This window comes from Scyliorhinus torazame, chromosome 15 (genome assembly GCF_047496885.1).
Source record: "Scyliorhinus torazame isolate Kashiwa2021f chromosome 15, sScyTor2.1, whole genome shotgun sequence".
NCBI lineage: Eukaryota > Metazoa > Chordata > Chondrichthyes > Carcharhiniformes > Scyliorhinidae > Scyliorhinus > Scyliorhinus torazame.
This window is the reverse complement of record NC_092721.1, coordinates 66,486,596-66,630,774: the sequence shown is the minus strand read 5'-3', so window position 1 is coordinate 66,630,774 and position 144,179 is coordinate 66,486,596. Positions and strand designations below refer to the sequence as shown.

Below are 144,179 nucleotides of genomic sequence, written 5' to 3'. Positions count from 1 at the left end.
CAGGTTCCAGCGACCTTCATTTCCGGGAGGGGGAGAGAGAGAGGGAGCCGGAGCGCAGCGAGTGCAGCTTGGGATTTAGGTAGGCGTTTAAACTTGCCCCCGGTTCCAGTGGCCTACATTTCCGGGAGCGGGAGAGAGAGTGGGAGTCGGAGCGCAGCGAGTGTAGCTTGGGATTCAGGTCGGCGTTTAAACTTGCCCCCAGGTTCCAGCCGTCTTCATTTTCGGGAGCGGGAGAGAGAGAGTGAGCGCAGCGAGTGCATCTTGGGATTCAGGTAGGTGTTTAAACTTGCCCCCAGGTTCCAGCGGCCTTCATTTTCGGGAGCGTGAGAGAAAGAGGGAGCTGGAGCGCAGCGAGTACAGCTTGGCATTCAGGTAGGTATTTAAAGTTTCCCCCAGGTTCCAGCGGCCTTCATTTCCGGGAGCGGGAGAGTGTAAGGTTTTCGGGCAATTCGGCCCTTTTGGAACTGCCCAAGCATAAAAACTCAGAGACTGTAAACTGACTTTTCAGCCAAGAGAACAGAACCAGTTTTCCCAGCAGGCTTGGTCCGCTGAGCTGAGTAGGGACATAAGTACATAAATATTTACAAACACCCCCCTAGGAGCTACAAGGAAGAAGGAGCCAGACAACAAGATAACATCAAAACACAGACAAAGGGGCACGGGAATACACAGGAGGCTTGCATGCAAGCAGGACAATGGGATGGTCATAGCCCCATGCAAATGTAAATGACCTGGCCTCCACCAGAGCAGAATCCAATCAACACCCCATCAACATAGCAGCTATCTCTGGAGCAGATGGAAGTCTTTGAAAATCTTCAAGGGAGCTCAACCTCGTTATCTCAAAAAACAGACTGGAGGCGGACCTAGGGGAGGTACTCCCATCTCGACAGGTCTGACCGGCTCAAAGGGGGCGGGACCAGCGGGAACTTTAAATCTTACCTTTTTCAATGCAAAAGGGGCTGGCCGATCACAGGACAAAGCCAGGTAAAACAATATAAAAGGGGCTGTGTTTTCGATTGGGGGTCTCTTCGTTCTTGGCTCGACCTCTGCACCCCTGACTTGACCTCTGCAGCCTGTGACCGTAAGTACCCTGCAGCAGCTTGCGAAACTCCCTTGACTTTAATAGTGGTTGAGGCTTTGGGGAAGGGAACTTGTTTTGTGCCTTGTGCTATTGCTAAAAACTGTGTAATCATAAGAATTTTCGTTGTGTCCGTTTTAGTACTTTTGAATAGACTTAGTTTGTATTAGAGCATAAGATTTTATTGTATTTCTTCTGTTGATGATTTTGACCTGGGTTTTGCAATAAACCTTGATTTGATGATAATTGGAGTCGTTTAAATTCTTCAATCTTTCACCAGCGATCTCTGACCAAGTCATTGTTAAAATACTCCTCACCTTAATTCCGGGTTCAAGAATCGAGGGTCATCTTGAGCGATTCACTCAGGACAGACTGCTGGTTAGGAAATAAACAGCAGTGTCCTATTCTCTCTCTTGGGAAAGCTACTCTAGCGAAGTAGGAACCGGGTGGTGTTGCACCACCGGCAAGAGAGAGAATCACCTGGGTATTGGTAGGGGTCTGGAGATCTGTGTGATATAAGCCTCAGGCTGCCGGTTAGGAATAAACGGCAGGCTTGAATCAGTGCTCTCTCCAGTGGAAGTGTCCCAGTGCGACATCCCCTGGCCTCTGAAGTTTCAGTGCCAGCTGGAGAGAGACACACACAGATACCCAAACCCCAGATATCGGCCCAGAAGTGGAGTAGCGGAGATGGCACCCTCTACAAGAGGGAGCCGGAGCGCATCGAGTGCAGCTTGGATCTCATGTAGGTGTTTAAACTTGCCCCCAGGTTCCAGTGGCTTTCATTTTCGGGAGCGGGAGAGAGAGTGGGAGCAGGAGCGCAGCGAGTGCAGCTTGGGATTCAGGTAGGTGTTTAAATTAGCCCCCAGGTTCCAGCGGCCTTCATTTTCGGGAGCGTGAGAGAGAGAGGGAGCTGGAGCGCAGCGAGTGCAGCTTGGGATTCAGGTAGGTGTTTAAACTTGCCCCCATGTTCCAGCGGCCTTCATTTCTGGGAGCAGGAGAGAGAGCGGGAGCCGCAGTGCAGCGAGTGCTGCTTGGGATTCAGGTAGGTGTATAAACTTGCCCCCAGGTTCCAGAGGCCTTAATTTCCAGGAGAGAGAGAGGGAGCCGGAGCGCAGCGATTGCAGCTTGGGATTCAGGTAGGTGTTTAAACTTGCCCCCAGGTTCCAGCGGCCTTGATTTCCGGGAGCGGGTGAGAGAGAGGGAGCCGGAGTGCAGCGAGTGATGCTTGCGATTCAGGTAGGTGTTTAAACTTGCCCCCAGGTTCCAGCGGCCTTCATTTCCGGGAGTGGGAGAGAGAGTGGTAGCCGGACTGCAGCAAGTGCAGCTTGAGATTCAGGTAGCTGTTTAAACTTGCCTTCAGGTTCCAGCGGCCTTCATTTCCGGGAGTGGGAGTGAGAGTGGTAGCCGGAGCGCAGCGAGTGCAGCTGGGGATTCAGGTAGCTGTTTAAACTTGCCCTCAGTTTCCAGCGGCCTTCATTTCCGGGAGCGGAAGAGAAAGAGGGAGCCGGAGCGCAGCGAGTGCTGCTTGGGATTCAGGTAGGTGTTTAATCTTGCCCCCAGGTTCCAGCAGCCTTCATTTCCGGGAGCGGCGGAGGGTGCCGGAGCGCAGCGAGTGCAGCTTGGGATTCAGGTAGGTGTTTAAACTTGCCCCCAGGTTCCAGAGGCCATCATTTCTGGGAGAGAGAGAGGGAGCCGGAGTGCAGCGAGTGCAGCTTGGGATTCAGGTAGGTGTTGAACTTGCCCTCAGGTTCCAGCGGCCTTCATTTCCGGGAGAGAGAGAGGGAGCCGAAGCGCAGCGATTGCAGCTTGGGATTCAGGTAGGTGTTTAAACTTGCCCCCATGTTCCAGCGGCCTTCATTTCTGGGAGCGGGAGAGAGAGAGGGAGCTGGAGTGCAGCGAGTGCTGCTTGAGGTTCAGGTAGGTGTTTAAACTTGCCCCCAGGTTCCAGAGGTCATCATTTCCAGGAGAGAGAGAGGGAGCCGGAGTGCAGCGATTGCAGCTTGGGATTCAGGTAGGTGTTTAAACTTGCCCCCAGGTTCCAGCGGCCTTCATTTCCGGGAGCGGGTGAGAGAGAGGGAGCCGGAGTGCAGCGAGTGATGCTTGGGATTCAGGTATGTGTTTAATCTTGCCCCCAGGTTCCAGCGGCCTTCATTTCCGGGAGTGGGAGAGAGAGTGGTAGCCGGAGCGCAGCGAGTGCAGCTGGGGATTCAGGTAGCTGTTTAAACTTGCCCTCAGGTTCCAGCGGCCTTCATTTCCGGGAGTGGGAGTGAGAGTGGTAGCCGGAGCGCAGCGAGTGCAGCTGGGGATTCAGGTAGCTGTTTAAACTTGCCCTCAGTTTCCAGCGGCCTTCATTTTCGGGAGCGGAAGAGAAAGAGGGAGCCGGAGCGCAGCGAGTGCTGCTTGGGATTCAGGTAGGTGTATAAACTTGCCCCCAGGTTCCAGAGGCCTTAATTTCCAGGAGAGAGAGAGGGAGCCGGAGCGCAGCGATTGCAGCTTCGGATTCAGGTAGGTGTTTAAACTTGCCCACATGTTCCAGCGGCCTTCATTTTCGGGAGCAGGAGAGAGAGAGGGAGCCGAAGCACAGCGAGTGCAGCTTGGGATTCAGGTAGGTGTTTAAACTTGCCCACAGTTTCCAGCGGCCTTCATTTCCGGGATAGGGAGAGGGAGCCTGAGTGCAGCGAGTGCAGCTTGGGATTCAGGTAGGTGTTTAAACTTGCCCCTAGGTTCCAGTGGCCTTCATTTTCGGGAGCGGGAGAGAGAGAGGGAGCCAGAGCGCAGCAAGTGCTGCTTGGTATTCAGGTAGGTGTTTAAACTTGCCCCCAGGTTCCAGCAACCTTCATTTCCGGGAGGGGGAGAGAGAGAGGGAGCCGGAGCGCAGCGAGTGCAGCTTGGGATTTAGGTAGGCGTTTAAACTTGCCCCCGGTTCCAGTGGCCTACATTTCCGGGAGCGGGAGAGAGAGTGGGAGTCGGAGCGCAGCGAGTGTAGCTTGGGATTCAGGTCGGCGTTTAAACTTGCCCCCAGGTTCCAGCCGTCTTCATTTTCGGGAGCGGGAGAGAGAGAGTGAGCGCAGCGAGTGCATCTTGGGATTCAGGTAGGTGTTTAAACTTGCCCCCAGGTTCCAGCGGCCTTCATTTTCGGGAGCGTGAGACAAAGAGGGAGCTGGAGCGCAGCGAGTACAGCTTGGCATTCAGGTAGGTATTTAAAGTTTCCCCCAGGTTCCAGCGGCCATCATTTCCGGGAGCGGGAGAGGGAGCCGGAGCGCATCGAGTGCAGCTTGGATCTCATGTAGGTGTTTAAACTTGCCCCCAGGTTCCAGTGGCTTTCATTTTCGGGAGCGGGAGAGAGAGTGGGAGCAGGAGCGCAGCGAGTGCAGCTTGGGATTCAGGTAGATGTTTAAATTAGCCCCCAGGTTCCAGCGGCCTTCATTTTCGGGAGCGTGAGAGAGAGAGGGAGCTGGAGCGCAGCGAGTGCAGCTTGGGATTCAGGTAGGTGTTAAACTTGCCCTCAGTTTCCAGCGGCCTTCATTTCCGGGAGAGAGAGAGGGAGCCGGTGCGCAGCGATTGCAGCTTGGGATTCAGGTAGGTGTTTAAACTTGCCCCCAGGTTCCAGCGGCCTTCATTTCCGGGAGCGGGAGAGAGAGAGGGAGCCGGAATGCAGCGAGTGATGCTTGGGATTCAGGTAGGTGTTTAAACTTGCCCCCAGGTTCCAGCGGCCTTCATTTCCGGGAGTGGGAGTGAGAGTGGTTGCCGGAGCGCAGCGAGTGCAGCTTGGGATTCAGGTAGGTGTTTAAACTTGCCCCCAGGTTCCAGCAGCCTTCATTTCCGGGAGCGGGGGAGGGTGCCGGAGCGCAGCGAGTGCAGCTTGGGATTCAGGTAGGTGTTTAAACTTGCCCCCAGGTTCCAGAGGCCATCATTTCTGGGAGAGAGAGAGGGAGCCGGAGTGCAGCGAGTGCAGCTTGGGATTCAGGTAGGTGTTAAACTTGCCCTCAGGTTCCAGCGGCCTTCATTTCCGGGAGAGAGAGAGGGAGCCGAAGCGCAGCGATTGCAGCTTGGGATTCAGGTATGTGTTTAAACTTGCCCCCATGTTCCAGCGGCCTTCATTTCTGGGAGCAGGAGAGAGAGAGGGAGCTGGAGTGCATCGAGTGCTGCTTGGGATTCAGGTAGGTGTTTAAACTTGCCCCCAGGTTCCAGAGGCCATCATTTCCAGGAGAGAGAGAGGGAGCCGGAGTGCAGCGATTGCAGCTTGGGATTCAGGTAGGTGTTTAAACTTGCCCCCAGGTTCCAGCGGCCTTCATTTCCGGGAGCGGGTGAGAGAGAGGGAGCCGGAGTGCAGCGAGTGATGCTTGGGATTCAGGTATGTGTTTAATCTTGCCCCCAGGTTCCAGCGGCCTTCATTTCCGGGAGTGGGAGAGAGAGTGGTAGCCGGAGCGCAGCGAGTGCAGCTGGGGATTCAGGTAGCTGTTTAAACATGCCCTCAGGTTCCAGCGGCCTTCATTTCCGGGAGCGGGGGAGGGTGCCGGAGCGCTGCGAGTGCTGCTTGGGATTCACGTAGGTGTTTAAACTTGCCCCCAGGTTCCAGCGGCCTTCATTTCCGGGAGCGGGGGAGGGTGCCAGAGCGCAGCGAGTGCAGCTTGGGATTCAGTTACGTGTTTAAACTTGCCCCCAGGTTCCAGCGGCCTTCATTTGCTGGAGCGGGGGAGAGAGAGGGAGCCAGAGCGCAGCGAGTGCTGCTTGGTATTCAGGTAGGTGTTTAAACTTGCCCCCAGGTTCCGGCGGCCTTCATTTCCGGGAGCGGTAGAGGGAGCCGGAGTGCAGCGAGTGCAGCTTGGGATTCAGGTAGGTGTTTAAACTTGCCCCCAGGTTTCAGCGGCCTTCATTTTTGGGAGGGGGAGAGAGAGTGGGAGCCGGAGCGCAGCGAGTCAGCTTTGGATTTAGGTAGGTGTTTAAACTTGCCCCCAGGTTCCAGCGGCCTTCATTTTCGGGGCCGGGAGAGAGAGAGGGAGCCGGAGTGCAGAAGTGCAGCTTGGGATTCAGGTAGGTGTTTAAACTTGCCCCCAGGTTTCAGCGGCCTTCATTTTCGGGAGTGGGGGAGGGTGCCGGAGCGCAGCGAGTGCAGCTTGGAATTCAGGTAGGTATTTAAACTTGCCCGCAGGTTCCAGCGGCCTTCATTTTCGGGAGCGGGAGAGAGAGAGGGAGCCGAAGCACAGCGAGTGCAGCTTGGGATTCAGGTAGGTGTTTAAACTTGCCCACAGGTTCCAGCGGCCTTCATTTCCGGGATAGGGAGAGGGAGCCTGAGTGCAGCGAGTGCAGCTTGGGATTCAGGTAGGTGTTTAAACTTGCCCCTAGGTTACAGCGGCCTTCATTTTCGGGAGCGGGAGAGAGAAAGGGAGCCTGAGCGCAGCAAGTGCTGCTTGGTATTCAGGTAGGTGTTTAAACTTGCCCCCAGGTTCCAGCGACCTTCATTTCCGGGAGGGGGAGAGAGAGAGGGAGCCGGAGCACAGCGAGTGCAGCTTGGGATTTAGGTAGGCGTTTAAACTTGCCCCCAGGTTCCAGCGGCCTTCATTTTCGGGAACGTGAGAGAGAGAGGGAGCCGGAGCGCAACGAGTGCAGCTTGGGATTCAGGAAGGTGTTAAAACTTGCCCCCAGGTTCCAGCGGCCTTCATTTCCGGGAGCGGGAAAGGGAGCCGGAGCGCTGCGAGTGCAGCTTGGAATTCAGGTAGGTGTTTAAACTTGCCCCCAGGTTCCAGCGGCCTTCATTTCCGGGAGCGGGAGAGGGAGCCGGAGCGCAGCGAGTGCAACTTGGGATTCAGGTAGGTGTTTAAACTTGCCCCCAGGTTCCAGCGGCCTTCATTTCTGGGAGCGGGAGAGAGAGAGGGAGCCGGAGTGCAGCTTGGGAATCAGGCAGGTGCTCAAGGGCAAAATTCTCCGGAAACGGCGCGATGTCCGCCGACTGGCGCCCAAAACGGCACAAATCAGACGGGCATTGCGCCGCCCCAAAGGTGCGGAATGCTCCGCAACTTTGGGGGTCGATCCCCAACCTTAAGGGGCTAGGTCAGTGCCGGATGATTTTCCGCCCCGCCAGCTGGCGGAAAAGGCCTTTGGTGCCCCGCCAGCTGCCGCGGAAATGACATCTCCGGGCGGCGCATGAGCGGGAGCGTCAGCGGCCACTGACAGCTTCCCACGCCTGCGCAGTGGAGGGAGTCTCTTCTGGCTGGAGAATCGCACGGGCGGGCCCGCCAACCCGCTGGTTGCCGAAGTCTCCGGCACCGGAGATTCGGTGGGGGCGGGATTCGCGCCAGCCCCCGGCGATTCTCCGACCCGGCGGGGGGTCGGAGAATCTCGCCCCGAGTGTTTGATTTTTACCTCTATTTAAGTTGGGCGGTTGCTAAACATGTAGTGTCTCCCACCCTTCCACCTCCTCTAACCTAAGGGGGTGAGTGAATATCAGGTAAGCTCTCCCTTTTCTTTTTCTTTTATCCGCAAGTTATAGCTTCAGATTTTCGGCAGGAGCAGTGGCCAGGGGTCTGTCGGGAAGGTAAGTAGCTGGGAGAAATTTAACCTTTCGTGGGTTGGTAAGTATTGTGATTGGTAAGTAAAATCCTTATTCCTTTCACTTATTCATTATTGGATATTATATTTGTAATCAGTTAAGGTAAAGTGTAAAAATGCAGGAGATCCCAGACCCGTGTTATGCTCCCCATGCTCAATGTGGGAGTTCAGGGACACGGCCGATGCCCCTGACTCCTTCACGTGCGGGAAGTGTGTCCAGCTGCAGCTCCTGTTAGACTGCATGACGGCTCTGGAGCTGCGGATGGACTCACTTTGGAGCACCCGCGATGCTGAGGAGGTCGTGGATAGCACGTTCAGCGAGTTGGTCACACTGCAGATTAGGATTGGTGAGAGAGACAGGGAATGGGTGACCAAAAGACAGAGAAAGAGCAGGAAGGCAGTGCAGGTGTCCCCTGCGGTCATCTCCCTCCAAAACAGGTATACCATTTTGGATACTGTTGAGGGAGATGACTCACCAGGGAAGGCAGCAGTAGCCAGGCTCATGGCACCGTGGCTGTCTCTGCTGCACAGAAGGGCGGGAAAAAGACTGGCAGGGATGTAGTCATCGGGGATTCAATCATAAGGGGAGTAGACAGGCGTTTCTGTGGTCAAAAACGAGACTCCCAAATGGTATGTTGCCTCCCGGGTGCACGGGTCAGGGATGTCTCAGATCGGCTGCAGGACATACTGAAGGGGGAGGGTGAACAGCCAGTTGTCATGGTGCATATAGGCACCAACGATATAGGTAAAAAATGGGATGAGGTCCTACAATCAGAATTAAGGGAGTTAGGAGATAAGTTTAAAAAGTAGGACCTCAAAGGTAGTAATCTCAGGATTGCTACCAGTGCCACGAGACAGTCAGAGTAGAAATTCAAGAATAGTCAGAATGAATACGTGGCTTGAGAGATGGGGCAGGAGGGGGGGGTTCAGATTTCTGGGACATTGGAACCGGTTCTGGGGGCAGTGGGACCATTACAAATCGGATGGTCTACACCTGGGCAGGACTGGAACGAATGTCCTAGGGGGTGCTTTTGCTAACACTGTTGGGGAGGTTTTAAACTAATGTGGCAGGGGGATGGGAACCAAATTAGGAAGTCAGAGGTCAGTAAAGAGGCAGCAACTAAAGCCAGTAAGGTACTAGATAATAAACTCAATGTGACTAAGGGGAAGAGTAGACAGGGAAGAGATGATGAACGCAAAGGGACAGGTGGTCTGAGGTGCATTTGTTTCAATGCGAGAAGTGTAGCAGGTAAGGCAGATGAACTTAGGGCTTGGATTAGTACCTGGGAATATGATGTTATTGGTATTACGGAGACTTGGTTGAGGGAAGGGCAAGACTGGCAACTAAATATCCCAGGGTATAGATACTTCAGGAGGGATAGAGAGGAAGGTAAAAGGGGTGGAGCAGTTGCATTACTGGTCAGAGATGATATCACAGCTATGATTAAGGAGGGCACGATGGAGAATTTGAGCACTGAGGCAATATGGGTAGAGCTAAGAAATAGGAAGGGTGCACTAACATTGTTGGGACTTTACTGCAGGCCTCCCAAAAGCGAGCGTGAAGTAGAGGTACAAATATGTAGACAGATTATAGAAAAATGTAGGAGCAATAGGGTGGTCGTGATGGGAGATTTTAACTTTCCCAACATTGAATGGGACTCATGTAGTGTTGGAGGCGTAGATGGAGCAGAATTTGTAAGGAGCATCCAGGAGAGTTTTTTAGAGCAGTATGTAAATAGTCCAACTCGGGAAGGGGCCATACTGGACCTGGTATTGGGGAATGATCCCGGCCAGGTGGTTAAAGTTTCAGTCGGTGATTACTTTGGGAATAGCGATCACAATTACGTAAGTTTTAGAATACTCATGGACAAAGACGAGAGTGGTCCTAAAGAAAGGAGTGAGGTACGCCTGAGTCGGGTGATGGCTTAGCCTCTGACGTCCCCGAGGATGCCGCGTGGTCGGACGGGAAGGCCTCGAGGCTCTGGAAAGCCACTTCTAATGAGGTAGCCAGCTTCACAGTTGCCTCGAGGTCGAGAGCCCCTTTCTCGAGGAGGCGCTGCCGTATATAGCTGGACCGGACTCCAGCCACATAAGTGTCCCGAATCATTAGCTCCAAATGCTCTGATGCAGAGACTGCCCGGCAGTCACAACTGCGGGCGAGTACCCTCAATTCACGAAGATATTCTGCGAGCGACTCACACTGGCGCTGACGCCGCGTGGTCAGGAGGTGTCGAGCGAGGACCTCATTGACCGGCCTCACAAACTGTCCCTTGAGTATGTCTACAGCCTCCGTATACGAGGCCGCATCCCTGATTAACTGGAAGATCCTGTGGCTCACCCGGGCATTGAGGAGACGCTGTTTGAGTGCCGGGGAAACCACAGCAGTCGAGGAGTTGAGGTAGGCCTCGAAGAAACTGAGCCAATGCTCAAAGATAGCCGACGCTTCAGTGGCCAGTTCGAGACGTTCAGGTTTGAGGGCAGCATCCATTATCAAAAAAACTTTTGGTCTATTAAATTGATGGACACCAATTCAGTCGAGACGCTGAGTAGTAGTGAACCGATGCTTTAATAGACTAAAAGTGTGCGAACCTGTAGCTCCTCCCGCACTGCAAGATTGCCCCAGGTCGACGGGCTTTATACCTCCTCAGAGGGGCGGAGCCACAAGCGGAGCCAACAGCAGCACCAATAACAACATTCCAACAGTACAACAGCAACAACCAATAACAGAACAGCAATAACAGTAAGTATATACAACAGAGGAGGTAATGATAGTAATAGAACAGAACAATAGTGAACATATATACAACAGCCTTACGTAGCCATACGTGACTCACCACACAGTGGGATAACCAGCTGGCTTGTCATGCAGAACAAGGCAACAGCACAGGTTCAACTCCCGTACTGGCCTCCCCAAACGGGCATCGGAATGTGACGACTAGGGGCTTTTCACAGTAACTTCATTGAAGCCTACTTGTGACAATAAGCGATTATTATTATTATTATATTTTTCATATGATAGAAACTTTTTCAAATGATCCTATCTCTACAGTGAAGGATGAACACTGGCTTTCAGCAGCAAGTCATTTGGCCACACGTGCATTGAAAGAAAAGTGTTTGTGGCATTTATCCTTCGGTTCTTTTTGACAACAAACAATAAACTTGAAAGAAATGAAGCAAAACCTTGAGGAGAAGTGACTGTTGAAAAATCATTCTGCTGCAGATATCTGCTTGAGGGAAGTAAACATCTGTTCTTTCTCAAGCTGTCACCTGTAGATTTGTCACATTAGATACAACTGGATACGTTATCAGTGGACTTTCTGGAGGAGCTGTAAATTAGTTTCGACAGGCCTCAATTCTTTCTTGGGAGCCATTGTGTTATTTATAGTGTCTTAGGAAGTATCATCAGAAAGCCAACTAATGCACAATGAATATCACTTCCTCTTATTCTTATTTTAGAAATAACAACAAACTTGAAAAATGCAAATTCAGTGAGAGAAATAAACCTGGAAACTGATTGGTGAGCAAACTGTAAAGTTTAAAGATTACAAGCAGTTATTTTCAAACTCTATTCCTTCAAAAGACCCGACCAACCACCAAAAGGAAAATGTATTCTTATCTAAATTCACCTGCTTATACTATATTTAAAATCTTTAATCTGCACATGGTTTCTGTCAATTTTATCATTATAAATTTCCATGTATACATTTATAATGGAATCTGTCTGTGTAAACTTGCCATATTGCAATGACCTCTTTGCCCCTGTAAAAGGACTGCAGCACCACCATTGGCAGGAGGATCCAATTGCAACGTGACAAGTTTATCTGGGCAGTTTTAAATCTGAATGTTACTATGAAATCAATTAATCTGAATAACCCTGGGTGCTAAATTAGCTGCCTGTGAGGAATGTAACGTTTAAGGTACAGGATGTTTCAATGCGTATCACATTGCTTCCTGCCTAGTAAAAGGGTGGGACACCTTGTGAGTGTTTTGATAGGTCAGCAGATCAGTTCAAGAGTCAGCAAATAGATCTTGAGGGAGTCAGCCTCAAGGGGTCAGCCTGCAAATGTCACAGATTTGGGGACAGAAAAATAAGCAGACTTCTTGAAGTGTCATGGAGCTGCATGCAAGTGGAAAGTTTTCTATCACACTCCTAATTTATGCTCTGTAGATGGTTGAGAGGCTTTGCAGAGTCAAGCAGTGAGTCACTCACTGCAGAACACCCTTTCTCTGATCTGTTCTTGAAGTCACAATATTTACTTGGTTTGTCCAGTTAAGGCTAATGGTCAGTGGTGGCATCCAGGATCCTAATGAAGGGTTTGATGATGGAATGCCATGAGAAGGTAGTTAGACTCTTTCCTAGGTCATGAACTTTATGAATGAAATATATTTAGAAATGTACCCTTTATCTCAAAATAAAATCGAGAATTCTGGATAAACACCTCAGCTGAAATTTCACAGCCTTTCAGGTTGGTCAGATCCTCTGGTCCCACCGTGTGAACAGAGATTGAAATGACTTACCGGCAGCAGGGAAGATTCCAGCCTTCCTCTCAAGACAGGCCCAGCTAATCTGGTTGCAATGGGGACAGAAACTCCAAATTGAAGTGTGATGGATGTCCACACAGAAACAGTGACAGAAAGAAAAAAATGTAATTACATTAAAATGCTTGGGGATTCTGTAATTGTTTTGAAAAAATTATTGGAAAGAGCTTTTAAGAATCTATGTCAATTGTAAAGGGAGCAATTATAATTTTTGGACAATTAGAAATACTGGTCCATGCGACCTGGCAGCCCTTTTCCTGGAGGTGGAGCCAACAGGAAGGAAGGACAATTACAGAGGCTATATGGCAGGCAGACATGAACAGTAAGACCAAGAGAAGAGGGGAACTGAGAGTTGTGAAGTTTTTGGAAAGATGTACACCATTGGAAGTTTGCATGGTTGGAACCCTATTTACACAGTGTGGTAGTACCAGGTATTGCGGTACCTAAGAGGTGGATGACCATTTGTTAGACCCAGGAGTCTACCATTGGCTGTTGTACATAGCTCCGCCCTGAGATGCAGAGTATATGAACCGGTGCCATCCCAGCAGCCTTCACTATCTGTATCAAAGCTGCTGGAGAAGAGTTCTAGCAGATTAAAGCCTTCAGTTATGAATCACTTTGTCTTGAGAGTAATTGATTGCGCATCACACAGCTACTGCTGCCCACAGAGAATCGGCTAAGTCCTTGAAGAAAAGGGCTGGAATTCTGCTTGGAACAACTGCGTAGCTGAAATTGGCACCATACTACTTCTGTGTTATCGTCTTTGTTGTATCTGTTATTCCATGTGTAATTTATAGTTTGTACCAATTGTGATTTGCTTGTTAATTCATCTTTATTTTACATTGATTCTGATTTATGTTAAAGTAAAGTTACAAAAGGGGAAAACGTGTTTGGCAATTTCATCTGTTTAGTTAGTTTGGTTCATGGATCCCCACAAGGTTCATAACATTTACTACAGACGGCCATTTCATGGCATTTGCATAGTTTGAAAGTTGCTTGCCAGTGGTCAGTCCAAATCTGTATGTAGTCCAATCCTGCTGCAGACAAGGACAGCCTTCTTTCCTATCAGAAGAAATGCAAGTGGAACTGATCACTGTGCAATCATCAGCAAGAACCCCACTTCTGACATTATACAGCAGGACAGGTCAATGATAATGCCATTGAAGATGCCTCAACAAGGACATGACCCTAAGGAATTCTTACAGTGATTCTGGAGTTGAGAGGATTGGCCTCCAACAACCACAACCATCTTTCTTTGTGTTAGGTATAATTTTAGCCAGTGGGGAGTTTTCTCCAGTTTCTAAGGACTTTAATTAAACTTACCATTTCTTTGTGCCACGCTCAGTCAAATGATATCTTCCTGTCAAGGGCATTGTGACAGGATTACTAGAGATTGATCTGATTTGGGAGTTTTGGGATCACTTCGCTCTGTCTACAGCATACACTTTCTGCTATTTATGCATGCAGTCCTCTGTTGTAGCTTAATCAAGTTGTCACCTCATTATTGGGCAAACGTTATGCTACTCTGGGCATGTTCTCCTTACATTTCTGCTTGAACAAGGGTTGATGCCCCAGCTTGTTGGTAATGGTAGAGTGAGAGATATGCTGGGCTATGGTGAAACAGTTGAGGAACAGTGGAGAACCTTCCAAGCAATTTTTCACAGTGCTCAGCAAAGGTTTATACCAAAAAAAGGAAGGACGATAGAAAGAAGGAAATCGACCGTGGATATCAAAGGAAATAAGGGAGAGTATCAAATTGAAGGAAAAAGCATACAAAGTGGCAAAATTAATGGGAGACTAGAGGACTGGGAAATCTTTAGGGGGCAACAGAAAGCTACTAAAAAGCTATAAAGAAGAGTAAGATAGATTATGAGAGTAAACTTGCTCAGAATATAAAAACAGATAGTAAAAGTTTCTACAAATATATAAAACAAAAAAGAGTGGCTAAGGTAAATATTGATCCTTTAGAGGATGAGAAGGGAGACTTAATAATGGGAGATGAGGAAATGGCTGAGGAACTGAACAGGTTTTTTGGGTCTTCAGAGTGGAAGACACAAATAACATGCCAGTGACTGATAGAAATGAGGCTATGACAGGTGAGGACCTTGAGATGATTGTTATCACTAAGGAGGTAGTGATGGGCAAGCTAATGGGGCTGAAGGTAGACTAGTCTCCTGGCCCTGATGGAATGCATCCCAGAGTGCTAAAAGAGATGGCTAGGGAAATTGCAAATGCACTCGTGATAATTTACCAAAATTCACTAGAATCTGGGGTGGTCCCGGCGGTTTGGAAATTGGTAAACGTGACACCACTGTTTAAAAAAGGAGGTAGGCAGAAAGCAGGTAATTATAGGCCAGTGAGCTTAACTTCGGTAGTAGGGAAGATGCTGGAATCTATCATCAAGGAAGAAATAGCGAGGCACCTGGATGGAAATTGCCCCATTGGGCAGACGCAGCATGGGTTCATAAAGGGCAGGTCGTGCCAAACTAATTTAGTGGAATTTTTTGACGACATTACCAATGCATTAGATAACGGGGAGCCAATGGATGTGGTATATCTGGATTTCCAGAAAGCCTTTGACAAGGTGCCACACAAAAGGTTGCTGCATAAGATAAAGATGCATGGCATTAAGGGTAAAGTAGTAGCATGGATAGAGGATTGGTTAATTAATATAAAGCAAAGAGTGGGGATTAATGGGTGTTTCTCTGGTTGGCAATCAGTAGCTAGTGGTGTCCCTCAGGGATCAGCGTTGGGCCCACATTTGTTCACAATTTACATAGATGATTTGGAGTTGGGGACCAAGGGCAATGTGTCCAAGTTTGCAGACGACACTAAGATGAGTAGTAAAGCAAAAAGTGCAGAGGATACCGGAAGTCTGCAAAGGGATTTGGAAAGGTTAAGTGAATGGGCTAGGGTCTGGCAGATGGAATACAATGTTGACAAATGTGAGGTTATCCATTTTGGTAGGAATAACAGCAAAAGGGATTATTATTTAAATGATAAAATATTAAAACATGCTGCTGTGCAGAGAGACCGGGGTGTGCTCGTGCATGAGTCGCAAAAAATTGGTTTACAGGTGCAACAGGTGATTAAGAAGGCAAATGGAATTTTGTCCTTCATTGCTAGAGGGATGGAGTTTAAGACTAGGGAGGTTATGCTGCAATTGTATAAGGTGTTAGTGAGGCCACACCTGAAGTATTGTGTTCAGTTTTGGTTTCCTTACCTGAGAAAGGACATACTGGCGCTGGAGGGTGTACAGAGAAGATTCACTAGGTCAATCCCAGAGTTGGGATTGGATTATGAGGAGAGGTTGAGTAGACTGGGACTGTACTCGTTGGAATTTAGAAGGATGAGGGGGGATCTTATAGAAACATATAAAATTATGTAGGGAATAGATAGGATAGATGCGGGCAGAATGTTTCCACTGGCGGGTGAAAGCAGAACTAGGGGGCATAGCCTCAAAATAAGGGGAAGTAGATTTAGGACTGAGTTTAGGAGGAAGTTCTTCACCCAAAGGGTTGTGAATCTATGGAATTCCTTGCCCAGTGAAGCAGTTGAGTCTCCTTCGTTAAATGTTTTTAAGATATAGGTAGATCGTTTTTTGAAGAACAAAGGGATTAAGGTTTATGGTGTTCGGGCCAGAAAGTGTAGCTGAGTCCACAAAAGATCAGCCATGATCTCATTGAATGGCGGAGCAGGCTCGAGGGGCCGTATGGCATACTCCTGCTCCTAGTTCTTATGTTCTTATGTTCTTATGAAGTTAAAGATTATGGTGGAATTCAATACCACTGCTAATAATGGCTCACAACATCTCAAGGGTGCCCCATTTTGAACTGATGGACCTCTTCGGAATCTATCCTTATTAGCACGGTGGTGGTGGTACACAACTCGATAGAGGGTGTCCTCAGTGTAAATATGGAACCTCTTCTCCACAATGTCTATGCGGTGCCACTCCTAACAATGCAGTCTGGTCGTCCCACCTGCCAATGGGTGTGACATACCCAGGGATGGAGATGGGGAACCATGAGATGCTATTCTGTGAGTATCATAGAATTTACAGTGCAGAAGGAGGCCATTCAGCCCATCGAGCCTACACCAGCCCTTGGAAAGAGCACCCTACTTAAGCCCCACACCTCTGCCCTATCCCCTTTATGCTGGTAACCCAGTAACCCCACCTAACCATTTTGGACACTAAGGGGAATTTAGAATGGCCAATCCACCTGACCACATCTTTTGGACTGTGGGAGGAAACCGGAGCACTCGGAGGAAACGCATGCACACACGGGGAGAACGTGCAGACTCCACACAGACAGTGAACCAAGCCGGGAATTGAATCTGGGACCCTGGAGCTGTGAAACAACTGTGCTAACCACTGTGCTACCGTGCTGCCAGACAAGTAGAGTGTCTAAAATCCAGTTGTTTAAAAACCTACAAATGTCTGAAAACTGGTCATTTTTATAAGCTACCATGTACCAATTTTACTTGTTATTAAATGAGTAGATTAACTTACTGGAACAATTAGGCTAAGGGCTGCATTGGTGCAGTTGCGCTGGACTAGTTATCGGCTTCATGTGCTGGTCTTTTCCCACTTCCCGAATGACCCGTTGTTCCTTGACTCCACCTTATACAGCTTGATCTGATCTGGCTGACCCAAACCAGCTCGAACGTACAGGAACCTACGGTTCTCTGGTAGCTTCACTCATACACCAGTACTTTGATCCAGCACAGCGTGCATATCGCCCTTACAAACTTTACTTTTATTTATTTTAAATATCTTTTTTTTCACTTTGTGCACCTTTTTTCAAACTTTAATACAAAGAAACATATTCACTTGATTTCATGGACCTCCCATTAATTTAATTATCGTTCCAATTTTTTTCACCAAAAACCAGCATTGATTGAACCCAGGTTTCTGGTTTTGAGATGCTGGGTGGAATATTCTGGCCGTTCACGCGTGTGAGACCTTACGGTCACACCAACAGCACACACCAAGTGCAGGTTTCACGGCCAGAGGGGTGCATTCAACGGGAAACCCATTGACAATGAGGGACCAGAAGATCCCACCGATGGCCACTGACGAGCTGCCCTTTTTCGCTGTAGAACACACTGTGGAGGGGGAGGAAAACCATACCTACTGTACCTGTATGACAATGTCAGGCTGTTGCTTGAGTAACCTGTGGGACTGCTTTCCCAATTTTGTCACATACCTCCACATGTTAGTGCAGAGGAATTTGCAGTGTTGACTCGCCTGGCTGTACCTTTGTCGTGTCCGATGTGTCGGTCAATGTTGAGTGGTCTATCAGATTTTTTCCTTCTTAGACTTTTACATAGCGGTTTGACATAATGGAATGGCTTGTTAGGTGATTTCAAAAGGCAGAATCAATCACGTCTATCCCATTTAGCACAACATGATGAAGGGTATCCTCAGTGTGAAGATGGATCTTTACTCCCTCATGACTGCAATTTCATTTGTACCACTGAATGGGTGGAACGTCTTTCTATATATTTTCACATTCATTATTAATTATTATCAGGGGAGTATCTGTCCAACTACCTGCGTGGTGTTATCGCTATCTGCCAGATCTAGAATTTTGAACCAGGCAGAAACTTTGCTCATGTGTGCCTCATGATTAAGCATTATATTTTTGATTGACTTAAGAGATGCAATTTTTTCCTCTGAGGCGAAACTTGAGACCAAAGTGGCATCCTTCAACGTTCTTTGATCCGAGATTTGAAAAAGTACTGAATATCTTATTGATATGCCAATACCTTTGCCTTGAAGCCCACCAACGTGCAAATTCCTATTCTTTTGATCAGGCAGCTGTTTTGGATACTCCTGATCTCCTGCTGCCTTATCCAATTCACCATCCTTGAACTGTTGAGTTTTTCTTCCAGTGCTCCACGAATGTGTTGATATGCGAGGAATCCAACCTATGTCTGTAATTGTAGCTGTGCTGGCGAATGCAGTTGGATTACACAGATGTTATTTGCGATGGTAGCAGTTTTTTGCTTCATTAACTAGAAAATACAAATGAACATGACAGGAACAATATTTAAGTGAAGGTGAACAACTTCAGCTTCAGAACCTTTGCACCCTCAGATATAATCACATTGATTCATTGCACAACACTAAGTGACAGTTTAATGCATTAACCAAACCTTGTTTTGGCAGTGGTCATCGTATTTGGAAAAGGAATATATTTGATTGCACAATGTCATAGCTAAACATACAAAATGCAATGAACTGACCATCAGATGAGTATTAACTTAGGAAAGGCAGGAGCTGGATTCTCCGGTCGCCGACGCCAAAATTGCGAGCGGCGATCGGCCGGAGAATCAAATTTCCCGACCGAATGGGGGAGCGGCACCGCTTTCGCGATGCTCCACCCCCACCAAGCGGCGTACTCGGAGGCCTCAGGACATTGCTCCGCCCCCAACTGGTCTCTCATGGTCTCACCCGTCGGGAACTCGGCGTGGCGGCTGCGGACTCAGTCCAGTGCCGCCACAGTCGAGGGAGGGCCGATCCGCGGGCAGAGGGGGGACTTTATCAGGGGCTGGGTGCACTGTGGGGAGGGTGGTCTGGGGTGTGCGAGCCGGCCAAAGTGGGGGACACTATTTCGCTGCCGGGTCCAGGACCGGCCTCCGCCATATAGCATGGTGCAGCCGCTGCAGGACGCTGACGTGCACATGCACAGCCACGGACCTGGCAATTCTCCGGGACGTATCGGCAGCGAGAGCCAGAGCTCTATGCTGCCGGCATGTTAGTCCCCAGCCAAACTGAGAATTGGTTACCATTTTTGCTGGCATAAAACAGCATTGTTCCCACGCTGGCATGGGGACATAGCCTCAGAATCGGAGAATCCAGCCCATTGAATTTTACGCACAGATGAAATAAAAATTGAAAACAGGATTAGTTTCATGTAATGGAAAGTGCTTTAATCTGATGCCTATCTTGGCTCTTCATACAATGGTCTGCAAAGATACCTTCCCATAACATAGCATAGTGATCTTTGTTGAGAATTTATGTTCAACTGGTCTTGTCACAGATAACTGCAAAACTTGCAGTTACCTTTTAAGATGTTGACAAGCCTAAGTGTTTAGCAGCATATAATAATGGCTGGAAGCTTCAATAACAGGTCTTCACACCAGATGGTGTCAGACAAAGATGACAAAGTTCCAAAGGCAGCTCCAGTCTCCACCTGCATCTGGAACCCCGCCACAATATTGGTAAGTGAGTGCAAGGAGCCGGTCAGAGCATCCTCTTCCTTAAATGAAGCCCATCTGCTCTTGTTGGAGGGTGGCTTCTAAAATTGTTTTTTTTGTGGTTAAGGACACAGTATTCAAATGTGTAGCCAAGAGAAGTATAGGCAGTATATTTTAAGATTGTTGCTTGTTTTCCTTACTTTGGGCTGGCAATGACATTAGAATTACTTCAGACTTCTGTGGCTATCCCAGTGTCAAGCATGTTTGACTTGGTTTTGACAAACCACATTTGTCTGTATGGGCCCTTGTTCTCAAAAAGTTTTGGGTAGATTCCACTGGACTTGGCAGTTTTCCCAGGCTTGGTGGCTATCAGTACTGAACTACAGGACATTCCAAAGTGCTTTACAGCCAATTAAATACCTTTGAAGTGTAGACAGAGCTATAATATAGGCAACATGAGCCATATTTGCACAAAGCAAGGTCCCCTAAATTGTAGAGTAGTGGCCATATAATATATTTTACTGCTGTTGGTAGAAGTTCAAATATTAGCCACGCCAAAAGGAAAGATTTCCCTGCTTTTTTCAAAAATAATGGACGCGATTTAACCAACACGCATGCCTGGTGTGGTTCTGGGCAAGCCATTTAAATAACGGGAAAGGCCAAACACGAGATTTGCCCTCAGAGGCGTTAGACTTGGATTTGGACTTGCCTTGGGCTTGCGTTTGGTTGGTGGGCTTAAGCGTTCCAGGTTGGGTGTTTTCCCTGGGCCAGTGGGTGGGTTTAGGGGCTTCTCGATTGTGAGGCCTACAAGCCATCTTTAAATATTGTGGATACCCATAATGGGACAACTACAGCTTCTGTCTGACAGTCCTACCAAACACTACCAGGACAGAGCCCTGTTCTATGCTGAAAGTCACTTTAACTCCCTGTGACTGTGAGCAGCCTCTAGCTTCACAGTTGAAGGCTATTGCTAATGTGTTAGTTGTGAGAGCACATCACACCTGCAGGGGGATGTATTCACTCCTGCTGGTGGCTGTAGGTGCTTGGAGGGTGGTGTTGCTGTTTCCTTCCTTTTCTGTAGCTGGAAAGAAGGACACTTTGTTGTAAAATACCTGGGTCCCGGAACACCGGGCTCAGGGAGAGGTATGAGCACAGAAGGCAATCTGGTTTGAAGCAAGAAGGTTCTTCAGGACCTGGTGCATGACATTGTCCTAAATGGGTAACCTGCTAATGGTGCTGAAGAAATGCTTTCACAATTGCTGATGCTTTTGTTGCTGGTGTGGTGAGTGCTGCATGTAACTGGCATGTCACCATGGGTTAGACACGCTGTTAGTCAAGGATGGTCAACTGCACCTTGAGCACCAGTGGAATATGTGAATGCCAGGATTTGATTCCGGTGAGATTGGACTCTGTGGGAGGGCCTGCACAGCTATGGCTCCTCGACGGAGAATGGCAGTGATACGTGGAACAAGTAACACATTGATGGACTGATGATTTCTATGAAAAAGTTTTGATGTTCTCATTCTCATTCTCAGGCTTATCCTCTGTTTCTTTTGAGGAACCTGTGAGGGGTAATACTGTGTGGTGTTTTTTGTGAAAATGAGCTGATATCACTTTCTAATGGTACCAATATGGAACGGCACTGTTTCCTTGTTGTTTAATGGTTAGTATGATATGTGGAATGTTACGTAGTTGATTTTCAAATCTTTGTTATTGTTGACCGTTAAATAAACAAAATATTCTCAAGTGCTGCTACAGGGTGTGTTTTCTGATTGTTCCTGCTGGTAGTTACAAATGCCTGAAGGCCGTGTGTTTATTTGTTGCCATCTCTTTTGCTTCTGTGGCCTGCAGTAAGGAAAGGGAGAATGTAAGATGACCTGCTACCAGCGCTGCAGAAGGGGAAGGGTTATTCTTTCTTCTTCTGGAGTGCTCAGGAACAGTTTGACATTCTGGAGTGATTTTTCATTATTGAAAGTCTACTGCTCGGAGTTGAGGGGTGGGGAAAGAGAGGCGGATTGATCCAGATGCAGCTGCAGCTGCCTGGAGGTTGTATTGTTTTGAATGAGCAACTTGAGGAAGTGTTGAAGAAATGCTTTTGAAGATTGCTCGCGACTTTATTGTACTGTTGACTGTTTCATGTTTAATGCCTAGAGGCTGTGTGTTTGTTTGCTGCCAGCTCTGTTGCTTCTGTGGCCTGCAGCCAGAAAACTGAGGGTATAAGGTGGCTGCTACCAGAACTGGTGAAGGGAAAGGGATGCTGGATGCTCGTTTGCTCTTCTGACATGCTCTGCGTCGGTGTGACATTCCGATGTATTGTTACGCTACCCTCATGCAGATTTCCACTGATGTGATTCTACTGCTGACAGCTAGAGGAGGAGAGAAAGTGATTGTCCTGTTAACTGTTTAATGGTTGATGCCTGGAGGTTGTGTGTTTGCCTGCTGCCACCTCTTTTGCTTCTATGGCCTGGAGCTAGGAAAGAGAGGATGTAAGTTGACCTGCTACCAGCGCTGGAGAAGGAGAATGGGTTCTCTTTCACTGTTCTGAGATGCTCTGCATTGGTGTGACTTTCTGTTGCATTGTTATGCTACCCCGAGTGACTTTCCACGGATGCGAGTCCACTGCTGGGAGTTGCAGGAGGGGGAAAGAGCGGTGGGTCAATGTGAGTGCTAGTGACTTCATTGTACTGTTGACTGTTTTATGTTTAAAGTTTGTTTGATTTTCTTTGTATAAATGCTCTGTTGTAGTTTTGTGTTTGTACCAATATTTTGTAGCAAAGAGTTGAGGCGCGATGCCTTGTCCTTATTGATTAATGGTTTGTGTAATAAATGGACTGTTGGATAGTTTGTTTTTGCTTTTTTGTGTGCAGAAACTGTTGACCATTTCTGCCGCCTCTTTTGCTTCTGTGGCATGGGGTGAGGAAACTGAAAACGTAAGATGATCTGCTACCAGTGCTGGAGAAGGGGAAGGGGTGCCGTACTTTGTGTCGGTGTGACTTTCTGGCGTATTGTTACACAACCCTTGAATGACTTTCCACTGTTGAGGGTCTACTGCTGGGAGCTGCGGGAGAGAGAGAAAGAGAGCGATAGATAGATGGATTGATCCAACTGCGCAACCTGACAAAGGTGTTGACGACATGCTTTTGCAGATTGCTGGTAACGTTATTGCACTGTTGACTGTTTAATATTTAAAGTGTGATTGGTTTAATTTATATAAATGCATTGTTGTGAATTTGTGCTTGTATCGATATTGTCATGGGAGTGTCTCTTCAAGAAAGGTTTTTGTCTTAGCACATGGCTTCAGTGATATCATTTTGTGGGTGAAGCAGAGCTGAGGCTGTGAATTTTTTTTGCTTTCACTTTCAGTTTTGGCTGCTGTGGACTCAGACAGAGAAAAGAAGTGTTTTGGACTGTCTCTCTCTATTTTCATTTTAAATATCTGTTCCAGTAAAAAAAACTCATTGATTATAGCTACCTTAACTTGGTAACTTAAAAGATACAGGGCGGGATTCTCCGACCCCCTGCCTGGTCAGAGAATCTCCGGGGAGCAGCGTGAATTCCATCCCTCCGCTCCGACGCCGGCTGCTGAATTCTCCGGCGATGGTTTTCGGGCAGGGGCGGGGATCGCGCCGCTTCGGTTGGGGGCCGTTGGCAGTGGCCCCCCCCAACAATTCTCCGGGCCCTGATGGGCCGAGCGACCACCCGTTTTTGGCCAGTCCCGCCGGCGTGAAATATACAAGGTCCAAACCAGTGGGACCTGGCTTGGAGGGCGGCTTGCAGAGTCCTCGGGGAGGCGCAGGGGGATCCAGCCCCAGCGGGGGGTTCCCCACGGTGGCCTAGACCGCGATCGGGGCTCACCAATCTGCGGACGGGCCTGTGCCGTGGGGACACTCTTTCCTTCCACGCCGTCCTCTGAAAGGCTACGCGATGGCCGGCACGGAGAAGAAACCCCCTGCACATGCGCAGGAAACACGTCAGCGGTTCTGCGCATGCCCCAGAACGCGCTTGCGCTCCTGCGTATGCACCAACTCGCGCCGGCCAGTGACGGCCCTTCGGCACCAGTTGGCGCGGCCGCAACCCCTACAGCGCCAGCCTAGCCCACGGAAGTGTGGATGATTCCGCAACTTCCGGGCGGCCTCTTCGCCGGTCTTTGGCGCCGGTACGGGCCGCCCCGCCAATTCCGGGAGAATCCCGACCATAGTTTGCTTTCCAGAAGGGTTCAGACCTGCTGGTGAGATTGTGTCAGAATCTCAGTGAAAGACAATATAATTCAAATGAGAATGCAGAGTTCTGGGCTATGCCCTTGAATAGGGGTTTTTGGTTCATGGGATTTTATTTTTGAATTGGAACAGTTCAGGGGGAATTCATTAAGTGCTGTACATAGATTGTGTAGCTGGATGGTGTCTTTATGTTTGTAATTGATAAAAATTCTTGCTGTGTGTTTATATAAATGTTAACTGAGTTCTTAGAAGAAAGCTTATTTTGATTATTTTGATTAAAGTGTCTGGAAAGACTGAACACTCACACCTGAAGGGAAGACTCTGGTGCTCATTCTAGCCAAGTTCAACATAAAGTTTGTAGGTCAGATGGACTTCATAATATACTTTGAAGTTTCTAAACCCTGGCTCATAACAAAATCCTGAAGTGAAAAGGTGTGGCGCGGTATCTTTTTCTTGTTGGTTATATGGACCGTTGAATAGCTTATCATCTTTTTATGTGAAGATATTGCTGATCAGTTAATAAACAAAATCTTCTCAATTAGATTCTTGTGCATACACGTGCTGTGTCTCAGGCAATGATTATTGTATTGCATTTTAATCAAACTTTAATGAAACACTTTGCCTGAACGCTAGAAGAGTCAGCACCATAGAGGCAGTAGCCAACAATCAAAGACTCGAGAGCTGGGCTTCAGCACTGGGGGTATCCTTGTGACCAAAGGGTGCATGTGTGGAGCAAGGGAGGGCACCTGAGCACGGTCTCTGTAATGTTCCCGCCAGGGGCCTGGGGTCTAGAGGCTCCTGATGCAGCCAGGGGTGAGTTTATAGAGCAAGGTTTTATGGATGGCATCTTGAGAGAAGATGGGATACGTAAGAAGGCTTGAGGGATTTGTGGGTCCCGTAGTTGAAACCCTAACTGATGTCAGTCTCCCTTCTTCTCCAATTCCTTACAGATACCAAAATGTATGGGGGTGTCGTTCCTGCCGAGGATGCTCTCGCAGTGCTGGTGGCAGCCCAGGAGGCCAGATGCTGGAGAAGGCAGCAATGTCAACACAGGCTGGAAGTGGTACTCTATGTGCAGGGGGCTGCTGCTGCACCCCTGAAGACTTGGCTGCCCTTCAGGCTGAGGAGGAACCCAGTGAGGGCCCATTGTGTGCAGGCCTCGTTGGTCTTTAGAGAAAGTGACGGACAGCATGTGCCTCAGGAGACTCCATCCCAACAAAAAGACAGCGCGGCACCTGTGTTATGTCCTCGCGGACCTGGCACCCCATGGAGGAGGAGTACACCTATGCCATCAGTTAATTCCAGGGCTTAAGCAGGGTGTTGTGCGGCATTTCACAATCTACCGCCCACAATTATAGAATTTACAGTGCAGATGGAGACCATTCAGCCCATCGTGTCTGCACCGACCCTTGTAAAGACCATGCCACTTAAGCCCATGTCTCCATCCTATTCCTGTAACCCAGTAACCCCAGCTAACCTTTCTTTTGTACACTAAGGGCAATTTTACATGGCCAATCCTCCTAAACTGCACATCTTTGGACTGTGGGAAGAAACCGGAGCACCCGGAGGAAACCCACGCACACACAGGGAGAACATGCATACTCCACACAGACAGTGGCCCAAGCCGGGAATCGAACCTGGGAGCTGTGGAGCAACTGTGCTAACCACTGTGCTACCTTGCTGCCCATGAGGTTACGGATGCCCTGTCTCCCTGAACAGCTAACTAAATCAAATTTGAGCTGCGCCAAGGCCACCAAAATGCTCGGGCTGCAGGATTCTCGGGCCATCGTCGTGATGCCCCAGGTCCAGGGGTCAACTGATGACTCAAATGTTGCCTTGCCTGCATCGGGCCATCAGTGAGTGCCCTTCATTTACAGGCAGGCATTCCACTTCCTGAATGTTCAACTCATGTGCAACCACCACCTCCAGATCATGCATGTGTGTGCACGCTTCCCAGGGAGTGTGCACGACAGCTACACTCCAGGACACTCTTGAGATCCCCGGCGCCTTTGCGGATCACCGGAGAATGACGGGTTGGCACTCAGGGGATAAGGGGTAACCGCTGAGGTCCTGTCTGATGACATCAGTGTGGAGTCTGGAGATCGAGGCGGAAATCTGATGTAACGAGGCCCATGCTGCCAATCGTTCTGTCATTGAGTTGTGCTTCGGACTGCTCAAAATGTGTTTCCAATGTCTGGACAACTCTGGTGGTGCACTGCAGTACACCCCCCCAGAGGGACCCCCGCTTTGTGATGGTCTTCTGTGCCGTCCACAACCAAGCACAGCAGCGGAGCGACATGCTGGAGGGGGAGGAGGGAGAGACAGCCTCATCTGAGGAGGAGGAACCGGACCAGGAAGGGATGGAGGACGAACCCAGGGAGGACCCACATAAGGAGCCGGAGGATGGAGGACCGGCAGCGGCAAGGGTCCGGCATGCTCGGAGAAACATGGAGGCCCTCATCCTGTAGCCACCTAAAATGGCTGATTCCCTATTAATTTGGCCAAAACCCGATTTAAAATGGCTAACCGAAAAGGCTGATGGGAAAAGCAGCCAACAGGACACAAACGGACAGCTGCAGACAGAATAGCGTATTCGGCTCTGGGGAAGTCGGCCCAGATCGATACTCAAGATTATTAGCAGCACATCAACCCAGACATCTGCAGTTTAATTGGCTATACCCGGGAACAATTGCAACATATTAGCAATTGAATGCCGGGCCAGTCCTGTCGGCGCCTGCAGTGGCCGAAACAAAGACAGGTGAACGACCACCTCCCGATCGAGGAATCGCCCCATTATTGGAGCATATCGAACCCAGTGATTGGGAACAAGTCCAATTACTTGGGACTCAGGGTCAAGGGCCGCCCCGAGAGGAGGGAAGCCCCTGGGCCCTATAAAGTGAGGGACCAAGTTCAGATCTCTCTCTCTCTCCCTTCTTCACCTGCTCGCAACCTTCGCAAGAACCTTCAACAAAGAACCGTAAGTCTGACTCCAGCGATCGCTACCCGATAGAGATTCCTAGCCATCGATCCGTATCAGCCTTTTGAATCCCGCAGGCCAGATCCAATTCGATAAACTATTTGTTTCCCTGAACTGGTGGGCCATCTCCTAAAGTTAAGTATTGGCCAGTAGTGGTAGGTTTTGATATAGATAGTAGGATTATTGTGTAAGTATTGATTGCTGTACATAATAAATGACCATTGATGTCAATCTTACTAAGCGGTGTGCTGACTTATTAATCATAACTCGAGCTTGAACCATGTGGCGGTATCAGAAAGATACCTGGCGACTCATGAGCAAAGGTGACATAATCAGAGCTAATAAAGCTAAGGCTAAAAAGAGCAACATAATTGGCGACTCCGCCGGGACCCGACATAGAAGTGGAAAACCACTCTGGGAGAACCCCAGGAATTTGAATAGAATCCAATTGGAAGCATAAACAAAACAAAAAAAAACACAAGTGTTCAAGCAGTTCTGGTTAATAATTCACAATTCGGAAGTGTGTGTATGTATGCGTAACTAACAGGGTTATAAGGTAAAACTGATAGATTTTTGTTGCGTCAAAACTGTCGGCAGTCTGTATTTTCGGAAATTAGCGCAAGCCGTACCCGCATCTACGACACCACCTTAGCCCCCTGTTCCAAATTTGAACGTAGCAAGCAGATAAGAGAGATGGCCATGCAGGCAATGCAACGCCTCATGAACCCCGAAGAATTTGCGGTCGCACCGATCAGCAGCATTAAAGTGGGACAGTGTCCCCTTTGGGAAGCAGAAATTCAGAAATTCCTACAGGGCAAAGGATGGCCCGTGTGGAGCGGTTTCTGTAATAATGACGGAAGTATAGGGCATACTTGGTGGGAGAACATGAGTGAAATTCATAAGAAAAGCTTAGCGAAAGCGCGCAAGCCGATGGCAATCGTTTCCTGTATGGCACAATTGCGAGGCACAGAGGAGGTCGTCAGGACGCTCCGAAAAGAAATAGAAAACATACATCGTATGAGTAAAATCGATGTATGTAAGATGGAAAAAGAGAACCTGGAACTGAAAAGGCAGTTAGAAGCCAAGGACGAAGAGGTGACTGACGCCAAACGGGGTCACCAGTCTTGTCTGGCGCATTTAAGCAGTTTTCAATCCCAGTATGAGAAGGCTTATCAGGACACGCAGCGTGCAGTCCTGGTTAAGACAGAGAAGCAGGTGGAGACGCTACAGAAGCAATGTAGTGATCTCAAGGCAGCCTTGAGAGCACTCCACACTGCAACCACGGAACAAAGGCAGAGTACCTTAGACCATGCGAAGTGCCGAAAGCAAATTGCAGACCTGCAATCAATGCTTTCTGCCCAAAAGGGATTCCAAGACACCTTTGGGGAAAGTTTAGAACAGGAAGACGGCCCTGATTGGGAAGAATTGCAGGAGACAGTGCAGAGATATGTTCAGGGAACATGTGCGCAGGGAAAGCCCCAAAGGAGGAAAGCACCCCCACCCCCCACACAGCAGGTAATACAGGCTCCCATGAACCCTGTAACAACCCACCGCCCAGCCACAGCAGATGAGGCGGAAGTCTTATATTCCACCCCCCTCACAGTGACCCAATTACGGGATGCGTGTGCTAAAATCACACCGTTCCTCCCCGCTTCAGACCCACACCATTTCTTTGCCACCGTCAAACACCAGGCGACCTTGTACGGCCTGGATGAGAAAGAGCAGGTAAAGCTCACGGTCCTCAGCTTAGACCCATCGGTCGCAGCAGCCCTTCCCGACCCACAGAATGTAGGAGGAGACACCCGTGCAGAAATGCATACCGCGATCCTGGATGCGATCGGGTATAACCGGGGCGACCCCATAGATGGCCTAAATAAGTGCAGACAGAAAAAGTCTGAGCACCCCACAGCGTTTGCAGGACGCTTGTGGATTCACTTTGAAGCCGTTTTCGGAAACGTAGACCATGCCCATTTGTCCGCAGACAATATTGCCAAATGGACCCGCACCCTTGTCTCCCATGCCACGGAAGCAGGACAGAATGCCTGGAGTAATTATGACCCCTCGGAGGAGGCTCATAATGAGAAGTGGGTGGTCAAAAGATTGTCCCGCGTTTGGGAACAGTCGGCTCACAATAAACCTGCCGCTAGAACCCCTGAGGACGTGCAGGCAGTGAGAACCACTCTTCACAACCCTGCCTGGGTAAACGAGGAAAAGAGCAGCCCCCCAGCAAAACCGCAAGAGTGCTACAATTGCATACAGTTGGGACATTTTGCCAAAGAATGCAATAGCCCTAAAAAGCCACAGAGAACCCAACAGACGGGCACTATCAATAAGAAAAAAGCAGAACCCATACATAGCATTAGCGCCCAGTCGGATCAGACAGACATGACCGGAACGGACTGATGGTGTACAGGCTCCCCCAGTTGGGTCTGCGATACCCTTTGGGATAGGCCAGGACGACCCGTAGTTGCAGCGAAAGTTAGGGGACAGCCGATCGAGCTTCTCTGGGACACAGGAGGGTCCCGCACCACCTTAAATTCCTCCACCCTTGGTAAGGACACGTGGCCAACTACAGCCACTATCACCCTCAGCGGCTTTACAGGCCACTCACAGCAGGGACACATCACAAACCCTGTACCCATCCAACTCGGAACCATTAACACAAAACACCCCGTTGTTTTAGTCGACCTGCCCCCAACAGCAGACCACATTTTAGGGATCGACTTCATGAATTCCCACCACCTATCTTTCGACCCAGTCAACCAGTGTGTCTGGAAGGTGGTGAAGTCCGCTAGAGCCCCCGCAACGCTCACCATAGGGGACTATATGAACACAATTAGCGCAGTGGGCGAGTTTTCGTTCAACCCCACCACACTCAGCACGGACTGACAGGTTAGGGCAGTCCTGCAAAAGAACAGGGCAGCATTCGTGACCCACAAACATGACTGTGGACGGATGACTGGTTCCGTACAAATAACAGGACCGGACCCTAGACCCCAAAAGCAGTACGGATTCCCCCTAGAAGCAGAGGGAGAAATCCTAAAGGTTATAGAAAGTTTATTAGAGCAGGGCGTCCTAAGATCGGTAGCCTCAACTAATAATGCCCCGATTTGGCCAGTAAGGAAGCCCAACGGATCATGGCGCTTGACCATAGATTATCAGGAACTCAATAAAGTCACCCCGTAGCAGCCCCCACCTTTGCAACAAGTCCCGAGACCATGCTCAAACAGGGACTCCATGCCCGATATTTCACGGTTTTGGACGTCAGTAATGGGTTCTGGTCCATTCCATTGGCAAAGGCGTGCCAGTATAAATTTGCCTTCACTTTCCGAGCGCAGCAATACACGTGGACATGCCTGCCACAAGGCTTCCACAATTCCCCCTCCATTTTCCACCGACAGCTGGCAAATGGACTAGCGAAATTTTCTCACCCCGAATGTCTGGTACAGTATGTAGACGATCTACTACTGCAGACAGACACTAAGGAAGAGCACATTGAGCTCCTGTCCGAACTCCTGGAGTTACTACATTCCATTGGCTGTAAAGTAAACCCCAAAAAGGCCCAGATATTGGAAGAGAAAGTGGTATATTTGGGTACTATTATCACACACGGCAAACACGAGATCGAGCACAAAAGAATTGACTCGACCGCTAAATTGCCCCTTCCCCAACACGTTTCAGCCCTCCGGTCGTTTTTAGGACTGGTTGGCTACTGCCGAAACCACATTGACGGTTTTGCCAGCAAGGCAGCGCCCCTCTCAGACCTCCTAAAGAAAGGAGCCCCCTGGGAGTGGCTTCCGCAGCATATGGATGCTGTGGAATCACTAAAACAGGCGCTCATAGCCGCCCCCGCGCTATAAGTTCCCGACCCGCTTTCCCCTTACGCAATAGAGGTAGCGACCACAGACCGCACCCTTTCAGCCATGCTCCTGCAGGAACGGCACGACCAGCTAAGACCCGTGGCTTATGCCTCTCGAATTTTAGATGCTGTGGAGCAGGGATTCTCAGCCTGTGAGAGGCACCTGCTCACAGTTTTCTGGGCAGTCCAGTACTTTTCATACATTACTGGACTGAACCCCATCACCATTTTGACCGAGCACACCCCCACCCAACTTTTACTAGACGGACGACTAAAAGACGGTACCGACAGCCAAATCCGCGCTGCTAGGTGGACCCTTCTCTTACAAGGACGGGACATCACAGTCAAACGGACAAAAACACACACATACTTAGCGGACAATCTACAGTACCCCGGAACCCCCCCATGAGTGTGAAATCATCTCGCCCCACCATAATACAGGCCCCTTTATAGCTAAAACACCCCCCAGAAAACTAGCCGCTCCATCTCAGAACCTCCCTCACCCGGACACGTGTGATCCCATTAGGATCTATGTGGATGGATCTTCCACAGTCCTGGATGGGCAACGCATAACAGCTTGTGGGATTTATGTGGAGGACGTGCAGGGACGTGCCCTCAAGGAGATAGCATTAAAACTCCCCGGACACTTAGGCACGCAGGCAGCAGAGCTTGCGGCCATCGCATACATTGTAGAGCACCCAGATTCCTTCCCCAGCCCAGCAGACGTATATTCAGACAGTCTGTACGTGTGCAACAGCCTCACTGAATTTCTGCCCCTCTGGGAAACAAGAGGATTTGTTTCCGCGGATGGGAAACCCCTCCCCTCAGCCCCATTACTCCGCCATATTTTGAAAAAAGTCAAGAGCCGGACCTTTGTCATTATAAAAGTCCGCAGCCACCATCGTTCCTCCCCCCCTGGAAATGTAAAAGCCAATGCGCTGGCTAAGGCAGGATCCAGGCATGGGTACTTTTGGAAGCCCCCCGAGAGCGCCCCAGTGAGTGCGCCAGTGAGTGCAGTTCAGGTCGCGCAGACTAGGATCGAAGATCTAGTAGAGGCCCAGAAGCAGGATAGCGCTCTCACTGAAATCGTGAAAGGGAAGTTTTCAGCCTCATACGAGAGGTACAGAAATACCATAACCACACATGACGGTGTGGTGTTAAAGGACACCCTTTATGTAGTTCCTGAGCAGGATAGGAACCAATTAATCTGTTTATTCCATGATGGTCATGGACACCAGGGAATCAAACCCACCGCAGTCCACCTCAAACAGCTTTGTTGGTGGCCTAATCTCAAAGAGGATGTATCCCATTACATTGAGAATTGCCTCATCTGCGCTCAGAACAACTCAGATAGATATGCCAAAAAGGCACATCTCAGACACACCCGACCCATTAACGGCCCCTGGACTAACCACCAGATCGATTTTATAGGCCCATTGCGCCCTTGCAGGAATGGCTATAAATATGTTCTGGTGGTCATAGACACTTTTACAAAGTGGGTGGAAGCATTTCCAGCCCGCACCAACACTGCGAAAACCACCGCCAAAATCCTAACCCACCACATCTTTACAAGATGGGGACTCCCCCGCAGTATTGAGTCGGACCAAGGTTCTCACTTTACGGGACGGGTCATGCAGAACGTCCTCACAATATTTGGCATAACCCCAAAATTTCACATTTTGCGTACCACCCTCAGTTGAGTGGTATAGTGGAGCGCATGAATCGGACCCTAAAAACCACCCTTAGAAAAATGGTCCAGCAGAACAACACCACTTGGGATTCTGTCCTCCCCTTTGCGCTGATGTTTTTGCATAACACTGTTTCCACCTCCACAGGTTTCACCCCGCACACCCTCATGACCGGACGCCCCATGAAAGGGACAGAGTACTTGTTGGGTTTAGACCTGACCAGCCCTGAAGTTACGGCCCTCACCCACGAGAAAGACGTTGAACAATTACTTGCAAATGTAAAAACGGCTCAGTTAGCAGCCGCTGTTAAACTGGGTACTAAATTAAAACAGAGCAAGGCCTGTTTTGATAAGGCAGTACATGCAACGGAGTATAATATAGGACAACAAGTGATGTTGTCTGTGTATAACCCCAGCACATTTCTGTCTCCGAAATACTCGGGTCCGTACTCCATTTCGGATAAAGTAAGCCCATCGGTATATAAAATCAAATACCAAAATGGTAAGAATGCATGGTTTCACATAAACCAGCTAAAGGCTTATGGAGCACAGTCAAATCATGCCCACCACGTCATGCTTGACGCAGCAGACCAAACCCCGCCCACAGCCAACGTGACCACACCAACCCCCTCTACGTCCAGCCCAGACACGGACTCGCCCCCGACTCCACCCACAAACTTTACACTCCGCCCCGGAACGCCCACAGACTGCAGCAGCAGAGACAGCGACTGTGACTCTGACGACAGCCACAGCACGCCTCCCTACTATACTGGTCCCACACCCAGCGACTCCGAGTTCGACTCCAGTGATCCCTTCCTCATCACTTTCTTAATCAAACCACACCACCGATCACCGAACCACACGGACGACCCCGACTTTATCCCCACACAACTTGACGAACACCATTGGCACCACGACAGCTCCTACAGACTCGTCCGCAACGACAAGAGCAACCCCAACTCATACCACGCAGCCCTCTCAACATTAATTCAATCCAGAATTTGGCACCCGGGAGAAGGGGACGACCCCGAGTCAGACCCCCAATCCACCAACCCCTTTGCGACCCTGTGGCAACAGAGAACTGAGGTGTCCACATGATGATTTAAGGGAGACACTTGGTGAAAAGTGTTGTCCTTCCTGATGAACCTGCAGGATGTTTTACGTTGTTGCATGTTTGTTTAAGTGTTGTTCGTCTGACAGGAGAATTTTTCTCACACGCCCATTCTGCCGAAAACTCTGAGGACTTGCCTCAGAGACCCACCGCCAGACGCTTCTTCAGCGGTACCAACTTGTCCACAGATACCACAACGGTACCAACTTGTCCACAGATACCTGGTCAGCAGACCATACGCTAGTTCAGAGGAACTAGCTTTTCAGCTGGTACTGGTCCAAGTGCCAGACGCCCGTTCTGATTCGAGGGTAGAAGCACAGCACTAGCTTTTCAGCTGGTACTGGTTCAAGGCCAGACGCCCGTTCTGATTTGACGGGAGAATCACAGCATCAACCCCACCATGATGACTACATTTTTGCCCGTTCTTGTCGGTTGCTCAGGCAGTGGAGAAACGGCGTGAGACCCGCCCTGCCTGTGGACCACCCCCCGCTGGTCAAAAATGCTCGGGTAGGGGACATACGGTTTTGGTAGCCGTCCTACCCGGGGACTCCATCCAAATCTTACCCGTCGCGGCCCATACGCACCTCATTCGACCTTTTCCTTTCAAAACAGTTTTATTTATTTAGGCGACCCTTGGGTTGCGGCCTCATACTATTTACATCCAGGAACATTTGGATGATAAACTTAGCACTGGTTCACCATTGGGAAGTGTGCCGTGTCCAAACATTTGTTTTGGAAAAAAGAAATGGGGGGGGGGAGTCACATATTGTGACCAATTATAAGGGTTTAATTGGCCCCAAGAAGGACAGACACGCTAACATACCGGATATTATACCAAGGTAGTTACAGAGACTATGCTTGATTTACAGAACTCCAGCAGCTCCAGGACCGGAGAAAACAGAGAACACAAAGAAAGAAAACGAAAGAGGACAGCCATGAGGACTTCTTTCATCGTGATCAAGATTTTTATACTGAACATTTGGTTGCGCGGGAACGCAGACCCCATTACTTCAAACCCCCCTGCCGTTAATGTTTCACTGCCCCGCAGTACCGAGGGCCCAATCACCAGCCACGCTGCATTATCCTGGTGTGCCAAGTTCATAACTTGGTACTCCCTGTCGTAATTCATTGAAACACTATTAGCGTTGGCAATACTCTGCTATGCAGTGCAGACTATGCGCCTCCGCTAATGGAGACGGAGAGCGTACCGCGCTCGAACCCCGGTATATCAGATCCAATCCCCTATATTCGGTTATGACCAGACCCCAGACCCCTGCGACCTATAATACAAACAAATAAAGAACAAGCACTTGCGTTTTTTTGCAAATAAAAGATGTACAAAACTGCCAGTAACAAAAAAAAATGTATGATCCTGAGCTTGACTGCCAATCCAAGAAAGAATATATGGAATGTTATGATTGTTATTGTATGTTTTAGAGAGATAGGATGATGCAATGCTTGATGAGTGTACTTAGGTAAAATTAGAGGTTCCAAGTTTTTATTTTTTTTAGATACATGCCCCTGCCTGACGTAGCGCCCTCAAGAATTGTGTAGGTAAATTTTGTGCATAGCTAGGGTCAGAGTAGTGGCCATGTAGGAGGTGTGCCCTCCCCCCCCCCCCCCCCCCCCCACGTTAGGGAACGGAAAGGACAAAATTTATGTGATCCTTCACGCTTCGCGTTAGGATCACAAGGAGGATCTGTAGCCACCTAAAATGGCTGATTCCCTATTAATTTGGCCAAAACCCGATTTAAAATGGCTAACCGAAAAGGCTGATGGGAAAAGCAGCCAACAGGACACAAACGCACAGCTGCAGACAGAATAGCGTATTCGGCTCTGGGGAAGTCGGCCCAGATCGATACTCAAGACTATTAGCAGCACATCAACCCAGACAGCTGCAGTTTAATTGGCTATCCCCGGGAACAATTGCAACATATTAGCAATTGAATGCCAGGCCAGTCCTGTCGGCGCCTGTAGTGGCCGAAACAAAGACAGGTGAACGACCACCTCCCGATCGAGGAATCGCCCCATTATTGGAGCATATTGAACCCAGTGATTGGGAACAAGACCATTCACTTGGGACTCAGGGTCAAGGGCCGCCCCGAGAGGCGGGAAGCCCCTGGGCCCTATAAAGTGAGGGGCCAAGTTCAGATCTCTCTCTCTCTCCCTTCTTCACCTGCTCGCAACCTTCGCAAGAACCTTCAACAAAGAACCGTAAGTCTGACTCCAGCGATTGCTACCCGATAGAGATTCCTAGCCATCGACCCGTATCAGCCTTTTGAATCCCGCAGGCCAGATCCAATTCGATAAACTATTTGTTTCCCTGAACTGGTGGGCCATCTCCTAAAGTTAAGTATTGGCCAGTAGTGGTAGGTTTTGGTATAGATAGTAGGATTATTGTGTAAGTATTGATTGCTGTACATAATAAATGACCATTGATGTCAATTACTAAGCGGTATGCTGACTTATTAATCATAACTCAAGCTTGAACCACGTGGCGGTATCAGAAAGATAGCTGGCAACTCATGAGCAAAGGTGACATAATCAGAGTTAATAAAACTAAGGCTAAAAAGAGCAACAATCCTCACTAGATTCTCATAGCATGAAGCCTTGTCCATCAGCTCACTCCCTCCCCTACCTAATCCCTGATGTGTTGGGTGCTTTGGATCCGTGGAACACATACAGGCTACCAACACATAAAATAAAACAACACTATTTAATTAAGCTACAAACTGTTGAACATACTTTCACTGTGGGTTAACACGATGTTAGATTAAAATAAAGACCTATGCCTATCCTAACCAGTCTATGCGCTCAGCACATGGTGAAGATCTGCGCTGTAAGCTGTATGCTCTGTCCTTCTGAGAGGCTGCATCCCGAATGAGCGGGAAAACTGATGCCCTCTGTCTTTATAGTGAGTGTGCTCTAACTGGTGATTGGCTGTGGTGTTGTGTGTGTTGATTGGTCTTGCTGTGTGTCCATCAGTGTGTGTGTCTGCACCATGATATACTGGTGTATATTATGACATCCCCCCTTTTATAAAACAATGTATGTTTGTGGCAATAAATAATGTGTGATGATAATGTTCCTAACTACGTGTGGGGTGCGAAGACATATTTACAGGACTATGTACATGAGAACTAAGCTATTTACATGGAAAGGTGCCTGGTGCAGACAAGCTGTATGCAACAAGAGCAACGAGATCAGCACCATATATAAACTAGGGAAACGATCAAACAAAGCAACAAAACAATCCAGAGAGTCCATAAATTCGAATAGTTAATAAATTTAGTCTCTGGTGAGGTGAGGTCGTGCAACCGTATCACCTCCGGGTAATTCGAAAAGTAGTCCATGATCAGGACATAGTCTCTACCCAGCGCGTGGAACCGGTCGATGCCCACCTTGGTCCATGGTGACGTGACAAACTCATGGGGCTGCAGGGTCTCACTTGGTTGGGCCAGCTGGAAGCGCTGACAAGTGGGACAGTTGAGCACTGTGTTGTCTATGTCCTCATTAATGCCGGGCCAGTACACTGCCTCTCGGGCCCGTCGGCGGCACTTTTCCACGCCAAGGTGGCCCTCGTGTAGTTGTTCCAGGTCAAGCTGCATGCTATGCGGGTTGACAATGTGATCCAGTTTTAGAAGAACCCCGTCTACTACCGCCAGATCATCTCTGACATTATAGAATTGAGGGCAATGACCCTTGAGCAACCCGTCCATTAGGTGGTACATGACACACTGTAGCAAGGAGTCAGCCGCCGTCTCGCGGCGAATTTGGACGAGGCGTTCATCAGAGGCAGGTAGATTGGAGTCCGCGAATGCCACATGGGCGTCAACCTGGCAGACAAATCCCATTGGGTCACATGGAGTGTTGACTGACCTGGAGAGAGCATCAGCAATGATGAGGTCCTTGCCTGGGGTGTATACCAGCTGGAAATGGTATCGCCGGAGCTTGAGAAGAATACCCGGGAGGCGAGGCGCCATGAAGTTCAAGTCTTTCTGTATTATATTGATCAGTGGGCGATGGTCGGTCTCGACGGTGAATTGAGGAAGTCCGTAAACATAATCATGAAATTTAACAACACCGGTCAGAAGGCCCAGGCACTCCTTTTCTATCTGCGCGTAGCGCTGCTCTGTGGAGGTAATCGCATATGCAACGGCGGCCCATGATGAGGCCTCATCACGTTGAACGGGCACTGCCCCAATGCCGGATTGACTGCCATTGGTCGAAATTTTGGTCTCCTTCGCTGGATCAAAGAAGGCTAAGACCGGGGCCGTGGTCAGTTTGCCTTGAGTTCCCTCCATTCGCGCTCGTGGGCGGGGAGCCATTGGAAGTCTGTCGTCTTCCTGACCAGGTTCCTGAGAGCCGTGGTATGAGAGGCGAGGTTAGGGATGAATTTCCCTAAAAAATTGACCGTGCCCAGAAATCGGAGGACCGCCTTCTTGTCCTCTGGTGTTTTCGTAGCTGTGATGGCAACTACCTTGTCCGCGTCCGGCTACATGCCCAATTGGGAAATTAAGGTCCCCGAGGAACTTAATTTCTGTCTGACCAAAAGAGCATTTGGCCCTGTTGAGGCGGAATCCATGCTCATGTATACGTCTGAATACGCGCTGGAGGCGACTAATGTGCTCCAGCAGTGTGGTAGACCAGATGATTATGTCATCGACATAGACGCGTACACCTTCAGTACCTTCCATCATTTGTTCCATAATCCTATGGAACACTTCTGATGCAGAGATGATGCCAAACGGCATCCATATCTTCCAAAGCGGGCACTAAATGTGCAGAGTTTCCTGCTGGATTTATCGAGCTGGTTTAGCCAGAATCCGTTTGAGGCGTTGAGTTTGGTAAAGAGCTTGGCGCCAGCCAGCTCACATGTGAGCGCTTCGCGCTTGGGAATTGGATAGTGCTCTCTCATAATATTGCGATTGAGATCCTTGGGATCAATGCAAAGTCTCAATTCACCGGAAGGCCTTTTTACACATACCATGGAACTGACCCAGTCGGTCGGTTCCGTGACTTTGGAAATCACTCCTTGGTCCTGGAGGTCCTGCAGCTGCTGCTTGAGGCAGTCCTTAAGGGGTGCTGGGACCCTGCGAGATGCGTGCACCACAGGCGTGGCATTCGGTTTTAATAAAATCCTGTAGGTGTACGGGAGCATGCCCATGCCCTCGAAGAAGTCGTGGTACTGATTGATAATGGCGTTGAGCTGCGCCCTGAAGTCAGTGTCCTGAAAGGCAGATGCGTCAGCAGGAGAGAGAGAGTGAACTCTCTGAACTAGGTTCAACAGCTTGCATGCCTGCGCGCCAAGCAGGGAGGCTTTTGAGGAGCCCACGATTTCAAAGGGAAGGATGGCTTTGTGTGACCTGTGCATCACTTCAAGTTGGCATGAGCCGCTGGCAGCAATGGCATTATAATCTAATAGCTGACAGGATGGCTGGTTTGACACGAAGGCTTTGGAGGTCAGACCGCGCAATGTGATTGGCGGAGGCACCAGTGTCCAGGCGGAATCGTATTTGTGACCGGTTGACCGTAAGGGTGGCACACGACTCATCGTCCGGATCGATGCTGTATACCGGTAGAGGCTGGATTCTTTGCTTCGGGTACACCCTGTTTTTTGTAATGATACCGACTCGAAAAGGTGCCTTCGGGTCCTCGGTGTCAATATCGGGTAGCAGGTTCGAATCGGGCTTGGTGACCGTGGGTTGAATGGCCCGGACATACCTGTGAGGCTGGCTGGAGCGACGAGAGTTGGCAGGCTGAGCTGATCTGCATAAAGCAGCATAGTAGCCAAGTTTGCCACATTGCAGGCATCGTCGGGATTTGGCAGGACATTGCCGCTTTAAATGGGTGGAGCCACAGTTACCGCATGTTGTAGCGTCAGTACGTTTGCTGTGCCACCACGCATTCGCAGTGCGGTCGTACGTGGTGCGCACCTGCGCAGCACGTTCGTCGACATCGCCGCCCCCTTGTTCGGTGCGCACAAGTGCAGGAGTCTGCCAAAAGCTCGTGAAATGGCCGCCCTCATCCAGACTGAGGCCCTGGAGTTCCTCGATTGCTTGGACCCGTTCTGCCTCGTGGGGACCTTGCCACGCGATTTCAGCCGCTTGGATGTGGGAATACCGACTAGTGGCGTGTTCATGTAGCACGCAGGTCTCGATGGCAATCGCTAGGGTGAGCTGCTTTACCTTGAGGAGCTGCTGGCGTAGGGGGTCCGACTGAACACCAAAAACAATCTGGTCGCGTATCATGGAGTCGGAGGTGGACCGGTAATTACAGGACTGCGCAAGGATGCGGAGGTGGGTGAGAAAGGACTGGAAAGGTTCATCCTTACCCTGCAAACGCTGTTGGAATACATAGCGCCCAAAACTTTCATTCACCTCAATGTCGCAGTGACTGTCAAACCTAAGGAGGGCCGTCTTGAATTTTGATTAATCTTCACCACCAGCAAAGGTGAGAGAATTGAAAATGTGGATGGCATAGTCCCGGCCGTGGATAGGAAGAGAGCGATCTTCCTGGTGTCTGAGGCAGCTTCCCGGTCTGTGGCTTCAAGGTAGAGCTGGAAGCGTTATTTGAATATCTTCCAGTTGGCCCCTAGGTTACCGGTGATGCGGAGCGGCGGCGGCGGGCGGACGCTGTCCATTTTGCAGGATGGCTGTATGCTGGTGGAAGGCAGATCACTTGCAGGTAGGTCTAAGAAGTTCTAACATCCCTCAACTCCTGGTACCATGATGTGTTGGGTGCTTTGGATCCGTGGAACACATACAGTCTACCAACACTTAAAATAGAACAACACTATTTTATTAAGCTAGCAACTGTTGAACATGCTTTCACTGTGGGTTAACACCTTGTTAGATTAAAATGAAGACCTATGCCTATCCTAACCAGTCTATGCACTCAGCACATGGTGAAGATCTGTGCTGTGAGCTGTAAGCTCTGTCCTTCTGAGAGGCTGCATCCCGAATGAGCGGGAAAACTGATGCCCTTTGTCTTTATAGTGAGTGTGTGATTGGCTGCGGTGTTGTGTGTGTTGATTGGTCTTGCTGTGTGTCCATCAGTGTGTGTGTCTGCACCATGATATACTGGTGTATATTATGACAATCCCCTCCTTCACCCATTCCCCTAATTTGTCCTCCCCCATTCTCCTCCTTCCCCCCCATTTCCCTCCTTCCATGCCCCTCCCATTGTCCCCCATTCCCCCCATTTCCATCCTTCCTCTGCCCCTCCCATTGTCCCCTGTCCCCCCCATTTCCCTCCTTCCTCTGCCCCTCCCATTGTCCGCCGTCCCCCCCATGCCACTCCTTCCTCCCCCTCTGTGTAACATCATCCCAGGGTGATGAACCTGTGTCAGCAATGTTAACGGGTTAATATACAAGACAGGAAGGTGATGATAACTCGCTGTAAGATTAGCCCTGGTGCTCCTTTCACACTTATCTTCTGAACATGTTCTGCATCGGGAGCATTTGATCTTCAATCACTGTGCCTGGGAGACAGTGGAGCGTGGGGGGATCGGACGTCAACGTATGTTGACGATGCAGGCAGGCCTGCTGTTGAGATTACGTGACAGAGGCTTTGCATATATTTGGTGTAACAAGTTTTAATTGTGAACATTTGACCTTTCCATTCCCCCAGCTACAGATAGTGCCCCCCCTCTCCTATGCCCAATCAGTGATCCTCAATCTTCTTGATCTTACTTGGTCCAGTGCGACATCTAAGTGTGCCCAGAGGATGCACATAAGAGGTGTAGGAAGCCTGCTGCCTTTGATGCCTTTGGAGGGCGTCCTTTGCAAGGCCTGCAGTCTTACCGGTGTCGCTAGTTTCGCAGTGTCACGCTCTTCTGCCCGCTGACCTTTAGAAGCACTGTGTCATGAGGGGAAAACTCTGAAGAACTAGAGTCTGCTGTCGTCTCCTTGGCAGGCCCGAGGTTGGCCTCCAGCACTTCCTTCTTGCAGTCAGTGCCATTGGGCCCTGGGGGTCTCCATGGGATGAAGAGGCAGCTGGAGTGAGCTCCAGAGGCCTCTGCGTCATCTGCCTCTGCCAGTCCTGGTTCCTCCCCATTATGTGCACCATTGTTTTGACGCCCTCAGCCATGGTCCTCAGTGACTAGCCCATGCTCTGCAGTGCCTTGACAATGTCCACCTTCATCTGAGACTTGTCCCTCATCGATTGCGAAATAATGTTGAGGCCGACTGCTATGGTCCTCACAGACCAAACCATGCCATGGACATCACCAGTCACGATACTGACCTCGTGCTCCAGGTCTTCCACTACAGTCGCCTGTCTACTAGTGTTGGCCTCGCTGCCACACATTGTTGGCATCATCTCCTGCGCCCATAGCCTTTGGGCCTCCTCCACTCAGCTTTGCACTTGCTGGAATGTCACTGACACCCCCTCCTGAACCTTGCTGCAGTGTCCTAGCATCTGCATCAGCTCTGTAACAACCTTGTCCAGAGGCTCCACATCTGACACTCAGCTGAATCCTAGGATCCAGCAAATCTCCGACTGCTGACTCCGTTAGATGTTCCTGCCTCCACCTGATGTGCATCATCAATGGTGTGGTACCCACTAGACTGTGTCCCAGAAGCCTGTCCACTTGTGACCCCCACTGTGGTGTGTGTCTCTGCACTAGTGGGAGTTGGGAGAGAAAGCTGTGACACGTCTCCGAGGTGGTCTCTTTGGCGGCAGGTGGGATGACCTGGCCCCATCAGATGGAGATCCTGCGAGGGAATACACATGTGGTCAGTGAGAGGAAGGATCATTTTGTCTGACATGAACAACCCACTTGAGACAGGTCACCTGTGTGAAGGGGCAATGCATCCTCACCTCTGTGGCACAGCCAATCTCGCTGTCAATGACTGCTCTCTTCTTGGACAACCCCATGACCTCCAGGGCCTGTTCTTCATACAGGGTGAGGACTCAGATCTCTGGTCGTCTGCTAACCCTCCCTCGTCTTGGCATTTTTCCAATTATTATGGGCTATCTTCTCCTGCGGAGCCAAAGAGAGGGCTTTGTGTGCCGCGCGCTTGATGGATCGGGAGTCTATAGCAGGCATCGTGTGTGGGCATTGTAATAACCAGCATGGGACATACTGTGTTGAGATGATATTTTCCCCATGCCCCTTGAGGAGTGTGAGCTCCCCCGCTAGGGATGAGGTAGTATACCCGTGTTTGTATTAATGTCAGCCAGTCCGGAACTGACCGATGAGCTCTTCCCTGGATCCTCCGGTTCCAATTGTGGGAAGACCTACTGTGACACCTTTGTTTTCCTGCAGCGCCAACATACTTGACGTCATGTCCTCAAACTTCGACGTGGAGACGCAAAGGTCTGCGATCTTTGGCACCGACATTGTGGTTCCAACTCCTCAGCCGATGATCCGCTCAGGTGTTCCTGCTGTAAACGTCACACCGGCTGACCCTACTCCTCCGTTTGATGGCAACCTGCCAAAAGCGAAACATCTTTGTCATCCGACTGCTGTAAGTGTTGCACTGTTTTTTTCTAATTCTTCTTCTCTGTCATCAATTTTTGCAACTTCGTCGTTTTCTTCAAATCATTGTCATTCCAGGAGTCTTCGGACATCGAGGTGGAGGAATGTAATAACCAGAACAGGACATACAGTGTGGGCATGAATTTGTCCCGTGTTCCTTGAATCTGGAAACGACCAACAGGAAAGAGTACCTGGCAAGATTCTGCTGGTACTCATCCACATAAATGTTGTTTATTTTTACTTACTTTGGACTCCCCGTGCATTATTAAAGGCACCGCAACTGGACATGAATGGGGTTGGGCTAGTGGGTGCCAGAGGATGCTGAGGAACAAGCATGAAGATCGGATGGTGGGGAGGGTGCGAGGCGTCAGCCAGTGATTTGTGGGGGTCATTGAAAGCTCCAGTCCGGATCTGGGTCACAGTATTTAAGGTCCTGCTAGCAAGCTCCTATTAGGCGGGCCTCCACCCGCTCAATACGGGAACTCATACTCCATGAACTCCACGAGGCGATCAACCGACAATCCCCCTGTGGTCTTCATGGGGATTATAACAATGGGGATTTGCAGCTCCCCATTTAAAGATCATTGTTGAAGCCACATGCAGACCTGATTTTTTTTGTTTTTAAAATCTTTTTATTGGCTTTTCTCATATTTATAAACAGTTGTTACTTATATACATTACATTTTTCTTGCCCACACTAATTTGCTTTATTTTACAGAGAGGTTTGTTTTGCCCTTCATTTGACTAACTGTACGTACATTTTGCTGCCCTCTGGATCGGTCAATGATATCCCCCCCCCCTTCCTCCTCACCCCCCATTGGTTTCAGCACCCTTCCTCTTCTCTTGTGGTTCCCCCATTCCTCCCCCAACCCCGGGTTGCACAGTCCTTTGGTTCTTCATCTTTTTTTCTCCCCGGCTTACTCCTCGTTGCTGGCCTCGAACAGGTTTTGGAACAGACCGACGAACTGCCCCCAAGTATCCAGGAAGCCTTCCTCTGACCCTCCGATGGCGTTCTTAATCTTCTCCAGGTGGAGAAATTCCGAGAGGTCAGCGAGCCAGTCTGCAGCTTTGGGTGGTGCTGCCGATCGCCAGCCGAGCAGGATTCTCCGGCGTGCGATTAGCGAAGCGAAAGCAAGGGCATTGGCCCCCTTCCCCATGTGTAGCTCTGGCTGCTCCGATACCCCGAAGATTGCCACTATTGGGCATGGCTTCACCCTCACCCCCACAACCTTGGATGGTGCCTTGGAGAAGGCTGTCCAGAACCCAGCAAGCTTGGGGCAAGCCCAAAACATGTGGGTGTGGTTAGCCGGGCCCCTCTGGAACCGTTCACATTTGTCCTCCACCTCCGGGAAGAACCTGCTCATTTGGGTTCCGGTCAGGTGCGCTCTGTGCACCACTTTGAGCTGCATTTGGCTTAGCCTTGCGCAGGAGGAGGTGGAGCTCACCCTGCTCAGTGCTTCGCTCCAGAATCCCCATCCCACCCCTGTCCCCAGTTCGTCCATGTATTTTTGTCTGGTCCCATCCAGTGGAGTTCGGGCTCTATCCTGTAGCTGTCCGTATATTTTCCCACATAGCCCCCCCTTCTCATTGCTTGTGCCTATCAGGCCCTCTAATAGTGTGCTTTCTGGGGCCCCGGGGTACCCTACTGTCTCTTTGCGGAGGAAGTGCTTTATTTGGAGGTGTCTCAATTCCTGTCCTCTTGATAGTTTCCACTTTCTCGTCAGTTCGTCCAGTGTCGCCAGTCTGTGCCCTCCGTAGAAGTCCCCGACCGTCAGTGTGCCCCGTCCTGCCTCCATCTTTTGAAGGTGGTATCTTGCATGGCTGGGGGTTCCACTTGTGGATCGGTGTCCAGTCTCTGGCTATCTGGATCCCCAGGTAACAGAATCTGTTCTGGGCCACTTTGAACGGGAGCACCTTCAGCTCTGTCCCTCCCACTTTTGGGTTCACTGGGAATGTCTCGCTTTTGCCCAGGTTAAGTTTATAGCCCGAGAAGGTTCCAAACTCTTTCAGTATTTGCAGTACTGCCTTCAGTCCCTTCTGTGGCTTCGAGACATAGAGGAGCAGGTCATCTGCATCGAGTGAGACTCTGTGCTCTCTGTCTCCTCTCCGGATTCCCTTCCAGCTTTTGGCGTCCCGCAAGGCTATCGCCAAGGGTTCGATCGCTAGCGCGAACAAGAGTGGGAACAGGGGGCAGCCCTGTCTTGTTCCTCTTTGTAGCTGGAAGTATTCATGTTCAGAGATGGTGGTGTTAGTTCGGCCACTCGCTTTGGGAGCGTTGTACAGGAGCGTCACCCAGGCGGTGAATCACGCTCCTAGCCCAAACCATTCCAGTACCTCGAGGAGGTATTTCCATTCAACTCTGTCAAAGGCCTTTTCTGCATCCAGGGAGGCGATCACTTCTCGTGTTCTCCCCCCGGGGGGGTCATCATCACAATCAGCAGCCGCCTGATGTTCGCTGTGAGCTGCCTCCCCTTGACAAAGGCCGTTTGGTCCTCTGCGATCACCTCTGGTACGCAGCCCTCCAGCCTTTTGGTTGGGACCTTTGCGAGTATTTTCGCATCCACGTTCAGCAGTGAAATGGGTGTGTATGATCCACATTCCGTCGGGTCTTTATCTTTTTTGGGTATTAGTGAGATTGTGGACTGCGCTAGCGTTGGGGGCAGGGAGCCCCCTGCCAGTGAGTCCGTGAACATGTCCCTTAGGTGTGGGACCAGGACTGGTGCAAATGTTTTGTAGAAGTCCGCCGGAAGCCTGTCGAGTCCCGGTGCCTTCCCCGCCTGCGTGGAGCTGATGCTCTCCATGATTTCTCCCAGGTCCATTGCTGCTTCCAGCTACCCCCGCCTGTCTTCCCCCACCACTGGCAGTTCCAGTCTGCCTCGGAACTGTTTCATTCCCGCATCCCCGTCGGGGGGCTCGGAGGCGTACAGTCCCTGGTAGAAGGTCTCGAATGCCCGATTGACCTCCTTTGGCTCTGTTACTAGTCTGCCTTTGCTATCCTTAACCTGCGCTATTTCCCTCGTGGCTGCCTGCTTTCTCAGCTGGTGAGCCAATAGGTGGCCAGCCTTGTATCCGTGTTCGTAGAAGGTCCTCCATGTCTGGCGGAGTTGGTACACTGCTTTCCTCGTAGATAGCAGGTTGAAGTCCATTTGCAGCTTTTTCCTCTCCGCCAGCAGCTCTACAGTCGGGGCCTTAGGGTACTTTCTATTGACTTCCAGAATGGAGTCCACTAGCTGTTGCCTGGCCACCCTCTCTTCCCTATCTCTAATTGCCTTGGAGGCTATGATCTCTCCTTTGATCACGGCCTTCAGTGCCTCCCAGAACGTGGAGGGTGAGACCTCCCAGTTTTGATTATTACTAACCTAATCGCCGATGGCCTGCGATATTTTTTGGCAGCAAGCCTTGTCGGCCAGGAGGTCCGTGTCCAGCCTCCACGTGGGGCGCTGGGCCCGGCCTGTCTCCAACCTCACATCCATGTAATGTGGAGCGTGGTCGGAGATAACGATCGCGGAGTAGTCTGTTCCTGTGATCCCTGGAAGCACCGATTTCCCCACTGCAAAGAAGTCGATACGGGTGTATACCTTGTGCACCTGCGAAAAGAACGAGAACTCCTTTTCTCCCGGGTGCAGGAACCTCCATGTGTCTACCACCCCCATCTGTTCCATGAAGGCCCCGATCTCCCAAGCCATGCCAGAAGTTTTCTCCGTTCTGGGGTTTGATCGGTCGGTCAGTGGGTCCAGCACGCAGTTAAAGTCACTCCCCCCATAATCAGTCGGTGTGTGTCAAGGTCGGGGATTTCCGCCATGGTCTTCTTTATGAATTCTGAGTCGTCCCAGTTGGGAGCGTACACATTTACCAGTACGACAGGTGCCCCTTCCAGGACACCACTGACCATGACATATCTTCCCCCTGGGTCCGTAACTGTCTTGGTTCCCGTAAACCTCGTCCTTTTGCTAATTAATATTGCTACTCCCCTAGCCCTCGTCCCCTAACATGATTGCTACCCCCCTAGCCCTCATCCCGTAGCATGTCCCACCCCGCCCTTCCTTATCAGCAGTCAGTCCTTCTCCCTCAGGTGCGTCTCTTGTAGGTAGATTATGTCTACTTTTAGGCTTCTTAGGTGGGCGAACACTCTGGATCTTTTCACTGGGCCGTTGAATCCCCTTACATTTCCAGGTAACAATCCTGGTGGGGGGGGTTTCTGAACCCCCCCCGGTCCTGTGGGATCACCCATACTTACCTGGTGGACGCGCCCCTGCACTCCGGGCTCTCCCATTGCAAGGGGGCCGTCCAAAATGGCCAGGGTCACCGCTCACACCATGGGGTCGGGCCCCAGCGCTCAGGGGTTTCCCTTTGCCCAGCGGGCACCCAATGTGGCCACCAACTGTGTGTTTGCCACACGGGTGCGCCCCTGCGCTCCAGGGTCTTCTTCCGCCCTGATGCCCTCTCGAGTGGCTATTTTTGGCGCCCTCTTGGTTCCTCGCCCTGCTCCCTGCCCGCCGAAGCCTATGTCTGTACTGCTTCACTATCTCACCCTTCTCTCTGCTCCTCTTTTATTCTGCGTTCTCCCCCAGACTCCTCTCCCCCCCTAGCCCCTGTACCTTTGTCCACCCCCTGCATTCTCCCCCCCCCTTCTGCCCCCCCCTCCCCTCCTTGTGCCAGGCACTCCCCCTCCCCTGAGAGGGGCGCCGCGGCCCTCCTTCCTTCCTGCCCTCCCGTGCTGGCCCTCCTCACTAGTACGGTGGCCCTCCTCCCAGTATTTGCCCAGTTCTGGCCCTGTTTAACCTTTCTCCTACTGGCCCTTGTCTCGCCCTTCTGTTTGCTTTCATCACCCTCATTTCCCTCGCTCCACTCCCCCCCCCCCCCCATTGCATTGAGGGAGGAGTCAAGCTCTGAGACAAGACAGCACAGTCCCCGCAAGGCATAACACACATGTGCACAGTTCATGAGTCCATTGTCCTTGTTTGTGGTCTGTCCTCTGCTCTTTGTTCTGGTTTCCCCTTCCTTTTCCGTCCCTATGTCTTTCATTGCGGTTGCGTTTGCTCCTTCACCAGCTTGTTCGCTCTAACAAACTCATCAGCCACCGCTGGGGTGTTAATATACAGCTCTTTCCCCTCAAATGTTACCCAGAGTTTGGCCGGGAATAACATCCCAAATTTTACCTTGCTTTTGTGCAGTGCTGATTTCGCCTTGTTGAATTCAGCCCTTTTTTTGACCAGGTCCACCCCAATTTCCTGATACACCCTGATGGTCTTCCATTCCCACGTGCTCTGCTTCGTTTGTCGGGCCCACTTTCGGATTCTCTCCCAGTCTTGGAACCGGTGCAGCTTCTCAATAATTGTTCTGGGCTGGTCCCTGACTTTGGGCTTGGGTCGGAGCGACCTGTGCTTTTTCCGGTGGGTTTGGGAATACCTCCTTTCCCACTAGCTTACCCATCATTTGGGTGATGTAGCCTGTTGGGTTTCTGCCCTCTATCCCCTCTGGCAGACCCACTATTTAAATGTTCTGCCGTCTGGACCTTTTTTCCTGGTCCTCCACTTTCCTTCTTAGGCTCCCCTGGGCTGTTACTAACCTTTTGATCTCGGCTTCTAGAGTTACCACCCTGTCGCTCTGGTCCGAGGCGGCCCTCTCCAACTCCAGAATCATTTTTTTCTGCTCCTTCACTTCCCTTTCCAGGCCTTCGATGGCCTGCTGCATTCTGTGCGTCGTCTCCTTCATCATTGCTTGGAGCTCCGACCAGAACGCCTCCTTTCTGCTGGTTGCTGTGTCCTGCTCACGCTTCACCGCTTGGTCCACCATCGTTTTCCCTTTTAGGCTCCGTCTCGTCTTGTGGGGCCGCCTGCCTGCGTGTCCGCCGCTCATGCGCCTTACCCTCGCTGCTGCTGCTACTTGCGTCTCGCTGTCCTTCCCCTTGGTGTTTTTCTTTCCTCCAGCCATCTGTCTGTCTCTCTTTCTTTCCCCGCTGCTGTTCTTTACCCTGAGATTGCTCTCACTTCCCCCGCTCCTCTGCTCTCGCTGGCAGTCCTGATTTTTTTGAATGCAGCCAGTCAGTTGACTGTTCAGAACGACTAACATTTAAAAATGGTTACCTTATTTTAAAATGCGTTAGGCTGAATGCTTGTTTTGGACATGTGACCAATATGCAACTATTCTTTTGTGAATGTCATTATGATGGGCAACACATACCTGATTCAGAAAGATTGCTCACAACCTACCCTGCCTGCTTAGCTCCTTTGAAACAAAATAGTACATTCAAAATTATAAACCTGTGTGGCTTATTCTCTCTGACTTGGTCGTTAATTACTCTACATAGTGGATCATTTGTCATGAACGATTTGGAAACAAAGATAAGCAGGGTTCTGGAAATGCAGGTCAGGATTTTACCAGCCCCCCAGCCTGGGAAGTGAGGGTGGTGGTGGTGGCACGGGGGGGGGGGGGGGGGGGGGGGGGGGGGGGGGGGGGGGGGCATATGGCGAGGGTGACAGGCATCCAATTTACATAAGTAAGGGCGCAATTGACAGCACCTTTCACAGTTGCCAACATTTTGCCTGCTGAAGAGTGGGCCCCAAGGTAGGGAGGTAGTCAGCTGCAAGGAGCACTTCATTTCCAGAATATCCATGCTCCAAGGAGGGGGCTGCTGGCAGCAATGGCTGCCTTTACACCCCTGTCACTGCCATTGGAGGGGTTATCGCTCTGATCACTGGGGCTTGCCTATCTGGTCCCAGTACAGCAAAATCATTTCTTGCCTCCCCCTCAAGAGCGTGTCAAAATGAAGGTGCCCCCTCGTTCTACTTACAGCCTCAGCATCGGCCACCTCAATTGGCTGCATTGCTGAGGCGCAGAGCTGTCCGTCCTCTTGATTGGCCTAGCAGATTGGAGAGGTTGACCGCAGTACAAAAATGGACAGTGAACAGGGAAGCAGTCTCTCAATTGGCCGCCCCATATTGCTGCTGTGCTTGCATAGGGTTGGAACCTGCATTGAGTCTCAACATTGGTACTGACTACATGCCAGGAAAATCCCAGGCATAATCTTAACAAAATAGATAGTTAATGTTGTAGATAATTCAGAACAGATACCTCTGATTTATGTTTTTAAACTCTGGCCCTCTAACTGAACTATAAACTTATAAATTATATGAAATATTTACGCAAAAAGAAATATAAAATATTCTACTTCCCCTCAAACTTTGAGCTCTGTGACTATGTTTATTTGCTGATCAGACCCTAGGAGGTGTTTTCTGTACATGATGCACTGATATATTTGTAAAAAGAAACAGTTCTGGTCATAAAATATGTGCAGTTAATAAACGGTGTATCACAGTTGAGAATTAATTAGATACAACAGCCAAGGGCCAGAGTTATACAGAGCTTATCATGTTAGATAAGGTATTTGTTCACTTCCAGTATAACTGATCTTTGTTTTAACATAGAACAGTACAGCACAGTACAGGCCCTTCCGCCCATGATGCTGTGCCGACCATTTATCCTAATCTAAGATCACTTAACCTACACCTCTTCAATTTACTTCTGTCCATGTGCCTGTCCAAGAGTCGCTTAAATGTTCCGAATGACTCTGACTTCACCACCTCTGCTGACAGTGCATTCCACACACCCACCACTCTCTGTGTAAAGAACTGACCTCTGACATCTCCCCTATACCTTCCTCCAATCACCTTAAAATTATCTCCCCTCATGACAGCCATTTCCACCCTGGGGAAAAGTCTCTGGCTATCCACTCTATCCATGCCTCTCACCACCTTGTTCACCTCTATCAAGTCATCTCTTTGCCTTCTTCGCTCCAGTGAGAAAAGCCCTAGCTCACTCAACCTTTCCTCATAAGACATGCCCTCCAGACCAGGCAGCATCCTGGTAAATCTCCTCTGCACCCTCTCCAAAGCATCCACATCCTTCCTATAATGAGGCAACCAGAACTGGACACAATATTTCAAGTGTGGTCTAACTAGGATTATATTAAAAAACTGCAGCAAAACATCACGGCTCTTAAACTCAATCCCCCTGTTACTGAAAGCCAACACAACATACGCCTTCTTAACAACCCTATCAACATGGGTGGCAACTTTGAGGGATCTATGTACGTGGAGCCCAAAATCCCTCCATTCCTCCACATTTCCAAGAATTCTACCCTGTATTCAGCATTCAAATTCGACGTTCAAAATTAATCACTTCACATTTATCTAGATTGAACTCCATCTGCCACTTCTCAGCCCAGCTCTGCATCCTGTCAATGTCCTGTTGTAACCTGCAACAGTCCTCAACACTATCTACAACTCCACCATCCTTCGTGTCATCGGCAAACTTACTAACCCACCCTTCCACTTCCTCATCTAAGCCATTTATAAAAACCACAAAGAGCAGATGTCCCAGGACAGATCCCTGCGGGACACCACTGGTCACTGACCTCTAGGCGGAATACTTTCCATCCACTACCACTCGCTGTTGTCTTTCGGCCAGCCAATTCTGTATTCTGTGGGGAACCTTATCAAATGCCTTACTGAAATCCATATACACCACATCCACTGCCCGACCTTCATCAATGTGTCTCATCACATCCTCAAAGAATTCAATGGTGCTTTACTTCTGGTAACAAAATTACAGAAATTTCATATGGGTTCCTGAGAGCCGAACTGTTACAGTCAAATCTTCTTGGCAAGATATGTCAAAAGGGTTTTGTTTCATTATAAGCATTTCCGAGCTGTGTGATCATTTATTCAAATGTTTTTATCTCCTTTTATCTCCATTTCTGCTCTGGTCTGTTTGCGTGCATGTGATTTGCTGCTTCAGCTCTGTTGACCGTAGTCACTGCCACTCTTTGGTCAGGTCAAAGAGGATGGTGGAATTAGAGGAACAATAGAATTGTCAGCTTTCCCATCCTTTGAAATATAGCATGCTACAGTTAGGAAATATTAAGTCAAATATCCTACTTTCCTGACTTAGCAGACCCACCTCAGTTTAAAGGACCCTGAATCACATGATTTTTGAGGACTAGATTCCGCCCCGCTGACCCCAAAAGCAGATCCTATGCCGCCATGAGAGAGAGCGAGTGCTGAAGTATCACTCAGTTTTCTGGGACTTGACCCAGTTGTAATAAAAACAGTTTGATTCTCTCTTCCTCAACCCTCATGCTCACTCACCTTCTCTCCCCTCCCCCGACCATATCCATTTCCCACAGCCCCTCATTTCCTTCATGACAACTCAGTGTCGACTCATGCCCCCCCATGAACCTTTATGCTCTCTGTGCCAACCCAATGCCAACTCATGCATCCAGCACCCCCCTTCCCCAAGCCAGTCCCTATGGCCCCAACATCTGATTTCTATCTGTCTTCATTATGCATACTTGGCTAACAGTCCAGATCAATAAAAGCATGAGCTCCGGAAGAATTCTGTTGGAGAAATAAAGTGAAGTGTTGACTTTGCTTGATTGGCATTTTTAAGTGGTTCTAATAAGATTTTTCTGGGATTTATTTTTTCAACGTTTCCATGCTTATTTGGACAAGATTAGGAGGTGTGAAGTGTTTGAAGCATTTGTTATGGATACTTTAATAATCTGTCTGACTGACACTTTTACAGGATTGTAGCAACGTCAGTTTTTCTTCAAAGAACATTTCTGAATGATATTTTTCTTAGAAGTTCCATATTCGCCATTGTTATTATATAGTTCAATAGTTATATAAATAATGAATTGACATGAAAGAGTGACATGAGTTGGCGTGGAGAGTATGAGGAACCATGGTGAGTGGCTGGCTGAGGGGGACAGTGGTATATGGGGAAGACATATCGAACTTACAGAATGTAAAAATATCCCAGATGACATAACATTAACTCTGACAATAGCAGGCTCCTCAAATGGACTTGGCAAAATGTTAAAAGGATGTCTCGTAGAATTTTCCCTTTACTTTTTACACCCATATGTTTTGCTCTCTGTCGGGCTGGAGCTTCATTTTTGAAAATGTAATGAACAGTCAAATCCTAAATGGGTCTTTGGAAAGGCATCCATGGTGATGCATTAGAAATGGTTCTTATGTCTGTTCTGCATAAATTGCTACCCAGGAGTTAATGTTAAACACCACAAGCTGAAAACTTATTACAGTAATAAGAACTAGTATCCAGAGGCTACTTATTTAAATTGAGATAGAGAGTAGGCAATTATCTGTCACATTTAATACATTATGTCATAAAATGATTAACTTTTATAGGTAAATTTACAAATACAGAATACCACTGTTAATACTTCAATAATCTGTTGACATTGCAGTTTCTTGTGTCTATTGCAATTGAACATTTTCAGTCGAAAATTGTTTAAAAATACTTTTCTACAGGTCACTTCTGTTTCTTCTGAAGAGCAATGATTTTAAAGTCCATTTCCTATGATCCCCTTCAGGAGTATTATAAATGAAACCAAGGAAATAATGTGGTTTAGGTGGCCTAGCGGGAGGAAAAGACACCTCTTGCCTGAATTTCTCACCATGTCACTATGTCATTATGTGCCAAACCCTTTTCCACTTGTTCAAATTCTGCACTGTAGATATCATGTGGCAGTTTTCATCTCAGGAGTTGAATAACATTTAAAGGCCATGCATTTAACCTGTAGCAAAGAACAACAAGCAGATTTTAATGAGAAATGATCGGGATGGTTCCCCCTTTTTCCACCTCTGACCAAAAATTAATGTTTTCACATCCCCTACCCCCACCCCACCGCTCCACTGAGTCTGAGTGCTGTAACTTTCAAGAACAGAAAAATGGCAGGTTTCTTTATAAAGTTTTTTAAAATGATAATGTTTGTTATTCAACACCTGAATGTATACACAACCACATCCACTCGAGCCCTCATTCAGACACACACACCACATTCAAGAAAAGATTGTGATTACAAAAGGTAGCATGCACTAAGGTCTTAAAAGTTCAAAAGTTCTCTGTCACACTTATTTTTCCCTGAGGTGAAGTCTTGAAATGGTGCGGGCTTGAAATTCCTTGTTTGGCCCACTGAACATTAGGGTCTGGAGATTTTAAAAGACAGATTTGCTGTAGTTTATTGCTTGCAATAGCAGCTTTCTCTTGCTTCACTCTAGTCGAGGTGCAAGAGTAGCTTAACCTTGGCTCAGTTCCTCTAAAGATAGGTAAAAACCTTCCGGAGTCTGAGGTAGAGTTTTGTTTCTTCGCCAGTGTGGATATTTCTCCCTTCTTTCAATAATCTCCTTATTAAGTGTCCTTACCTGAAAAGTAGTTTCTGTCATGTGACCAGTGTCCATTGTGAATGGTTTTTGATGACGAGGCCATTGTCAAATAATAGGGTCCAATTTTCACACGTCGATACACCATGATGATAGATAAAGGTTTCCTGAAACCTATTTTTTTGCAATTCCACTCCAAGGCCAAAAAGTCTGCAAACAGAATTGTGAACAGTTTGGGAAGGACATTAAACAGAGGAAAGGTCTTTTTCAATTTAATGACTTCTCAAAGATATACCCCGAAAATTTGTTTGCATTTCATTTTCTTGTCTAGACATGAAGGTTAGCTTGAGGACTTTGTGGAGTTCCACATATTCTAACAGGAAATAAAAGTTCACCTTACTTTTCAATCTCATTTTGTTTTAAAGTGTCCATTTCAAATTTATGCTTCTAAAGTCCTTAAGTTCATATCATGTGAGCATGACGCTTAATTAGCTAGAAATACAGGTTGAGTGATATTTCTAAATTTGAAGGTAAACAAGTCAGATAAAACACAATGAAGATGGAAGGGTAGGTGGTGTGTGTGTGTGATCTGGTAGACAGGGCAACTGCATCTGCAGTATGCATCTGCAGCTCGAGGAGCTTTGGCTCAGAGTTGAGAAGCTAATGTTTGAGCTTCGACGACAGCATGGTTCAGGGAGACATTGAAGGGAGGATTGGAGTTGTAGTAGGGATAGTTAGCGGGGTAGATATGATTCTCTTCAGCTGCTAGTGCAAGCTTGAAAGATGTGTTGCCTGAATGTGCTGAGGTTAAGTACATTTCCTTCTGGCTGGAGAGGAACTTGAAGTGGGAGGGAAACAATCCAGTTGCTGTGGTGTGCATGTGTACCAATAATATAGGTAGGACAAAGAAAGACGTTCTGTTGGGGGAGTATAGGGGATAAATAAAAAAGTAGAAGATTGTCCTATGATCAGTAGCTGAGTAAATTGGGTCTGTATCCGATGGAGTTTAGATGAATGAGAGTTGAATTCATTGAAACATTAAATATTATAGAGAGGTTTGACAGGATAGATACTTAGATGTTGTTTTCCCTGACAGGGGAATATGGAACAAAGAGGCACAATTTTGGAATAAAACTGTTGCACACTATACATGCACTAATTTTAACAGACAAAACAGAATACAAGGAGAGGTACTTTAAATGTGTACATTTGCTTAAAAAAGTATTTGCTGTCGTTCATAACAAAGGAAATACAGCACTCACAAGGATCAAATAAATCTTGAACACTCTGGCCAGGATTTTCCGCTGCTGCTAGTGACAGGTGTCAGAGCAGGTGGGAGTGCTAAATCACGTGAGAAGGCCCAAAACTGGTTTACAATGGCGTAAAACAAAATCACAATTGTGCACTTCAACTGTCAATGGCAGGCGACATTTTCAACAGACAAATGTCATAAACATCTTTACGACAAATCTGCTTCTCATTATGAGGCCTGCTCGCCAGAATCACCCCTCTATGCTGGATGAAGAGCTCACGTCGTCATGCAATTCGAATGGCGTGTTTCACAACAGTATATCATTGATGTGCACATGGTGACCTGCAGTTTGCTCATGACTTCGAGGTTAGTTCACATACATTGGACCATGCAGCGCTCCCGTGGGCAAGGCCAAGCTTCGCAGGGAGTCAAAACATGAAACAGTAGTGTCCATTCATGCAACAGTGATCCCACAAAATGGCAATGAATGTTCTCCTAGTTTTAACCCCTTGGTTGCAGCCTTCACATTCACCAGGTTATGATAGAACTGCAGAACGATTTGGTGACAGGACAAGATTGAGAAACCCTTTGGAAATGTGGCCATGCACAACTCACAGAAGAGAAACCTCCGTACCCCTAAATTAATCTCATGTAGACATTGAACATTCATCCTCATATATACATTTCTTTTTAAAAAGTCTATTAAGGGGCAATTTAGCATAGCCAATCCACCTACACTGCACATCTTTGGGTTGTGAGACTGATGCAGTCACAGGGAGAATCTGCAAACTCCACATGGATAGTAACCTGGGGCTGGGATCAAAACTGGGTCCTCGGCGCCATGAGGCATCAGTGCTAACCGTTGCACCACCGTGCCAAGTCAAACATTCACCCTCATGTTTAATCCAAACGGTGTAGCCTGGGACCGAAAGCAGACACCCATTCACCTGACCAAAGCTGTCGGCAGTTCATCATGTTAGCTGGAGGCGGGCAAGGAGGGGTTGGTGGGGGTGGGGTGGTGGGGGGGTGGGTGCGGGGGGCTAGTTGTGGTGAACATTCATGCAAATCCTGCACTGGGCATCATGTCGGGGCCAATACTTTCCGACATGCATAAAATGGTTTTGAATTCACAATCACAGACAATTCCTTGACAGAAATTGGGGGCTGGATTCTCCGATTCTGCGGCTAAGTGCCAAAGCTGGTATGGGAACTGTGGCTACGATGCAAAAATCGGCGCTGGACCCTCACAAATTCCAGGACCGGTGTGGGGCTAGCAGCTGCGCCGGGTAAAACCCCCGCTCTCGCGCCAAAAACGGCCAGAGAATGGCCAGGTCCATGACTGCGCATGCGCATGGCGCCTGCCATGCGTGGACGGGACCTGTCTAAACGGCCCCACGGGACAACCACTGGCCACCCCCCACCAGTCCCCCCCAGCCGCACGGCTCCCGCCCGACTGTGGTGGTGCTGGACACAGTCCGTGGCCGCCACGCCGGTTTCCTGACCGTTCAGACCACACGTCAACCGCACGGTTGGGAACTCGGCCCATAGGGAGTGGAGCATCGGGGTAGGGCCTTCCGATGATCTGCCAGTGCCTTTCCAAAGGCGTGCGGCGCACGACGCGATGATGCCATTTTAGAGGGTCGGAAACTCGAAAACCTGCGTCAAACTGGCGCCGCTCCTGATTTGGCTGTTGGGAGGGATTCTCCGCCTGATCGCCGATTATGATATCGACGTAGGGCAACAGAAAATCCCACCCGGTATCTTTGGCAAAACTCTTTTGTGTTTCTCATTGATACTAAGGTGAGCATACAGTCAGGAAGATGGAGACTGGGGATACCCTCTGCCTGCATTGTAGTTTAGTCGGGCAGCATGGTCGGCACGGGCTTGGAGGGCCGAAGGGCCTGTTCCTGTGCTGTACATTTCTTTGTTCTTTGTTTGCATTATTATTTTGTAGCAATTGAAAAGAATGAGAAGAATGCGGTGAAGGTGCCTGGCTCACCAAAGGGAAGAGCAATACCCTCAAAAACTGGTGGAAGCAGGTCCTCCCCCAAATGTAGAGGGTAATCCTCAGAGAGATATCATTCATCGGAAGCTCATTAGACCCAGGGTGTATGGACATCACCTTTGTTATTTGCAGATGAGCAAGAAACCATGTTGCAGATGCACCGACACGTCAAGAGATCTGGTGACTCACATTTGTCAACATTCTGCAGGATTTAGCACCACAAGGTTTTGGAGGGCATTCATTGCATGTGAAAGCACTGCACTCAACTTCCATACCAGCGGCTTCTTCCGGGGCTCCACTGGGGACCCTTGCGGGATTTCCCAAATGTCCAACCACAAATGCATTCAGGGGTCATAGGCAACATTTTTGCAAAGGCCCACAATTATATAAAGTGACAGAGATCAATCACACTGGGACGCAAGAGCACTGGGGTTTACTGAAATTTCCGGATTCCCACAGATGTAGGGTACCATCAACTGTACTCATGTGGCTATAAAAGCTCCCAGGGAACAGGCAGTCAAGTACATCAATCAGAAAGACTTCCCCTCTATAAATGTGCAGCTGGTGTATGATCACAAACAAAGTAAGATGCAAGTTTTTGCAAGATACCTAGAAAGCATCATATATACTGAGCAGGTCTCAGGTCCCTGACATCTTTGAGTAGCCACACAGGATGCAGGGTTTGCTCCTCAATAACAAGGGTTACCTGCAAAGAATGTTGCTGATGATACCCATGCGGTGTCCTCACACTCCTGCTGACAGAGGTTATAACGAGGCTCATGCCGCAACCTGCACGCTGGTGGAACATACCATAGGGTCCTGAAAATGCAATTCCGATGTCTGGACAGATCTGGCGGAGTGCTCCAAAACGGTCCTCAGAAGGTCTAATGCATCAATATGGCTTGCTCCACACTTGTCATATGAGATTACCTTTAAGAAATGGGTGTTGATAAATGGGTGGGTGTAAATAAATATCTGTAGTGAGAGTACCTTTAAGAAATGGGTGTTTACTACTGCAGTGATGTCAGAGAGTGGGTGGAGCTGGGCTGTCTGTCCGCTTTTTACTTTTGTTTTAGGCTGTTTGCTGCAGTGTGTGTTTTAGTTTCATTTTCAGTGTTGGAGCTGAAGCCAGACAGAGCGGGTGTACTGTTGATCTCTCTGCCATGAAAAGACTATCTCTTGATCATTTGGTGAATTCGGAATTATAAATGTTCTCCGTAGTGAATGGAAACATAATGTGCTTCTGTTAAAAGGTGTTTCTTCTGTCTTCTGGATGTTGTTTGGGAAGTTATTAAGGATTACTTCGTGTTGTATTCTTTGGGGGTTGTATTTGAATTGATGGTTGCTAAGATGTTCAATGTATGTTTCAAAAAGGTTAACTTGAGTTCATAGAATAAACATTGTTTTGTTTTAAAAAATACTTTTCCATTTCTGCTGTACCACACCTGTGGAGTGGGCCGTGTGCTCCCCTTACCAAAATCTATCAAAAGTTGTGGGTCAGGTGAACTCCATGATACACTTTGGGATTCTCTAAACCCTGGCCCATAACACACTGCACAACCTGACACTATAAAGGGGAGGAAGACTTGGCAGATGATGAGTTAGAGGAGCTACATGTCTCCTTCGATGAGCGGGACCTCGAAGAAAATGATGCTGTTGAGTTCCTGGTAGCTGAAGATGCAGAAAAGGGGCCGTTGCATGGACCAGGTGAGATAGGTGTCCTTGTATGTAGCTCATTGCGAGCACATTCCTGGAGGAGGACGACGAGATGCAGTGAGCCCACTCCTGGGCAAGTTTCCTCCTTCATAGATCAGCATGACCACCAGCATGGTTACTCCTTCAATTTCAGAACAAACTTCCAGAGGACAGTGCTTTATTACACAGCATGCTCAAATTGCCCTGATGCTTTGAAAGATGAACACGCCTTGAGGGCTTGTCTCCATCCTGAGATGTGGTGCCAGTGAAGGACAGTATCCTGGCATCAGACATCAGGAAGTGCTGCCTCTTCAAATGTCCGTCCAGCATCCCAGCTGCAACTGCACCCTACAACGCAGACGGGAATTTCCCCAATCCTCAGTGGGCTACTTGCTGCGTGTCTTCAATCTGGCATGGAGATCATGCTTCAGACCTAGCATCGATAAAGTACCACTGCTGTGACTGCACTTATACAGACCTCTGACATCTGTGGTTGCAATCTCCGAAATTACACAAAAATCTGGCACTTCAAGTTAAGGTCCTGAGCTGCATTTATCCTCACCTTAATATGCTTGCAGAGCACCTGAGCATGGTGAGGTCAGACACTGGGCTGCCAGATATTGAAATGCCTCCTTGTACACATAAGCATTGTATCATAATGGCTAGCCTTGGCCATTGCGAAGTCCAAGATCATCAGACAACATGAAGCCCTCAAGGGCACACATCATTGCTAATGAGGAACACTGTTCGGCTTCATCACGTACTCACTCCCATCTCATTGCTCCCCTCTACATTATCTGAAGCAATGATGTGTGAATCCAAAGCATACATAAAATCTGCTTTGGCCTCCAGAAATTACCATTTGGAATTAGCATCAGTGACCTCGTCAAGTGTTAAGGCGATAGGTGCACAGCTCTCTACACCAACATTGTGAAAAGGCCCTTTTCCCTGCAGTAGTCACAACTACAGGGTGAGAGATGCAAGGTGCATCCACCTTTTACTGAGCTCAGCAGATTGACTCTGTGAAAGGAGTGTTTGGCTGAGAGCAGTGCACATACACTCTGAGTACAGGGTCATCACATCAAAACACGGCCAAAGAGCAGATTGAGTTGGATGGTACATGAATATTCTCCATGCGTGAGTACATCTCACCTTCGACACCATGCATCTTCACATTTCAAGAATGCAGATGTAAGAGGGGCACATCACTGTCTCCACATACAGAGCCACGAATGCATGACAGGACCCAATGATGCATGGGAACAAGGCCCATTCCACTAATCTGAAGGTGGCGGCTTTATTGATATGAAGAATTATGTTGAAAAGGGACACAAATAGTGGTCAGATGGATGCACACTGCACAGAAGAGAGGCAAGGGATAGAGACATTTGTGGGAAATAAGTGCAGGATCCTAGTATCACATACAATTGAGTGTTCACAGCTCAACACAAGAAGGAGGCATAGACAAGAGGAGATAGAAAATGATTGTGAGTCTGTTTACATTTGTGAAAATTGTGGCCAGAATTCTCTGGCCTTTGGGATTCTCTTTTCCCGCTGGCAATGCACCTCTGCCTAGGGTTTTCTGGCAGCATGGGTGGCTTCAATGGAAACCCCATGACAAGCAGCGAGAAGAGAGAATCCCACTACCAGCAAATGGCACAGCCCCAAGAAACATGCAGCTGGGAAACTGGTGAATCCCCTCTATTTACAGCTGGTTAATACCCAGGCCAACTTTATGCACGACACCTTTTTTCCATTTTCTAACCCTGCCATTATGTCTTGGTGCTCCCTTGACTACCACAATGGAGGTGGAAGTAGCCTGCTGGCTGCTATGCCCTAATGCCTATGATGATCTTGGCAGATGTCCAATCATGGACTGAGATCTGGTGGGCCCTGGCCTTCTTTGGCTTTCCTGCAGGGGCCAGGTGCATCCTCCTTAGCCTGCGGAACTGGAGCTGATGGGGGGTCACAGGATGAGGGGATTTAGATCAGCCAGACACTCCCGGAGTCACCTGGGTGGATGGCTGTGGGGTGTCGAGCTACTGGTTCTCCCTATCAGTTCCCGAGGGCCCTGTTTCCTTGAGGAGAAGGGGCAGCTGGAGTGAGATCGAGGTGTACTGCAGGCGTCTCATGTTGATACTGATGCATGCCTGAAATGTAAACAATGATGGAGTGTGGCAATATGGATATTGTATGGTACTTGAAGGATTAATAATTTGCTGTAAATGCATTTAACTCCAGATGGTGATCAAGAGCAGTCACGTAGATCACGTGACACCCTTGATTTCAGGAGAAGGTGTTTGGCCGTGATAGAGAGCAGTTGTGTGTTTAGGAGATCTGTAGATATCGTTATAACATAGTTTATGTAGCAACCTTTGTATCTTAGTAAGACTCTCGAATCCAGTTAAAAGTAGTGTTAAAAAATTAGCTTTGTTACTCAACATAGCTTGATGTTCTTTGTTCAACACTACACATCAAAGACATCCTTAACAAGAAATAGAGAACATCACATGGTACCAGGGGAAACTGATAAGGTACAATAGAAAGGTTTAGTGAGAGAGAGGGAAAACAAGTCTCAGCGAAAGAGAAAAAAAAGGAGGAAAAAAAAACTCGACCAGACTCCGATCGCAATGACCTCCCTGAAGCCGTGGAAAAAGCTGCCAGTCAAAAAGAAATGTTGCAGGCTCCGCGCCAATTTAGCACATTGGGTAATGTTAATGTTAACTGGAAAAATTTCAAACAACAGTTTGAATTATATATATCAGCCTTAGACCTTGAAGCGACCAGCGACCAGCGAAAGATTGTGTTGTTTTCAACAATGGCTGGACCACAAGCCCTAGAGATTTTCAACTCATTCTGTTTTGAGAATGAGGGTGATAAAAAAATATATAGCAAGGTAATCAAATATTCGACAAGCATTGCGAGCTTCAGATAAATGAAACTTTTGAAAGATATATCTTCAGGAAAAGAGTCCAGAAAATTGGAAAAACAGTTCACTGCTTTATTACAGATTTCAGGCTTAAAGCACAGACCTGTAACTTTTCCATTTTATTAGACTCCCTGCTGCGCGATCAGTGTCTGGAGTTGAAAGCGAAAATCTGCGTGAGAGATTATTGAGACAATCGAAGTTAATGTCAGAAGCTGCCATTAGTATGTGTCGGCCAAGTGAACTGGCGGAAAATCAATATTCTGAAATGTTGGTCCGTAAAGTGACGTAAAAATGAACAACGTGGCCGACACCATTGATGCTGTGGCGTACTTGAAGAAGCAATGTGTTCCACATGGTGGGTATATTGCGCATGATATCACGAGCGTCATGTCGTGCAAACGTTGTGGCCAAGCCCACCCAGTAAAAGAAATGCCCTGACTTTGGTAAAACTTGTGCGAAGTGTAACAGACTGAATCCCTTTGCTTCGCAGTGCAGAAAGGCAACTACATTGCAACAATTTAAGAAAATGGGTACAGTTCACAAGGAAAGACCTGTGCAAGAAATAAGTTTAAAAAAACATGAAAATAAAGCAAGTAAACCTAACACTGTGCAAGATGAGTTTGATTTAGAAGACTCTTTCTTTGTCGACATAGTTGAAAGTGTAGGCAAAGTTCAACAGGCAATTTCCGATGCATACAATTTGGAACAAATCTCGATCATTCACAATGATGATCGGACGATTTCAATAAAAATCAACGGAACTAATATTCAAGTGAAACTGGTGACATGTGAGAGTACCTTTGAGAAATGGGTGTTTATAAATGGGTATGTATATAAATATCTGTAGTGAGAGTACCTTTAAGAAATGGGTGTTTCCTACTGCAGTGATGTCAGAGAGTGGGTGGTGCTGGACTGTCCGTCAGCCTTTTTACTTTCAATTTTGAGCAGGCTGCAGGGTGTGTTTTAGTTTCTTTTTCAGTGTTGGAGCTGAAGCCAGACCAAGCAGATGTACTGCTGTTCTCTCTGCCATCAAAAGACTATCTCTTGATCATTTGGTGAATTCAGAATTATAAATGTTCTCAGTAGTGAATGTAAACCTAATGTGCTTCTGTTGAAAGGTGTTTTAAGTCTTATGGATGTTAAAAGGAAAGCGTAAAGGATTACTTAGTGTTGCATTCTTTGGGGGTTGCATTTGAATTAATGGTTGCTAAGATGTTCACTGTATGTTTTAAAAAGGTTAACTTGAGTTCATAGAATAAACATTGTTTTGCTTTAAAAAATACTTTTCCATTTCTGCTATACCACACCTGTAGAGTGGGCTGTGTGCTCCCCATACCACAATCTAGTAAAGGTTGTGGGTCAGGTGAACTCCATGATACACTTTGGGCGTCTCTAAACCCTGGTCCAGAACAAACTGGGGGCTCATCCAGGATAAAATCTATCTATTGGATTGGCTTAGTGAACTTAAAGACAGTGAGGGGTGAGCATATTGTAGTTTTTTTTTTATAGGTGTGGTATTTTAGTTTTAGTGGAGAGTGTGTTGTGGACAATGGCTCTTTCAGAGGCTCAGAAGTTTTTGGGGGTTGTGACGGTCACACGCAGTACCTTACGGACAGAGACTAAAAGCAGACTTTTAGATTTGGCAAAAACATTGCAGTTAACATTACCTGACAAAATGCGAAAAGATGAGGTAATTATCGCGGTGGCTAAGCACTTTAAGTTGCCTGAGATCCAGTTTGACTCATTGGAAATGGCAAAAATTCAATTACAACTTAAACAAATGGAACATGAGAAAGAATTAAAGCAGCTTGAATACGAAAGAGAGGAAAAAGAAAGTGAGAGAGCCGAAAAAGAAAGAGAAAGAGAAAGAGATAGAGTGGAAAGAGAAAGAGAGAGAGAGAGAGAGGAAAACAAAAAGGAGTGAGAAGAAAGGAGAAAAGAATGAATAGCCCGAGCAGAACAAAAAGAAAGAGACAGAGAGATACAGATCAGGGAAAAAGATAGAGAGAGAATTTGAACTTCAGAAAATGGCCATGAAACATGACAGTCAGTTAAAATTGGCAGACGTAAAGGGAAACGTACAGTTGGGTGATAGTGATGAGGAAAGTGACAAAGAGCGTCAAAATCGAAGGCTTGGTGGGGATCTATTTAAATATGGCCAAGCATTGCCAAGGTTTGACGAGAAGGAGGTAGTAGCCTTTTTCATTTCATTTGAGAAGGTAGCTAAACAAATGAAATGGCCAAAGGACATGTGGGTATCACTGATTCAAACAAAGCTGGTAGGTAGGGCTAGTGAATTGTATGCATCACTACCGGAGGAGGTATCTGGGACGTATGAGGAGGTGAAAAAATCCATCTTAGGTGCATATGAACTAGTGCCTGAAGCTTACAAAGGTTTAGAAATTTAAGGAAAGAATTTGGTCAAAGGAACATGGAGTTTGAAAGGATCAGACAGAGTAATTTTGATAGGCGGATAAGGGCTTTGAAAATAGACCAAACGTATGAAGCTCTCAGAGAAATTATACTTTTGGAGGAGTTTAAAAATTCAATTCCTGATGTAGTGACAACTCATGTGGAAGCGCAGAGGGTTAAAACTGCGAGGTTAGCAGCGGTAATGGCAGATGATTATGAATTAGTTCATAAATCAAAGCTTGGTTTCCGACATCAGTTTCAGCATGTGAGGGATAGACACTGGGGACATGAGAAATACTCAAGTGGTAAAGGTAAAGGTGATATGATGGGAGATAATAAGGACAGTGTACCTCAGATTAAAAAGAAATCCAGGAGGGTGGAAAACAAATGAAAATTTCACATATTTTCACTGTGATAAACTAGGCGATGTAAAGTCACAATGTTCGTGGTTGAAGAAAAGCACTGGGAAGGCTGATGTGGTGAAACAGGATAAGACAGTGGGGTTTGTTAAAGTGGTAAAGGAAAGCCCAAGTGAAATGAAGTTGGTGCAAAGGATTGTGAAGCCTGATCAAGAGGTGATTGATAAGAAGGTGCCAGATCTCTTTAAAGAATCTACTTGTGTGGGTAAAGTTTACTCATGTGTATCAGGAGGAGCAGGTAAAGAAGTCACAATTTTAATATATACGGGAGCTAGTCAATCTTTAATGGTATGAGATGAGGAGTTAGGTAGTTTGGGAAGAATATTGCCAGAAAAGGTGGTAATAAATGGAATTCAGGGTGAGAGGAGGAGTGTTCAATTATATAAGGTAAGGTTGGAAAGTCCAGTGAAGAGTGCTGAAGTGGCAGTAGGAGTTATAGAGAAACTATCTTGTCCAGGAATACAGTTTATCTTGGGTAATGATATAGCTGGATCGCAGTTGGGAGTGATGCCTACAGTGGTTGATCAGACATCTGAAGTGTTGAAGGGCGAATATCCTGGGATTTTTCCGGATTGTGTAGTGACAAGGTCGTAATGTCACAGGCTAAGTCAAGAGGAGAAATCAAAGAGTGAAGATGAAGTTGAAGTGCAATTATCAGAAACGATTTTTGATCAGATGGTTGAAAAAGAACAAGAACAGCTGGAGGATGAGGCAGATATATTTTGTTCAGGAAAATTGGCAGAGTTACAACAAAAGGATGTAGAAATAAAACGGATGTATCAGAAGCATACACGGAAGAGGAATCTGAGTGTATACCAGAGCGTTATTACAGTAAAAGTGATGTCTTGATGAGAAAATGGAGACCTTTACATATGCAGGCAGATGACAAGTGGGCAGAAGTTCATCAAGTAGTATTGCCGGTAGGGTATAAAAAGGAGGTGTTGTGAGCTGCACCCAGTGGGAGGTCATTTGGGAAAAGGATAACTCAAGCTAAAATCCAGAAACATTTTTATTGGCCTGGACTACATAAAGATGTAATTACATTTTGTCAATCATGTCACACATGTCAAGTGATAGGGAAACCTCAAGCAGTGATAAAACCAGTGCCCTTAATACCCATTCCAGCATTTGAGGAACGTTTTACACTGGTCCTAATTGATGCGTAGGACTGCTTCCTAAAACAAAAAGTGGGAATCAATATCTTTTGACGATAATGGATGTGTCTACTAGGTTTCCAGAGGCCATTCCAGTACATAATATTACAGCTAAAAAGATTGTGGAGGAGTTACTTAAATTCTTTATTAGATATGGACTACCCACAGAAATACAATCGGATCATGGATCAAATTTTACCTCAAGGTTATTCAAAGAAGTTATGGATAGCTTAGGAATAAAACAATTTAAATCGACTGCATGCCATCCAGAATCACAGGGAGCGTTAGATAGGTGGCATCAGACATTAAAGACAATGTTGAGGGCTTATTGTCAAGATTATCCAGAGGATTGGGATAAAGGAATTCCATTCGTACTATTTGCAATTAGGGATGCACCTAATGAGGCAACCAAATTTAGTCCTTTTGAACTAATTTTTGGTCATGAGGTAAGAGGATAACAGACAAGAAATCCAAAGTTCGTCGTTTTGCCAGTGGAAATAAAGTCTTAGTGTTGTTACCAGTGGAGGTGAGCCTTTAAAAGCTAGGTTTTGTGGACATTATGAGGTTGAAAGGAAATTAAGTGAGATGAATTATGTGGTAAAAACACCAGATAGAAGGAAGACTCACCGAGTGTGTCATATGAAAATGCTTAGAAGCTATTTTGAAAGGGAAGGAGAGATAAAGGAGGAGGTTTTAATGATTCTAACTCAAAGTGACGAACAGAATCCAGGTGACTGTGAATTTGACATAAAATTTAATTGGAAAACGAGGGTGTTCTTAAAAATTGGGATAAATTGTTGAGTTACCTTCCAGAGGAAATACGGACTGACATGTAAGAGTTCTTGATATCACATGGGCAAGTTTGTAGAGATAAATTGGGAAGTACTAAAATGGCTATACATTATGTAGATGTGGGAAATGTTGTTCCGATCAAACAACATCCATTCAGACTTAACCCTTTAAAATTGGCACAGATTAACAAAGAGATTGAGAGTATGCTTAAAAATGGCATAATTGAAGTGGGTTGCAGCCAATGGAGCTCACCCATAGTGATGGTACCGAAACCAGACTGTACCCAACGGTTGTGTGTGGACTATAGAAAGGTTAATGCAGCTACAAGAACGGACTCTTATCCTATCCCACGTTTGGAGAATTGCATTGAGAATGTGGGACAATCAGCTTTTATTTCCAAACTGGATTTACTTAAAGGTTACTGGCAGGTACCTTTACCTGAAAGGGCGAAGGAGATTTCAGCTTTTATGACTCCAGATGGTATATACCAATTCAAAGTTATGCCATTTGGCATGAAAAACGCACGAGCCACATTTCAACGGTTAACTAACGAAATTGTTTCAGGATTACCCAATTGTGCGGTATACATCAACGATCTGGTTATTTCCAGCCAGACATGGACAGAACATTTGAAACATCTGGAGTTATTCGATCAACTTCAGGAGGTGGGTTTGGTGAGAAACTTGGCCAAAAGTGAATTTGGAAAGGCCCAAGTCACTTTCCTTGGCCATTCAATCGGACAGAGTCGAATGGTCACACGGGATGTGAAACCAGCAGTTATTGAGGAGTTTTCAACACCCTCGAGACAAAGGGAAATAATGCGATTTCTTGGCAAGAGTGGATTTGATCGAGCATTTGTGTAAAGGTTTTGTAGCGTGATTGCTCCACTGATGGACTTGCTGAAAAAACGTCGAAAATTTCAATGGACAGCGGACTTTCAACAGGCATTTGACGGCCTGAAAGCTGTGATAACCAAAGCTCCTGTGTTGGAGAATTGCAAGGGACTCTGTGATCAGATTGAACTAAAGTATCTGACTTTAAAGAGAAATGCCGAGGCATAAAGAAATGGATGGATCGTGCAGAGACCATCTTCTTCAAAGAGACTGTCAATTGAGAAGTATTTCAGTTGGAGGAGGAAGAACAAAAATGGACTATATTATTGTACCTGTTTGCGTGTGGGTTTTTTTTTAACAAAAAGTATATTTACTGTATGCATTTCTTAAAGGATAGTGAAAAGGTGAAAAATGAAACCATCTTGAAGTTGATGGGTTTTTTTTTTCTTGGGGGGAGGTGTCATGTGAGAGTACCTTTAAGAAATGGGTGTATATAAATGGGTGTGTATATAAATATCTGTAGTGAGAGTACCTTTAAGAAATGGGTGTTTACTACTGCAGTGATGTCAGAGAGTGGGTGAAGCTGGGCTGTCTGTCAGCTTTTTACTTTCATTTTTGAGCAGGCTGCAGGGTGTGTTTATGTTTCATTTTTAGTATTAGTGCTGAAGCCAGACCAAGCAGTTGTACTGCTGTTCTCTCTGCCATCAAAAGACTATCTCTTGATCATTTGGTGAATTCAGAATTATAAATATTCTCAGTAGTGAACGTAAACCTAATGTGCTTCTGTTGAAAGGTGTTTTAAGTCTTATGGATGTTAAAAGGAAAGCTTAAAGGATTACTTAGTGTTGTATTCTTTGGGGGTTGTATTTGAATTAATGTTTGCTAAGATGTTCACTGTATGTTTTAAAAAGGTTAACTTAAGTTCATAGAATAAACATTGTTTTGCTTTAAAAAATACTTTTCCATTTCTGCTGTACCACTCCTGTAGAGTGGGCCATCTGTTCCCCATACCACAATCTAGTAAAAGTTGTGGGTCAGGTGAACTCCATGGTACACTTTGGGGTTCTCTAAACCCTGGCCCATAACACTGGATACTGGTGCACCAGCTAATTTGATGAACCAATCCAACTTGGACAAATTGAAAATTATCAGTTGCGTGACCACAGTGGCAATGTCATCACTACAATGAGGACATGCTATCTAACAGTTCAGGGGCTGGATTCTCCGTTTTTGGGACCAAGTCCCCACGCCGTCATAAAAACTGTGGCCTTTCGCAACATAAAAACTGGCATCAAAAGGCCACATATTCACAGCCCTGCAAGGGGCTCGCAGGGAACTGCCATGAAGCTCGCAGCTTTAGCTGCAGATACGGGTCCCCGCATTTCTAGGTCAGAGGCCTCTCATGCACATGGCGGTAGCCTCCAACGGCCGCGCCGTGCTCAATGGTGGACTCAGACCGTGGAGCTGGACCTCGTAAATAATGCCCGACCTGGACGGCCGCCCAAAATTCGCCCGGTCCCGTATAGGCCCCCCCCTGCCCTCCGATCGGCTCGTCTGCAGCCGCCACGCGAGCATCCTGAACGGCAGGACCACATTAGATCCACGCCTTCGGGACTTCGGCCGGTCAGGGGCAAAAATGGCGTGGCGAGCCTCCAGCAATGGTAGCGGGTACGTGACGCGGCGTATGTCCGGGTACACCACCTTTCGGGGGCCGGAGAATCGAGAAACTGGCACTGGCTCCGATTCCATGTGTGAAAGTGGATTATTCGCCACGGCGCCGGGCGCGAATTCAGCATCAGTGTGCGGAGAATCCAGCCCTAGGTCTAAAACAAAAAGATACCTATCAAATTCCAAATTGTAGGACCACGACGATCTTCGTTGTTGGGTGTTCAAGCGTGTGAGCTGCTGCAGCTGGTGAAGCGAATTCACAGCGCAGACAAGATCTCAGCCAATGGCAAAGACCAAATTGATGCCATAATTAACAAGTTTTCTGATGTGTTTCTTGGAATGGGAACTTTACCCTTCCAATATAAAATACAGCTCAAAGAGAATGCAAGACATGTCATTCATCCTCCAAGGAGGATACCAGCTCCCTTGAGAGAACGCTTAAAACTGGAACTCAACCGCATGCAACAGCTGGGGATAATATCTCCAATGAAAGAACCAACAGCGTCCGAAGAATCTGCATTGATCCGAAGGATCTAAACCAAAACAAAAAGAGGGAACACTACCCTATTCCCAAGTGTGAAGAAATCACGAGTGAGCTGTCAGGTGCCAAAATATTCACAAAACTGGAAGCTTCCAGAAGGTTTTGGCAAGTAAAGCTAGATGAAGCAAGCAGTAAACTTTGTACTTTCAATACTCCATATGGAAGGTACTGCTTTAATCGAATGCCTTTCGGTATTATATCAACCTCCGAAATATTTCATCGAGCGATAGAACAAATGATAGAAGGTTTGCCGGTGTGAGAGTATATGTTGACGACATCATCATATGGTCAGAGACAGAAGAAGAACACAACGCACAACTTCTTAAAGTCATGCAACGAATAGAGAAGTTTGGTTTGAAGTTAAACAAAGCCAAATGTCAATTTGGTATCTTCAAACCCACGTTTTTAGGTGGGACCAAATCTCAGCCAGATACTGAAAACGTTGCAGCCATCAAAGAAATGTCTTCTCGTAAAGACAAAAAAGCATTTTTTAGACTGCTTGGAGTGGTAAACCTTCTGGGAAAGTTCATTCCGAATCTCTCAGCACATACCACAACTCTTTGACAGCTGATACGAAGAAATGTTGTTTTCACATATTCTGAAGAACACAAAAAGGATTGGTCTGACCTAAAGACACACTCACCACAGCACCAGTCCTGTCCTTCTTTGATCCAAAGGGTAACACTAAAATATCTACCAATGCTAGCAAAGGTGGAATAGGAACTGTACTGCTTCAGCAAACATCTGATGGGCAATGGCAACCAATTACATGTGCATCATGAGCGATGACTCCAACCGAGTAGCGCAATGCTCAAATAGAGAAAGGATGCTTGGGTCTCATCACTGGGATGGATAAGTTTCGCAACTATGTGTACGGGTTCCCAACCTTCACAGTAGAAACTGACCATCGACCTTTATTATTGATCATCAAGAAAAACTTGAATGATATGTCTCCAAGACTCCAACGGACGATAATGAAACATCAGAGATAAGACTTTCAATTAGTCTACACACAAAGTAAAGACATTGTTGTAGCGGATGCACTGTCGCGTGAAACGTAAGAGCCAGGGACAACTGATATTGTCCAGGTAATCGAAGCTCAGGCAACCCTGATTCAAGAAAATCTACATGTCTCTGATGAAAAGATTAAACTATTCCAGGAAGAAACAGTCAAAGATCAAACGATACAGCGTGTATTACATTGCATGCGAGATGGTTGGCCCAAAGGAACTTGTTCCAACCACAGGAACATTCCAGGAGATAATGTGTGGGTACAGCTTCCGGCTGGAGGGTGGTCTTCCATGGCACCTGTGATTCGCCAGGCAGCTCCACACTCATACATCGTTCTAACAGATGAAGGTTCGACCGTACAAAGAAATCGTAGACCACTTCTCAAAGTGAAGATAGCTCAACCTGTATTTCCACACATAAAGCTTGACACAGCGCTACTCAAGGCAACTCCTACGGCACAAAAGCAAGATGTTGTCACACCAACAGAGACAACGACACCTGATGAACTAACAAGATTGAGAAGGTCCACACACATCATAAAAGAAACTGGACAGACTCAATCTGAGAACTGTAACAAATTGTTAACACATGGACAGTAACAATAATACCATGCAGGGTGCTTACAATGTTCATATCATGTAAATATATTTGTACAAGACCAAGCAACTTCAAAGAAAGGGGGATGTGACAATATGGATATTGTATCGTACTTCAAGGGTTAACAATTTCATGTAAATGTTTCTACCACCAGATGGTGATCACGAGCAGTCACGTAGATCAAGTGACACCCTTAATTCTAGGAGAAGCTGTTTAGGCGTGATAGAGAGCAGGCGTGTGTTTAGGAGATCTATAGATATAGTTATGGCATAGATTATTTAGCAAACTTTGCATCTTAGTAAAACTTTTGAATCCAGTTAAAAGTTGTATTAATAAATTAGCTTTATTAATCAACATAGCTTGTTCTCTGTTGAACACTACACATCAAAGCCATCCTTAACAAGAAACAGAGAACATCACATGGCGTGCAGCCCTCGCAGCTGTGCAGGACCATTGTCCTGGATCAAGGTTTTCATGACGGCTGGCTGCCTTCATGCAAGCTGTGGACCTTGCATTGGCAAGTCAGTGCTACCACCTTAGACCGAAGGGGGAACAAACTCCTCCATTATGTGTTGCAATCTAAGGAGTGCAGCTGGCATCCCATCATGATGTCCCCATGCTTGTCTTAGCAGCTCCAGCAACTGATTTAGGATCAAGACCGAAGGCTAGTCATTCTTGCCTCCGCCTGCTGTGGACCAGATGGTACACTGTTCTCACCAGATTGTGACCCCAAGGGTAATTTACAACTAGTTGTCTCTGCAATGGCCACAAATATTGGCAAGCGCATTGATGGTGTTGTCCATATAAAGGTGTTGTCCTCGGGTTCCGCATCCAAAGTGCCGTCACGGCTGAAGTTGAGGGCCTGGTTCATGGATGCCCTTGGCAGCGTCTCAGAGGTGCCTTTGAAAGAAAGGAGGGACAATAAGTGCATGGCAGGTGACTCTGAAACAGGAGAAAGCACTCACAGTATGGCTGTCTGATCAATGTTCTAATGCATGATTCTCACTTGGTTGTGCACCGCTGACCTCACCATCGGAACATGCACAGTCTACATCCTCTCCAACAAGCTCTATGTCTCTTCATTGAACGCCTGTGAGAACCTTGATCTCGGGAACTCCACCCCAGTCTGGGATCTCTCCTTCTTTTTGTGAGCCAGCTTGTCCTGCATGAAGTCAGGTAAAGAATGTGTAAGTAAGCGACATAGGAGGCAAATGGTAAAGATGCCTGGCACGTCTGGTTGGCAAGTGGCGCCCTGGAGAAGTGGGCTCAGAGCTATGGAGTTCTGAAGTCATACAGTCATTCCCGTACTGGCCTCCCAGAACAGGCGCCGGAATGTGGCGACTAGGGACTTTTCACAGTAACTTCATTGAAGACTACTTGTGACAATAAGCAATTATTATTATTATTATTATACAGTGTGTGCTAATCAGATGCAGCCCACCGGCAAAACAGCATGATTCCTATGTTGAATAATTTATCAGATCTGAAGCAGACAATACAGTGTGAAAACCCACCATTGCGGCTGACAGATGGAACACTGATTTTCAGGCCCACTGTTGCACTTAGTGCATTTCAGGGCCTCTGCTTTTTACCAACAAACAGGCAAAAAGGTGGAAGTACACATGCCTATATTTGCGTGTATTAAGATCACATGCCCAACAAAAGCATCTACTGGTTTAGCTCAGTGAGCTAGACAGCTGGTTTGTGATGCAGAACAAGGCCAGCAGCGCGGGTTCAATTCCCATACCAGCTTACCCGAACAGGCGCCAGAATGTGGCGACTAGGGTTTTTTCACAGTAACTTCATACTTGTGTCAATGAAAGGTTATTATTATTATTCATGTTTTATTTATGATTCAGAAATGCAATTGGCCACATGAGGCAAGTGGCGAACCTGTTGAACAACCTTTGCCTCGATGTTAAGTAACTTTGCTTCAATAAAGTATCAAACTCTTCAAATGAACTTACTGCTGCACCTGAGTGACACTTTTCAATTTCTTATACCAGTCATCCATGTGAAGAAGCAAATATTTGGTTTAGTACTAAGATTCCCGCCTCTGCATTAGAAAGCGCAGGGTTCAAACCTTACTCCCAACATTCTGCATTGGCTTCCTGTGGGTACTGAACCCCTCATCGCATCTTGTGGTCCATAAAACCCTTTCTTTGCATGAGGCTAACCACCCTATCAGTATAAAAATGGTTATGGCCATTGATTTAGAAATCACCACCTGTTAGCCTATGAAACCAATCACTACTTCAAATTATTCTTCAAGGAAAGGGTGTGAAGATACAGGAAACACAAGAATGTCCTTGTGAAGTCTTTGCATAGTTCAGTTTAAAGTTCACACACTAAATGTTCACTTTCACTTTGGGCTGATACATATGACGGACAAAACGAGATTCCTGGTTTGGGTTGAATTAAAACTTAACTCCCAGAGGTAAGAGAACAGAACCAATCCATGATCAGGTCAGTCATTTAATCAGAATGTTTGATCTGATTAAATTTTTCAATCAATATTATCCACTTTAAATTGTAATGTTGCTAGCCTCTAAAACACAAGAACATATTTTTTTAAAAAAACTAAACTGGCAGCAGCATTGTTGTTTCCAAGTATGAGCAGTAAGTTGGTGTCATTCACGAGTTTCCCTGCTGTTTTCAATTCATTGATGTGGAGATGCCGGCGTTGGACTGGGTTCGTACTGGATTCAATTCATTGGGCAAGTTGGAGGATTTAAGAGGACAGAAGAGACAGTGAGCTCCTGTTCAACCAGTTTCAATTATATAATTGCCAAAGGACTCCGAGCCTGACTACTCACAGAATAACAACCACTGTTCAGGAAGCAACAAAAATCAAGGCCAGTTTCTAAATTGGAACATTGGTGAATATTTATTTTACGCCCAAAATGTCAGAAGATTGCGGGAAAACTTCATTAAAATGCTCCTTCAGCTGTTTTCCTGATTTTTCTTTTAATCCTTTGGAGAGCGGTGGGAGAAATTCTGCAATAAAAGGAAAAGAAAAGATCACAAGTACTGAGTTCATTTACGGATTACAAGAAATCCCTCAGAGCACAGTCGACAAGATATCTCATTTCACTCACACTGTCTACCTGAACCACTTAAGGCAAAACTCAGAGAATGCTGGCTTTCTCAACTTTGCCCTTAGAAAAGCAGTCCCTGAGGAAGTTAACCTATCACTCTTTCTCCCACCCCTACACGCTATCCACAAACACACACATTCAGGTTAATGTCAAAATTATAAGCTCAATGTTTCAGCCAAAATTTTTTAAAAACTCATCTTGGATCTCAGAATTGGATGCTGAGGATGAGTGGGTCCCAAGAATTTACAGCTCAACTGCAAAACATTCATTCATTGGTATACAGGAGGGAGGAGAGAAGGGATAATTCAGAACACTACGAACTCTTCAACATAATGTGCTGGGGATCAGGCCTGAGGGTTCCCTGCGTTTATAAGGTGGGGTGCAGGGTTTCAAGGACTCCCGAATTAGCAAGTTGGGGCATTGAGGGAGTCTGGATTCTGTGGGGGAGGGGGGGGGGGGAAACGGCAGGGTCAGAATGGCGTCCCAAGCTCTTCCTGAACTGGCGAGCTGAGCTCGTTCGTGCAGATGTGTCTTAAGTGCGGAATCGACGGCGCAATCCTTGCCTAGACCCGAAAAAGAAGCAGAGTCCCGTTTAATCGTAGGGTCATTCTCAGCAATGCAAGTGTCAGGAAACACCCCGCGATACCCGCCCAAAACTAGACTCTGTTTTTCTTCCATTAAATCATGCCCATAGAGTGGTTGCCTAACATGATACGATCATGGAACTTCTACTTGTCCCCCACCCATCCCAAATCCCCTACCTGAACCCTACCACTCTGCTCGGATGCTTTCAGATGCAGAAGACCTGTCAGTTACAGACATTGCAAGAAGTCACATTGAGCACACGGTGAGTAACCAGATAGGTCAGGGAAAAAGTATGGCTCATCAGCAAGGTCCCTGACGGGTGAGATCACAGAGTCCAAAGATGTGCATGTTAGGTGGATTGGCCATGATACATTGCCCTTAGTGTCCAAAATTGCCCTTAGTGTTGGGTAGGGTTACTGGGTTATGGGGATAGGGTGGAGGTGTTGACCTTGGGTAGGGTGCTCTTTCCAAGAGCCGGTGCAGACTCGATGGGCCGAATGACCTCCTTCTGCACTGTAAATTCTATGATGACTATGATGGGTTCTGCTGCAGGGGACTCAGATAAGGAGAGGCAGTGGTGTTGTGGTATTGTCACTGGACTAGGAATCCAGAGATCTGGGGTAAAGATCTGGGAACCTGGGTTCAAATCCTACCATGGCAGATGGGGAAAATTGAATTCACTAAGAATCTGGAATTAAAAGTCTGATGATGGCCATAAAACCATTGCAGATTGTCAAAAGCCCATCCGGTTCACTAATGTCCTTCAGGGAAGGAAATCAGCCATCACTACCCGGTCTTGCCTACATGTGACTCCTAACTGCCCCCCACTGAAATGACCTTGCAAGCCACTCAGTTCAAGGGCATTTAGGGATGGGGAATAAATGTTGGCCCAGCCAGTGATGTCCACATCCCAAGATCAAATTTAAAAAAAAAACGTTTAGTGGGGGTGGCTGACTGGAAAACTCCCATAAAAATGCACACTGAGAGATTTGGGCATTGGCAGACCTGTCAAAGTGCCCCTTGTCACTGCCTGAGAGCATGGAGGAGTCCAGCTCGAATGTGGCAGAGGTTATAGTGCAAAGCTCAGTGTCCATCCTTTGCATCATGGAGGCGATTGTCAACTCTACGAGAGCGGGTATTGACCCATGAAGGATAATCTGGTGGCCACTGTCTCAGCTTCCATTTCAGCAATGGGCAGAACCCTTCCAATATCTCAGTTTTGCAGTTGAAGCTTAGACAGAGGACAGGAATCATGTGGCTGGTGTGAATGCAGGTTCAGACTACTGCCAAACCGACATGGCCTCTGCCATGCAGGTTCAAGCTGCTACCATCATGTGTGTGGATTTCTCCCTGATTTTCTGGAGGTGACCTCCAGCTGTCAGAAGGTATTGGCTGCTCTCTCATAATGTCTAGGTTGTGGAACCCAAGAACATAAAAAACAGGAAGAAGTCTTACAACACCAGGTTAAAGTCCAACAGGTTTGTTTCAAATCACTAGCTTTCGGAGTACTGCTCCTTCCTCAGGTGAATGATTCACCTCAGGAAGGAGCTGTGCTCCGAAAGCTAGTGATTTGAAACAAACCTGTTGGACTTTAACCTGGTGTTGTAAGACTTCTTACTGTGCTCACTCCAGTCCAACGCTGGCATCTCCACATCATAAAAAACAGGGGTGTGATTCAATCAGAAAACTGTGTCCGGTTTTGGCCGTATTTAGCAGGCTGTTTCTCGACTGCTGCAGCGCCGAGAAATCCACTGCTTTCAACGGCACTTTGCCATTTCTTTGGCCTCGGAAAGTTTCTCTTCGCCCAGCTGGAAAGGTTCTTTACAGATTGGGGAGCCATTTTGTATGGCTACCCTGATCTCTCCACCCCCCACCCCAGTGTTTGACCTCCTCCCCCTAATCTCAGGGGACACCCCCTCATACCCTGTCCACCTGGTAAGGCCCCAGAGACCCGATCCCTGGCAGTGCGAACTTGGCATCCTGGCAGTGCCACTCCAGGCTGGCAGTGCGAAGGTGCCCAGGTGCCAGAGAGGGCGCCATGCTGCCCTGTCCCAGAACACCCGGGGTCTCTAATGGCCTGGGAGACCCCCCCAGGTGCCATTATGACTGGCCCACGTTTGTGGAAACCAGGACTAAACAACAACATGCCGAGGTGCACTAGGTGTGGCCGTTAGGTTCCGGGTGCCGGAAGAATCCTGCAAATGCATATTTAAGTTAGCCTAATGGCTAATTTAAATATGCACATCTGGATCACTCCCAAGGCATTTTGAGCATCACAAATCTCGCGAAGGCCTCTCACGAGATTCAACGGTCATGTCCTGACACCAAGTCGGGCATGATGCGGCCACTGAATTGTGCCCAAGAGCAATAAGAGACTATTTGGCTCCTCCGTCTGCTCTACAATTCAATACAATCATGGCAGCTCATCTGTCTCACCTCATCTTTCCTGCCCATCCCCATCTATCATAGTCTTGGATATATTCAGTGAAGGAGTATCCACAACCCTTTGGAGTAGAGAATTCCAAAGGTTTACAATCGTTTGAGGGGAGAAATTTCTCATTATCTAAATGATCGGCCGATTATCTTAAAATTATGCCCCCCCCCCCCACTCACCACGTACATTCAGCAAGCAGGGGAAACAACTTCTTTGTGTCCACTCTGTTAAGCCCCTTCAAAATGTTTCATGTTTTGATGAGATCAACTCTCTTTCTTCTACATTATAGGCCCAATTTACTCAGTTTTTCATCATAAGAGGACCCATCTCAACCGAGGGGCCAATCCAGTGAACCTTTGATGTACCACCTCTTTTGCAAGTATATCCTTCCTTAGATGTGGAGGTTAAAAAACTGTGAACAGCTATGGTCTTCCGAAAACCCTATACAATTGAAGCAAGGCTTCCAAATTCTGATGCTCCAGTTCCCTGTCAATAAAAGTCAATATGCCATTTGCCCTCCTAATTGCTTGCTGTACTTGCAAGCTAACGGATGTGATGTGACAAATGGCCTTCTGTAATGCTGTTAGGACTTTATGACTGTGTTTTCAGATCCTGGTGCAGGTGGTCATTCCTTGGTGGAAGCAGTGAGCCAGCTAAAAGTCCATTGGTTCCATCTTATGACCCTACAATTAACCTTCTGGGTTCCTTGTCCAAGTGTCTCTAAACATCAACATTTACTAGTTTCATGCCCTTTAAAAAATATTCTTCTTTGCTTTTATTACAAGTGAATGCCCTCGCAATTCCTTCCATTATGCTATTCCATCCAGCCACACATTCAATTAACCTGTCTATATCTCTTTTCTATCTCTTTGGGTCCTGCTCACAGTGTCCATTCCCATGTTCTTTGCACTATCAGCAAATTTGAATTTGAAATTTCTATGTCTATGGTATTAACATTGATTGCAAATATTGGAGGCGCCAGCACTCATTCTTGCGGTACTCCACTAGTTATTGTTTGCCAACTTCAATATATGCTCCAGTTAGGCCAGCTGCTTCCTACCCATTAACTGCTCCTTGTTCAGAAAATAAAGGCAGTTTTGAGGGATTTATATTTGCATTGGTAAACATTAGAAATAAGATATAGTTCTAAGTGTATTTCATTTAATATTTCTGTGCTTGAAAGGGTAAAACCTATAGTTATATTTATATTGCACAAGGTATTTGTAGGGTTGGTTAAGTTCCAACTGTGTTCCTATAGTGCTTAGAGAGGGCTACAGGATGAAGAATAAATAAAAGCTATAAACATATGGGTGAAGCTAAGCAAGTGGGACCTTATAAGGTGAGAAACATTTAAGTTTTAGTTTTTGCTGAATTTGTGGGAAGTTGGAGGTGGGGCCTCCCATGTGGGGTGTAAGGTAAAGTCGCCTTAGCTCACTTGGCTAGACAGCTGGTTTGTGCTGCAGAGCAAGGCCAACAGCGCGGGTTCAATTCTCGTACCAGCTGAGGTTATTCATGAAGGCCCCGCCTTCTCAACCTTGCCTCTCGCCTAAGGTGTGGTGATCCTCAGGTTAAATCACCACCAGTCAGCTCTCCCCCCTCAAAGGAGAAAGCAGCCTATGGTCATCTAAGACTAAGGCGATTTTACCTATTACCGGAGAGAGAACAGCTTTCAACTCTGCCAGGAGAAGCTGGATAGGGCCAGAGAGTTGCAAAATGCAACCTTCCCAAGAAACAAGATAGAATTCAGATAACCAAGAATTGGGTAGAAAGAACGTTTAAGACACCTGACGTTTCGTGAACAGAGACCAAGGTATTGTTCAGAAGAATTTAAGGAAGAGTAAACAAAGTGCTCTGAATTAAAGAGACAATTCCAGTAACTAGAGTTAAAGTGGGACAGCAGACTTCAGAGGTAGATGAAACTTTTGCTGTCATTTATACAGTCCGGGAATCGAGCGGTAAAACAGTTGTGAGCAGTTTGCAGAGCAGTCAAGACAAATAAATCCTAAAGAGGTTGGTGTAAAATGCAGGATTTGATTCACTGTTAAAAGGCGAGCAGAAGCTTTGTTTTAAAGTGACATTTGAAAAATCTGGTCAGAATTTCAGAATGCAAACCGCTAATTATGAAAGAAGATCTTAAAGTGGGGTTTTGGGAGAGGAGTTTGGAAACCCTCATGTGACAATCATCTAAAGGAATACTGAGGAAACATCCACAAACATTCTCTTGGGGTTTAGAGTGTATTTGTATTTGAGAGTGTATTTGTGTGCTTAAAAGGGAGTTAGAGCATTGTAGATTAAGGTGCATTTTGTAATCCATGTTAATCTTAAAACCTGTGTAATTGTGAAGCAAAGGGGGAGAGTAAAGGTGTCTTGTATCATAATCCAATTTTCTCATGTTTTATACTTTTTTTTTTCTTGTTGTTAAAACTGATTAGCGGTCCTTGACCCTTCCTCCATGTTTTATGAAAAAAGTAACGTCACGGTCTTTTGAGCCAGGGTTCCATTCTGGGATCTTCTCATTCAATTATTGTTCAAAAAATTTTATTGAAGTTTTTCATTTTATACAATACAAAATAAACAAGTCTGTGTAGATCAAATACAATTTACAAAAGCCAAACATGGGAAATAACCCCCAGAACCCGAATCCCCTAATTCCCCCGACCCCCCTTTCCTTTTTGTTATTTTATTTTAAAATATTTCTGTTGAGTTTTTACATCTGTACGCCTTACAATAGGTGAGCAAGACGGTTTGTATGTACAATTTACATGTTCCCCCTTTATCGGTCTCCACCCCCCCCCCCCCTCCCTTGCACCCCTTCCCCCTCTGCCCCCCCCCTCTTTTTGTTGTTCGGGCTCCATCTTGGGCCCTTTCTTCCATCGTATATGCTGTAGGCTCTCTTTAGTTTTGTATTTGTAACTACTGAACCTATAGCTTTATTTGGGGGGGGGGGGGGGGGGGGGGGCTCTGGCCCCATCCTTGGTCTTTTCCTATGTCCCTTCCTGATGTTACCTGGGCTCCTTCCTTGCTGCATCACTCCCCCCCCCCTTTGTTCCTTTCTGCTCTGTGTGGTCCTGTTTGCCCTCATTGCCAACCCCCCCCCCCCCAACCCTCTCCCTTCATATATGTTTTTGGCCTCAAACAGGTCTTGGAACAGGCTGATGAATAGCCCCCACAGTTTGTGGAAGCCCCAGTCCAACCTTTGGATTGTGTATTTTATCTTCTTCAGATGGAGAAATTCCGACAGGTCTGCCAGCCAGTCTGCAGCTGTGGGTGGTGCTGCTGATTGCCAGTCGAACTGGATTCTCCGGCATGCAATTAAGGAAGCAAAAGCCAGGGCATCGGCCCTCTTCCCCATATGTAGTTCTGGCTGGTCCGGAACCCTGAAGATTTCCACTCTCGCGCACGGTTCCACCCACACCCCCACAATCTTGATCATCGCCTCGAAGAAGGGTGTCCAGAACTGACAAGTCTGGGGCAGGCCCAGAACATGTGGGCGTGGTTGGCCAGGCCTCCCTAGCACCCTTCACACTTGCCCTCCACCTCCGCAAGAACCTGTTCATTCGGGTTCTGGATAGGTGCACTCTATGCACCACTTTGAACTGCATGAGGCTTAGCCTAGCACAGGAGGAGGTGGAGTTGGCCCTTCTCTATGCTTTGCTCCAGAGTCCCCACTCTACTTCCGTCCCTAGTTCGTCCTCCCATTTCTTTCTTGCTCCGTCTAGCGGTGTCCTCGCACTTTCCAACAGACGTCCGTAAATGTCCCCACAGTTCCCCTTCTCCATACTATCCGCCTCCAGCAGTTCCTCCAGCATTACGTCTGTCGGGGCCCAAGGGGACCTCATCGTCTCCTTGCGGAGAAAGTTTTTTATTTGTAAATGTCGGAGCTACTGTCCGTTCAGTAGCCCCAGTCTTTTTGTCAGCTCATCCAGGGTTGCGAGTCTGTCCCCATGTAGAAGCCCCTAACCGCAAGCATCCCCCGATCCCCCTGTCCTGTCTGCACTTCTTAAAAGTGGCGTCTGGCATGGCTGGTTGGAAGTTTTGGTTACCGCAGATGAGGGCCATGGTGGGCCTTGGGTAAGCCAAACCGCTGTCTCATCTGGTTCCAAATTATTAATGTAGCTACCACCACTAGGCTGGATGTGTACTTTACTGGGGCGCGGGGGGGGGGGGGGGGGGGAGAGATGGGAGCGCTGCTGTGGCTAGGCCTCAGAAGTCATTCCCTGTACAGGAGTACTCCTCCATTTTCACCAATTCTGTACTCAATTAATTCTCTTACCCATCCCCTCACTCTCTCAGCTGTGGCTGCCCAGTGATAGTATTGTAGGTTCAAAAGGGCCTGGCCACCCATGTTTCTTCTCTGCAGTGTAGTTTTGGGGATTTTTGCCATGGTCACTTTATCTATTCCTTGGAAAAAGGCCTTGAGGATGAAGATCGGTCTGGATCAAAACAGGAAGAGGAACCTTGGCAGTATGTTCATTTTGATCATCTGCACCCTCCACGCCAGGGAAAGCGTCCCATCTCTGTAGGTCCTTTTTAACTTCCTCTGCCAGGCTGGCCGTATTCCACTTGTGAATCTGTGTCCAGTCATAGGCTATCTGGATCCCGAGGTAGCGGAATTTGTTTTGGGCTAGTTTGAATGATAGACCCTACGCCTCCATCCCTCCCCCATTCGGGTTCACCGGGAATACCTCGCTCTTGCCTAGGATGAGTTTGTAGGCCGAGGAGGCCCAGAATTCTTCCAGAAACTTCATGATTTCCTTCGAGCTGTTCTGCGGGTCCGAGATGTAGAGGAGCAGGTTATCCGCATAGAGTGAGACGCAATGCTCTCTGCCTCCTCTTTGGATACCCTTCCAGCTTTTTGTGTCTCACAGAGCGAATGCCAGGGGTTCAATTGCCAGGGCAAATAGGAACAGGGACAGTGAGCATCGCTACCTGGTGCCTCTGTGCAGCTGGAAGTATTCAGAGCTGGTGGTGTTGGTCCGAACGCTCACCTTGGGGGTGTGGTACAGGAGTTTCACCCATGAGGTGAATCCCCTCCCTAGCCCACACCGCTCCAGTACCTCTATGTGGTCCTTTCAATCGTCTCTGTTGATGGCCTTTTCTGAGTCCAGGGAGACGATTACCTCTGTTCTCTCTCTGGATGGGTTTAGTAGCACATTCAGCAGCTGTCTGATGTTCGCAGTTAGCTTTCTACCCTTGACAAAGCATGTCTGGTCCTCTGCGACCACTTCTGGTACGCAGTTCTCCAGTCTCTTGGCCAGGACTTTCACGACTTTTTTCATATCTACAATAAGCAGCGAAATGAGTCCGCAAGCGGCTAGCCTTCTAGCCGTGTTCATAAAAGGTCCCCCGTGTCTGGCGGAGTTGGTGCACTGCCTTCCTGGTGGAAAGCAGGTTAAAGCCCACTTGTAGCTTTTTCCTCTCCGCCAGAAGCTCTGTGGTCGGGGCCTCCGACTACCTTCTACCAACCTCCAAGATGGAGTCAGTTGCTGCCTGGCCGCTCTCTCTTCCCTAGCCATACATGCCTTGTAGAATATATTGTCACACTTAATCACAGCCTTCAGTGCCTTCCAGGACATGGAAAGTGAGACTTCCCCATTCTGGTTATTAGTGATGTACTCGCCTGTAGCGTGTGATGTTTTCTGGGAAAAGGCCGTGTCGACCAAGAGGTCCGTGCCCAACATCTATGCAGGGCATTGGGCCTGGCTGTCTCCAACTTCATATCCATGTAATGTGGAGCGTGGTCGGAGATGATACTGCAGAGTATTCTGCTCTTACTATGTCTGGAAGCACTGATTTCCCCACTGCAAAGAAGTTGATTCGGATGGAGACCTTGTGCATCGGTGAAAAGAACAAAAATTCCTTCTCACCAGGATGTAGGAAGCGCCATGTGTCCACTGCCCCCATCTGTTCTATGAATGCTCCCAATTCCCTAGCCATGACTGTCTTTTTCCCAAAACTGGGGTTTGCTCGGTCTGCACACAATTAAAGTCTCCCCACTCCCCATGATAAGTCGGTGTGTAAGTCTTTATAAACACCATGTCGTCCAGTTGGGAGCGTACACGTTTACCTGGACTACCGGTGCCTCATCTAGAACACCGTACCGTCCCCTTGGTCCGTGCCCGTCCTTGTTGCCATGAACACTGTCCTCTTGCTAATCAGGATATCTAGCCCCTAGCCTTCGTCCCGTAACATGAGTGGTATGTCTGTCCCACCCAGCCCTTCCTTACCCACTGTCGGTCCTTCTCCCTCTTGAAGAAAGACTGTGTTGGCTTTCAAGCATCTTAGATGGACAAAGACTCTGGATCTTTTCACTGGGCCGTTAAGTCCCCTAATGTTCCAGGTGATAATCCTGGTGGGGGGGGGGGGGGGGGGGGGGGGCATTTGCTCCCCCTTCCAGCAGGATCAACCATACTTACCTAGTGGACACACTCCTGCTCTCCTTAGTTTCCCTTTGTTCGGGGGCTGTCCAAAACGGCCGCAGTCGCCATTCCCACCATGAGGCCAGGTCCCTGCGCATCGTCTGGGGGCACCCAATATGGCCACCAACAGTGTGTAGGCCACATGGGTGCGCCCCTGCACTCTGGGGTCTCCCTTTGTTTTGGGACCCTCCAAAGTGGCTGCTTGCGCCACCACCTGGTTCCCTCAATCTGCATCTTATCTGCTGAATCCAATTTGAGAACCATCCCTTTCTTGATCTTGTATTCCCCTTGTGTGCACCCTTCCCCGTCTGCCTCCCCTTGCTACCCGCTCCTCACTACCATGTCCCCCCCTCCCCAACTCCCCCCTTCCATTCCCCATTCCTGCCCCTGTGCTCCACCCGTCGTCCACCCGCCTCCCCCCCCCCCCCCGCCCCGCTCCCGCCAGATGCTTCCACCCTGTTGGGAAGTGCGCTGCAGCCCCCCCCTTGCTTTTGTTCTTCCGAGCGCTAGTTTTCCCCACTAGTGTGGTGGTCCCCCTCCCAGAGATGATCTTACCCCTTTCCCATACCCATTAGATATCTGTTCCCTCCTACTCTTTCTTGCCCCCTCCTGCGTTTCGCTGCCCTCGTCCTTCCCTGTGGTCTGACATTTCTGTGCAAAGTGAGGCAGTACAGTCCCACGCAAACATAGTATGCGTTTATCATGGTTTTTTCTTTCCCCCTCTTTCCTCCTTCCTGTTGCCCTCAGTGCTGCCTTGCCTGCCCTTTGTCCAGACCGTTCATCTGAACAAGCACATTCGCCTCTGCCGGGGTGTTGAAATAGTGGGCGTCATTCTCCGACCCCCCCGCTGGGTGAGATAAGACTGATTTTTCAGGCTAATTTCGACTAAAAGTGCCTATTTGTTGTATTCTGGAGGAGAGCCACCTGATGTGCACCTGCTCAGCACATCACTATCACCGGAAGTGGTTCCCATTCAATTATAACATCACCTGTGATCATAACATCCTTCAGCCTTGCAAATATATTATCCTCAACTCAATGACCTTGGGCGTCATTCTCCGACCCCCGAGCGTGTCGGAGAATGGCCGTTGGCCGCCGTGAATCCCGCCCCCGCCGGTTGCCGAAGTCTCCAGTACCGGAGATTGGGCGGGGGCGGGAATCGGGCAGCGCCGGTTGGCGGGCCCCCCCCGCTCGATTCTCCGGCCCGGATGGGCCGAAGTCCCGCCGAGAAATTGCCTGTCCCACCGGCGTAAATTAAAGTAGGTAATCACCGGCGGGACAAGGCGGCGTGGGCGGGCTCCGGGATCCTGGGAGGGGCACGGGGCGATCTGACCCTGGGGGGTGCCCCCACGGTGGCCTGGCCCGTGATCGGGGCTCACCGATCCGCGGGCGGGCCTGTGCCGAGGGAGTCTCTTCCCACAGTGAAGAGACTCCCTCCACTGTGCATGCGCGGGAAACTGTCAGCGGCCGCTGACACTCCCGCGCATGCGCCGCCCGGGGATGTCATTTCCGCGCCAGCTGGCGGGGCAACAAACGCCGTTTCCGCCAGCTGGCGGGGCGGAAATCCCTCCGGCGCCGGCCAAGCCCCTCAATGCTGGGGCTCGGCCCCCAAAGATGTGGAGCATTCCGCACCTTTGGGGCGGCGCGATGCCCGTCTGATTGGCGCCGTTTTGGGCGCCAGTCGGCAGATATCGCGCCGTTTGGGGAGAATTCCGCCTCAGATCTTATTACCCTTTTGTGTTGCACCTTACTGAACATCTTTTGGAAATCAAATTGTAGTACAACATCTGGCTCTTCTTTATCTATCCTACATCCTCATAAACCTCCAACACGTGTTTGAAGATGATTTTCCTTCCATAAAACTGCATTGACACTATCTGACGATACATGATTTTTGAAGTGCATTGTAAAGACTTCCTTTAATATAGATTCCAGCATTCTCTTGATGACCGATGTCAGGCCAAGAGGCCACAATAATTTCTCTTTTCCTCTCCTTTCTGTAATAATGTTACTTTTGCTAACATCCAACTGTACTGGATTTTGGGAAATAATAGCTCGTGCATGTTATGTCTCTGTAACTACCTCTTTTAGAATCTTTGGAGGTTGGCCAGCAGGTTCTTGGAGTTATTTGCTTTTAACCCCTTAAGTTCCGTTGATAGTTTTTCACTGTTGATTATAATTACATTACTTTTTGACTCTGATTAACCCCTTAGTTATCATCTATTTCTGCTACGTAATTTGTATCTTCTACTGTAAAGGCAGACACAAGAGCTCAATTCAGCGGCTTTGTAGCGTCCAACTTGGTGTTGAGACATGGTCATTGAATTTCGCGAGAGGCCTCCCGCGAAATTCGGGACGCTCAAAAAATCTTGCGAGATTCAACGGAATCTCCCGAGGCGTTGGGATCTGTATCACGCTGGGCGGGTGCAATTTTAATTTACTTTTTATCTGCCTGGCCTTTGAGGGGCTACTGATTGCTTGTTTCAGAGTCATCCTCTTACCCTCTATACTGTAGTTCTGGGAGAGAAGGGAATCAGTGAGAACTGAGGACGGGGAAATGCATCAGACAAAGCAGAGAGCTCTGTCAGCCTCCTTTTGGGGGATTCCTCTGTTGAGGAAAAAGGGAGACAAATCAGAAGCATTTGAGAGCAGGCTGGCTGTACAATGTGCTGCTAATGTACGCTCCTCAGCCCCTCACTGAGTGCTTAGGCAGCAAACAATGCAGGTACCACTCAGACCAATTCCATAAGCAGGTCAATGGAAGCAGCACCGAATTTGCTTCTGCAACACAAAAACAAAATATCATTGGACACTCCAAATCCAAGACAACAAAACACAGCTGGAAAAACTCTGTTTGTCAAGGTGCTCCCTATTCCCGTACCAGCCTCCCCGAACAGGCGCCGGAATGTGGCGACTAGGGGCTTTTCACAGTAACTTCATTTGAAGCCTAAGTCATGTGAGAGTACCTTTAAGAAATGGGTGTTTATAAATGGGTGTGTATATAAATATCTGTAGTGAGAGTACCTTCAAGAAATGGGTGTTTACTACTGCAGTGATGTCAGAGAGTGGGTGGAGCTGGGCTGTCTGTCAGCTTTTTACTTTCGTTTTAGGCTGTTGCTGCAGGGTGTGTTTTAGTTTTATTTTCAGTTGGAGCTGAAGCCAGACAGAGCAGGCGTACTGTTGATCTCTCTGCCATGAAAATACTATCTCTTGATCATTTGGTGAATTCAGAATTATACATGTTCTCAGTAGTGAATGTAAACCTAATGTGCTTCTGTTAAAAGGTGTTTCTTTTGTCTTCTGGATATTGTTCAGGAAGTTATTAAGGATTACTTAGTGTTGTATTCTTTGGGGGTTGTATTTGAATTGATGGTTGCTAAGATGTTCACTGTATGTTTTAAAAAGGTTAACTTGAGTTCATAGAATAAACATTGTTTTAATTTAAAAGTACTGTAAAGCTCTGTTTGCACAATACCTATAGAGTGGACCATGTGCTCCCCATAACCACAATCTATTACAAGTTGTGGGTCAGGTGAACTCCATGATACACTTTGGGTTTCTCTAAACCCTGGCCCTAACAAATTGGGGGCTCAAGAGGGATAAAAGTCTATCTATTGGATTGCCTTAGTGAACTTAAAGACAGTGAGGGGTGAGCATATTGTGGTTGCTTTTCAGGTGTGGTATTCCAGTTTAAGTGGGGAGTGTGTTGTGGACAATGGCTCTTACAGAGGGTCTGGAGTTTTTGGGGGTGGAGACGGTCACACGCAGTACCTTACGGACAGAGACTAAAAGCATGCTGTTAGATTTGGCAAAAACATTGCAGTTAACATTACCTGACAAACTGTGAAAAGATGAGGTAATTATGGCGGTAGCTAAGCATTTAAAGTTGCCTAAGATACAGTTTGACTCATTGGAAATGGCAAAAAATTCAGTTACAAATTAAACAAATGGAACATGAGAAAGAATTAAAGCAGCTTTAATACGAGAAAGAGAAAAAAGAAAGAGAGAGAGAAAGAGAGAGAGAGGGAAAAGAGAGAGAGGAAAAAGAAAGAGAGAAAGAAAGAAATAGAGAGGAAAAAGAAAGAGAGAGAAAGGAAAAAGAAAGAGAGAGAGAGAGAGGAAAAGGAAAAGGAGAGAGAAGAAAGGAGAAAAGAAAGAAAAGTCCGAGCAGAACAAAAAGAAAGAGAAAGGGAGATACAGATCAGGGAAAAAGATAAAGAGAGAGAGTTTGAACTTCAGAAAACGGCCATGAAACATGACAGTCAGCTATAATTGGCAGACGTAAAGGGTCATCTACAGTTGGATGATAGTGATGAGGATAGTGAGAACGAGTGTCAAAGCCGAAGGCTTGGTGGGAATCTATTTCAATATGTCCAAGCAAGGTTTGACGAGAAGGAGGCAGAAGCCTTTTTCATTTCATTTGAGAAGGCGGCTAAACAAATGAAATGGCCACAGGACATGTGGGCATTACTGATTCAAACAAAGCTGGTTGGTAGAGCTAGTGAAGTGTTTGCATCACTACCGGAGGAGGTATCTGGGGCATATGAGGAGGTGAAAAAATCCATCTTGGGTGCATATGAACTGGTGCCTGAAGCCTACAGACAAACGTTTAGAAATTTTTGGAAAGAATTTGGTCAAACATACATGGAGTTTGAAAGGCTCAAACAGAGCAATTTTGATAGGTGGATAAGGGCTTTGAAATTCGACCAAACGTATGAAGCTCTCAGAGAAATTATACTTTTGGACGAGTTTAAAAATTCAATTCCTGATGTAGTGAGAACTCTTGTGGAAGAACAGAAGGTTAAAACTGCGAGATTAGCAGCAGAAATGGCAGACGATTATGAATTAGTTCATAAATCAAAGCTTGGTTTCTGACAGCAGTTTCAGCATGTGAGGGATAGAAACTGGGGACATGAGAAATACTCAAGTGGTAGATGCAAAGGTGAGCTGATAATAAAGGGAGATAATAAGTACCTCAGAACAAAAAAGAAATCCAGGAGGGAGGAAAAGAAATGAAAAGTTTCAAATGATTTCACTGTAATAAACTAGGCCATGTAGAGTCACAGTATTAGTGGTTGAAGAAAAGCACCGGGAAGGCTGATGTGGTAAAACAGGATAATTCAGTGGGGTTTGTTAGAATAGTAAAGGAAAGCTGAAGTGAAGCAAAGGAGGTGCAAAAGGATTGCACAGCCTGATCAAGAGGTGATTGATAAGAAGGTGCCAGATCTCTTCAAAGAATGTACTTATGTGGTTAAAGTTTACTCATGTGTATCAGGAGGAGCAGGTAAAGAAGTCACAATTTTAAGAGATACGGGAGCTAGTCAATCTTTAATGGTATGACATGAGGAGTTAGGTAGTTTGGGAAGAATGTTGCCAGAAAACGTGGTAGGATGTGGAATTCAGGATGAGAGGAGTAGTGTTCAATTATATAAGGTAAGGTTGGAAAGTCCAGTGAAGAGTGGTGAAGTGGTAATAGGAGTAATAGAGAAACTATCTTGTCCAGAAATACAGTTTATCTTGGGTAATGATATAGCTGGATCGCAGGTGGAAGTGATGCCTACGGTGGTTGATAAGCCATTGGAAAATCAGACAACTGAAGTGTTGAAGGACGAATATCCTGGGATTTTTCCGGATTGTTTAGTAACATGGTCGCAAAGTCACAGGTTAAGACAAGAGGAGAAATCAGAGAGTGAAGATGAAGTTGAAGTGCAATTATCAGAAATGATTTTTGATCAGATGGTTGAAAAAAAACAAGAACAGGTGGAGGATGAGTCGGATATTTTTTGTTCAGGAAAATTGGCGGAGTTACAACAAAAAGATATAGAAATAAAACGGATGTATCAGAAAGCATACACGGAAGAGGAATCTGCGTGTATACCAGAGTGTTATTACCATAAAAGTGACGTCTTGATGAGAAAATGGAGACCGTTACATATGCAGGTGGATGAAAAGTGGCAGAAGTTCATCAAGTAGTATTGCTGGTAGGGTATAGAAAGGAGGTGTTGCGAGTTGCACATGAGATACCAGTGTGAGGTCATTTGGGAATAAGGAAAACTCAAGCTAAAATACAAAAACATTTTTATTGGCCTTGACTACATAAAGATGTAGTTAAATTTTGTCAATCATGTCACACATGTCAAGTGATAGGGAAACCTCAAGCAGTGATAAAACCAGTGCCCTTAATACCCATTCCAGCATTTGAGGAATCTTTTACACGGGTCCTAATTGAGTGCGTAGGCTGCTTCCTAAAACAAAAAGTGGGAATCAATATCTTTTGGTGATAATGGATGTGTCTACTAGGTTTCCAGAGGCCATTCCAGTACATAATATTACAGCTAAAAAGATTGTGGAGGAGTTACTTAAATTCTTTACCAAATATGGACTACCCGCAGAAATACAATCGGATCAAGGATCGAATTTTACCTCAAGGTTATTCAAAGAAGTTATGGATAGCTTAGGAATAAAACAATTTAAATCAATGGCGCACCATCCATAATCGCAGCGAGCGTTAGAAAGGTGGCATCAGAAATTAAAGACAATGTTGAGGGCTTATTGTCACGATTATCCAGAGGATTGGGATAAAGGAATTCCATTCATACTGTTTGCAATTAGGGATGCATCTAATGAGTCAACCAAATTTAGTCCTTTTGAACTAATATTTGGTCATGAGGTAAGAGGACCACTTAAATTGATTAAGGAAAAATTGGTGAGCGAGAAATCGGAACTTACATTATTGGATTATGTGTCAAATTTTAGGGAATGATTAAATAGCGCAGGTGAATTGGCTAGACAGCATTTAAAAGTTGCAAAAAATGTGATGAAACGGGTTGCGGACAAGAAATCCAAAGTTCGTAGTTTTGCCAGTGAAGATAAAGTTTTAGTATTGTTACCAGTGGTAGGTGAACCTTTAAAAGCATGTTTTTGAGGACCATATCCGATTGAAAGGAAATTAAGTGAGGTGAATTATGTGGTAAAAACGCCGGATAGAAGGAAAATTCACCGAGTGTGTCATGTGAATGGGCTTAAAAGGTACTTTGAAATAAAGGAGAGAAAACGGAGGAGGTTTTAATGATTCTAACTCAAAGTGATGAACCACATCCAGATGACTTGGAATTTGACATACCTCAAATTAAATTGGAAAACGAGGATATTCTTAAAAATTGGGATAAATTGTTGAGCTGCCTTTCAGAGGAAAAACAAAATGACCTGAAAGTTATTGATATCACATGGGCAAGTTTGTAGAGATAAATTGGGAAGTACTAAAATGGCTATACATGATGAAGATGTGGGAAATGCTGTTCCATCAAACAACATCCATATAGACTTAACCCTTTAAAATTGGCACAGGTTAACAAAGAGATTGAGAGTATGCTTAACAATGGCATAATTGATGTAGGTTGCAGCCAATTGAGCTCACCCATAGTGATGGTACCAAAACCAAACGGTACCCAACGGTTGTGTGTGGACTATAGAAAGGTTAATGCAGTTACAAGAACGGACTCTTATCCTATCCCACATTTGGAGAATTGCAATGAGAATGTGGGACAATCAGCTTTTATTTACAAACTGGATTTACTTAAAGGTTACTAGCAGGTACCTTTATCTGAAAGGGCAAAGTAGATTTCAGCTTTTGTGACTCCAGATGGTATATACCAATTCAAAGCTATGCCATTTGGCATGAAAAACGCCCCAGCCACATTTCAACGGTTAACTAACAAAGTTGTTTCAGGATTACCCAATTGTGCGGTATACATCGACGATCTGGTAATTTTCAGCCAGACATGGACAGAACATTTGAAACATCTGATGGAGTTATTCGATCGACTTCAGGAGGTGGGTTTGGTGATAAACCTAGCCAAAAGTGAATTTGGAAAAGCCCAAGTCACTTTCCTTGGCCATACAATCAGACAGGGTCGAATCACATGGGATGTGAAACCAACAGTTATTGAGGTGTTTCCGATACCCTCGAGACAAAGGGAAATAATGTGATTTCTTGGCATGAGTGGATTTGATCGAACATTTGTGCACAAGGTTTATAGCGTGATTGCTCCACTGATGGACTTACTGATAAAACGTCAAATATTTCAGTGTACAGCAGAGTTTCAACAGGTAATTGACTGCCTGAAAGCTGTGATAACCAATGCTCCTGTGTTGGAGAATTACAAGGGACTCTGTGATCAGATTGAATGAAAGTATCTGACTTTAAAGAGAAATGCCACGGCATAGAGACATGGATGGATCGTGCAGAGACCTTCTTGTTCAAAGAGACTGTCAACCAGGAAGGATTTCAGTTGGAGGACGAAGAACAAAAATGGACTATATTATTGTACCTGTTTGCGTGTGTTGTTTTTTTGAAACAAAAAAGTATATTTACTGTGTGCATTTCTTAAAAGATAGTGAAAAGGTGAAAAGTGAAACCATCTTGAAGTTGATGGTTTTTTTTTCTTGGGGGGAGTTGTCATGTGAGAGTACCTTTAAGAAATGGGTGTGTATATAAATATCTGTAGTGAGAGTATCTTTCAGAAATGGGTGTTTACTCCTGCAGTGATGTCAGAGAGTGGGTGGAGCTGGGCTGTCTGTCAGCTTTTTACTTTTGTTTTAGGCTGGTTGCTGCAGGGTGTGTTTTAGTTTTGTTTTCAGTGTTGGAGCTGATGCCAGACAGAGCAGGAGTACTGTTGATCTCTCTGCCATGAAAAGACTATCTCTTGATCATTTGATGAATTCAAAATTATAAATGTTCTCAGTCGTGAATGTAAACCTAATGTGCGTCTGTTAAAAGTTGTTTCTTTTGTCTTCTGGATGTTGTTTGGGAAGTTATTAAGGATTACTTAGTGTTGTATTCTTTGGGGATTGTATTTGAACTGATGGTTGCTAAGTTGTTCACTGTATGTTTTAAAAAGGTTAACTTGAGTTCATAGAATAAACATTGTTTTAATTTAAAAGTACTGTAAAGCTCTGTTTGCACAATACCTGTAGAGTGGACCATGTGCTCCCCATAACCACAATCTATTAAAAGTTGTGGGTCAGGTGAACTCCATGATAATACACTTTGGGGTTCTCTAAACCCTGCCCATAACACCTACTTAAGCAATTTCCATTTCATTTCTAAGGTTAAAGTCCAACAGGTTTGTTTCGTATCACTAGTTTTCGGAGCACAGCTCCTTCCTCAGGTGAATGAAGAGGTGGGTTCCAGAAACATATATATAGACAAAGTCAATGATGCAAGACGATACTTTGAATGCAAGTCTTTGCAGTTAATTAAGTATACAGGTCCAGACGGAGCAACAGGCGAGAGGGATAATCACAGGTTAAAGAGGTGTGAATTGTCTCATGTCCGGACAGTTGGTAGCATTTTGCAAGCCTCGGCCAGATGGTGGGGGGGTCATCTGAAGCAAGATCAATGACAGGAATTTATAATCGGTTCTATGGTCCTTTGGAGGACTGAACGGTAAATCAGCATGGTGTCCAGTTATGGATCACGATACAGTTAATTTTTATTATACTTGTTTTATGGAATGTGGGCATCGCTGGCTAGGCCAGCATTTATTACCCATCCATAATCGGCCTTGTGAATATGGTGGTGGGCTGTGGATTGAACCGCTCTGGTCCATATGGTGTAGGTGTTGTTCGGGAGGAAATTCCAGCAACTGTGAAGCAAGAGCAATATATTACCAAGTAAGGATGGTGAGTGACTTGTCAGGCAACTTCCAGGTGGTGGCGTTTCCAGGTGGTGTGCTTGCTGACCCTGTCCTTCCAGATGGCAGTGGTTGTGGGTTTGGAAGGTGCCGCCTAAGGAGCCTTGGTGAGTTCCTAAGTGCATATTTTGCATGGTATGCACTGTTGCCACTGTGTGTTCGTGATGAAAGCAGTGGATGTTTGTGGAAGGGGGGCCAATTAAACGGGCTGCTTTTCCCTGGACGGTGTTGAGCTTCTTGAATTTGTTGGAGCTGCACTCATCCAGGCAAGTATGGAGTGTTCCATCACACTCCTGACTTGTGCATCGTAGATGGTAGGCAGGCTTTGAAAAGGCAATTGGTGAGATACTCCCTGCAGGTTTCCTAGCCTTTGATCTGCTCTTGTAGCCACAGTATTTTTGGCTAGTCTGGTTCAGTTTCTAGTCAATAGTAAAGCCACGATGTTGATAAATGGGGGATTCAGCGATAGTAATGCCAAGTGGCTGTGGTTAGATTCTGTTTTATTGCAGATGATCGTTGCCTGGCACTGGTGTGGTGCAAATATTACATACCACTTGTCATCCCAAGTGTGGCTATTGTCCAGGCCTTGCTGCATTTGGACATGGACTGCTTCATAATCTGAGAGGTGTGAATAATGGTGAACCTTGTGCAATTATCACTGAACATCCCCACTTCTGACCTGATGATTGATGAAATAGCTGAAGATGGTTGGGCCTAGGAATTCCTGCAGTGACATCCTGAAACTGAGATGACTGAGCTCCAACCACCACAACCGCCGTTCTTTGCACGAGGTATGATTCCAACCAGCAAAAGGTTTTCGCTCGCTTTCCATTGACTCCAGTTTCGCTCGGGCTGCTTGATGCCACATTAAGTCAAATACTGCTTTAATGTCAAAGGCAGTTACCTTCACCTCACCTCTGGTGTTTGGCTCTTCTGTCCATGTTTGAACCAAGGCCAGAATGAGGTCAGGAGCTGAACAACACTGTCAGAACCCAAACTGCACAACAGTGAGCGGGTTATTGCTAAGCAACTGCCCCTTGATAGTGCTGTTGATGACCCCTTCCATCACTTTACTGATAATCGAGAGCAGACTGATGGGGCAGTAATTGGCCGGGTTGGATTCATTCTATGTTTTGTTCACAGGACATGCTTGGGCAATTTTTCACGTTGCTGGGTAGATGCCAGTTCTGTAGCTGACTGCAACAGCGCAGCAAATTTTTGAACCACAAATCTTCAGAACTATTGCCAGAATATTGTCATAGTCCATAGCCTTTTCAATATCCAGTGCCTTCAGCCGTTTCTTGACATCACGTGGAGCAAATCAAATTGGCTGAAGACTGGCATCTGTGATGCTGGGAACCTCCACAGGAGGCCGAGTTGGATTTATTTCTGAGTGAAGTTTGTTGTAAATTGCTTTCAGCCTTATCCTTTGCACTGGATTCATCCTTCATTGAGGATGGGGATATCTGTGGAGCCTCTTCCTCCAGTGAGTTGTTGGACTCCGATCACTGACCAGGTACTTTGAATTTCACACCCTGTCTCTTTCAACATCCTGATCTCATCATCTACCTCCAATCCCATTGCCATAATCTATTATACCTCAGAAAAGTTACAGAAAGCTCCTTGAACTCTCACCTTTAGTATCACATCTATTCCTTCATTGCCACAGCTGTTGTCCTGTCCAACAACTTTCTTTCTTCCAATTTTAACACTTTTATATCTATCACGGTATTCAATCCATGCCATTGCCTCAGTTCAGTTCCCATATGTCTGCTCTGATTTGCTATGACCTGTCCTGCTGATTGTAGCCCTGTAGCCCTGTTCACCAATAGTGCTTCTTGAATAATAAACTTGGATGCTATGTTCACCAGAACTAGAGAAGTTAGAGATGTAATAATTTTTGAGCGAGAGGTAGGTGGGTCAAGGGAAAAGAAAGATCTGTGAGAGGGTGGAGGACAAGAGAGTTTGAATGACAGAAAGGTTAGTCCTCCAGGGCCAAAAGGAATGAAGAGGCGGCAAGAAAAGAAACAACAATATGCCTAGAGCAGCTGTGCTGCTAACTAAAAGAGAAAAACCGAGACAAGAAAGGGAACCAAAATGAGGGGACAGTAAATAGTTGAACACTACGTTGAGCCCAGAATTAAAAGATGAAATGTTGGTCCTGAAGCTTAGGTTGAGCCTCATTGGAATAGTGCAGCAGGCTGTGGACAGCGATGTCAGGGTGAGAGCAAGGTGGAGAATTAAAATGGGAGGCTGTCATGATATCCATATTAACATATCATGGTGCAATCACACACACACACTGATGGACAGGTAGATGGACCAACCAACACACACACACAACATCACAGCCAATCACCAGTGAGAGCACACGCACCATAAAACAGGGAACACCAGGCTCATTCTAACAGGAGATAGCTCAGAGCACAGAGCTCACAGCGTGCCACTCTGACGTACACCATGTGCTGAGTGCCTCACTAAGATAGTGCTAGGGCTGGGTCCACAGGTTAGCTGGTGAATTACGAACCACAGCCAGAAGTTAATAGTTATTATTGTACAGAATAATAAAACAGAGTTGTACCATCTACAACCATGTCGGTTCGTTTGTGTATCGGAACACCCACACGACAGAGGCCACTGGACGTTTGAGATAATGCTTGCAGACAGAACGGAGATGTTCTGCATAGCAGTCACCCAATCTGAATTTGGTCTCCCAATCTAGAGGAGAACACTTTGTGAGCAGTGGATACAGTAGTCTCAGGGTTGAAGGAAGTACACAGAAATCGCTGCAAAACCTGGAAGGAGTGTTTGGGGCCTTGGATGGTGAGGAGAGAGGAAGTAAAAGGCAGATGTTACATTACCCGCATTGGCACAGAAAGGTGCCATGAGAAGTGGACGGGCTATGGGACGTGACTGCGGAGTAGACCAGGGTATCACAATGGGAATGCTGAAAGGGAAGGGAAAGGGAAGATGTGTTTGGCAGTGGCATCACACTGAAGGTGGCTGATAGTTTGGAAAATGATCCTTTGAATACAGAGGTTGGTGGAGTGGAGGTTAAGGACAAGGAGAACTGTGATGTGGTTCTGGGAAGGAGGGGAAGGGGTCAGAGCAGAAGTGCAGGAAATGTGACAGACACAGTTGAGAGCTTTGAGGGCAATCTGTGATGCCAAATGTTGCATTATCAGAATAGATGTGACGGAGCAAGAGAGAGAAACTGGGAAAATGGCTTGAAGTCCTTACAGGCTGTGTAGTTGAGGTAACTTTAGGAGTCAGTGGGTCATGATATGGCCATAAATAATTGGCAACTAAAGTTTAATTTCCAAATGAAATTGCCAGGAGATGAGGCTGACAATGAATAGTGTAATTTTGTTAATTATTCTCCATACAGTATCATTTGGCATTTGCTTATGTTTGTGGGCGGGATATTTCGACCGCGCCCGCCCAGCAACTGGAAATCCCGCCCGAGGTCAATCGAACTTTTACGTGATCCACGTTCCATCCGAGGCGACCTTGCGGCTTGCGCAGCCGAAGAATCCAGCCCTATATGTATAAGCGCCACCTATAAATGACAGCAGAAAGTATTTTCTTTAATTTTTCTTGCCAAGATTTTAACAACTGATGTCCCATTATAAAGAACTACATAAATTGTGTTGATTAACGAGACATACTTCAAAGGGGAGAAATTAGTTTGTGTTGCACTGTCTGGGTAGCAATGAAGAGCCTCATGAGGGCTGCACAGATGGAGACTGGTAGCGCTGCTTGCTCCTAGAGTATCAACATAATTCCATGTGGCAGCCCATAGAAGCAACACTATTTGAGTAAATTTCTTCTCCAGAGAGCGAAAGAACAACAAATTGTTCATTTATTTCAGAATGGTATAAGTGTCTGATTTTATTATGATTAAGTTTTTTTTAAAAACAAAGTAGCCCTAGATTTCCTGTCGAGTTGCATGATTGACTGATGTAACCTGGATTGCATCGGATGAGTTTTAGACAGTACAAAGGAAACACCCAATTGGAACAGAGGGAAGGTTTGTATTTTTATTCATTCTTTGACTTGAACTGTGGACCAATGTTCTTATCGCCTTGGAGATCTCTCTCCACCATCTCACTTTCTTCCATTTGAGGTGTGGCATACATAAATGGGTGGGGCACTCTCCCTAAAGTATTGAAATGCCCCAGATGCCAGCAAATGGTCAGAGGCCAGCCATACAACCCACTGTATCTTCACTGGAAATTCCAGTGGGTAATATGGGTAATTTGTTAAGTTGATGATATTCTTTATTCATGCATTCATTGGACAGTATAGGATCCTATTTTCCATTGTCTTTAGTTTCCTTGCAATTTGTGATGGAATGCTTAGTGTAGCAGCATAAGTTAAGTATTGCCTGGTCACCCATCGTCCACAGCATCTGTTATCGACATCTTGGCAGCACATGCTGTGATGTAACATAGTACGTGATGGGAACATGGAGGAAGGCAATGTAATTAGCCATGTTTGGTGAGAACGTGACAGTGAAAAATTGGAAGTAACGTCACTGCCCATGACCAATGTCTGATTGGTGATCACCCACAGCGAAATAGGGGTCTTTGTCCTCATGCAAAGTTTGCTGACAAATTGAGCAAATACAAAAGCAATTTAAGAGCACACATGTCGATGTAAAGAACTGTTCAGACAAGGATGTTGACAAAAATCCAGCATAAAACTCTCTAAGGGACCCAATCCAAGAAAACTTTGTTAAAACAATGTTTATAGCAAAGTGAGTGTTGAATAACCATTGCAAAGACTGTTGTAAATTGATGTGTTAGGTGTTCTGGATCACATACAGGTCACCAACACTTGAAGTAGTGCAATACTATTTTATTGAAAGGTTAACTATTTAAACATAGTTGAACTGTGGGTAAATTCGATACCAGCTTTAACTAAAGACCTTTGCCTTGTCCTAACCAGTTGTTGCACTCAGCACATGGTGAATGTCTGTGTTGCAGGCTGTGAGCTCTGTGCTCCTAGCTAGCTGCTACTCGAATGAGCGGGAACTCTGATGTCCCCTGTCTTTATAGAGCGTGTGCTCTCACTGGTGATTGGCTGCGGTGTTGTGCATGTTGATTGGTCCCACTGTGTGTCCATCAGTGTGTGGCTGCACCATGATATACTGGTGTATATTATGACATCCCCCCTTTTATATAAAAAAATGTACCTGCGTGACAATAAATAATGTGTGGTGAATGTTCCTGACTATGTGTGTGTGAAATATTTACAGGACTGTGTACATAAAACTAAGCTATTTACATGGGAAGGTGCCTGGTGCAGAAAAAAATAGTGTGTCACACAAATAACGAGATGAACACTATATACAAACCGCTTGAATGATTAAACGGAAGAACAGAACAGACCAGAGAGTCCATTAGTGCAAAGTTCACAAATTAAGTCTCTGAGGTGGGCAACAAATTCTGGTTGACCGCCTCAAGGGTGGGTCAGGAGCCAACAGCTGAGGAGCGGGCTGGACTGCGTCAGAGTGAGGAGGAAGCAGAGTAACCGGAATCTCCGCATAGTCCAGGTCAGGGACAACAGGAGGGCGTGGCACTGGCGGAGGATCACGTAGCGAGCATGGAATAAGACGAAGGGCACGCCGATTACGGCGCAGAATGGAACCATCCGGTAGACGAAGCAGGAACGAGCGGGGAGCCACCTGCGGAAGAACCACAGCAGCTGCAGACCAGCCACCATCCGGAAGGTGGATGCGGACGTTGTCATCTGGAGCACGGGTGTCATGAGCCGCCTTGTGCTGTGCACGAGACAGTTGCATTCGTTGAAGGACCGGAACGTGGTCGAGGTCTGGGACGTGAATGGACGGCACCGTCGTCCTCAGGGAGCGACCCATGAGCAGCTGGGCTGGCAACAGACTAGTGGACAGTGGGGCCGAGCGATAGGCCAGCAGGGCGAGGTAGAAGTCGGATCCCGCATCGGCAGCCTTGCAGAGGAGCCGTTTGACTATGTGGACGCCCTTCTCCGCTTTGCCATTGGATTGGGGGTACAGTGGACTGGATGTCACATGCACAAAGTTGTACCTCCTGGCAAAGTTGGACCATTCCTGGCTTGAAAAGCAGGGGCCATTTGCTGACATCACAGTGAGTGGGATGCCGTGATGAACAAAGGTGTCCTTACAGGCACGGATGACTGCAGACGATGTGATGTTGTGCAAACGTACCACCTCCGGGTAGTTTGAAAAATAGTCTTCAATCAGAACATAGTCCCTGCCCAGCACGTGGAACAGGTCGATGCCGACCTTGGACCAAGGGGACGTGACCAACTCATGGGGCTGTAGGGACTCACGTGGTTGGGCCGGCTGGAACCGCTGACAGGTGGGGCAGTTGAGCACTGTGTTGGTGATGTCGTCATTGATGCTGGGCCAGTACACTGCCTCTCGAGCACGTCGGCGGCACTTCTCCACGCCAAGATGGCCCTCGTGTAGCTGTTCCAAGATGAGCTGGTGCATGCTGTGCGGGATAACAATGCGGTCCAGCTTCAGGAGGACACCATCGACTACCGCCAGATCGTCTCTGATGTTGTAGAACTGCGGGCATTGGCCCTTGAGCCACCCGTCTGTTAGGTGGCGCATGACACGCTGTAGCAGGGGGTCAGCCGCAGTCTCGCGACGAATTTGGATGAGGCGTTCATCCGTGGCCGGTAGATTGGAAGCCACAAAGGCTACATGGGCGTCAACCTGGCAGACGAATCCTGCTGGGTCACACGGGGTGTTGACTGCCCTGGACAGAGCGTTGGCTATGATCAGGTCTTTGCCCGGGGTGTATACGAGCTGAAAGTCGTATCGCCGGAGTTTGAGCAGAATGCGCTGGAGGCGAGGCGTCATGTTGTTCAAGTCTTTTTGTATTATATTGACCAGCGGGCGATGGTCGGTCTCGGCGGTGAATTGGGGAAGGCCGTACACACAATCATGAAATTTGACGACACCAGTCAACAGGCCCCGGCACTCCTTTTCTATCTGCGCGTAGCGCTGTTCCGTGGGGGTCATGGCGCGTGACGCATATGCAACGGGGGCCCATGATGAGGCCTCATCGCGTTGCAGGAGCACTGCCCCAATGCCAGATTGGCTGGCAATGGTCGAAATTTTTGTCTCTTTCGCTGGATCAAAAAAAGCCAATACCGGGGCCGTGGTAAGTTTGGTTTTAAGTTCTGTCCATTCGCTCTTGTGCGCAGGAAGCCATTGGAAGTCTTTTGTCTTCCTGACCAGGTTCATGAGAGCTGTGGTATGAAAGGCGAGTTTAGGGATGAACCTCCCTAGGAAGTTGACCATGCCCAGAAATCGGAGGACCGCCTTCTTGTCCTCTGGCTTTTTCATGGCTGTGATGGCAGCCACCTTGTCCGCATCCGGCCGCACACCCAACTGGGAGATGTGGTCCCCTAGGAACTTGAGTTCCATCTGGCCGTAGGAGCATTTGGCTCTGTTGAGGCGTAGGCCCTGCTCCCGTATGCGTTTGAACACGCGCTGGAGGCGACTGATATGCTCCTGCGGGGTGGTGAACCAAATGATTATGTCGTCAACATAGACGCGAACACCTTCAATGCCTTCCATCATTTGTTCCATGATCCTGTGGAATACTTCTGATGCCGATATGATTCCAAATGGCATCCTGTTGTAACAATATCTGCCAAAAGTTGTGTTAAAGGTACACAGATTCCTGCTGGATCTGCCTAGTTGAATTTGCCAGAATCCTTTTGAGGTGTCAAGTTTGGTGAAGAGCTTGGCGCGAGCCATCTCGCATGTGATCTCTTCGTGCTTGGGGATTGGGTAATGCTCCCTCATTATGTTGCAATTCAGATCCTTTGGATCAATGCAGATTCTGAGCTCGCCGGAAGGCTTCTTTACGCACACCATGGAACTGACCCAGTCGGTTGGTTCCGTAACTCTGGAGATCACTCCTTGGTCTTGGAGGTCCTGCAGCTGCTGCTTGAGGTGGTTCTTGAGGGGTGCTGGGATTCTGCGAGGTGCATGCACCACAGGTGTGGCATTCTGTTTGAGTATGATCTTGTAAGTATATGGGAGCGTGCCCATGCCTTCGAAGACGTCGCGGTGCTGGTTGATGATGGCATTGAGTTGCGCCCTGAAGTCAACATCCTGGAAGGCAGACGTGTCATCAGGAGAGAGAGAGTGAACTCTTTGAACGTGGTTTCGCAATTTGCACGCCTGTGCACCAAGCAGAGAGTCCTTGTGCATCACTTCGAGTTGGCATGAGCCGGTAGCAGGAATGATGTTGCCATTGTAGTCCAATAGCTGACAGCTCTATGGTAGAATGGTTAGTTTGACACAAAGTCTTTGGAAAGCAGATCACGCCATGAGATTGGCGGAGGCACCAGTGTCCAGGCAGAATCGTGTTTGGGACCGGTTGACCGTCAGGGTGGCACACCACTCATCGTCTGGATCGATGCTGAATACCGAGAGCGGCTGGTGTCTTTGCTTCGGGGACAGCCTGTTTTTCGTTACAACATCGACTCGAAAAGGCGCCTTCGCGTCCTCGGTGTCACTGCTGTGTGGGAGGTCGGAATCAGACTCGGTGACCGTGGGTTGAATTGCCCGACCATTCCTGCGAGGCTGGCTGAAGCAATATGAATTGGAAGGCTGAGTTGCTCGACAGCAGGCAGCATAGTGGCCAAGTCTTCCACATCGTAAGCACTGTCGAGATTTTGCGGGGCATTGTCGCTTTAAATGGGCGGAGCCACAGTTGCCGCACGTCGTGACATCAGCACGTTCGCTGCGCCACCGCGCATGCGCGGTGCGGTCCTGCGTGGTGCGCGCCTGCGCATTACGTTCCTCCATGTCGCCGTCCCTTCGTTTCGTGAGTACAAGCGCGCGAGTCCCCGAAAAGCGCGCAAAATGGCCGCCCTCATCCAGGCTGAGGCCCTGGAGGTGTTCAATCACTTGGACACGTTCTGCCTCGTAGGGACCTTGCCACGCCGTTTCAGCCGCTTGTACATGGGAGTACCGACTGGTGGCATTTTCATGTCGGACACAGGTCCCGATGGCGGTCGCTAGGGTGAGTTGCTTTACTTTGAGGAGCTGCTGACGTAGGGCGTCCGACTGAACATCGAAAATGATCTGGTCGCGTATCATGGAGTCGGAGGTGGGCTCATAGCTGCAAGATTGCGCAAGGATGCGGAGGTGTGTTATGGAGGATTTGAAAGGTATGTCCTTACCCTGCAAACGCTGCTGGATCACGTAGCGTTCAAAACTTTCATTCACCTCTACGCTGCAGTGAGTGTCAAATTTGAGGAGAATCGTCTTGAACTTCGTCTTGTCTTCGTCATCCGCACAGGTGAGAGAGTTGAAAATATGGATGGCATGGTCCCCGGCCGTGGAGAGGAGAAGAGCAACCTTTCTGGTGCCCGAGGCCCCCTGCCTGTCCGTGGCTTCGAGGTAGAGCTGGAAGCAATGTTTGAAAATCTTCCAGTTGGCCCCGAGGTTGCCGGCGATGCGGAGCGGCGGCGGCGGGCTGATGTTGTCCATGTTGCAGAATGACGGAATGCTGGCAGAAGGCAGATCACTTGCAGGTAGGCCTAAGAAGTGCTAATATCCCTCAACCCCTGGTATCATGATGTGTTGGGTGTTCTGGATCACATACAGGTCATCAACACTTGAAGTAGTGCAACACTGTTTCATTAAAAGGTTAACTATTTAAACATACTTGAACTGTGGGGAAATATGATACCAGCTTTAACTAATGACCTTTGCCTTGACCTAACCAGTTGATGCACTCAGCACATGGTGAATGTCTGTGTTGCAGGCTGTGAGCTCTGTCCTCCTCGCTAGCTGCTACTCGAATGAGCGGGAACCCTGTCTTTATAGTGCGTGTGCTCTCACTGGTGATTGGCTGTGGTGTTGTGTATGTTGACTGGTCCCACTGTGTGTCCATCAGTGTGTGTCTGCACCATGATATACTGGTGTATATTATGGCAGAAATAAACTGGGGGGGGAGGGGGGGAGCATATTTTCAGCCCGGGAACGCAGTCAGAGAGAATGGCGACGCAGATAGAAAATCTGAAAAGGGATGGGAAACGTTATTTGTCCCGGAGAGATTGCATTTCCCACTTTTCCTGCCCTTTGCCGGCAACGTCTCACATTACCTGGCAATGCTAACCTGTGCCAGGGGGGTAGTGCCAGGGGTGGTCCCTCATGGGAGACCCATAGAGAGATTGGGTCTCCCCCACAGAAGGGCAGGGGAGCCTCCGATGACTGTCCAGTTGTGGGGCGGAGCCCCCCGTGATTATCCGGAGGGGTAGCTCTGATGATTATATGATTGTCTTGTGGCTGGCGGAGCCCCGATCTCCCCGTGGTGGGGGTTGTGGTCCTTGGTTTCTTTGCTGAGTGGGGCGTTCTTTAAAGATGGCATCCCGACCTTTGTGGAGCTGGTGCTATCAGGCTACGCCCCCATCAAAGTGAATGGGTAAACCTCGCCCATTATTTTTTTTTCTTTGAAGAGGCTCAGGATCTGGAGAGATGACTGATCTGTGCAACTCGAGAGTTAAATGCCGCTTTTCAGAATGAGAGCATGTTTCTCTGGAAAGATTTCTAAGTGTGGTAGCGATGGGAATTGCTGTGAGCTTCCTGCTGCTCGGCCCAGCGAGGCCGGCAATGCTATTCAACGCTAATTGGTCCACTTAACAAGGCCTCATGGGCTTTTCGCCGCAAATGAGGCTCGCCTTGCAACAATGGCGACCAGCACCGCGATTCAGGGACGCTGACCTGGGGGGGGGGGGGCTCCGAGTCCCTGTGGAGGCCAGGTTGGATGTCCTTATCCCCCAGCATCCTGGAGGGTGAGCCATAGAGCAGCCAGTGCTGCCTGGGATGAGGTGGCAGCAACTGTGAGCTCGGAGAGTGTGACCAGGAGGACTGGCCTCCAGTTGGGGGTGGGTGGGGTGGGTGGGAGCACCATCGGGTGAGCGGGTACTTGGATTCCACATTAAACGTCCTTGTGTACAACAAGTATGATGCCTCAGTCACTTTCAATGTGGGCTGACCTCCGAACCCTTGGCCCATCTCTCCAGGCATCTCCCCCTCCCAGTGCCATCCACCCACCCTCTGGCTGTGGACATGTCTCTGGAACTGTTTCCCATCCTCTGGTTGTTCTGATGTTGTCTGTTGCGTGTGTGGTGTTACCTTACACAGTGTCCAGGCATCAAGGTGTGATTGGAATGCTGGGCAATGACTTCCACATGTTACATGGCCTGCCCACTCATGGAATCCACTTGGGTTGTGTGAAGTGCTCACTTAAACACGATTGCCAATTCCCTATTAGTGATAGCCTTCAACCGCACGGCCAGAGGCCTCGGCTGTCAATGGGGGTTATGGGTGGTCGTTGGGGGCAGATGGGCAGGAACAAAGGTTGGCCCCGGAACGGGTACACATGATCCAGGGGTTGGTATGGTGTTTGGCGCCTGGCGCGATTCGTGTTTTTGGCCTCTCCCACTATTCACCGTCTCGTTTCGCTTGAGCAACAGTGCAACGAGGATGGAGAATCATGCGCTGAGCCTGACATTTTTACCAAATTCTGGTAAAATCCAGCCTGAGGTTTCTCTTCCACTTAATAATAGTAATAATCTTCATTATTGTCACAAGTAGGCTTATGTGAACACTGCAATTAAATTACTGTGAAAAGTCCCTAGTCACCACATTCCGGCACCTGTTCAGGTACACAGAGGGAGAATTCAGAATGTCCAAATTACCTAATAGCACGTCTTTCGGGACTTGTGGAAGGAAACTGGAGCACCCGGAGGAAACCCACGCAGATACGGGGGGAACCTGCTGACTCCGCACAGACAGTGACCCAAGCCGGGAATCGAACCTGGGACCCTGGCGCTGTGAAGCAAGAGTGCTAACCACCCTGATACCATGCCGCCCATCATTCAGTCCAATTGGTGAAAAGGTCTATAATAAATAAAGCCAATGTAGTTTGGAATGTTGGGTCAGGTAAAATATAAAATTACCGACCCAATGGTTACTAGTTGTTACATACATTACCCGTGTATTCAAGGCCTGACACATAAATATCCCATTGACTGTGGAGAACTCCAACCTCCGTCACAGTGCAGTTTTGCAACTAATAACAATTTCATGGAATTTTTACAAATAGGGTCAACCAAGGGTATACTGAATGTCAAGATGCCGAACAATAGAAACAAATGGCTTTACTCTAGTAGATATTCACTGTAATCATAATCTATCAGTAGCCTTGGACCGGACTATTACAGCAGTTCATTTGGTGGATAGATGACTGCAAACTCTCACTGTTATTTAAAGTCATTTATCACCTGCAGTTCCTTTGACTGAGAACATCCTGCATGCTCTGTACAGTTTACAGTACAAGAGCCTTCTAATACTTTAATTTACAAAGTACAAAGACCCTAAGTGTTGTATCTGGAGCATTTCGGCACTCTGCCTGAGGTAGTCAACATATTTCCCTGCCTCCCATTCACTTCCCTACAAATTGAACTCCAAGGAGAGGAATTGTGGGCCTACAAGGTATCACTTTTTTTTTCTCTCTCTCCCTATGATGAATATGTTAATGAAGCTACCAGCAGCAAGAAACAGGATCTGTCTGAAAGAGCTCGTTCAACTCACAATTAATTTTGTGTGTTGAGAACCATGAGGAGTGGAATCCATCTCCAGTCACTCGGCAGTAATTAATCCTCTCTGTTGGTGAAGACCTGCAATGGCTGTTCTGCGACACTTTCAATGGACAGCCTCCGCACAGTGGGGAAATAAGCATTCAGTGATAAATGTATGTTCTTACCTTTATGTCAATAAGTCATTTCGGCGCCATCCACAAAACAGTGAATTGCCATTTCGGGCAAATTAACGAACAGGAATTCTCAATTTTTTTAGCAAGTATTTCCCAATATGTCATTACAGAATTCTGGCAAGCAAAGTGATTCAAAATGAATTTTCTGTTGGCAACATCTGTCCAGTTTGTTAGGGTGCTGTGAGGGAACCAACAACAACAGCTGCTCTGTGTGTCATTGGCAAAGGTGGAAAGTTAATAGGAATGAGAGAGCTGGTGGGGGGGGGGGGGGGGGGGGGGAGAGGGGGGATGGAACAGGTATAACATGGATACATGTTTGAAAACGATAACACAGAGAAATCATTCTACTCGTGATAATTGGAGGTATTGCCGAGATAGGTTTCGTAGATTATTTTATATTTGTATTGTGGTAAAATTATTTAAAATAAATTGGATTACTCGACTTTCTTTTTGAGAGTGCTTTCTAATCCCCTCACCAAATTAAAGATAGTAATTCAAACAGTGTTGTTACCAGGGTTTCAGTAAAGTGTGAAATCTGTGTCTTATGATTATATTATGTCGAATGGAACTGTGAAGGACAAGCAGCCGAGCCAAAATAAATCTGCTTTTATTTCAATTTGGATGCCAAGGATGGGCTTTTCCAGTTTACACCCCGGCACCGGAAATTTCCATTTGAGGTCAACAGACCTTTAAATGGTCCGTCAAATTATCCGTCCCGTCTGCTATGATTCCCGTGGTGGGCAGGACGGAAACATTTAGGTCCATGAGTTTATTTCTTGACACAGTTTCCTTGCTGCATCCTCCCGCCTAAGTTAAAGGCCAGTGTTTCAAGTCCCCCATTGATATATTGCCAATATTTTTGAGATGAAGACTGGAACTGGGGACATGTTGGTGGAGAAGGAACAGTATTCACATGGCATTTCTTGTGGCGATGGAATCAGAGGGCGGAATTTAACCAAAGTGTTTCCAGGGGCGTGATTCAATGAAAATGTTTCCAAGTGTGGTAGCGAGCGGGAACTGCCGTGAGCTTCCCAATGCTCGGACCGTCACCGCAATCCAATGTTAATTGGTCCACTTAAGGAGGCCCCACGGGTTTCACACTGCAAAGTAAGGCTTGTCAGCCGATTTGCTGGAAGCGTGCTCACCAGCCCCCCGCTAACAAGGTAGAGCAGCACTCAAACAACACTTGCACAGCAAACCCCACTCAGCTCGCAGCCATAGCGCCAAGACGACCGGCCCCACGCTTCAGAATGCAGACCTCGGGAGGCTCCAAGAGGCAGTAGAGGTCAGGGGGGATATCCTGGGTCAGCAAGAGGGTCAGCCATAGGACAGCAATGCCACCTGGGGGAAGTGGCAGTGGCCTTCAGCTCGGACAGCGTCACTAGTAGCACCGGCACTCAGTGTCGCAAGAAGGTCAATGAAGGTCAATGAACTATACTGGGCTGCACGGGTGAGTTCATCCCCTGCCCCCATGTGACTGCGCCTGACACCGCCCCTGCTCAGCACCGTGCCGTACCCTGGGCCACCCACACCGACCCCTCCCCAAACTTCCTCCCCCAAACTTTCTCCCTCCCCCCCCACACGAACCACCTCACTCCCACCCCAAGCCCCCTCCCTAACCACCTTTCCCCCCCACCCCCCCATGGTAGACCACACGTGCGGCTAACGATACCCTCTGTGTCCCCACAGGAGAATTTGTCCCACAACCGTCGGGAAAGGGCCCAGAATGGCGGTAGGGTGCCGGACATCAGAATCCTCACCACCTTCGAGGAATGGACGCTGGAGTTACGGGGATGGCCAAGGACAGAGTTGTCATCAATGCGGTGGTCGGCGCATGGCGCAGAGGTGAGGATCCACTGGGCCCCACCTCAGATGGACTGTCAAACATGAGCTATTAATGACATTTGGACTGACCCATCTCTCCCATTGACCATGGGTGGGATTCTCCGCAATCGGCGCGATGTCCGCCGTCCGGCGCCAAAAACGGCGCGAATCAGTCCGGCATCGCGCCGCCCCAAAGGTGCGGAATTCTCCGCATCTTGAGGGGCTGAGCCCTCACCTTGAGGGGCTAGGCCCATGCCGGACTGATTTCCACCTCACCGGCTGGTGGGAAAGGCCTTTGGTGCCCCACCAGCTGGTGCGGAAATGACTTTGCCGTGCGACACATGCGCGGGAGTGTCAGCGGCCGCTTACGGCACCCCGCGCATGCGCAGTGGAGGGGGTCTCTTCCGCCTCCGCCATAGTGAAGACCATGGCGAAGGCGGAAGGAAAAGAGTGCCCCCACGGCACAGGCCCGCCCGCGGATCAGTGGGCCCCGAGCGCGGGCCACGCCACCGTGGGGGCACCCCCCGGGGCCAGATCACCCCACGCACCCCCCCAGGACCCCGGAGCCCACCCGCGCCGCCTTGTCCCGCCGTTCGAAAGGTGGTTAAATCCACGCCGGCTGGATTCACGCCGGCCTCCGGGGTCGGAGAATCACGCCCCATATGTCCATTCTCCCGCAGGACCTTCAGCTAATGGCACTGGCCCATCCGGCGTGGTCTCCCCCGCGCCTCCCATGAGAACACCTTAGAGGAGAGCTCTGAGGATGCCACCATAGTGCAGCACAGCTATCATGCCCACCGTGGGTAACGGTAGTGGTCAGGCATCCGGGGCACACTCTGGTGAGCACAGTTGCAGATGCATTTCAGGTGGAGTAGGAACACTCAGGCAAGTCAGCAGTCGGCGGTCTGCTGGACACCAGGACCCAGCTGGGTCCCAGTCAGATGGGATCCCAGTCAGCCTCTGGAGGAGATTTACCCGGGGCCGTGCAGATGTTAGGGTGTGGCCGTGAGATTCAGCGGGGGATGTCAGTTACACTCTAGCTGGTCCATAGCCGATTGGAGGAGTCCCACAGGATATGGGCGCAGAAGATAGCACCAGCAATGCGGGGCACCGAGGCCAACACCTCTAAGGTGGCGACCACAGTGGAGAGCCTGGAGCACAACATCAGTAGCATGAATGGAGATGTCCAAGGCATGGCTCAGTCAGTGACGGCCATTGCTGAGGGCTTCGGTAGATTGTCCGACTCACTGGGGAACGTGACCCAGTACCAGGCAGATCTTAACGAGGCACTGTGAGACATGCTGGAGAGTGAGGTGGCACCATCGGGAGAGTGGGGAAGTGGTGGATACTTCTGTGTACTACCTTAAAAAACCTTCACCACAACCAGTATGACGCCTCTGAAACTTGCTTCTGCAATACGGGCTGACCTCCAAACCCTTGCTCCAACTTCTCACACATGGGAGTCCTGGAACACCCCCCCCACCCCCCCCCACCCCCCCCAACACCACCCCAGCAAACGCGTGCAGGTGAGCACTCAGAGCAGACAGGCAGGGGTCAGACTATGGCATAAGTTGAGGAGCACCAGCACTCAGCTCTCTGCAGGTACCATCAGCTCCCTGCCCTCGACAGTGACCCGCTGACAGTGCTGACATCATCCCAACACCCTGGATTGATGTAACACAGATCCTGGGAGGGTGGGAAATGCCTGGAGGGTGGCAATGACAGACTTGGCCATGTTCTATGTGAAGCGGGTGAGGATGAATATCATCTGGCACTCTGGGCTTGCTGCACTCTTGCCACTGCTGCCTGTTCTCCAGCCTCTGGCTGGTCCTCTGGCTCCTCCCCGGGATCATTCTCCAGCCTTCTTTCTGTCCTTGACCTCCTCCTTCTCGGAGGTGGCTACATGTGGCTAAGGAGAGGGCACAGCAGACCACTACAAAGCAGGTGGTGTACTGCAGGGCACCAGTGGAGTGGTTGAGGCGCCTGAACTGCATTTTGAGCAGACCGATGCACTGCTCAATGACAGCCCATGTGGCCACAAGGGTCTCGTTGTATCGGGTCTCCACATGGGTCACCGGATTCCATGTTGCTGTCATCAGCCAGGTTTTAAGTAGGTACTTCTTATCCCCTAAGAGCCAACCAGCCATCCAGGTGTGGTCCTCAAAGAGGCCGGGAATGACCGACTACCTCAGGATGTAGCTGTCATGCACACTCCCTGGGAAGTGTGCACATACGTGCATGATCTTAAGGTAGTGGACGCACATGAGCTTCAGGAAGTGGTACCCCTTCCTGTTGATGTAGATGTGCTCCCAGATGGCCCAGTGAGCATGCAGTCTATCAGCCCCTGGACCTGGGAATCTCAGCAATGGTGGGCATCTTGTTGGGCTTGGTCCATGTCAAATTTGATATAATTTTCTGCCAGGGCAAACAGGGCATCCATGAACTATCGGACACACCTATGGGCTGTAGCTTGTGCGATGCTGCACAAGTCCTCGCTCGATGCCTGTAATGATCCTGAGGCATCAAAGTTCAGGGCTGCAGTGACTTTGATGGCCACCAGGAGCAGGTATGCTCCTCCTCTACGCAGTAACAAGTCCTCGAGGATGTGGCACAGGTGCTGCACCTGAGGCAGAACCTCCTGCAGCACGTGCTGTCCGACATCTGCACGAAAGAGGAGCGGCACCTGTGCACCCTGCGCCATTGCAGATCACCCCTACTGGGTCACACAATGGCCTGATGGGCGGCCAGGTCCTCAGGGTGTGGGGTGGGGCCCTGCACATAGGGTGCTGCATCAAGCCTCTGTCACGCTCCTGCTGTCGCCACCTTCTCCGGCACCTGGTCACCCAACCTGCCAGCAGCACCACTAGGGCAAGTTCTGCGGGGTCCAAAATATCATCCATATCGTTCAATATCTGTGAGGAATTGGGAGAGGGCGTAAGACTGACAAACAGCGATTTCTTCCACCCCGGGACCCTCTGTTCCCTCCACCCCCGACATCAGGCACGCCCTGTCTATGTACACCCAGCACCGGACTCCAGAACCTGTACCCCTGACACTGACACACCGCATTACCTGAACCGGACGCTGGCCACAGCCCCATTGCACTCACCCATCCTCCGGCTGCGGACAAGGACCCTGGGTGTTGTGATCTTGCCTGCTGTGTGTGTAGTGTTGCTTCCTGCAGTGTTCAGGCACAGTGTCCAAGAATCACCGGCTGATTGGAACTCTAGGCAGTAACCCTCACATGTTACATGGCTCGTCCACCCACAGGAATCCACTTGCGATGTGTGAAGTTCTCACTCAACCACGATTGCTAATTCCCTATTAACAATAACCTTCAGCTGCATGGCCAAAGGCCTCCATGGTCAGTGGGAGATATGGGTGGTCGGCGGGGCAGACAGGCAGGACTAGGGTTGCCCCCGGAACGGGGACACACGATCCAGGGGTTGGCATGGTGGGCCTGCGCGCAGTTCCCCCCCCCCCCGCCCCCCCCAGCAGAGACCCACACCCCCAACTCCGATATCCCCAATCCTCAAGGTGGCCGACCCCAACCAAGGCTGGACCACCACCAGTTGCCCTACCCCCAACCCTTTAACCCCACCCAACTCCTTCTGAGCACAGGGACAACAAGCCAAGTGCCGCTGGGCTCTTTGCCTGTGAGCGAATATGGTTACTCACCTCCTCGGATTTCACAGCAGCCCTTCCGCCAGTTCATGTTTTAAAACAAGGGGTACTAATCGGCGTCAGCGTCACCACTTGGTGGGGAGGGCGCTGGATCACGGGAGGCCATTGGACATGGGGTGACTCCCGTTAATTGCCTGGGAAAAGGGCTTAAATGGTCTCCCACCACACTACGGCGGGATCCTAATTTCGCCTAAGTTGCATTGCGAACGATTTAGTGGTTGGCGCCGTTCTCGGTTTTGACAATGAGACTCTAGGGGACATTGAACATAGAACATTACAGCGCAGTACAGGCCCTTCGGCCCTCGATGTTGCGCCGACCTGTGAAACCACTCTAAAGCCCATCTACACTATTCCCTTATCGTCCATATGTCTATCCAATGACCATCTGAATGCCCTTAGTGTTGACGAGTCCACTACTGTTGCAGGCAGGGCATTCCATGCCCTTACTACTCTCTGAGTAAAGAACATACCTCTGACATCTGTCTTATATCTATCTCCCCTCAATTTAAAGCTATGTCCTCTCGTGCTAGACATCACCATCCGAGGAAAAAGGCTCTCACTGTCCACCCTATCCAATCCTCTGATCATCTTGTATGCCTCAATTAAGTCACCTCTTAACCTTCTTCTCTCTAACGAAAACAGCCTCAAGTCCCTTAGCCTTTCCTCATAAGATCTTCACTCCATACCAGGCAACATTCTGGTAAATCACCTCTGCACCCTTTCCAATGCGGCGACCGGAATTGCACGCAATACTCCAAATGCGGCCGAACCAGAATTTTGTACAGCTGCAACATGACCTCATGGCTCCGAAACTCAATCCCTCTACCAATAAAAGCTAACACACCGTACGCCTTCTTAACAACCCTCTCAACCTGGGTGGCAATTTTCAGGGATCTATGTACATGGACACCGAGATCTCTCTGCTCATCCACACTGCCAAGAATCTTACCATTAGCCCAGTACTCTGTCTTCCTGTTATTCCTTCCAAAATGAATCACCTCACACTTTTCTGCATTAAACTCCATTTGCCACCTCTCAGCCCAGCGTTGCAGCTTATCTATGTCCCTCTGTAACTTGTAACATCCTTCCGCACTGTCCACAACTCCACCGACTTTCGTGTCATCTGCAAATGTACTCACCCCTCCTTCTTTGCCCTCCTCCAGGTCATTTATAAAAATGACAAACAGCAGTGGCCCCAAAACAGATCCTTGTGGTACACCACTAGTAACTGGACTCCAGTCTGAACATTTCCCATCAACCACCACCCTTTGTCTTCTTCCAGCTAGCCAATTTCTGATCCAAACTGCTAAATCACCCTGAATCCCATGCCTCCGTATTTTCTGTAGTAGCCTACCGTGGGGAACCTTATCAAACGCTTTACTGAAATCCATATACACCACATCAACTGCTTTATCCTCATCCACCTGTTTGGTCACCTTCTCAAAGAACTCGATAAGGTTTGTGAGGCACGACCTACCCTTCACAAAACCGTGTTGACTATCTCTAATCAAATTATTCCTTTCCAGATGATTATACATCCTATCTCTTATAAACCTTTCCAAGATTTTGCCCACAACAGAAGTAAGGCTCACTGGTCTATAGTTACCGGGGTTGTCTCTACTCCCCTTCTTGAACAAGGGGACAACATTTGCTATCCTCCAGTCTTCTGCCACTATTCCTGTAGGCAAAGATGACTTAAAGATCAAAGCCAAAGGCTCAGCAATCTCCTCCCTAACTTCCCAGAGAATCCTAGGATAAATCCCATCCGGCCCAGGGGACTTTTCTATTTTCACACTTTCCAGAATTGCTAACACCTCCTCCTTATGAACCTCAAGTCCTTCTAGTCTAGTAGCCTGAATCTCAGTACTCTCCTCGACAACATTGTCTTTTTCCTGTGTGAATACTGACGAAAAATATTCATTTAGCATCCCTCCTATCTCCTCGGACTCCAAGCACAACTTCCCACTACTCTCCTTGACTGGCCCTACTCTTACCCTCGTCATTTGTTTATTCCTGACATATCTATAGAAAGCTTTAGGGTTATCCTTGATCCTACCTGCCAAAGACTTCTCATGTCCCCTCCTGGCTCTTCTTAGCTCTCTCTTTAGGTCCTTCCTAGCTAACTTGTAATTCTTGAGCACCCTAACTGAACCTTCATGTCTCATCTTTACATCAGCCTCCTTCTTCCTCTTGACAAGTGTTTTGACTGCTTTAGTAAACCACGGTTCCCTTGCTCGACCACTTCCTCCCTGCCTGACAGGTACATACTTATCAAGGACACGCAGCAGCTGTTCCTTGAACAAGCTCCACATTTCCATTGTGCCCAACCTCTGCAGTTTTCCTCTCCATCCGATGCATCCTAAGTCTAGCCTCATCGCATCATAATTGCCTTTCCCCCAGATATAACTCTTGCCCTGCGGTATATACCTATCCCTTTCCATCACTAAAGTAAACGTAATCGAATTGTGGTCACTATCACCAAAGTGCTCATCTACCTCCAAATCTAACACCTGTCCTGGTTCATTACCCAGTACCAAATCCAATATGGCCTCGCCTCTCGTTGGCCTATCTACATACTGTGTCAGGAAATCCTCCTGCACACATTGGACAGAAACGGACCCATCTAAAGTACTCGAACTATAGCCTTTCCAGTCAATATTTGGAAAGTTAAAGTCCCCCAAAACAACTACCCAGTTGCTTTCGCTCCTATCCAGAATCATCTTTGCAATCCTTTCCTCTACATCTCTGGAACTTTTGAGAGGTCTATAGGAAACCCCTAACAGGGTGACCTCTCCTTTCCTGTTTCTAACCTCAGCCCATACTACCTCAGCAGATGAGTCCTCATCAAACGTCCTTTCTGCCACCGTAATACTGTCCTTGACTAACAATGCCACTCCTCCCCCTCTTTTACCACCTTCCCTGAGCTTACTGAAATATCTAAACCCCGGCACCTGCAACAACCATTCCTGTCCCTGCTCTATCCATGTCTCCGAAATGGCCACAACATCGAAGTCCCAGGTACCAACCCATGCCGCAAGTTCACCCACCTTATTCCGGATGCTCCTGGCATTGAAGAAGACACACTTTAAACCAACTTCCTGCCTGCCGGTACAGTCCTGCAACTTTGAAACCTTACTCATGACCTCACTACTCTCAACCTCCTGTATACTGAGCTACAATTCAGGTTCCCAAGCCCCTGCTGAACTAGTGTAAACCCTCTCGAAGAGCATTAGCAAATTTCCCGCCCAGGATATTGGTACCCCTCTGGTCCAGGTGTAGACCATCCCGTTTGTAGAGGTCCCACCGACCCCAGAATGAGCCCCAATTATCCAGAAATCTGAAACCCTCCCTTCTGCACCATCCCTGTAGCCACGTGTTCAACTCCTCTCTCTCCCTATTCCTCTTCTCGCTATCACGTGGCACAGGTAACAACCCAGAGATAATAACTCTGTTTGTCCTAGATCTCAGTTTCCACCCTAGCTCCCTGAATTCCTGCCTTACATCCCTATCCCTTTTCCTACCTATGTCGTTGGTACCGATGTGAACTATGACTTGGGGCTGCTCCCCCTCCCCCTTAAGGATCCCGAAAACACGATCCGAGACATCCCACACCCTGGCACCTGGGAGGCAACACACCAACCGCGAGTCTCTCTCATTCCCACAGAATCTCCTATATATCCCCCTAACTATGGAGTCTCCAATGACTAATGCTCTACCCCTCTCCCCCCTTCCCTTCTGAGCTACGGGGACAGACTCTGTGCCAGAGACCGGTACCCCATGGCTGACCCCTGGTAAGTCCCCCCACCCAACAGTATCCAAAGCGGTATACTTGTTCCTAAGGGGAACGACCACAGGGGATCCCTGTACTTACTGCTTCTTCCCAGCCCCTCTCACCGTCAGTGGGGCAGCTGGAGTTAGCTCCAGAAGCCTCTGAGTCATCTACCAGTCTTGGTGGCTCTCCATTGTCTGCACTCAAAGATGGTCCTCAGTGACTGTGCCATACTCTGCAATGACTCAGCGATGTCCACCTGTATCTGGGGCATGTCTTTCATTGACTGGAACATGTTAAGACCCTCTGCCATGGTCGTCACAGCCTGAGCCATGCCTTGGACACCACCACTCAAGTTGCGGACGTCGTACTCCAGGCTTTCCACTGCGGTTGCCACCTTAGCATTGTTGGCCTCAGAGCCACACAATGTCGGCACCACCTTCTGCACCCAAAGCTTTTAGGACTCCCCCAGTCGGCTATGCAGTTGCTAGAATGTACCTGACATCCCCTCCTGAATGTCACGGCTCTGGCATATCATCTGCATCAGCTCTGGGAGAAACTTGTCCAGGGGTTCGGCATCTGACTGGGGCCCAGCTGAGTATTGCGATCCAACAGACCTCCAACTGCTGACTCCCTTGGATGTTCCTGCTTCCACCAGGGAGTTCTAACGAACAAGCACGAAGATCGTGGGAAGGGTGTGAGGTGCCAGCCAATGATTTTTGTGTGGGGAGATTTGGGAGTTTGAGTGGTGGCAGGTAGAACTGATGCCAGGAGAGAGGTGGTAACTTACCCTTGCAGCTCAGTGGAGGTCTTTGGTCTTCTTCCAACATTGGATGGCGGTCCTCCTGGTCATGCTGCCCGAACTGACTGCCACTACCACTGCCTCCCAGGCTCCTAACGGCTCATTTAACAATGCTGATTTGGACCTCGTCCAGCACGGGTGAGGCCCAGGTTGCCAAATCTTGTGAGGTTCGGATGAATCGCGCGTGACATCTCAAGCTTTCTGAATGTCACGAGGCATTCCTCTCCCGAGATCAACGGCCTAATCGCGTCACCAAGTTGGGTGCGACGAGGCTGGTAAATTGCACCCAGAGTGTTAGTTTAAAGAAAAACTCACCAATCCTCTGCTCCTTACAGTAGGGCTATGAGCTGGAGAATCAGCCCTCGAGCCTTGTCGCCATGTGTCTGGTACATTGTCCCTTTGGACACATTTTCATGCTTGGAGTATGGGATTGGGGTATTTACACTGCACTTCCAATTTAAAGTAAACTAGAAACTGTACTAATATTAAATGAAATCCTTTTACAATGGGATCTTACAGCTAGTAAATGTAATAAGCGTTCACTCTACTTGTCTGAGCTGAATAACAAACACCATCTCCAAAGGTGAAATCACCAAGCTTTCAGAAAACTGGGGTCAAGGGACTCAATCCTAGTTACACTCACATTTATAATATGCTTGTTTGTCATTTTTGAATTTTGTAAGCTTGGAGGATTGGTAACATTTATTTGAATGTAGTTACACGAACATAAGTCTAATCCTAAACTAGAATGCTGTTTGCATCTGAAACTTAAAGTAAATTAATGGAAAATTCATGTATATCCTTCAAGGTGTCATTATCATGTACCTGTATCAGCTAAGGTTATTAGTGAAGGCTCACCTTCTCAACCTTGTCCCTTGCCTGAGGTGCGGTGACCCACAGGTTAAATATCCACCAGTCAGTTCTCAAAGGGGCGAGCAACCTATGGTATGGGATTGTGGTGACATTTACATTTACATTCTGTATCTATGTATCCATAAAGCCAAAAAGGTTGTGAACTCCTGCACTAAATGGCTACTCTTCTCTAATTTTTATAGGAATTTGTTTTTGCAACATAAAAGTACACATAATATGAGAGCTGAGGCCATTGAGAAATCCATACTGTGTCTAATATATTCCCTGATGCAATATCTGCACTGTCTGTTCAATGTTCTATAACTTCTCAGTAAAATAAAAGAAAGACTTTCATTTATATAGGACCTTTTAGGACCTCAACATCCCACAATCCTTTCGAGCCAATTATATACCATTTGCAATGTAGTCACTATGGCAGTGCAGGAAACATGGCAGCCAGTTCTACACAGCAAGGCCCCACAACAACAATGAGATAATGAATGGATAGTTCATGTTATTGATGTTGGTTGGAAGTTAAGCATTGGCCAGGGAGAACTCGCCTGCTTTCCTTTCAAATAGTCTTCTGGGATCTTTTAAATCCACCTGAGAGGGCAGGCCGATTACAATATATTTTTGGAACACTTGTGCAGTATTAGTTTCCTTGTTCTCGCTATTTACCTTGGAGCCAGTGTATTGGGTATACTCTATAACTGTATCACTGTCAATACTTAAAACACACAGGAATCGTCCAATATAGACAATCAAGGTCTCTACAGAGGGGCTTAAATGACAAACGCAGCACTTGGCAAACGGGGATTGTGCTAAATGTCACGCTTGGGAGAGATGGGAATGATATCTGGAGATTAATGAGCTCAAATAAAGTTACAAAAACTGAAGAAAGTGGTATTGAGAAACAATGAGAATTGCGGCAGTGGGAATGAGAACATTGTACTAAGTTAACTGAAGGGAAAATGGAGTAAATCCTAATTGCTGCCATTAATGCTAATGACCAACTAATAATGAAGAAAAATAACTTACAATTTTTTCTGAATAGCGATATATATATATATGGATTCTCCATCGGCGATAGGCTCCATTTCGTAAGCAACACACTCACACCCGCGGATTTTCCGACAGCGTGACAGTGCCCACAATGGGAAACCCCATTGGCCCTCTGCCGGGACGGAGAATCCTGCTGCAGGCGGGGTGGGGAGGGGGTGGGGGGCGCACCAGGAAACGGGTACGGCGGGACAGAGAATCCCGCCCATTAATAATATATTTTATGTACCTGCAGGCTCATTTCAGCTTTCTAATTTGTTTAATGTGGGCTCATTTTTGGGTTTCTCAGTTGTTCAATACTTTGACTGTTTCAGATGTAGGAAAAAAACATGTTTCCTGAAATAGAGCCACAATGAGATCTTCCTGGCTCAATCTAAAGTCAGTCCAATAAAATACACAACCAAAGATTTAAGTTCGAACTGTGCTGACCCTGATTTTTTGCATGAATTCTCCAATCACCCATTTTTAGCCATTTACACAATTGTTCTTGGAGTTTTATTGGATTTGAGTGGGATCAGGAAGCTACTGTTGTTACTATCTCCTTGGGGAAACCGGAAACAAAAACTAAATTTGCTGAATGACTCCCAAATAAAGAAATTGGCAAGAAGATTTTACCTTTTAGCTTGAATACAAATCAGAACTAATGTAAATTAAGCATGAATTGGCCAGAAAATTACACTTGTTTTTTTTTATATACAGAGTTAGCTCGAAGTTCTGTACAAATCATGGGGACTCAATTTCATTATTCCCATTACCTAGATCGTCAAGTCAATTAATTTTGGGGTACCTGAAATCTTCCATGATTATTTTATTCTCTGTGTGTTACTCATTTCTCAAGGCCCACAGGAATGTGGTTGACTGTTGTTTCACGCTGCCACAAAACGATTGGAGAAAAATAAAATATACCAAACCTTAAGCACTGGATGTAATAAAAGTACACTCAAGCCGGTCCACTCTACAAAGTTCCCCCTCAATAACAAGTGGAGATTTGTGACAAAATACATACATACATATTAGGAGTAAAAGTAGTTTTTTTTGCCCCTTGAGCTTGCTCTTCCATTTGATAAGATCATGGCTGATTCTGGCCCCAATTCTACTTTCCTGTCTATCCCCATAACCTTTGACTCCTTTATTAGTCAAGAATCTATCTAACTCCACCTTAAAAATATTCAATCACCATCCCTCCACTGCTCCCTGGGGAAGAGAATTCCGCCGACCAATAGCTCTGTAAGAGAAAAATAAACTCCCCAGGCTGGATACTCCATTTCTGAAACTATGGCCGGGATTCTCCGCCTGCCGACGGTGAAATCGAATCCCTTTTGACGCCGAAATCGGGGCGGCGCCTGCTTTTGGATGCTACGCCCCCTACAGAATGGCATCATCGGTGAGTACGCACAAGCACTGGGACGGCCTTAGGACGTCACCTGAAGGCCCTTCCCCGATGTTCCGCCCCCGATGGGCCAACTTTCCGACGGTGTAGGACATGTGTACTCTGAATTTTCGTCAATCCAGCGCCGCCACAGTCCGGGGCGGGGGCGGGGGGGGACCCATTCCGCCGGCTGGGGAGTCTTCAGTGGGGTTGGGGGGACTGGTAGGGAGTGGCAAGGGCGGTTACAGGGGGGGGGCAATATCTGGTAGGCTGGATCCGCGAGCGCAGTCCTGGAGGCTCCCCGTCGTCTGAGCCAGGATCTCGATGCTCCCACAAATGGAACACTCAGACTGGGCCACATACCCCAGTGAATGAGACATGTCGCTCACTGCCTTTGTCCTGTCCTCTGGGACTGTGCCACATCCCTCTGTGATTGTCCCAGGTCAGTCAGTACCCATCAATGCTCTTAATGCCATCAGCCATGGCCCTTTGTGAATGAGCCAAGCTCGAATACATTGCAGCAATGTCCATGTGGGCCTGGTACCTGACTGCCTGTGACTGGGATCCCCTGCCCTGAGCCTCAACCATCACTTGCACAGTGTGCCCAGGCTTTGGACGCCTTGACCCATGGTTATGACTTTCTGTCCCAGGCCTTCCACCGCGGACTCTACCTGTCCAGCGCTGTCCTTGGTACCGCACATTGACGGTATGATCTCCGGCACCTGAAGGCAGGTGGACTCCTCCAGCTGCATCTGCAGGCATTGGAAAGTTGCTTATAGCCCCTCCTGGCTCTGCGTCTGCATCTCCACCAGTGATGGGATCATACTTTCCAGAGCATAATACCTATCCCGACTGCAGCTGCATCCTGGGATCAGGCAGCCCTCCGAATGCCGCTCTCTCGGAAGTCACTGCCTTCACCTGATGTGCTGCAGTATTTTTGACGAGCGCACCAGAAGGTGCGCCAGGAGCTTCATCCCTAAAATGACCCACTGAGGGGATAGTCTCTGCGATGGTGGAGGGTACAGGTGACAGCAGTGATGAGGAGTCTGCGTCTCCGCCGGTCTGGTGCCGGAATCCGGGGTATGATGGGGATCTGGTATGTTGGGTACCCCAGACGGGCCGGCATTGTCTGACGGTGATCCTGCCAGACAAAAGATAAGACACACTATGAGATCTTGGGAAGGAGTGGTTTGGGGGAGAGGGATGACTCCCTTGCTATTGGGACATCACTCTGCATTGGGAAATCACTTGGTTGTTGCATGCCAACCTCTGTTTCGGAGATAGCCCTCTCCGGCATCTCGCCCGGAGGTCTGGGATGCCTGTTCCGGCCTTCTCCCACTCTCTTCTGTTATGGGCTGTCTTCCTCCCAGGGAACACATAAAGGACATGGTGAGACGCATGGAGGTGAGTTACACAGGGGGTCTTGTAGCAGGTGGCATGTGTGTGGAAGGCAGCTGGCCAAATAGGACAATACAGGAGTTCCAGTTTGGTGCAGGGTGGGGTGTGAGGAAATGCAGGTTGGTGGGTTTTAATTAGGCTCTCTGGAAGTAGGGGGTGTGATGTGAGGAGTCAGATACAGGGGAGATGCCGGGGAACTGGGGTGGTGATTTACCCGAGCTGCTAGAAGGAAGTTGTTCATCTTCTTTCTGCACTGCATACTGGCCCGCCTGGTGAGGGTGGCAGCATTGACTGCCCCGGCCACCTCTGCCCAAGTCCTGTTATCGATAGTGGGCTGGAGCTTCCTGGCCAACCTGGGAAGAGGGTGTCCCGCCTCTCCTCCAATGCGTCCAGCATCTTATTCAACTCACTGTGAGGAAACCAGGAGGCCGTTCCCCTCTATGTTCTTGGCTGTAATGAGAGTGTGTGGGGAGTGGGATGCTTATAAGCAGCTCCAGCTTGTCAAGCTCTCCAGCGCCAATTCCGGCCCCACCGAATTGGACACCAGCGGCAATGAGAATTGTTTTGGATTAACGTGGTAAGAGTGCTGTCCTGAATTTCTCCACAAATAGCATCCCAAACGGAAACGCGAACCGCATGCAATTCAGTCCCGGTGTCTACACGTAGGGCTGGAATCGGAGCGGGAAGGGGTCGGTACATGCCGGGAGAGCCCCAAACACTTTGCACAGGAACAATGGCCACAGGCTTCTTTGTTGTTGAATACTGCTCTGTCCCATGATCCTGCAACCTCAACACAAAGACCACGAATGTACAGCTAACGTCTGCCATAAGGCCCATGTCAGGGATGCCTTAAGCCCACTCAACTGATTGGCTCCTGTACTGAACCATGTTTCCCATCTTCCACTCGCTATGATGCTATTGTGTCCTGTGAATCAGAATTAGAGAATCTTAGAATTAGAGAATTTACAGTGCAAGAGGAGGCCATTCGGTCCATTGTGCTGCTCCTAGCATCCTTTGAATTAGAATTGTCTTGATGATAATTGTAGAGAGAGGGAAATGCCAGGCCATAAAGTTACAGATTGATCTATACTGTGGAATGCAGCCAGCAGGGAGCAAGACGAGGAGATGTTGAACAAACTGCTTCCAGTTAATCTTGTCCACCTCCCAATACAAATAAAGTGGCTTGGAATTTGATATAACAACAAATAACAGATGTTAAATGTTTCCACCTTTATGCCATGAACTGGCTGCTTCATTGAAGAGCAGCTAAAAGGAGAAAAGAATGTCCTCTTTAACAGCAGCTATAATTCCCACAAAGGCCCATGCCATTCATTTGTGTAGCAATCACAAGCTGAGTAGAGTTTGCTTCCCTCAGAACTTGATTCCTTCTTTCAGCTGCAGCGCACCCAGTGATCTAAAACGGCCTACGGTGTTGGTCCAACCTTTGTTCTCTGATCTGCCTCATTAATCACCTGCTAATAACCCAGAGTGGCATCGCAGATGTCCCCGAATGTGTGCATTCATTCTTGAAAGGTGAAAGGAAGCTAAATTTGCCATGCCACTTTGGAGGCACCAGCTAGGATAACCGGAATTCTCTCACCAAAGAGGAGTCTCATTGCTAACAATCTCACTCCTTTCTGTCTTCCCTTTCTGGAAATTTAGCAAAGACATATGCCGCATTTTAAATGTCACCTCACTTAAAATAAGTGAGCGACGAAAGAACAATCTATCGCCTCTGTACTGCAGTCTTCTGAACAGCTATTAACGAGGAATAAAAAGCTATGCAGTGATCCAACACATGGTACACAGAGTGGATTTGGAAAATCCTACTCTACAGTTTTCAGTTATTAATCATAAACATGTACAGCTCATTGACCATGTAATCCAGACTAAAGCCTCCCGTCTCTTTTGTTTTAGTAAAAATGCCAGTTTTACTTTTTAACATCAGGCTTGTCCTGTTAAATATTTAACACAGCACTAAACAGCACGTACAAATATTTATTGGCAGTATTGTGCTTTCTGTACGCACAGCTGAAGCTACAGTAGATAAAGAGGCTCCACTTTACAAGCAATTTACTTCTTCACACTAATTTCTGCTTCCTTTCTGCACCTGTAACAATATTAGCTTGAATTTTAAACTTCATCACTTCTTGATAACAGAAGCCTGGCCTATTCTTTTACTAATCTTTATCAGTGATTTCCTTTATACTATGGAGTGTTTCACAATAGTGTGCCCTGCCCAGCCTTCCTTTATTTTCCCAATATTTTCCCCGCCTGTGTGCCGACACAATGAAAATTCTAATGTAGCATTTCAATGCTGCAAAATGCCGCTGTCTTCGTACCAGTGAAGTCTGACCTTTTGCTTCATGCAGGACCTTATTCTGAGGATATACCATATTTATTCAGTTGCATTAAAATATTGCAGCATTCACGGAAGGGGGAGAAAGACATAACAGGATAAAGTGACAGCCCAGTAGCTGCTGGCATAGTGCCCTATTGCACAGTACAGCCATGCCTAGGAGGCGGAAGCACATATTTTCCCGTGATCGAGAATTAGATATATACAAGTCCCCAAGAGCACCAAAAGCAGCAACATAATTTAAAACTACTCAGAGTCGGCAATAAGTGAACGTGGGTAGATGTTATCACAGAATAAATGAGAGCCATTACGAGAAAATTCATGTACTTTTACTCCAAGTGGAAGAAATCCTGATCTGAATCTAAATGACCTGGAGGAAACATGGCAGGTTGGAATCATGTGTCTGTTTTATGCCCGTCCGATTTTACTCTCTGTTGAAGTCCATAGACTGTAAATGAATGCAAGGTACAAAAGGGCCTATGACCTGAATTCAGCCCTTCCCTGTTAGGCACATGAGGCTAAAATTGAAACCTGTTGGCTCATTTCTCCCAGGCAGACTAATGAGTAAGTTTTGTGGACAAAGGGAAACATTTCATGAATACATTGATTGGGGCTGCTTGTAACATCCGGTATGAAATGGTTGGCCATCAAGTGACCTGAAGATCTGCCCTTGAGAAGATGGTGGGTCGTATGCTGCCATCGTGGGGAATGCCTGATTGCAGAGGTTCCTTGAACAAACACCCGTATCCACGGGGTAATTGTAAAGGTACTTACCTCCTGAATCGAGCAAGTGCTTGGCTCAATAATACTGTCAGGTTCTCTGATGCACAGGAAACCGGCCTAAAACAGATGAAGTCAGAACTGATTGACATTGGGTGGAATTCTGCCTTTTTTTGGGTCAGTGTTATTTTGAGCAGGAAAAGTGGAGGGTAGCCCACTAGCTGAACTGTCAGAAATTCCCACCATATTTTTAAACACTAAACAAAATAAATGAAAGGAGCAGGTCCTATGATGTTATGTTGATTGAGCTCACCCCACTAGCATCTTATATTTTTAAAGGGTGCCCTGATGTAAAAAAATAAAAATTCAATCCCACCTCCACCCAGAACTCCCCCTCTCCCCAAAGGAATCACCCCTATCAACCCTCCATGAAACTCGCCCTCTCCCAAGGAACTCCGCCCCCACCCCCATGGAACTTCCCCTCCCCAAAGGAACTCCCCATTCCCCAAGGAACTCCCCCCACCCCACGGAACTTCTCCTCCCCCAAGGTGGGCCCCCTCTCTGCCCAACAGAACTCAGCACCCTCCTCCCCCATGGAACTAATTCCCCCAGCACAGAGGATGCCCCCATCACCACCATAGAACCCCCCACATGCAGCATCCCCCTCCCCCACCAACACCTCTGCCACTACCTGGCGACTGCCCCATTGGCACTACTCCTGGCACACTACTCCTGGCACTACCCAGTGCCAATGCCTTGACACGACCCTCTCCCCTGGGGGGACGTAATCGCCTGTGCACATCTGGCAGGTTCTGTTTGCCAGATGCATGTTGTGGGGGACCTCTCGGGATTCACGGTGGCATGAGTGTGAATGGACAATTTAGCGTGGGTGACTATATGTGTAAAGTCCTTCTTATATTTAAATTGAGGCAAGTGGGAATTCGACTTTGATTCCCATTACGCCATTAGCGAGGGGTGGGGACAATTAATCGGTGAAATCTCACCACCGGAAACTCAGTATAGGACTCCCGCTGAATTCTTCGCCCCCTGCGTCGTTCCCGCACCCCCCCCCAAAAATGGGTGTGGAATGTTCCCCCCATCGTGTCTTGCCCTCCCATTAACAGTGTCTAAAACTTCAAGCTAAAGATTTCCAATTGTGTAGCAATAATCTACCATAGCTGTAACCTCAGAAAAAGCATCCCGACTGTGCTGGTGACATTGCGTGTTGTCCACATGAGCTCTCCTGTTGTTTCTTACATACGATTGCCAAGAATGCAATAATGGGGACAATTTTGCTCTGTAAGTTTCTGGCCACCTGGTTTGAGGCTGCACACACCCCATCCACATTACATCTTCCTCATCAGCTGAGAGGGTTTGAAATTGAACCTAGTCTGCAGAGGTGAAAGGTCAGTGTTTAATCCAGTCCGCTACCCAATTCCCCACTTGATGCCTTTTAAAATCAGCCTTGACATTTCCCTGAACTTATATTCTATTTAGTGATAAATCCAAGGCATGATCGTTTGCTCCAGGGGTCACACGTCTCTGCCCTTGAAAGACCTGGCTGCAAGTATGAGAATATAATATTTTTTATAAATTTGTACCGGTGGCTTACAACTTCACTCATCAGGAGCACAAATTGAGATTCAGGACTAACGTCTGTGAAGCCCCAGGATATTTTGCCAATTAAAACCGAAATAGACGTATAAATCTGTTGTTCTTGAAGTCTTGCTTACCGGTGATGTTTCATCAGAAACTGTTTGCAGTGACTGAAAGATCAATAATTGGAGGGCACAGATTTAAGGTAATTGGCAAAGGAACTAGAAGTGAGATAAAGAAAACCGTTTTTATGCAATGGGCAGTTAAGATTTAGACTTCACTTCCTGATAGGATAGTGAATGCAGATTCAATCATAGTTTTCAAATGGGAATTAGATGAATATTTTTTTTAAAATTTCGAGTACCCATTAAATTTTTTCCAATTAAGGGGCAATTTAGCGTGGCCAATCCACCTAGCCTGCACATCTTTGGGCTGTAGGGGCGAAACTCACGCTGACATGGGGAGAATATGCAAACTCCACACATAGTGACCCAGAGCCGGGATCGAACCTGGGGCCTCGGCACCGTGAGGCAGCAGGGCTAACCCACTGCGCCACCGTGCTGCCCTTTGGATGAATAGTTGAAGGAGAACGGCATTGCAGGGATATGGGGAAAGGACAGGGATGTGGGAATATCTGAATTGCTCTGTGAAAGAGCCTGCACAAACTCAGCCTCTTCCTGTGTGAGATTGTTCTATGATCACATGTGTTCTCAATGGGAAATGCTCCATGCTGGCACCTTGAACTTTAAAATCTATTCTTTACTAACACTTTAATGTCAATTACTTTGCAGCAATGTGATAATTGGACCCTGAAACGAAATTATCACTTCTTCACGTAATCTGATAATATAATTTGACTTTGATTGTTTGCAGCATGCTGTCATTCACTGAGGTTTGCCATACTTCAATATCTGACAATGCAACTTGAGCCTCCCCTAAGCACCAGGTAACAATTTGTTGGCACAGTCAAGCACCTAAAAGATGGGACGAGCGTTGTGATGAATGCTGATAAATACAGCTGTTTGAGCAGCCTGCCATTTGATCCTTATGTTTGGTTTGAACAATATCAGAAACATCTGGACTCCCTGTGGAAAAAATTGACTCAGTGATGGTACACAACCCACTTCCTAATATATTAAACAGTGTGATCTAAGCTTTAATTCCATTCAATAAGAATAACATTACACTGGCTGTGCAGTGATTTTTTAATGCTCAGATTCCTTACTTCGGCCTCACTTCTCTCAGTTAAGAGAAAAAATAGAAATTGCTGGAAATCTGAAACAAAGATGGAAAAGTCGAGAAATACTTTGACAGCACTTCATAAAGCTGTGACCTCTACCCCTAAAAGAACATAGTGAGCTGAAATATGGGAATACCATAGCCTCCGAGTAACACATCACCCTGACCTGAATAACATATCACTGTTCCTCCATTGCTGCTTGGTGAAAATCGTTGAACTCTCCAGCTAATGTTGGAACATTCATCACATGGACCCCAACGACTCAAGAAGAAAGCCCACAGTCACCTTTTCAAAGGTAACCAGAAATGGACAATAAAAGTTTGCCTAGCCAAAGATGGCCACATTCTGAGAATGAATGAAAAACACACAGCAAACCGGATTCAGGAAAAAAAATAGGATATTTTAGTTGTAGTCCATGCAACATGTTCGTTTTCTCCCAATGCTATTGTTTGGTTATCGCAGAGAGTGACAGTTTACACAAACTGAGTGACTCTTATGATTCGCAAACTTCACTTTTATATGTTCCACGTATGGCAGCATGTGCTGAGATTTAAATAACCTCCAACAATGGGCGGGATTTACCGGCTGTTCAGGTCAGTGGGATATTCCGGTCCCGTGCTGGGACACGCGTTTCCCGGCGACAAGGGGTGCAGTCACCAGGAAATCTGTTGACAACTGCGGGTCGGGAAATACCGTTCGTGGGCTGTCCCCACCCCTGGAAAACACACAGCTGTTCGGTCGGTAAATCATCTTCAATGACACTGATTTATTGGTGGAATTCTAGCTTAACTTCTTACTCATTCAAAAGACAGCAATTACCAGAAATACCGCCGAAACTAACTGGACAATTTATTTGCAAGATGAATAAAAAAAGGTAAAATACTGAAGGCACTACAATAAAATCTAAACTAGAACCATAAAGGGTTAAAGTCACCTTAATTAAGGCATATTTCTTGCACAAGTCAATAGGTTACAGCGATTTGGGATGAAAAGGAAATTGTAGACCTTAAAATAATGTTGGGTGTGGATGATGCAAGTTTCAGTGCAAACAGACAGTTTGGATTCCTAAAGGAACTGAAGGCTATTGAGCATTCCGCAGATTTAAATCATCCAAATACCTTTGAAGCGAGGCCTCTTGATGGTCACAATAATGCAGTCATTGCATTGACCATGAGCCAAACCTACCGGCCGCGTCTCACCAGAATCGGGATGGAGCCCGGCCAGGAGATCCTGGGAGGCCTCCCCTGGGATTACCGATGGCCGTGGCAAGATCGAACCGGAGTTCGCGAGATGTCACGATCTGGGTCCCGCCCACAATGGGCGGGATCCTTCCTCATAACTGAGTTTAAAAACGCACTTAGCCGTGCTGGCACAACAAACGGACACCAGGTGGAACAGTACCTGGGAGAGTCTCTCAGGTGATCTGAGGCACCGAGTGGTCAGGCTCTGATCAGTGTGGCACCCTGGCACTGTGTGTGCCACCCATGCACTTCGGCACTGCCAGCCTGGCACCCTGGTAGTGCCACTTGGGTATTAGCCTGTCACTGCCAGGCTTGCAGGGGCATTGCCCTGGTGCCAGGCTGGCCATTCCAAGGTGCCACGCTGGTATTGTGCCTGTGCCAGGGATTTGGGCGTATGAGATGGGGTGCAGGGTGGCCCAGGACTCCCCCCCCCCCCCCCACAACAGGTGGGCTGTGTCATTGCATCAGGGGGTCGAGAGATCGGGGTACCATTTAAAAATGACGTCTCGATCTCTTCCTGCACTGAGGAACTTCTGAGTTGAAAGTGCCAGGTTGCCTTGTTGGCACTGCCCGGGTGCCCGGATGCCAGAGGTGTGCCGAGGTACTACCCTTCCCTGTCCCCAACCACCCTAGGGGCCCCTGAGGCCCCTGAGTTGCCATCAGGTCTGGTCCTAATTGGCACCCGGCTGTGGCCTTGCAGGTGTGGCCGGTGACTCCCAGGTGCTGGGAGAATGTGGCGTCGGGCTATTCAAATGAGCCGAATAGCTCATTTAAATATCATTATCTGGATCATTCCCAGCGAGGGCGTCATCCAGATCATGCCGGGCATTGCGAGTTGGTGACTCACAATCAGCTTGGTGTGATGCCCAATTTGGGCCTCTCCCGGGATTCACCAGTTGAGCCCAAATGCATTCGCTGAATCACGCCGGTATTTCTCTACACTAAGTCAAATTGACCTAAAGTTAAATCTTTACCAATTTCAGGAAGGACATATATTTTCACAAGCAATAAACTTCGCCTTAATTTGCACTTGCCCTCATCTATCTTGCTCCTGTCAATAATTCCTTACCAGGCAATGACCTCTGTACAGTTGCTACAGTAACTTTCTTTCAAACCTGACCAAATTGATGGCACTCCCTGATTTCCTTGAATAAGAGTAGCAGTGTTTTTTTTAAACTTGTGTGATATTAACTGAGTAAAGAATCTTCAACTGTTCTCTCACTAACATCTCTAAAGAACCTCTTTTTTTCCCCCACGCCTTGGTGTTAGACAAGCTGATTGTTCAGCCAGGGACTTCAGGTCCAGGCATATGGTTGCCCTGAATGAATGCCAGCTACATTTATTTTCAGAAAAGTATTTCCATTGTATAAATCTAGATAGACAAAGAAATCCAATTAGATTTAATGTGCTATGTCATTTTTCCCTATGGCCATTGTGTTACCCTGAATAATTACATTAAAAATTTTCCCTTTCCATCTTTTCTAAATATGTTATATCCTCCAATTTTTAATTCCAGGTCCTGATTTATCTGTAGCCTTGACTCAGTAATCCCTGTTATGTCTGGTTCCTCACAATGCATGATTGCCTCCAGCTCTTCTGTTTTATTGTTACACTGAGCATTGCTCTACACACATCTTAACTAATTTTTAATACCATTTCCTCATCATTGTTACTGTCATGATATCCATATTAACATATCATGGTGCAATCACACACACACACTGATAGACAGGTAGATGGACCAAGCAACACACACACAGCATCACAGCCAATCACCAGGGAGAGCAGAGGCACTATAAAACAGGGCGTTTAACACCACAGTTCCCGCTCATTCGACCAGGAGATAGCTCAGAGCACAGAGCTCACAGTGTGCCACTCAGACATACACCATGTGCTGAGTGCCTCTCTAAGATAGTGCTAGGGCTGGGTCCACAGGTTAGCTGGTGAAGTACGAACCACAGCCATAAGTTAATAGTTATTATTGTACAGAATAATAAAACAGAGTTGTACCATCTACAACCGTGTTGGTTCGTTTGTGCATCGGAACATCCAACACGACATGATACCAGGTCTGAAAACTCGCCAGCGACTGTGAGACCTACCTGCACCTCTTCAGAGATCCGCCATCCTGCGCCATGGCCACCATCAGCCCGCCGCAGCCGCTCCAAATCGCTGGAAATCTCGGCATCAACTGGAAGCTGTTTAAACAGCGCTTCCAACTCTTCCTAGAAGCCACATACAGGGAGAATGCATCGGACACCAGGAAGATCGCCCTCCTCCTCTCCACGGTGGGGCAACACGCCATCCGCATCTACAACCCCCTGGTATTCGCGGAAGGCGAGGACAAGACGAAGTACAAGACGGTCCTTCTAAAATTTGAGGAACACTTCAGCATGGAAGTTAATGAGAGCTTCGAGAGGTACCTCTTCCAGCAGCACCTGCAGGGTAAGGATGAGCCTTTTCAATCTTATTTGACACACCTCAGTATCCTCGCACAGTCCTGCGGCTATGAGGCCACCTCCGACTCCATGATTCGGGATCAGATGGTTTTTGGGGTCACCTCGGACACCCTACGCCAGCAGCTCCTCAAAATAAAGCACCTCACCCTCGCCACCGCCATCGAAACCTGCGTCCTCCACGAAAACGCGACCAGCCGGTACTTCCAATTCTAGGCGGCCGAATTAGCACGGCAGGGGTCCTACGAGGCCGAGCGGGTCCAGTCGATCGAGTTCCTCCCGGACCGCGGCCCGGATGAGGGCGGCCATTTCGCGCGCTTTCCGAGGCCTCCCACACTTGTACGCGCCAAAAGAGGGGTCGTCGACGCAGAGGGACATGATACGCTCTGCGCAGGGCCACACCACGCATGCGCAGTGGCACAATGAACGCCATGACATCACGACATGCGGCAACTGTGGATCCGCACACTTAAAGCGGCAATGTCCAGCTAAAACGCGACAATGCCTTCGCAGTGGCAGGATGGGCCACTACGCTGCCTGCTGTCGAGCAGCTCAACCTGCCAACTCTCCGCAATTCCGCCAGCCGCGCAGGGACGTGCGGGCCATTCAGAGTCATACCCTGATGACGTGCAGACCGGTGATACCTACCGCCGGGAACCCTTCCGCGTTGTGATTATAGACAGGAACTGGATGTCCCCAAGTAGGACCCACCAGCCAATGCCAGTGCACAGCATTAATCCGGGTGATGAATGGTGTGCCACCCTAACGGTCAACCCAAATTCGACGCCCACCTAATAGACTGGACTTATGAGCCTGTTGGCACATTGGACTCACTGAATTGTTGTGCAATAATGTTAACGTGTTTCTTTCTTGTCGTTCCAGGAGTTCTCTTTCGATATTTGATGATTGCACTTGTTTTGTTTGTGGTACAACCTTGTTGCTCTGTTGCACCTGACACCTTCCTATGTATATAGTTTAGCCTCATGTACATGTTGTAAATATTGCACACACATACTCAGATGCACTCGGTACACACCAATATTTATTACCATGTAGGCACATATCCTTGTGAAAAGGGGGGATGTCATGATATCCATATTAACATATCATGGTGCAATCACACACACACACTGATGGACAGGTAGATGGACCAATCAACACACACACATCACAGCCAATCACCAGTGAGAGCACACGCACTATAAAACAGGGAACACTACAGTTCCCGCTCATTCGACCATGAGATAGCTCAGAGCACAGAGCTCACAGCGTGCCACTCAGACATAGACCATGTGCTGAGTGCCTCACTAAGATAGTGCTAGGGCTGGGTCCATTGGTTAGCTGGTGAAGTACGAACCACAGCCAGAAGTTAGTTATTATTGTACAGATTAATAAAACAGAGTTGTACCATCTACAACCGTGTTGGTTTGTTTGTGTGTCGGAACACCCAACATGACAGTTACTATTATAATCAATTATTACTGCATGATCATTTTTTTTTGATTAATGGGATGTAGGCCTCACTGGTTGGGTCAGCATTTATTGCCCATCCCTAATTGCCCTTGAGGAGTTGCCTTCTCGAACTGCTGCAGTCCATGGACATGGCTACACATGACTCCAACCAATAGAGAGTTTCCCCCTGATTTCCATTGCTCCAGTTTTGCTGAGAGCACCTTGATGCCACACCTAGTCAAATGCTGCCTTGCTGTCAAGGGCCACGGCTCTAACCTCACTGGAATTCAGTTCTTTTGTCCATGTTTGAACCAAAGCTGTAATTGGTTTAGATCTCTCTCATTTACAGTGACTTTGATGGTTAATTCCTTGCATCCATTTGCATCTCAGTTTGTTTTGCTGTAATGAAGTTATGAGCTGAGGGACCCTGGCAGAAATCAAACTAGGCATCAGAGAGCAGGTTGTTGCTGATCAAGTGATGTTTGATAGCACTGTTGTTGACTCCTTCCAGCATTTTACTGATAATCAAGGGTGGACTTGGTTGGATTTGTCCTGCTTTTTGTGTACAGGACATACCTGGTCAATTTTCCACATTACCGGGTAGATGCCAGTGTTGCAGCTGTACTAGAACAGCTTGGCTAGGAGTTTGACAAGTTCTGGAGCACAAGTGCTATTCAGTACTATTGCTGGAATAATATCAGGGTCCATAGCTTTGCAGTATCAAATAGCTTCAGCCATTTCTTGGTATCACATGGAAAGGAATAAACTTGGCTGGACACTGGCATTGTGATCCTCTGAGCTTCTGTCAGAGGTTGAGATGGATCATCCTCTTGGCACTTCTGGCTGAAGATTGTTGCAAATGCTTCAGCCTTATCTTTTGCACTAATGTGCTAGGCTCCTCCATCATTGAGGAGGGAGATATCTGTGGAGCATCCTCATCCTGTGAGTGGTTTAATTGTCCACAGCCATTCACTACTGGATGTGATAGGACGCAGAGCTGAGACCTTTTTTTGCGGAATCACTTAGCTCTGTCTATCGCTTGCTGCTTATGCTGTTTGGCATGCAAGTAGTCCTTAACTTCACAGGTTGTCACTTCGTTTTTAGGTATGCCTGGTTATGCTCCTGGCTTGCCCTCCTGTATTCATCATTGAACCAGTTTTGATCCCCTAGCTTGGTGATAATGGTTGAGTGGGAGATATGTCGGACTACGATGTTACAGACTGTGGCTGAGTACAATTTTGCTGTTGCTGATGGCTCACAGTTGCCCAGTCTTGATTTGATAGATCCGTTCCACATCTGTCCCATTCAGCAAGGTAGTAGTGCCACGTACACAAGATGATGGAAGGCATCCTCAATGTGAAGATAGGACTTCATTACCCTGGGTCTCTGGATTATTAGTTCAGTAACAATATCACTGCATCACCCCTTCCCCTTAATAATGCAGGACCACTAAACATGAACAGACTCTTTTGCAATTAACCCCTGCGTTAGTTATACCATAAAAACATATTCTGTGCTTGTTGAGAAGTTCTACGAGGGTTACTATTGGGCTGGTACAGATTTCAAATTGCAACAGTCCTGCTCACTCGTGATAATTAATACAGCATCTTTAATTCTCTGGTGTACGTTGGAGATCGTTCAAGGCAATACCAATGTTAGGCGGAAAGTCGGCAGTGATGCTTCACTGCAGCTGTTCTGCATGGCCTTTTTAGATACTGTTGAAAATGGTGAGATGAGGTTGTTTTAGCTCATGTGATCTGACACATACTTGTAAATATTTGTTGAACATTAGCTACTTTAATGATGCTACTTCAGTTATAATGATGTCAAGGGCAGACAGACCACACAGTTCTCTGATGTTTTCAAGTTGTAGGGAGACCATTTTCATTAAATCTCCGAGCCTATATATCTTTAGCCAGTATTTAGTACAGTCATTGGAAATGTGCCTTGAATATTATCTGGTCATTGCCCATCAACAGCCATCGCCATGGATGATAAAGCAAAACTGGCAATTCTTCCTCAATATTTAGTAGCTGAATCACCAAAAAAGGTTTTCGACTTCATGCCATTGGGATGACTCTTACGTGGCAACAATGCATAATAGAAAACTGAGTGTAGTTTGTGGCCAGTAGACTGTCAGTGGGTGAGATACACTATGCCCCACATGACCTCAAAAAATTAGCTCAGGGATTCTTTTTTGAAGGCTGTACCCGACTCTTACCTTTGGTTTAAAGAACTGCCCAGTGCCACTTTATGCTTACCACATGAAAAATGCGTCTTATTTTCCAACAAAATGTCAATTTTTAGATATCAGGAAATGCTTCAATTTGAAGGGGAGACAGCAATGTAGCAGGCTACCGAACATAACAATCCAATGGCAAGTCGAGGTTATATAAACACATAGATGACAGAATGGAGTATAGATTGCTCTTTGGAAGGACAGCACACTTTGCATTAAAAAAATATATGAAAGGGTCAGATGCCAAAACCCATTGGATTTCCATAGGCCTCTGCGCAATATGTCAAAAATACGATGACCAAGTCATTGCAGATAAACAAATAAATGGTCTTATTTAGTATGAGTTCAAGGAATCATGTTTCTCCATCTATTGTGAGTAAATGTAATCACAATAGTCATAATAAACGGTCACGTTGATGGAGTATTTCTGAATAACATTATTATCATTGATTGAAATTAGTTTTAATTGATTGTTACACATAGTTCATTGAATAATGTGCTTAGTCTTCACACAGAGCTGAAAAAGCTTTGTAGCGGAAGTTCACCAATGGCAATTTTTCAACAACTGATCTACAAACGAATAATTAACAATTTACAGGAAATATTTGTGGAATTATAGAATCCCTATAGTACAGAAGGAGGCCATTCGGCCCATCGAGTCTGCACCAATCCTCTGAAAGAGCACCCCTCCAATCCCCTACCCTATCCCCATTACCTCATCTAGGGGCAATTTAGTATGATCAATCCACCTAACCTGCACATCTTTGGATTGTGGGAGGAAACCGGAGCACCCGGAGGAAACCCACGCAGACACAGGGAGAATGTACAAACTCCACACAGACTTTCACTTTTATCATACTGTTATATTATTCACAACGAACCAGGAACTGATTGTTAAGAGGATGTATATCCACCTGCATTGCAGCCTGGTGCCAAATAATAATAGGCTTCAGGAAACATGGAGACCAGTGGGGCAAGACACCTGTAACTAGGAGCCGATCAGAATCAGGCTGTGGAATCACAGAGAAGTAGATTGGTAATTAGATCACGAGTAGTTGCTATTTACCTTAGCTGGGAAAACCCATTGGGCTGAAGAGAACATTTAATGGAATAATACAAACATAAGTACAGACAAGACTAGAAACACTAATTAAAATTGAATCAGAAAATGAATTAAATAATTCAAACACTCTAAAGATGGCAGGGCAGGTGATGTATTGCAGATGTGGAATGTGGGTTCCACAACAGGCAAACACATCTGCAGTAAGCATTCTGCGGTTTGAAGAACTTAGGTTCAGAGTCATTGAACTGCAGACATTGCGATTCATCGGAGAGGGAGAACGTTACCTGGACATATTGTTCCAGGAGGTGGCCATATCCCTTAGGATATGATTGCCTGATTTGGTCCATGGCCAAGGGCGGAAGTGTATGACTGCTATAGAGACAGATATGGGGGCCCAGAAGGCAAACATGGGGAGCCCCAGCCTTCAGATTGTCCAACAGGTTAAGGTTATTTCATCTTTTATGGATGAGAGCAGGGCTGTAAACTTACCTTGACACTGAGGCACAGGAAGCCATTCAAATGTGAGGAGTTAATAGAAATGTAGTTATGTGTGTAGGAAACAGTGTAGTCTCAGAAACAGACACAGCTCCCTGTAGCTGAGAGTCAGATTCCAGACAGCTGTGGTGCCTGCCCAGTGATAGATTTCCAAACATCTGTTCTGGGCTGCAGAGTAACTTGTAGGTAACAACAACAGAGGTAGGCATAGGAAAGAAGTACTACTTCGGGAATGTCAGCAGCTGAGCAGCAAAATGCAAAGCAGAACCTCAAAGGTAATAATCCCTGGCTTACTACTATTATATTACTACTTCTGACAGTAATGTTACATTGCTTTGAGTAATATATGTTACTCATTTGCTTCTTGCCAGGATGATCTTTAACTCAATGTTGATTAACACTCGTTGTCTTCCAATTAGAGCAAATACTTTATTGAGTAACATTCACAAATTAACTGTGAGTTTGTTCTCTCTCCAGTGCTTAAACTAGATGTTACATGGACAAGATTAAATAAGAAATATTTATGATTAGCTACACCTGCGGTGAGCTGCCTTTGTCTACCTGTGGTCACTATTCCCTATCCTTGCAAAGAGGCGATCATGGCTTGAGTCTGTCTATTTATACCTGTCTCTAGTGCTGCCCTCTAGTAATTACTTAGCTGTTATGTCTATACATTAACCCCTTGTGTACATACAGATATGCAGATCACTACATCTCCCCTTTTTTCTTTTACGTATTTTCTGTACTGTTTGAAAGAAAATTATACAAAACAGGTAGAGAAATGATGATATGTATATCTGGACAAGTTGTGACGATATTGATAATTATACAAAGCCAATTAATATTTATGAGCCCAATCTTTATAAATTTAGTTGGTTGAGTTTCTTTCTTCCTCTGTTGGATCTTCTTAACTGTTGAAGTGGTGATGTTGATATTTTAATGTCTTTGTGAACGCCGTCAGTGTTCTTGTGTTTAAATGCCAACAAGTCATGATGAGGTGTTCGAATGGTTGAATCACTTTTGTTGTCTGAACTGGACTTTTTTCTGTGCTTGTGGTATCGATTCTGTCTGTCAACTGCCTTGAAGACTGGTTTGCTTGTCTGTTTTGGAGCAAATATGAATTTGTGAGATTTGTTGTCATGCCATGTTGTGTTTGAACTCTTGCCATTGTTTTGGACAGTGCTGTGGCATTGTCCTTCATGTGCAGAGTTGTACCATGTTGTACAGGTTGTTGTTTCATTGTGGTTGTTTTTGTTGTTTCTGTTGTTGTTCTTGTATTTGTTGTACTTGTTGTTGTTTTTATTGTTGTTTTTGTTGTGCTTGTTGTTGTTATTGTTGTGCTCAATGACTGTTCCTTGTGGATAATTTGAGTCATTCTTATTGGTATCAGTGTCCTTTGTGGTATCTGATGTTTCATTGAGCTTTTCAACTTGAGGTTTGTGTGATTGATCTGATGTTGCATTGTTCTTGGTGACATCATTCATTTCTGGTTGATTTGATTCCTCTTTGCTTCCTTGGTGCTCCTCTTCTGGAGTCATTTCTGGTTGATCTGCTTCATCTTTGATATCTTGGTTCTCCTCTTCTGGAGTCAATGTCTTCAAGATTTTGGTTTCTTGTAGGTTGTCAGGAGTAGATGAGGATGTAATTGATGCGGTCTTACTGGAATCATGAATAGCTTTACTTTGATTGTCAAGTTCTTTTGTACAGACGAGCTGAAATCTGTCAGTCTCGCTGTGATCTTGCACATCTTGTGAGTTGATTGTGATCACATTGTCACTATTCTCACAGACAGTGGTTAGACTTTCATTATCTTCTTCTTGTTCATCAAATAAGGTAGATAGACCTTCACCTTCATAATCTTCTTCTTGTTGGTCAAATGAGCTGGGTAGACTTTCATAGTCTGCTTCTGGTTGCTGAAATAAGATGAATAGACCTTCATAGTCTTCTTCATGCATGGTTGTCGCCCCAGAGTCTTTGATTGCTTCTATTCTGAAGTCTATCAACAAGCTCTCGATGGAGGCTTGCATCGCTCTCTCTGTGGAGTCTTTTATTGCTCTCTGTGTGGAGTTGTGCAGTGTTCCCTCTGTGGAGTCGATCACGCTCTCTCAAGGGAGTCGGTCAGCACTCTCTGTGTGGTGTTGTTTTCTTCTTGGCTGTTTGACAGGTTGCTGTCATCCAATGTATCAACAATCTGTCATTGCATCATGGTACTGGATTCATCTACCATGAGTAGAGTTGTATTGAGCTTTTCAACCGTGTTGCTGATGCTTTGATCATCATATCCGAATAACTCAACCATATCGGAGTAATATTTTTCAATAAACAAATCATCTTCTTTGGTTTCGGATTTGTTATTGTGTTCTTCACTTTTAATTAACAAATCATCTTCTTTAGTTTTGGATTTGTTCATGGTCTTCACTTTGGATGCTGCAAACTGCTTGTTCCAGGGTGCTGCGAAAGTTATTTTCAATTGCTGGCTGAAATTCAGGCAATGTTGTGCCTTTGAGCTGGAATTTGGGTTTTGTACCTTTAAGAGTCTGATTTGTGATTTTCGGGCAGTTTCCCTTTAAGTGGGCGTGGTCTGAGTCTTCTGACGTTCTGACGCTCGTGACGTCATGCGTAATAATCAATTGCGCATGCACAAATCGATATTTGGATGGTGTACGCTCGTTTTTTAAATGCGCATGCGTAGTTAACTATCAGTCACCATCAATTAATGCATTCTCCATAGCAATGCCTCTACTAAACAGAGACTACTTGCTAACCAATCAGGACTTCCTTCTCATACAGTATGAATTGTTTTTTTTCCGCTTATATTGGTATTTTTGCAAAGTACACTGATAAGTGTCAGACAAAAAACTTTGACATATTGAGGGCACACATGCATATCTCAGAGGATGATTAGTGCACTGCAAGTCAAGAAAACTTTGATGCCTGAACAATGTGCCTGAACTCTCGGAGTGTCAGAAACATAGAGGCAGCTGTCAACACTCAAACACTGAAGAGCAGGCTTTCACCATTGCGAGACCAAAGGGTAACTGTGTAGATCAGGGGAGCACGGTCTCCTTAATGTTCCCGACAGAGGTCTGGTGTCTAGGGCTACTGATGTGGCCGGTGTTTGCTGAATGGCACCTGAAGAGAAGGCAGGACATGTATGGGGGGGGGGGGACTTTTGGGGCGTTTGAGGGTCCCGGGATGGAAATCCTAACTGATTGTTGGTCTATCTCCTTCTCCAATTTTTTACAGATGCCAACATTATTGCTGGAATTGATCCCACGGAGGCTGTCTCAAGACGCCCAGACTACGGAGAAGGCAACAGCGATGCCGAAGGCTGGAGGTGGCACCCCATGTTCAGGGGGCCACCACACACCATGACCCGGCTGCCTATCAGACTGAGGAGAGACCCAGAAGTGAAGGACAGCGATGTCCCATGGTATATAGGCGTCATTGGTCATTCAATGAGATGACGGACAGCATGTGCTGCAGAAGACTCACTCTCAGGAGAGAGACAGTGTGGCAACTGTGCAATGTCCTCGCAGACTTGGCACACGGTGGAGGAGGATACCCTCTCCCAGTGGCCAGTGTTGCTCTTTTTAATAATGATGCTCTTTAGCGTCGCCAGATATCAAATGATACCGCCACAAGGCTTTACCGGATATCGATCAAAGGACCACATAACCAGTTAGTCAGTTCAAGTTCAAAGATGGTTTATTTACACACAAGGATTACTTCGACATGCAACACAAAACACTACAAGTTAAACTACACCTAACAACTACAATAACCTATACGTAACTTCAGGGCAACTGGCTCTATGCAGATGGACAAGGCCTTTGTCCGGATCTTGCGTGGCTGTGTGGAAGCAGTGGCTCTGTTTCTGCTGGGCTCATCCATCTGGTAGCGATCGATGGTCTTGAACTTGTCTGTCTGGTCGTTATGCTGCACTTGGGTTGGCATAGGCCGGATCCAAGAGAGACCGAGCACATGGCTGTGTCTCTTCTTATCCCTCTGGGATTTTGCGCTCTTTGTGGCGGTCCTTAACTTGGACCCAATAATTCGACAGGCTTCGATCACTGCCTTCGATTTTGGCCAATAAAGGGGCGGGTGCCTTGATGGCTGGGCGTCTCCTTAGTGGTCATTGACCTTGGCTGTTTGGGCTCCCTGAGTAAAGGGAGTGGCGCTGCTTAGTTTGCATCTGTATTGGTTACCTGAGCACAGTTCTCTTGTTCTGGGGAAATGGGCCATTAGAATGCGAACGAGTGGGGGTTTCGACCGCGTCTAGCTATCTGGGTTGCAAATACACACACAAGCTCTGAGTTTGTCTGAGTCCTGGGTTGGCCGTAATTCCCATGGTCCTTTGCAGGTGGCCATCTGAGATGGCTACACCATGGAGGTCAGCACTGCCCTCAACATGTATGCCACTGGTTCATTCTAGGGCTCGAGCGGGGGCCTGTGTGGAATTTCACAATCTACAACCCACAGGTACATTCGAGAACTCGCAGATTTGGGGCCTCAAACAATACCAACTTTGAGCTCAACAAGGCCCACCAGACTTCCGGGCTGCAGGATTTGCTGCCACAGGTCCAGGGGGCAATCAATGGTCACATGTCTCCCTACTCGGATCAGTGAGTGCCTATATTAACAGGAAGGGATTTCACTCCCTGAATGTTCAGATTGTGTGCGACCACCACCTTTATCTCATGCATGTGCGTGCTGTTATAATAATAATCTTTATTAGAGTCACAAGTAGGGTTCCATTAATATTGTAATGATGTTACTGTGAAAACCCCCGAGTCACAACACTACGGCATCTGTTCGGGTACATTGAGGGAAAATTTAGAATGTCCAAATCACCAAACAAGCACGTCTTTCGGGACTTAGGGGAGGAATCCGGAGTTCCTGGACTCTGCACAGACTTGTGACCCAAGCCGGGAATCGAACCTGGGTCCCTGGCGCTGTGAAGCAACAGTGCTAACCTCTGTACTACAGTGCCACCCATACCCTAGGAGCATGCATGACAGTTACATCCTGGGGCACTTAGAGATCCCTGGTGTCTTCAAGGACCACCCCAGGATGATAGGCTGGTTCTTGGGGGTCATGGCTGATGACGCTAGTGCAGAGGCCTCAGACTGATGCACAGACCCATTATAATAAGATCATGTTGCCACCGTGCTGTCATTGAGCAGGGCATCGGACTGCTGAAAATGTGTTCCCGTTGCCTGAACTGCTCTGGTGGTGGCCTTCAGTATACCCCTCAGAGGATCTCCCGCTTTGTATTGGCCTGCTGTGCCCTCCACTGCCTAGGACAGGAGCAGGGTGACATGCTGGAGGAGGAAGAGGCTCATGTGGCCATGTCTGAGGCAGAGGTGGAGGAGTACCTAGAGAGGCTGGAGGACGGGTCCGAGGAGGAGCCAGAGGATGGAAGACAGGTGACGGCATGGGTCCAACATGCCTGGAGGACCAGGGAGGCCCCAATCACCTCTAGATTCTCAGAGGACGAAGCTGTATCCATCAGATCAACCACCACCCCCATTTCCCTCCTTCCCCAAACGGCCACTCCTCCTGCAATTCCCACCGTCCCTCATACTGGGGGATCCTTGAGTTGGAGGGACAGCTGGAGTGAACTTCAGAGGCCTCTGAGTAATCTGGCTCTGCCAGTCCTGGCAGCTTCCCATTCTCTGCGCCATGGTGTCGATGCCCTCAGCAAAGCTCCTTGGTGACAGGGCCACATTCTGGGCTGCTTTGGCAATGTACAGGTCTGTCTGGGACATGTTCCTCAGCGACTAGGACAAGATGTCGAGGTGCTCAGCCATGGTCATCACAGGCTGAGCCGTCCCTCAGCTGCCACCATTCAAGACGCGGACTTTGTGTTCCAGGCTTTCCACTGCAGTCACCACCGTAGCAGTGTTGGCCTCGTTGCCTGTATTTTTGGCAGCGTCTCCTGCACCCTAAGCCTTTGGAACCCCTCCTATCAGCTATGCAGTTTCTAGAATTTTGCTGCCATCCCCTCCTGATACCACGGCTGTATCCTATCATCTGTATTAGCTCTGGGAGAACCTTGTCCAGAGGCTCAGGATCTGACTGGGACTCAGCTGAGTCCTGGGATCCAGCAGACCTCTGACTGCTGTCTCCATTGGACGTTCCTGCCTTTAGCTGATGTGTGTCAGCAACTGTGTGGTGTTCATCAGACTGCTTCCCAAAAGCCTGTCCACTAATATTGCCCACCAAGGTGCGTGGCTCTGCACTGTTGGAAGTTGGGGGGTAATAGCTACGATGCCTTGCTGGTGGTCTCCTTGGAGCTCTCCTTCGAGGTGGTCTCTTGGGTGGCTGGGTTTGGGAGGGTGGGGGGAGAAGAGGGGAATGACTCCGGATGGCCCAGCCCCATCAGATGGAGATCCTGTGGCACAATGGACATGGGGTCAGTGAGAGGGAGGGATCTTTTTTTTCTGACATGAACAACCCACTTGAGACATCATCTGGGTGAAGGGGCAATGGTTCCTCACCTCTGAGGTGCAGGTCATAGAATCCTTACAGTGCAGAAAGAGTCCATTCAGCCCAGTGAGTCGACACTGACCCCCTAATGGAGCACCACTCGGCCCACTCCCCTGCCATATCCCTGTAACCCCATAACTCCACCTGGCATTTGGACACTAAGGGACAATTGAGAATGGTCAATCCACCTAACCTGCACATCTTCGGACTGTGAGAGCAGACTGGAGCACCTGGAAACCCACAGAGACATGGAGAGAATGTGCATACTTGATACAGTCACCCAAGGTTGAAATTGAACCTGGATTCTTGGCGCAGTGGGGCAGCAGTGCTACTCTTATGCCCTAGTTGTCGGTGACTGCTCTCTCCTCAGTCAACCTCGCCAACTCCAGGGCTTTTTCCTCATAAGGGTGAAGACTCCGATTTCTGGAATCTGTCCCTCATCTTGGCCCTTTCCTGCTAATTATGGTCTATCTTCTCCTTCAAGTACAAATAGAGGGCATAGTGAACCACACGTTTGATGAGTCACATGGAGTCTAGCAGGAGGCATGTGTGGACACTGCACCTGGACATGAAGTGGTTGTGCTGGTGGCTGCCAGGGAGTTCTGAGGAACAAGCACAAAGATTGGATGTGGGGAGGGTGCGAGGTGGCAGTTAAAGGTTTGTGGGAGGGTGGGTTTGGGAATTTGAGGGATGGTAGACGGAACTGATGCCAGGATAGACATGGCAACTTACCCTTGCAGCTCATTGGAGGTTGTTGGTCTTCTTCCAACATTGGGCTGTGGTCCTCCTTGTCATGCTGCCCGCATTGACAGCTGCTGCCACTGCCTCACAGGAGGCATTACTGACCCTGCTGCTGGTCCTCCCATCCCCGCAGGGGAACAGGGTGCTCCACTTCTCATCACAGCGTTGAGAAGCCTTGTGAGGTCACCTCCAAAAGCGATGAGCAGTTCTGCTCGCTGCCATGCTTGTGTGTTGACTGGGAGTGAGTGGGGAGGGAGCGCTTAAAAGCAACACCACCGTGCTTGCCAGGTGAATTGGACATTGGGGGCGGGATTCTCCCATCCCGCGGCAGAGTCCCCCACGAGGTCGTAAACGCCGCCGTGTTTTACGACGGCATCAGGGGCCCGATCTGACGAGATGGCACGACGGGTGCGTCGTAAAGCGGGGGGGGGGCATGGCCCCATACTGTCGTCATTCGGGTGACGCGCCGATGACACGCCGCCGAATCGCTTAAAATGTGCGCGAGCGCCGCAAACTCACGAGACTGCCGGGATGGACGCACCCCTCCGTGCCATCTCGACCTAGGGACGCTGCTGGACGCGGTCAAAGATAGGAGGGCGATACCGTGCCGTCAACGTGGCCGCCGGCACCCTGCCAGCACAGTGCGGAGGAATTGGTGTGAGGTGGGCGTTGCGGTAAGCGCGGTGGGGCAAACCCCACGGATGGCCGAGCAGTGCCGCAAGAAGATGCATGACCTGACGAGGGTGGTGCCAAACCCCCCTTGACCCTAATGGGCTGCACACGCCTGAGAGCCGCCGTGGCCGGGTGCCCAGTGTTCCCATGACATCATATAGGCGGCACCTGCGCGGGATTCTGAGTACCAACTAACTCTGATGCTTTGCTGTCCCCCCCAGGTGAAGACCACCCACAACCTCAGGGATGAAGCGAGAACTGGAGGCGGATCACCTGTACTGCACCCCCTCACAGTACACGAGCAGAGGGCACTGGACCTCGTTGGCGGAGGCAGAAAAGGGAGGTTGCCCCTTGCCAGATCGGAGGCGCACCAGCACGTGAGATTCCCCTGCCTGCCTACACTCCCCTCTCC

The 144,179-nt window shown here is 47.6% G+C and overlaps 1 long non-coding RNA gene across 2 annotated transcripts; it reads right to left on the bottom strand.

Annotated features, from left to right (window-relative positions):
* Positions 1–71,524: 71,524 nt before the first annotated feature.
* LOC140391399 (uncharacterized) lies at positions 71,525–128,167 on the bottom strand. Of its 2 annotated transcripts, XR_011935044.1 has the most exons (5): positions 128,035–128,167; positions 124,135–124,200; positions 74,015–74,195; positions 72,205–72,360; positions 71,525–72,098 (listed from the first exon to the last, which is right to left on the bottom strand). It is a non-coding gene; the product is annotated as an uncharacterized lncRNA (long non-coding RNA). The 2 variants fall into 2 exon arrangements; XR_011935043.1 differs by having other exon boundaries at positions 72,205–74,195.
* Between the last annotated feature and the right edge of the window lie 16,012 nt (positions 128,168–144,179).